The sequence below is a fragment of the Rhinolophus sinicus genome, linkage group LG03, assembly GCF_036562045.2.
Source record: "Rhinolophus sinicus isolate RSC01 linkage group LG03, ASM3656204v1, whole genome shotgun sequence".
NCBI lineage: Eukaryota > Metazoa > Chordata > Mammalia > Chiroptera > Rhinolophidae > Rhinolophus > Rhinolophus sinicus.
The window spans coordinates 29,247,908-29,363,361 of record NC_133753.1 but is presented as its reverse complement, the minus strand read 5'-3'; the positions used below and the strand labels follow the sequence as shown (position 1 = coordinate 29,363,361).

The 115,454-nt window shown below is 43.9% G+C and overlaps 4 protein-coding genes across 8 annotated transcripts; 2 read left to right on the top strand and 2 right to left on the bottom strand.

Annotated features, from left to right (window-relative positions):
- Positions 1-334: 334 nt before the first annotated feature.
- Positions 335-49,304, top strand: PLEKHH1 (pleckstrin homology, MyTH4 and FERM domain containing H1). Of its 2 annotated transcripts, XM_074327312.1 has the most exons (30): positions 342-605; positions 1,008-1,126; positions 8,228-8,367; positions 20,489-20,551; positions 21,461-21,610; positions 23,601-23,684; positions 25,576-25,657; positions 25,768-26,528; positions 29,788-29,866; positions 30,481-30,572; positions 32,061-32,211; positions 32,413-32,555; positions 33,555-33,665; positions 34,727-34,813; positions 35,174-35,335; positions 36,300-36,380; positions 36,722-36,904; positions 37,307-37,415; positions 38,240-38,352; positions 38,988-39,164; positions 39,517-39,614; positions 40,033-40,210; positions 40,739-40,894; positions 41,870-41,970; positions 42,739-42,880; positions 44,147-44,289; positions 44,421-44,550; positions 45,518-45,604; positions 45,911-46,057; positions 47,037-49,304. In XM_074327312.1, the coding sequence occupies exons 2-30, from the start codon at positions 1,081-1,083 to the stop codon at positions 47,196-47,198; spliced, it is 4,158 nt and encodes a 1,385-aa protein (XP_074183413.1). In that variant the 5' UTR covers positions 342-605; positions 1,008-1,080; the 3' UTR covers positions 47,199-49,304. The 2 variants fall into 2 exon arrangements, with proteins under 2 accessions (XP_019589182.2, XP_074183413.1); XM_019733623.2 differs by lacking the exon at positions 1,008-1,126 and having other exon boundaries at positions 335-605.
- On the bottom strand, positions 48,351-57,446 carry PIGH (phosphatidylinositol glycan anchor biosynthesis class H). Of its 4 annotated transcripts, none has more exons than XM_019733340.2 (4): positions 57,172-57,443; positions 52,418-52,627; positions 51,843-51,890; positions 48,351-50,160 (listed from the first exon to the last, which is right to left on the bottom strand). In XM_019733340.2, the coding sequence occupies exons 1-4, from the start codon at positions 57,349-57,351 to the stop codon at positions 50,068-50,070; spliced, it is 531 nt and encodes a 176-aa protein (XP_019588899.1). In that variant the 5' UTR covers positions 57,352-57,443; the 3' UTR covers positions 48,351-50,067. The 4 variants fall into 4 exon arrangements, with proteins under 4 accessions (XP_019588899.1, XP_019588898.1, XP_019588896.1 ...); XM_019733339.2 differs by having other exon boundaries at positions 51,843-51,923; positions 57,172-57,442; XM_019733337.2 differs by having other exon boundaries at positions 51,843-51,926; positions 57,172-57,432.
- A 7,412-nt stretch (positions 57,447-64,858) lies between these two features.
- ARG2 (arginase 2) lies at positions 64,859-93,119 on the top strand. The gene is made up of 8 exons (XM_019733334.2): positions 64,859-65,460; positions 66,804-66,876; positions 84,225-84,402; positions 87,698-87,857; positions 88,856-88,950; positions 89,125-89,229; positions 90,189-90,325; positions 92,651-93,119. Exons 1-8 carry the CDS (start codon positions 65,062-65,064, stop codon positions 92,854-92,856), a joined length of 1,353 nt encoding a protein of 450 aa, XP_019588893.2. The 5' UTR covers positions 64,859-65,061; the 3' UTR covers positions 92,857-93,119.
- Positions 93,085-112,643, bottom strand: VTI1B (vesicle transport through interaction with t-SNAREs 1B). Its single transcript, XM_019733336.2, has 6 exons — positions 112,362-112,643; positions 102,000-102,058; positions 99,296-99,487; positions 96,809-96,982; positions 95,176-95,237; positions 93,085-93,405 (listed from the first exon to the last, which is right to left on the bottom strand). The coding sequence occupies exons 1-6, from the start codon at positions 112,474-112,476 to the stop codon at positions 93,309-93,311; spliced, it is 699 nt and encodes a 232-aa protein (XP_019588895.1). The 5' UTR covers positions 112,477-112,643; the 3' UTR covers positions 93,085-93,308.
- Positions 112,644-115,454: the final 2,811 nt, after the last annotated feature.

Sequence of the window (115,454 nt, the reverse complement as noted above, 5' to 3'; positions counted from 1 at the left end):
GAATTTCTGCTTCAAATATCCGGGCGTTAAAGTTTTACAGGTCGCCAAACTCTGGAAGAGGAGGAGGGTCCGCTCTTAAGTCCCATCCTGCGAGGGTCCCACGCTAGGCTGGGGGCTGAGCAGATCCCGGGGTGCCCTTGTGGTAGCTGGTGCGGCCTCCGCAAAGAGCCCGGGGTAGGGGCCGGGGAGAGCCCACCGCCCGCAGGGCCCCTCGGCCTCAGGGACTAGCCCAGCGCTGCGGAGAGGTGGGAGGCTGGAGCCTGCTGAGGTCATTTCCTGTGCCTCTCCGCGAGCCGCCCGAGAGCGCAGCCTGGCGCTCTGCCTTTAAGGAGCGGGCGGGGAGCGGGAGGAGCGAAGGGAACGCGGTGGAGCGTTGAATGGGGCGCAGCCAGGCGAGGCTCGCCTTTGTGCGGCCAGCCTGAGGGCACCCCTCCCGGCCCCAACCTCTCCCCGCCCCGCCCACCCCGACCCCTGCTGCCAGGGAGCGGAGACCCGGCGGCCGCTGCGGACTCAGACGAGAACGACACACAAGGTCAGGGGCGGACGGGCGCGGAGGGCGCCTGGGTGCGGAGTGCACGGCCGGGTGTCCCGGGAGCTCGTTGGAGGTGAGTGGCACCTTGCGCCCCGCGGGCAGGGATGGACTGGGGGATGTGCGCTGGCTGGGAGGGTGTTTGGCTCGGCCAAAAGGACCTGCTCCCTCCGGCCGGAGGGCAATTCCCGAGCAGGTGCCTCCTCACCTGGAACCGAGCTCTCGGTAGCTGGAAGCTCCGGGAGCCGCGGGTCCGACCGGGGAACCCGCACCGGGAGGCGAGGAGTATCCTGTCTCGGGAGGACGCAGAGTTGGGGACCGACTCTATCCAGTTGCTCTCGGGAAGGGCCCTCGGAGCGTCCTTGCAGAGGCTTCACACGGCGTCGCCAGTGCTCTGGTTCGCTTTCAGCCCTCCCTCTCCCCTCTCCACCTGAGGTCACATTATCGCTTCTAGTGTGATTTCTCGGTGGTTCTGTAGGACTCCTAATGGATCAGGCTCGACTCCTAGAGGCGGGTCAGCCGTGCGGAAAAGAAAACAAGTTGGGCGCCAAATGACAAGACAGCAGGAGCTTTGTGTCCTAGGAACCTCAGAGAGGAGTCAGTCACCAGGGACTAGGGGACCTTAATGGGGGTGGCAGAGGCAACGATGACCCTCATCTGGGAGTAGAATCCGCTCCCTGTTGGAGTTCTCCCTGCCAGGACATCTCCGTAAGCTTTTACTATGACTCCACTTCACAGAACTCTTCCCGACAGAGCTTTAGTTCTTAAAATGTTTCAAGCTATAACTTCTGCTTGAGAGATCATTTAAATAACAATCTCACTGGGAAAGTCCTCAGTTCCTTCATCAGACTTTTTGGATTGTCTTCTATGCGCTGGAGACTGCATATGGTAACATTACTTAACACTTGATAAAACATCAATTCCAGTGTTTCTGCATATTATCTCTGTTTTACAAAAGAGGAAACAGACTCAGAAAAATTGTGATTTGCCCAAGTTCATACAGCTAAAAGGTGGAAGAGGCAACACTGAAACCCAAACCTCCTAAATTCCGAATGTGGGGTTTGGTCCACTATCTGCACCCTCCCTCCCACAGGTGGTTGAGAGGGTCTGCTCAGAGATGGGTTGTGGTGGGATACACCCTGTGCTCCCAAACTCATTGAAACTAACAACTGACAAAATGTGGTGCCCCTTTTGCCCTCTTCAGGAGTCAAGAGAGAAGGTGGAGATGTACCTCCCATTCTACTCTCCTGCTCATGCCTCTGGTGCCATTCTCCTCTGTCTATGAGGCTGTGTATCTGAGTGTGGGATCTGTGCTCCTCGTGGGTTCCAGAGTGCTTTATACATGTGGACGGTTAGGTGCCAGAATTCCCTCACTCCTGACCTCAGTCACTTCACAGCAGGCTGGCTACTGAGCCACCGTCCTGCATTCTCTGGCCAGCCCAGCAGAACCATTTTTTTTTTCCTTCTGTCAAAAACTAATTCAAAACTGACCTGTTCTGTGGGAAAACGCACTTATTGCTGGCTGGAGTGTGAATGAGAATAGCCTCAATGGAGGGCAATTTGAACCATTTGGCCATTTAAAAATGTATATCACTTAATCTTACAATTCCATTTCTGGGACTTTATCCTTCAGCTATATATGCTCTGATGTGTATGAAATGATATATATTCATTGAATATTCATTGTAGCATTGTTTATTTTAGCAAAAGGTTTTAGACAACCCAAATGTCTATCAATAAGGGACTCTTAAATACAGTTGTGAACCGCTTAACGATGGGGATTTGTTCTGAGATGGGGATATGTTCTGAGAAATCGTTAGGTTGATTTCGTTGTTGTGCAAAGCTTCATAGAGTGCACTTTCACACACCTAGATGGTATAGCTGACTACACACTAGGCGATATTGTGTAGCCTATTGCTCCTAGGATAGAAACCTGTACAGCATGTGACTGTACAAAACAACATGAGATTAAATCAAGCACAAGACAAAATGGTGCAATCAAGAGACACGGTAGCCGGCATAACATGGTGTATTGTTTTACAGCAAACTTTTTTTTTAATAAGTAGAAAGAGTATATGCTAAAATAATGATAAAAAGTATAGTAAATCCATAAACCAGTAACCTAGTCATTTATTATCAATTATTATGTACTGTACATGGTTATGTGTTATACTTGTATACAACTGGTAGTGCAGGTTTGTTTATACCAGCATCACCACAGACACGTGAGTAATGCATTGTGTTATGACATTATGACAGCTACAACGTCACTATAATAGGAGTTTTTCAGCTCCATTATCTTATGGGACCACTCCATATATGGGTTTGTCATTGACCGAAACATTACATGGCACGTGAGTGTAAAATCATGTAGTAGCCATGCAATAGAATATAATAAAGCTGTTAAGAAGCATGCAAGGAAAATGGGGCAGATGTGTACATTGATGTAGGAATATTTCTAAGTTATGCACAGTGTGTTTAGTGTGCCACGTGTGTGTGTGCTCGCGCACAACATATATGTGAATGCTTGTATATATACTGACTATCTCTGGAAGACACAGAAACCCATAACAGTGGTTGCTTCTGGGATGAAGGACAGGAGTAGAAAGAAGCCTCACTTTGCATTATATACTTTTTGGTTCAACATAAAGAGAGAAAGTCATTTTTAAAAATCCCCTGACCTCTGTGAGGTGGCTATGGTCGTAAGCACCTCTGTGGGCCACATCTCTTCGTGGGTCCCTGGCACTGTTGATTTGCCTTGTTTGTTGATAGTAGTTGTCATTTATTGAGGGCTTATTGTGTGCCAGGCTTTTGTAATATCTCCCTTAATTCTCAAAAAAATCCAACATAGTGTGGTCTATGAAATTGCCATTTTTAAAGATCAAAAATTGGTTAAATGTTGACAGTTTTGTATGATTCAGCCTAATATTTTTGCCTTCCTCTACAAATATTATTGCCCTCAATTTCAAAATGGAACTGGGGCTCAGAGAAGTTAAGCAAAAGGTTTAAGGTCACAAATTAATTAGTGCCCGAGCCAGTATTCGAACCCTGGCCTCTTTGGTGCCAGAATGCACCAAACCACTATGTTCTGCTGTTTCTCTGTACTGATTTTGTTCTCAAGGGGCTGCTACTCACGGTTGTCCTAGCGCCTTCTTCTGATATTTAGACCCCTGACGGCTAGAACTTGCTCACCTTTTCCTGTCTCCCTCGACATTGTGAAATGTGATACTCAGCACCCAAAAGAGGTCAAATGCATGTTGTTGGTTTGATCAGATGACAATGCAAGATCAGAGGGAGCTGTACCCCTGTGTCCACTCCCCCTCCCCCAGCTCTATCCTCAGAAAGGGGTCGCAGAGCTCTTTCTGTCCCAAAGGTGGGCAGATGGCCAGCCTAGTCTAACAGAGCACTTTCAGAAGATGGTGGTGGCCCATCACTAGCAAGTAGAAATCACCAAAGGTGCTCACATTCAGAGAGTGAACCATAGTGAGGTGACATGGGAGAGCCCAGTGGAAATTGTACCTAGAACCGACTCTGCGTTATCCTCTGATACCTCCTGCAGTGAACTCTGACCTCTCTCTTTTAGGCTCTTGTATTGATTGGCCCCCTTTACAGGGAAGTTCCAGGATATTCAGACTATAGACCTGAGCCTCGCAAGCCACCAGGCTTTCTTCATCTTTATGTCCCCAACTTTGCACGTAGGAATAACTTAACAAAAGTTTGTTAAATTAAATTTAATCTCAGTATTTTGTCAATGTCTGGTTAAATTCCTAAACTTGCCAGAGCCATCTCAGGTCAAGTTTTTGTTTTCCCTGATACGAGCCCAGACTGTGAAGTCACCTAACCACTACCTGTGCCCTCTTTTCACGATGCGTCCTACCTGAAGCCCCTCCTTCCAAAGCATCTCTCCACTGACGTCTGTGGCCCTGACAGTCCAGGGTGCTGGAGGACTTAGGGAGTTCCAGAGCAGGTGTCAAGCCCATGGCAATCATTTGACTCTCATCTGCCAAGCAGTTTAGCATAATGGGCACTAGTGGGAGTCAAGAGAACTGGATTTCACAAGAATAGCCCTGAGTTGGTGATAATTATAGCTGGGTGGAGGGAACATGGGGCTTTAGTCTACTGTTCTCCCTACTTCCTACATGTATTTGAAGATTTCTAGAATTAAAAATGAAAAAAAAAATTTGAACTTGGTGTTGCCCGCAGCCCGAGACCCTTCTCTCGTTTCCCCATCTATTTTTGTTTTACCATTAATGTTGTATTTGTGTTAGGCTAGCCTGGTAGCATGAGACTCTACCACCACTGCTGAAGCATCTTCATGGAAAGAAGGCATTCTGTATGTTGGGAGATCAAGAATCCTAGCCCAGCTCTAATGCTGCTTAGCTCTGTGTCTAAGCAAGTCGCAGATGGATCAATTTCCTCATCTGTTCATTGTGAATAGTATCACTTGTCCTGCATCTCAGGGAAATGAAGATAAGGAGAGAAATAACACGGGTCGCAATGCTTTGAAAGGTTAAAAGCCATTCTGTAAATTCATTTCTGCTCATCCTTAGGCATCTTTGTGGGAGGTACAAGAGCAAGTGACTTAGAAGGAGAGACTCCACTTACTGCTATCTTCCCTTAACAGCCTGTGTTTTATAGCTGCTGCTCCAACCACCTGCTTCTGTCGGAAGAGCCTCTGGGCCTCGTGCTTGGCAGCAGGCACCTTGCCCCAGAGCCCTCTTCGCTCTCCTCGCGTGCCGAGACACGTCTAGCATGATGCCTTCCCTCTCCCTAGCATCCCTAAGGCAGGGAGAGGATTATACATGCACCTGATTGGTTCAAAATTATGACATCATGAAGATGCTTGATTGGGGAAAGCACTCCCTATAGCCTAGGTATAATCTCAGATATCAGGGGTAGGCAGAGGCCAATGACATATTTTATTTCCAAAGTCCCTGGAGATTTTGATAATTTGGGTTTCTACTCTCCCCCATGGAATCTGAGCCACAGCTTTGACAGTCAATAAGAGGGAATTAAAATTCACCAAACTCTTTCAACACCACGGAAGGATTAAGTTTCCCCTGCCCCTTGGTTTTACTTGGGTGCTTTCACCGCTAATTTTTAGCCCTGGGCTAGGTTGGAAGACTCAAGTCCTAGTTTCAGATCTGCTTTTTTTTATTTAAGGAAAAGCAAAAGCCTCTTAAAGGACAAAGCAAATCCAACACTAAGCCTGGGGGCCTTTTCTGGAGGCCCACAAGTTCTGTTTGGTCTTTTCAGCTGTGATCTTAGCTCAGAAAAGGTCATGTTTTGTTTTTGTCTTTTGTCTTCCTGCCCGTTCCAGTTGGTCCCAGTCCTTTGAGGTGGGGATTGCTGGGAGGTCACAATGTCAGGATTGTTTGGGATGACCGTTCTGGGAGAGAAGGGCTGAGGTCATGTGTCCAGTGTTCTGGGCAGCCCAGAACCGAAAGACTCAGACACCAGACCCATCAGTGGTTTCATTGTTGGGCCTTTCTCTACAGGTCGACTGACCCTCTTTTTTAAGCGAAAACTCGGGACACATGATAAATGTCTGTGCTTATGGTATTTATGGTGTCAGAATATATGAGACCAGAATGCCCTGGGTAATCTGGAATACAGGCTCACCTGGAAGATCCTAGAAAATATTTCTTTTATTCTTAACAATCCACCCCACTCTTTGTGAAATCAGAATTCTTTCCAGTTCCTGGATGAGTAAAGAGCACAGTGGCGAAGAACAGGGGCTTTGGAATGAGAATCCAGCCCCACTACTTACTCACTGTGAACTCTCTGTGTGAGGTAACCAATCTCTGAGTTCCTCAGTGTCCTTATGTGAGCGTGTGGAACTAGTGCCTGCCCCTTAACTCAGGGGTTGTTGTGATGAAAGAGGCCACACATGCCTCCATACAGCAAGAACTCAATAATCGATAGCTAGTTATGGTATGTCATGGGAGAAAGATACTTATAAAGGTCAAATGTGAGATGGGAAGTGGTACTCGCGGTTAACCCATCAAGGGCAGGCTCACTGATGCACCAGGGTGATATTTGGTGACAGTATAGGAGGTAGCTGGGTTTTCTGAGGCCATGTTGCTCCTGAAAAAGGGAAAGGGGATTTTTAAAAAAGTAACAAATTAGCATAATGGAAAATTCCAGGCATGTATTCAAATAGAGAGACCAGTAAAAAGAACCCCCATATTTACCCATCATCCAGCTTCAGAAATTATCAACATTTTGACAAATCTTATTTCAAATCTTTTTTTTTTTAATTTTTTTTTTATTTTAAGGAGCGCGCAGCTCACAGTGGCCCATGTGGGGATCAAACCGGCAACCTTGGTGTTACTAGCACCACGTTCTAACCAACTGAGCTAACCGGCCACCCTGACAAATCTTATATGTCTCCCTCCCCACCACTCTTCACCCCCTACCATAAAGTGTTTTAAAGCAAATCCCAGACATATTATTTCACCTGTAAGTCATGTGTATTTCTAACAGATGACATTTTAAAAAGTATCAATCTAAAAATTAATAACCATTCCTTAAAGTCAGCTAATACTAGGGTAAGCATATGTCATGGTTGGGACAGACCAAATTTATGCTTGTTGCCAAGCATAATTATTACTAGCCCCCTAGCTGGAGGATTTCAAAGCCCTGGTGATGGATGTGTCTTCCAGCCCTTCTCTCTTCTGTGCTCACTCTATGCCTGTATCTTCCGTCTCCTGCACATTCATATATCCTTCCTTCATTTTCTCATCCCAACCCTGCTTTTCTTCTCTAAAATATGTCTAGGAGACATCTGGGTAACTTCTCCTGGATGGGGAAATTATAGGTGTCTACTTGATTTGTTCTGAATTTGTATAAAGTGTTTTCCAAAGACTTGTGGCTTTCTCCAGAGGCTGCAGCAATAAATAAATAAATACACGCGTGTACACACACACACACACACACCAATTTTTCTCTGCATTTTATAGCTTAAAGGAAAGCGTGAGTATCTGTTCCAAAGCAGGATGATTTAATGACAATTGACAGAATCCGAACTGTATAGAAAATTGTCAAGTATTACATTTTCTTTCCATTTGTTCCCATATGAAATCTGTACAGCTGTAGTAGAATCAGAACTAAACTGGAAACCCGGATTCTGCTCCAGTGATCTGTGTGAATCCAGTTTAAGCCTTCCTAAAAACCTCACCCACCCTGCATAGTCTGCCCATTTCCCTCCTCCTATTTATCTGTATATTGATTAGCTATTGTGACTGCATTGTAATTTTGCAATTAGATGTCCTTGAAAAACTCAAATTCAAGGGGGTTTGTCTTATTTATCTTTCCATCTCCAGTGCTTAGAACAGTATCTGGCATAAAAATGTTTGTTGAATGGATAAAAATTTGTTAAGTGGATAATTGAATGAACAACAAATGAGCCCTACTTTTCACTTCTGTCAAAATGAGACTAGGTTCTCACTATGGTTTCTAGGTTTTGTGATCTCCTGAGGTTGCTCAGCTAACTTACAATGGAATGGGACACACTGCGCTAAGAAAGGTGGCAATGGGACCGAGGGAGAGCAGTGACTGACTTACCGCCCTAGACCCGTTTCCTCTGTCCTCATTTGGTCTCCTCCTCCTCCTTTCCCCATATAACTCTTCCTCCCACATTTACCTATCTTTTCCTCTCTCTGTGTGCCGGTTCTCATGGCTCCCTGGAATATCCAGAAGTTGATTCCATCATGGCGGAACTCAAGGTGGAGACCCGGACCAGTATGGACTGGCAGAAGCGCTGCCTGGCCCTAGAAACCCAACTTTTCCGGTTCCGCCTACAGGCCAGCAAGATAAGGGAGCTGCTGGCTGACAAGGTGAGTCCTGGAGAGCAGGTAGCTGCCTAACCTCACTGCAGGGGTCAGTGTCAAGAGGGGCCAGAGTTAGAGAGGGAGAGTTGGGGAAGGTGAACTTTCTTTTCTTTTTTCTTTAGGTGTGTATGTATGTATTTATTTTTAATCAAAATGCACTTGACATATAACGTTATATAATTTAAGGTGTTCAAATGTTGATACATTTGATACATTAATGTATAGTAATATAGTTGCCATTGTAGTGATAAATAGCACCTCCATCATATTACATCATTACAATTTCTTCTTAGTGTGTATGTGTCTTAGTAGTTGGAATAAATAATTTAGTGGTTGGAATAATTAAGTTTTAGCAAGTTTGATGATTATATACAATATTGTTGTCTATATTCACTATACTGTGCATTAGATCCATAGAGCTCATTTATTACTCGTTGCAGGAAGGTGAACTTTTTTTTGTTTTTAAAGATTTTACTGGGGAAGGAGAACAGGACTTTATTGGGGAACAGTGTGTACTTCCAGAACTTTTTTCCAAGTCAAGTTGTTGTCCTTTCAATCTTAGTTGTGGAGGGCACAGCTCAGCTCCAGGTCCAGTTGCCATTAGCTGGTTGCAGGGGGCGCAGCCCACCATCCCTTGCGGGAGTCAAACCGGCGACCTTGTGGTTGAGAGCCCACTGGCCCATGTGGGAATTGAACCGGCATCCTTCGGAGTTAGGAGCACGGAGCTCCAACCGCCTGAGCCACCTGGCCAGCCCAGGAAAGTGAACTTTTAAAAGATGCTTCCCACACGTGCAAAACGAAACTCACCTGTGGTAGTTTTTTTTTTTCTGAAGACCAATATAAAAGCAGTTTATTAAGCCATCATCCCGCATTCTTCCTTGCTGTGCTTCTTCATACGGCACACCAAAGAAATACACAAACCTTCTTGGTTCTCCATCACCTGTTCAGTCATGTGTGGCTACAGTGGAGGTTCTATTATTCCTTTAATAGCTCTTCTTCAGTGTGGGGGAGGAAGATGTTTTAGGAGAGAAGAATGGAAATCCCCATCCTCCTGCTCACCCTCTATTAAGCATAGGAACTATGGAAGGCAGCCTGGTTTCCTGGTGACAAGGGCACAGGCTTTGGAGCCAGATCCACCTGGCTCTGCCACTACTAGCTATCTGATCTTGGGCAAGTCCCTTCACCTCTAAGGCAGGGACACAAATGTCTCCCTTTCTGAGGTATTTTGAGAATTATGTCAGATCACATATATAAAGGTTCTGGCATAGAATAGATCTTAAATGGGGGCAATTTTTATCTTTACAGGCTTGGGTGGGCTGGTCTAGGAAAATAACCACCATTCATAATGTTTCTATGGAAAGACATTCTAAACGGCTGACTTCCAGTGGTATTTTGGAGCATCACCCTTCTAGAGAGAGGAGACCTGCACTGTGTGTGTGTGTGTGTGTGTGTGTCTTAATTGATTCAACCATTCTCTCTATAGTTTTGTTTATAGTATCCATCTGCTATCGATTCATTAGCAAACCCTTCTTTCATAGTACAAGAGTAAAATTCAGTCCACCCCTCTCCAAGTAATGTCAAAGTCTTGATTAGTAACGCCTGAGTAAGTGACCTGTTTTAGTGACAGGCCCACAACCTGGATTCCAGGAAGACAAGTTATTGGCGTCACCTCTGCATTTCCACTGCTGAGGGGTGTGGCCCTGGACTAGCCTGGACTAGAACTCATGAATGTTGGGTCTGCTGGGATTGCTGTCTTCCAGTTCAGACTTTGCAGAACAGACTGGCAGGCATGGATGTGGTTCAGGCACTGCTGATAGGAAGGGTAGGATTCCATCACCTCAGGGGAAGGGAAGCAGGCCCTAGACAGTGGTTCTCCAAGGGTGGTCCTGGGGCGCTTGTTAAGCATGTACAATCCTGGGCCCCACCCCAATCCTCCTTATCCAGGTCTCCTGGGGTGCTGCTCATACTCTGCATGTTTAGCAAGCTCCCAGAAATTGGTTTCATACCCTATAAAATGTGAGAGCCTTGCCTTAGGATATGGTATTGGGGAAGCTGTGCGAGGGAAGGAAAGGATAAGTGGGGATCAGCCAGCTGATCTACACACATTTCAGAGGGAAGAGACTTCTGTTTCTAGTAATAGGAGCAACAAAATAACCTAAAGAAGAAGAAGAAGAAGAAGAAGAAGAAGGAGGAGGAGGAGGAGGAGGAGGAGGAGGAGGAGGAGGAGGAGGAGAAGAAGAAGAAGACCAACACTATGAAACACCTAGAAAAACTGCTGAATTAAATATTTAAAATATCCTTCTCAGTGCAGAGCTGTGCACTGAAAAAAGTAAGAGGAATCCTGAGTGGGCAAAACAAAGAGGAAAACCCTGAGTGGTACCCAGCTCTGGCAGCTGATTGGGATGGGGTATGTGGTTGGCCTTCCTTTAATAATGAAAGGCTTGAAGTTTGAGTTTTAACATCTGTGGAGACAGAAATGTAGACAAAGAAAAGGAAATCATCCACCAGCACAGGGAGATAATGGAACAGCTTCTCATACTTAGCTGAGGCTCTGGGCAAAAAAAAAAAAAAAGGGAAAAAAGAAAGAAAAAGAAAAAAAAGAATGTTCACTGAGAACCTGATTATATTGGTTTAACATTAGAATTTATACCACCGTGTTTCCCTGAAAATAAGACCTAGCCAGACAATATAAGACCTTCCAGACAATCAGCTCTAATGCGTCTTTTGGAGCAAAAATTAATATAAGAGCCGGTATTATATTATATTATATTATATATTATATTATATCTGGTCTTATAGTAAAATAAGACCGGGTCTTACAGTAAAATAAGACTGGGTCTTACTTTAACTTTTGCTCTAAAAGACGCATTAAAGCTGATTGTCTGGCTGGGTCTTATTTTCGGGGAAACACAATAGCTGTGTGGACTGGGAACCCTATGTTCTGGGCCTGCGACACCCCTGGAAGACCTTGTAGGAACAGATTCAGAACGTCTCTGGAGAAACTAGACCTCAACCCAGATCATACAGGATTTCCACAGGAAAAAAGAAAAACATTAGTGAAGGTGAATATATGATCCAAAATGACTAAATACTGAGAGAATAATCTACAGTAAGTAAGAGTCCACATACACAGGAAACAACTGGATTCCACCCCCTAAGAATTTAAAATAGAACTGTTGGTGAGATCCTATAAAATAAATGAGTTCAAAACTATTGAAGACATAATGAAGTAATTGAAAACATGAGACAAAAACAAGACACTCTTCGAAAGGATCAGGTAGTCTTGAAAAAGAACCAAGTAGAACTGCTAGAAGTGAAGAATGTTCTCATTGAAATTGAATGTTCAGTGGTTAGATTAAATATCAGATTAGGCCCCACTGAAGGCAGACTTAGTGAATGGAAAGAGGGACCTGAGGAAACAATCCAGAATGCCACACAGAGACAGACACAGAGGCTGAGATATGGGTTCTAGAATGACAAGATTCTATATTAGATTACAGAAGTGGAGAAGAGAATGAAGAAGAGGCATTACTCAAAGAGATAATGGGTTTAAAGTTTCCAAACTTGGTGAAAGGCATGAAGCCTCAGATTCAGGAAATAGAAGAGCCTAAGCAGGGTAAATTCTGTTTTTAAATCCATGCCTACTATATTAGCTAGACCATATTAATAGTTTGACTGCTGCAAGAAAGAACCCAAAGTAACAATGGCTTAAACCATGTAGTGTCCTGGACTTAAGCAGTCTAATTCTAGAGTGATGCCTGCAGCATGTTTGAAGACTGTTCATCCTGATATCAACCCAACCCCTTTCCTTTTTAAGTGCATGATCTGGAGGTTACATTTATTCCTTCTATTCATAGACCAGTGGGCAAAATTTGGTTATACCCAGCCGCAGGGAATATTGTAAAGTGTAGTTTTTATTTTGGATAACAATGTGTTCTGCGGAGTTGGAAGTTCTGTTTTATAAGAGAGAGAAGGGGAGAACAGACAGGGAGCAGAATTGGGGAACAATAAGCAGTCTTTGAGTCTAGAATAATAGTAATAATAAATAGAGTATATAACTTTCAAATCAGGAGAGCAGGGAAATGGAATAAAGAAAGTCTATTAAATCTAGGCAGTGAGAGGGGGGGAAAAAGAGTATAGAAAAAGAGGATTAAATAGAAAGCACAAAATGCAACCGTAGAAATAAATCCAAATATATTGATCACAAGCAGACATATACAAGAATGTATATTGCAGCATTGACGAATGAAAAATTGGAACTATTTTAAGTGTCTATCAATGGGAGATGGATAAACAGATTGCATGTATTTGTGCAATGGAGTACTACATTGCAGTTAAAAATAAATCAAGTGGAGCTACATGTGTATGATCAGTAAATCTCAAAAAACAACATTGAACAAAAAAGGTCAGAAGGATACATATAGAACAGTACATTTTCTATAAAGTTTGGAAACATGCAAAATGGTACTATCTGTTGTTTAGGGGTGTATACAAATAAGATAAAAATGTAAACACAACCTAGTATAGAGTAAATAGCAGAAGGAGAGGAGTAACATTGGGGAGAAGTACACAGGTGGCCTCAACTCTCTGTAGTGGTCCATTTCTTAAAAACATCAGAAGCAGACATGACAAAAATTAAGATTTGATAGAGCTGAATGATGGATACATGTTTTTAAAAAAATTGTTTTCTCCATGTTTCTGTTGTCCTGAAATATTTTGTAATAAGATGTGTTTTAAAGTGCCTCCCTCCCCTATTCCCCAGGGGCTTTAAACACATTATTAATAAACACCTTTTCTCTCCACAGCTTCTTGGGTCTGGGTAGGTTCTCTTCTAGGCTGTCTTTGATCATCAGGTAACCGGGATGCCCATCCATGCAAATGTTGGGAGCTCAGAGTGTAACTTGGGTAGAGAAAAAGGAAGCATACAGACACAGGGCAGGAGACCAGGTGTGGGAGGGAAAAGGAGAGAGAAAGAAATTTTGACTAGAGGTCATGGGCTGGGAGACTTAACATTTTCGCTGCGATGTTGTCTGTAGTCAAATGATATTTCTATGCCGTCGACTGTGGCATTCGGCTTGACCACAAGCTCAGTGTTCCAGAAAGGAAGTTTAGGAAAGCAGACGTACATTTTTTCCATATTTTTGTGTTTTTCAAGAATGAAGAGCAATTAGGAAATTTTTATACTTCAAAGTAATCATTTACTTTAATAAAATGTAGCACCTTAACTGTATTTACTTAAAAATATAAATACTGTAATTATTTTCTGTGGATTTTTGACACATTTTGGAGAACAAACTTGAAATCAATGAAATAATGAAAAGGTTAAGGAAGAGGGCTGAGACTTCTGGAAGAGGTGCTGGACCCTCTTGGCAGGAATCCTTATGGACAGAAAGACCGTGTTGCTCAGTGTTGGGGCTGTGTCTGTCACCTGCAATCATCCCTAAACTAACAGGATAGGTTCAACAGTTCACTGAGAATTTCCCCCGTACATCAAGGTAAGTTTCAGATCCCAGGACGAAATGACTCTAGTTTCTCAGGACAGCTCCTTCTGGGGCTGAGCCCTGCTCTAGTCTCTGTCCCTCCTCTCAGAACTTACTTGCCAGTCATCATCAGTACCGACCTGCACCTGGGTGAGCCAGGTCAGCTGAGGCCTCTGGCCAGCCCTCTTACTTGCCTGCCCCCTCCACCTCTCTACACAGCTTGCTCGCCAGTGCAGACAAGATGCAGAGCCTGGATGACTGATGGCCACTCACTCATTGCTGGCCATGGTGCAGGGCAAGCGAAGCCTGGGTGTTTGCCAGGGGACTGGCCCTGCGTGGAATCCGATTCCACCCATTGGCTGCTAAGGCTTGGAAGCGTGTCTTTCCTCCTTCCCCACCACACAGCCTGCTCATCCCTGACTCCCTCTTGCAGAATTGCCATGCTACACATGGGATAATCTGTACTACAAAAACATTTTTTTAAAGAAAAAATGTCAAGGCTATCAGATAATCCCTCACCTAAGGGTGAGAGAGGAGAGGAAAAGTTTGGAGAGGAGACAGTAGGAGACCTTGTTTCTGCTAACACCTCTCAAGGTCTGGTGTGCCCCTGTCATGGACACCCAGATTGCCAGGGCCACCCCATTCTGGAGCCAGATGAGTTGTGGGTTCACTTCCATCCAGTACAGGAGTTGAGGAAATGGCTACTGTGTTGGAGTTCACATTTGCTCTGCTCCCTGGCAGCTATTTCCCCAGCTCTCTTCCTTGATGTGCTGAAGTCACAAAGGCTAGCGGGTCACTTTAAAACTTGATACTGTTCTAAGAGGCCGGATCGATGCATATTGAAAATCCCTTGGACTTTTTCATTTTTGCTAAACTTGTGCCTCAATTATCCCATCAGAAAAGCGGGAATTTATCCACAAAAGAATTTTGTAGGGATCACCATGATGAACATGGCATCATACAGGTTTGAACTGTATGATGAACTGATGAACTGATACAGGTTTACAATTTTTTATTTATTTACTCCCTGTCTGCTTCCAAAAGGATTTGAGTGGATTTATTTATTAGAAGAAACAATATAATAAAACAACCCTCATTTTTTAGCTTGAATATTTTTAACTGAAGTAGCTTTTCCCAAGTCCCGTCCCAATGGGGCTGTGTGCACTTTCTCTTTTCTAGAATCCCTTACTAGTTTCGCCAACCCAAGTTTGAAATGCAGTAACTCAGTTTTATATTTATATACCAACAATTTGTCATTCAGGACTTTTTGGGGGAATGTATAAATGGCTCAGTTTAGTTTCCTTAAACAAAAGAACAATGACTATTGCTCCTCCCCCCTCAGACCATGGATTATACAGAGGCGGTGACTTAGTTTAGGCACCAGCTTCACAATGTGTGGATAGAGCACGAGGCCCAGTAAAACATCCTTAAGTACCGCAGAATTTGTGAAAAGGCCAGGTACTATAAAAGGAGAATACTAGGGCTGTCAGGACTAGTTGGAAATACATTGAAGTCTGCGTAACGTCATCTCAGAATTGGCCTTAGCAGATCTCTGTGCTGACAGAGGCAATTTGCTATAGGAGCAAGTGTCTTCTAGAACTTTTATTCACTGTGTATGAGAGACTGAGAGAGAGAGAGAGAGAGAGAGAGAGAGAGAGGATAGAAGGGGGGGGTTTATTGTTTTTCTAACTCCCCATTTTTCATAAGGTCCTCTACAGTAGTTCTCAGGAAACATAGCATTGATAGAGCTCTGTACTCCTGTAAAGCCATTCAAGAAGCCCTTTGCTGTTGGGGCTTGGCCCTGATGCATCCCCAAAGGAATCAACTAGCTTTGCTTTGTATTTTGTAGCCAGTCTAGTGTTTTCTACAATGTGATCTCTGAACCACCTGTATCTGTATCACCTGGGATTTTTTTTTTCAAGCACCTTACTGGGCCTGTGCCTCAGACTTGCTAAATAAAAACCTCTGTGTACAAGGCCCAGGAATCTGCCTGTAATGGTCCACATGGATCCTAACACACACCTGGAAGTCTGAGATCTACTACCACAAACTCCTGCCACGGCCTTTTCCTGGGGCCCCGTTCAGCTGCTCTTCTCATGGATGCCTGGAGCCCCATGTGCCCAGAGGAGGTCTGGGCTGTGGGGGTCCAGTGAAATCCACAGACTAGACTTAGAACTCTTTCTTTCCTGCTTCTTCTGCAGTCAGACACCAGGTCAGACCCCACTGTATTTTACATACTTGGGAATAAGCATATGATTTCAGTGGAACAAAAGATACTAAAAAAATAAAGTTGAAAACCACTGTCTTTGATGACAACAGATTTAGAACCATTTAATTGCTAAAACTGGGGTTTGCATACTCAAACGCTTGCAGATAACTTAGATAAATGACAAAGGTGGATTCTGGGGAGATTCAAGGGAACGTGCTACAGCTAGAGGAAGAAGTGGTTATTGACATAAGAAATACAACCCTAGTGTTTCCAGATCTTCTGAGTTTTCAAGAGAAGCTGAAGTCGGGGATTGTTTGTGGAATCTGGGTTTTTACGTGACGTGTTAGAGGCACAATAGATGACAGTACAGTAGACTCTGGAGCCAGTACTCCTTAGTTTGAATCCTGGCTCTGTCTCTTAGCTGTGTGACCTTAGGCAAGTTACGTAACTGCTCTGTGGCCGTTTCCTTATCTGTACAACAGGGATAATAATAGTACCTGTCTCCTAGGATTGAGATGAGGATTAAACAAGTTAATACGTGTAAAGTGCTTAAGGCAGTGCCATACACATAGAAGTGGCCTTGTTTAGTTATATCTGTGTCGGCTAAATGCCCACGTGCTGTAGGTCTTACGCCACATGCTGTAGGCTAACAGCTGGCAACCTCTGGCTTAAAGGCATTCTTTCTGTAGATGGATTCTGTGCAGGTCGTCATCAACTATGACGTTCCTATCGTTTATCATCTGAACTGGGACACTTTGGAGAGCGAGAAGAGGCCCTATTACTAATTATTTCAGATGACAGGTGCACACCAGACTGTCCCAGCAAACTGGTATCCCTGGTCCTAAGTGCCATCTGGAAAACCAACAAGTAACTTCTACCTGTACACCTCTTAGCAAGGGCCAGGTTGTGCACATGAGATTACGTGAGGCATCCTGTGTCATCCTCGGAACAACCCTAGGAAGTGAAGACTCATCACTCTCTTTACTGGTGAGGAAACTTAAGGCACACAGAGATTAGGGGATTTATCTAAAGCCGTACTGTGGCAGAGCTATTTGGGTTCCAGAGCCTTAGCGCTTACCTGTACCATTCAGTGTGTGCAAGGTGGTAGCCAGAATGCTGGACCCCTTTTTCAAAGGGGCAGCTAAGACCCAGGATGGCATGGTTCTTGGCTCAGGCACTGCTCAGCACGCTGGACTGTGCTGGGAGCGCAGGAGAGCACCCACTGCTCCCCCCACCGTGGGGCTGGTATTTCCCAGCCTCACTGAGTGTTATAAGGAGCTGTGGACACTGGGCTTAAATACCAGGTTGGTGCCAAGTACATTTCATCAGTTCACTGCAGCCAGTTCTCAGGCAGCTTATGAGTCTCACGTGCAAGTCGCAGCTGGTGAAAGTGGATCCCGCCTAAAAGTCAGCTGCCTTAACCTGACACCTCCTTGGCTGGCAGGTCACCTCAGGCCCACAGATTAAAAGGACAGCTGAGGACACGGTCCTAAGGAACCCTCTGAGAGGAGAAACAGTACCCAAAAAAGGGGTGGCCCACCTGTAGCGCCAGCTTTCCAGAGCTCCCGGTGTGGCCCTGTAAATAAGTATAAAGAAGAATGGTGTGGCATCATGAAAAGTATTCATGCTGGGATTAAGAGAAGAGTTCAAGAACTATAAAAATGACATTCCAGCATAGACACACCTGGGAGTATTTCAGCAGCAGTGGAGAACATGCATTTTCATAAGGAGGGAAACATGATATTAGAAATATTCTCTTCCAACGAGGGTGACAGAATGTTGATAATAGTTGGAGAACAGTGATGAACACATAAATGGTCACTATTCTCTTCTTAAAAATTTCCAGATGTTTAAAATGTTTTCACTGTTCAGAAATTAGTTTTATTTAAAAAGAAGAGTCCAGCATAAAGGTGAATACAAAATGCTTTGAGTCTTGAGTGTCCTTGCCGGGAAGATAAGAACAGCTGGGAGCGTCGGCAGCATGAGGACCCCGTGGCAGCTGGCCCAGGGCTGGGAGGAGACCTTCCTTTCCATCTGCTTTGGTGATAGCGTATCTTGAAGGGGTCTTCCAATCTTGAGGGAAAAAACGCTTACCATGTTGTCAACAATGGAGTGATTTCTGGCTCTGACCAGTGTCACTGGCGCGGCCAGAAGGTAGGACCCACACACATTCTATTCTTCATTCTACTTTGGTTTCTCCATCTGTAAAAGAGAAAGCCAAGGTTTTCCATCAGATGAAGTTAGAAAATATCAGACAGTCATTGCAGTAGGTCACGGAGATGTTCGATCTAAATGGTCCAGCTAACGGTCAATCTAAGACACTGGTCAAGAATCCAAAGCCTTCCCATTCAGTATTTCATTGTGTTCTTAAGAAATGAAATGCTCCCAGTAATTGCATTATTTAGAGTTGTTTCTGATGTGGGCAAATATTTCAACTCTGGCTAGTGTAAGCAAACAGGCAATTTACTAGGATCCTGGAAGAGCTCACAGAACTGAAGGAACTACCAAACAATTACAACTTGGTGAAGTGTGTGTATGTTTTCCAATGTAGCCCCCTGGCTCTTGTCTCTCCATCCCAGATTTTAGATTTTTGGGGAGAGAGAACCTGATTGGCCCAGTCAGGTCTGGTGTCAAAGGTGGAAGGGTTATTTAATACAAACCGTGTCACTGAGGGCCACCACTATGTGTGTCCCCCCCCAGTAGGATTCTTTTTGTGCTGGGCAGCCACCCCATAATCATAATGTTGGTTTATACTATGCTGGTATCTTCCTGTAGCTGCAAAGCGAACCATCCCACCCTCTCAGGCTTCAGCTGAGAGGTTTGATCATGATTATTAAACCCAGGAGAGGAAGGAAGAGATGCAAGCATCCTGAGCCTGAGCGCCTGAATGCCTGTCAAAAGTGGTCCTGTCTGTTGGGAGCCCCAGGGGCATTTTTGTTTTAAATCTCGAGTTTTACATGGGAACCTCAGATCTTTTCAGAAGGAATGTGTACTGAAAGCATCTGTGTCTTCCCACAACCGGGGGGGAAGAAATGGATGAGGAAGGGCTACCCTGAGAAAAGAGTGGCCCAGGTTCTCAAACACGAACTATTTCTGGGTACCTCTCCTTTTGCTGTCTAGCACCAGGCTGGGGGCTCATCATTTTCCACCAGGCAGAGAAAGCAGAACTTTAGCTGAGAAGGTGAGAGATTGGGAAAGAGAAGGAATAGCTTAGTTTACCAGTAAATATCAAGCCAGTGTCCAGGCCAAAGGGAGAAGGTTGAGTAGCTGGAGCAAAGGCAACACCTGTAGAGATGAGGTGGGCAAGGGTTGGGCTAGAGCTTGCAAAGCTAGGCCGGTCTAGCCTCATGGAGGATAAGGCTGTAATATTGGGCCTTTGATGTATGTTTCATTTATATGTGTTGCCCTGCGCCAGACAGGGTGGGGAAGGAAGCAGTTGACTTGACGAGACCTTGGCACATGGCATTTGACAGGAGAGTTGGACTATGTGTGACTCAACTCTGCTTCTGCAAGGCCTTTGTGTGATGGTGTGTGGTTTGGGCAGTGCAAAGTTGAGTCCTGACCAGGGGAAGGGGGGAAGCTGAAATCCAGCCCACACTTCACTCACAAGGCCATGAACTTGGGAAGCTGCAGAGGTGCCATGTGGGTCGTGGGCTGGTGAGCAGCAACTTAGGCTTGAGCTTAGTTCTGGTCCCTGATGAGCCTCCATGTGTAAGAACAGTGGTCGTTTTGCTTGGGCCGGTTCGCTTAAGATTCCAGGATTGCCAAGCTCCTCAGACCTGAATGATACACCTCTACTGGTAGCAAGATAGAATTTTTTTAAATGTGTCTTGAGCCCCTCTATTTCTTTAAGGTTAAAGAAATCAAATAAGGTGATACCTGTGAATGCCATTTACAGTCAGAGGCATCTTTGATGGGATGAGGAAGAATTTATCCCCAGCCAGTGAGCTATTCCAGGGTGGGAAGGAACATTTCTCTCATTGATGATATGATGGCAGCTCATGTGGGAACATGTTCCATGCCAGACCCATGAGCAAATAGTGGCAGGACACTGCCTGTGACCCAGTGCTGAGAGGAGAGAGGCCTCAGGGAGAGGAGACTGGCGGCAGGACTGAGACTGGGGTGGCAATGCCTTCGGAACAATGACGCCGGTACTGCTGCCCCTCCCTGGGTTCCTCACGACGCACAGGGAAGAAAGAACGAGGCTCTCACTCCCTCAGCAGAGAGGACAGCTCCATGGGCTTTTCACCTAACCATAAATTTAGGGTGAGAGAACCAAGAGTTGCCACAAAAATATTTACCCAGACACCCTTGAGCCGCCTGAGACGGGCAGTTGAAGCCTGGCCCGTAAGGAGCGTCTGCTCGATGCGCTTGCATTGCCTTGATGTCCCAGTCGGGACAGCACACCTATGTCTCCTCTTTGTCTCTGGTTGAGCAGATGCAGGAGCTGGAGCAGAGGCTGCTGGAGGCAGAACAGAGAGCAGAGAACGCGGAGACCCAGGTAACCAGCGGGGAGGATTGACAAGAGAGTGCAGGGGAAGTGACTGTTGGCTTTTGCTGCCCCTTCCCATGGACTCATGTGCGCACACTCCTCACACTGCTGAGTTCCTTTCAGGGACAACAAAAACCAGTGGTCATGTGTTAGACCTTCGGAACAAATTAAGATGCATGGAGCTTTCTAAGGGCATAAAGGAGTCTTTGGCTAAGGGTCAGTGCAGTGGGCCGGTGAGTGGGTTAGTCCAAATAGGCTAGGTTATGTTGAGGCAGTAAGTTAAGTCTGGCACCTCAGCAGTTTAACACATTTCATTCTCACTTGTGGGTACCTCTCCATTGAGGATTAGTGGGGATTCTGCTTCACACAGTGATTCAAAGATCCAGGCTAATAGAGTCCCCTATCTTCTAGCTGGACCATCTGTAACGCATGACCTGCTTGGTTGCCATGACAGGGAAGAGAGCTGGGTGCTCGTGCACCAGCTCTTAAACTCTTCAGCCCAGAAATATCGTGTCATTCCACTCAGGCCCATTGGCTGGAGTGAACCCCATGCCCCCCCAATTACAGAAGGCTGGGAAGTATAAGGAACTCATGGACGTGCAGTAAGCAGCAAACGTCTCTGCCACAGTGAGGCTGCTGGAGCAATTCCTCTCCAGGGCTGTTTGTCCTGCTCAGCTCATCCCCTACTGGTGTCCCCAGAGTTAGAAGCCCCAACACCCAGCTATTTCTTCCTTGTCAATTCCCTCTTTTGCCCAGTTGAGACTTAATAAATGGTCATTGAATTAATTGGCCCAACTGCCCTAGGTAAGGGCTCAGCTGGGGAGTCACAGAGGAGGGCATCAGGAAATGTCCCATTCCATGTTTGTGGCCATCTCACACACCACATCCCAACCTTAGGAGATGATTGGTCCTTTTCAGGTGGGTGTGATGGAAGAGAAGGTGAAACTGTCCAATCTGAAGAATGTGGACTCAGCAGGCAGCCTGCATCGGAAGTACCAAGACTTGCTGAAAGCCACGCAGGAGAAAGATGAGCTCATTGGCCAGCTGGAGGCACAGCTGGAGAAGCAGGTACGGGCTACCATGCAGCAGAGCGCCAGTGCCCTCTGCTACGTCTGTACCCACTGGCCCCAACTTCTTGAGCAGAGCCCCTAGGCCTGACCCTCCAGTGGTGGCGTGCTCACTCCCTCAGCGGACTCTTCTTTCGTGTGGAGATTTCACTATTGGAAGTTACATTAGGAGCCAGGCAGGGGATCCAGTGGGAAAATCATTTTACAATAATAATAGATCTAGATCAGAATAGAAAGAATGCTGTTTTGTAATAGACCTCGTTTTAGTCCCAGCTGTGCCAGGAGCAGACAGAAGCAAGTCATTTCATCCCTCTGGGCCTCAGTTTTCGCAGCCACACACAGAGGGTGTTACACTACGTCAGGGGTGGGCAAACTTGCCGTAAAGGGCCGAGTAGTAAATCTTTTTGGCTTTGCTGCCCACAGGGTCTCTGTCACAACTACTCAACTCTGCTGTTACAGCATGAAAGCAGTCCTTGACAATACATAAATGAATGTATTTTCCAATGTATGTTCCAATAAAACTTTATTTCCAAAAATAGGCAGGGAAAACACAGGATGGAAGGCTGGATTTGGCCTGTGGGCCTGTTGGCAAACCCCTAAACTTAGATCACTTAGAGTCCTTCCAACTGAAATACTGAGTCTCATTTGCACAGACGCCCTTATTTGGAGCTTATGTCCGTCATCTTACAATTACAAAGCAGTTTTCCCTAGAGCTGTAACCCAAATCGTTATCGCTGGTCTCTAAGTTACTCCAAAATATACCTGTGTCTCTATGCTCTGTAGACCTGGGAACTTGTACAGGTTGTAGAACTGGTTGGTTACCTGTGCCTCTAGCACTGTGCTGTGTACTTTGTCACTTCATCTCCATCTCCACAATGACCCAGCAGTGAGGTATATCATCCCCCATTCTAGAGAGGACTGTGCAGGTGCAGAGGGGTAGGTGTCCCTACACAGATAAGGCTCTGGCAGAATCGAAGCCCCAAAGCCTGCATTTCTTTCTATCCTAGGCTGCTATTTAGATACAAACCTCTTTTGAGTCTTTTGAGGGAATTGCTGCTCTCGTGTGCTACTGTAGCTTTATTTTCTGTTTTTTAACTGTAAAGGTAATACATGCTTATAATGAAAAATACAAAAAGGCCAGAGACCGTTTTTTCCTCTCACCGCTCACTCATTTTCACTCCTCACTGTCAACCTCGGTTCATGTTTCCTGTTGTGTATCAAAGCCCAGCATTTCGTTTTCTTGTTGTTTATTTAGCCAAGCCCTTATTTGTGGATGTTTAGGTGATTTCCAGTTTGAGGTTTTTGTTGCTTTATCAAATTGCAAATAACAATTCCTAAGCAGTGAGTGGTTTTATTAGTTCAATGGTATGTACATTTCAAATGTTGACAGATACTATCAAATTGCTCCCCACCCCCCAGTTTATGTCAGCGGGGTTGTTTTCCAACATTCTTGACAATTTGGGATATCAAACTTTTAAATTGTGTTAGTCTGATAGAAGAAAATGATGTCTCATTTTTATCGGCATTCTTAAAATTATGATTGAGGTCAGACCGCTTTCTGTGGGTTTCTTTCCCTTGATTTCTTTTTCTATTGGTTTCCTGTTCATATCATTTGCATATATTTATTGGATCATTCATTTCAAGTTAACCCTTTGTATGCATATCATTTATGTTGCAAATCACCCCGAATTAGTCTTTTAATTTTGTTTCAGGGATTCTTTTTTTTTTCCCCCCGTTCATATCATAATTTACAGGGATGATATATAGGTTCATTCGTCATTCCCTTCATGATTTTTTGGGATTTGTATTTTACGTAGGAAGGCCTGTCCCACCTTAGGAATCCTTCTTTTAAATTCATAAACGAATTTAATGTTTTTCTATCAGGCCACCCCATCCAGTTGCCTGATATTTCTTCTCAGGGCTTCCCACTTCCAATTAGTCACTAAAGTAGTGACTGCTGTGATTCACTAAAGGCCCTCCCTTTCTTGCAGAAGCAGATGAGAGCTGAGGAAGCTAAAATCGTTCAAGAAAAAGCTGCAAAGATCAAGGAATGGGTGACACTCAAGTTAGCAGAGGTGAGTCACACCCTCTTCTTAGGAAGCCTGGAATGAGTTGCTCCCATCCCCCAGCATTTGTCTGCCTCCTTCTGTGTGAGGGGCTTTGACTGACCTTCATTTTGTTAACCATTCGTCCTTCATTCCGCTTAAACACTGAGACACTTCGCTTTACTTTTCCCTTCCTTTGGTCGTGGTTGGGTGTCTTTAGAGCTCCTGATTAGCTTTGTGCTATATTTACGTTCTGAGCGAAGGCATGAGTCTCACTTCTGAAAAGTCCCCTCGGTTTCCTTCCGAGGACACACGCAGTCCTTACTGTCCACTCTCTCCACTTTCTTCTCTGTCCTCTGCATTCTTTTTAACTTTTTAAAAATATGCACAAAATGTACCCTTTTAGCTATTTTTTTAACGGCATGAAGTACTTTTCACAACCATCTGCACTGTCTATTTTCAAAACATTTCATCACCCCAAGTAGAAACTCAGTACCCATGAAACACTAACTCCCATTCTCTTTCCCCCAGACCCCCAGTCCCTGACAAGCTCTGGTCTACTTTTACCTCTATTCATTCATTTTCATAGTTCATCGCTTGCTACAGCTTTGTTTAGGAAACTTGGGACTAGAAGCTACGGTGTTGCTAGCAGAAAAACAAAAAAAAACAACCTCTTTCTAAACATAAGGAAAGGGAATTGGAAGTTTGGAAAAGGACAGACACTCATCTTTTCTTCCTCTGTCCTCACACCTGCAGGCTTATTTTGCCTCCCTCCCATCCCCTTCTGTGGATACACACCTCAGGTTACAAGTTCTTGGGGACGGAGCTGATGCCTCCTTATTGCACAACCTTGACCTCTTGCTAAAAGGTGTGTTGGACTGCATATAAAAGAAAATGCAGCAACCGTGAGGATGGATCTCATAGACACTATGTTGATGAAAAGAAACCGGGACACAGAAGTACACACTGTCTAACTCCATTTCTATAAAGTTCACAAATGAGCACAACTAAACCAATGTGTGTAGGGATTCATACTTAGATGGTAAAACTCAGAAAGCAAGGAAGGGGCCGACCCGGTGGCTCAGGAGGTTAGAGCTCCATGCTCCTAACTCTGAAGGCTGCCAGTTCAATTCCCACATGGGCCCAGTGGGCTCTCAACCACAAGGTTGCCAGTTCAATTCCTCTACTCACGCAAGGGATGGTGGGCAGCGCCCTCTGCAACTAAAATTGAACACGGCACCTTGAGCTGAGCTCCTGGATGGCTGTTGGTTGGACCGCGTCCTCTTAACCACAAGGTTGCCGGTTTGACTCCCACAAGGGATGCTGGGCTGTGCCCCCTGCAACTAGCAACGGCTGCGCTGCGCCCTCCACAACTAAGACTGAAAGGACAACAACTTGACTTGGAAAAAAGTCCTAGAAGTACACACTGTTCCCCAATAAAGTCCTGTTCCCCTTCCCCAATTAAAAAAAAAAAAAGATAGCAAGGAAGTGAGTCTGGTAAACTTAGAAGAGCAGCTGCCTCTGAGGGGCGGGAAGGACAAGTGATTGGGAAGTGGCAAGTCGGGGGCTGTTGGGAGTGCCGGCAAATTTCTTAACCTGGGTGGTGGTCACGTGAGTATTCATTTTAGCATCATTTGTTAAGCGGCTCATTTCTGTGTATGTGTTATATTTCACAATTTTAAACAGCTTAAAAATAACTAGGAAAAAAAGTGCAGGGCTTGCCAAATGGAATTCTATCCCTACCAAAACTGGTTAGCACAGAGGGAGGAAGGGGTCAGGGTTAGCATGTGTTCTTTTTCAAAGATTTAATCTTTAAAAAGGATTTTCATCTGATTTTGAATTATATGTCTAAACCTAGTAGAAGCTGAGTGTTCTAAATCTCCATCTTTTTTTTTTTTTTTTTTTTTTTTTTTTTGCCTAGCTTGAGATGGAGAATCAGCACCTGAGAAGCTGTAATCAGTGCCTGGTGGAACAGGTGGGAGCTCTTCAAGGCGCTCTAGAAGGTAGGTGGGTCAGCGTCTGTGTGTATTGGGTGTATCTGTGTCTATGTGTGCTAGGTTGTGGGACTGAATTGAGGGAGCTCTCAATAAGCCTGTTTTTGCTCTAACCATAGCTCTTCAGATGGCACCTTCAGGGAAGCTGCTGGTGGTCCCCCAGGAAACCCCAGAGCAGGATTCTGTCCATTCAGGACCAGGAGCCCAGCCAGTGGGGCAGGAGAGTGGTCCTCAGGCCCAGTGTGCCCTGAAGGTGGTCCTGCCTGCACCTTCTCCAGGTTCTCTGTGGAATAAGGACTCTGCCCCTAAAGTAGGAAGTCCTTTGGAGGAGTGCAGTTCCGTGATGGTGCGTCCTGGGGAAATATCAGGGGCCAGGACCCTTCCAACTCGTCTGGGAAGAGAAGGCTCTCCTGGCCAGCAGTGCGGGAAGACTCACACCCCCAGACGTGGTTTGGCTTCCTGGGATGAGAGCCTGGTCGCTGCTCAGGGAGGCATGCTCCCTGGGACAAAGACCCCGGCCAGGGAAGGTGGCGCAGGCTGCAGCCTGACCCTACCGAACGTGCGGGCTCCCAGCACCCCACGGGACAGTGTCCAACTGGCCAAGCGGCACCACAGCCAGCCCCATGTGGGCCCTGGGCACTTCAGCCACGTGGTGAGCATTGAGATTGGGACCCTCCCAGCCCTCCACCCCTCTGACCTTCCCAAGGTGAAGGCCCAAGTTGAACTCCGGGAGGAACCAGACAAAATGGAAATGGAAGAGCAACCCCCTGCCGGGAGGAAGGAGGAAAGAAAGAACCCAAAGGGGCCCAGAGCTGAGCTGGAGGAAGTGGAATTGGGGAGCAAACCACCCACACCCCCCCTGCACCGGTTCCCATCCTGGGTAAGAGGCCACCTGGGGGCTGGGCAGAGGGGCAGAGCTGAAGATGCGATCACTGTCCATCGAGCACAGCCACGTGCTGAGCATGAGACCAGGCTGTCATCTTCATGGTGCCTCTGGGAGGTGGGTTCCACCCAACCTGCCCAGACCACCCAACCAGCGAAGGGCAGAGCCAGGGTTTGGAACGATTGGGTGGTAGCTGGAAGTCATGTCCTGAGCAAGCACTCACCAGGTGCCACACACCAGGCTGGGTGCTGGATGCATGTTGTCTTGTTTAATCTTCACAACGCTGAGGTGGTAAAACTCAGAAAGCAAGGAAGTGAGTCTGGTAAACTTAGAACAGCAGCTGCCTCTGTGGGGTGGGAAGGATGTGTGATTGGGAAGCGGCAAGTCCGGAGCTGTCGGGAGTGTCGGCAAATTCCTTAACCTGGGTGGTGGTCACATAAGTATTCATTTTAGCATCATTTGTTAAGCGGTTCATTGATGTGGGCTGTGTATGCGTGGTAGCTAAGAGCACAGGTCCCAGAGCCAAACCACTAAGATAGAATTGCTGACTCTGTGACCCTGGGCAAGTTACTAAACCTCTGTGCCTTGGTTTTCCTATCTGTAAAATGGGGATAATAGTACCTCCTTTACAGGGTTAATACGTAATAGATACTTACAGTAGTGGGTCATAGGCAGTGGCATGTAATCATTGGCTGTTGTTATTATTTCTGAGCCGTAGCGTCCTTACTTGTGCCACTGCACAAAATGACATGCTGTCTGGTGGATTGATCTGGGGCAGGAATACTGATGAAACCAAACCAGCCATGCATTAATCTTTGTAGAACTGTGTGATGGGCACATGAGGTCGTTCTTTATTCTGTTCTCTCTACTGTTGTGTCTGTTTGACATTTTCCATGACAAAAAGTTAGAATGAAATGGGGGGGGTGGGGTGGCTGGGCATTACTTTGGTAGCATAGATCAGTGATGAGGGTAAGACGAGATAACGGATGTGGAGAGCTTAGTGCAGAGCCTGCCGTAAGGGCAGGACTCCTTGCCTGTGCAAGGAGTTACGTGCTATTTTGCTTTACAGATTAGGAAACTAACTGCTGTCTCCACAGACTTAGTTACTTGCCCAGAGTCATGTAGTAGTTAGTGAGGGGCCAGGCTTTAAATATAGGCCCAGCTGTCCCCAGAGCCTGGCTCTAGCTCTCCAGCTGTCCTGCCTCTTAGGGGACATCAGAGAGCTGGACATCTGAGTATCAGCAGTCCTGGCAGCACTGGGGGAGTGGTACCACCCCACACCACTGTGTGGGAGGCCCACCTTTTCAGCACCACCTTCTAGGGTCTCCTTTTGAAATGCTGTTAGTCTGGGAAGCCTCACCACCCCCAGGCTTATGGGTCACGTCCTTATCAGTGATTGTTACAAGGGGATCTGGATGAACTGAGACACAACTATGCCTGGGGAGAGGGCTAGGAGGTCTCCCAAGGCCAGCCAGTCTTCAGGCCATGGGTTGCTGGCATTCCCTGAAGCCTCAGAATCATGGGAGGGCCACCGTGTGCTGCCCGCAGAGAGGAAGTGTAAGGAAGTGTAAGGTAGGAGAGCAGCTGGCAGACAGGGAACCAAGGGGCAGGTGGGGCGAAGGCAGAGAGGCTTTGAAAACGGGGTGGGGGGAGAATGGCCAGCAGCTGAGTTGGAACGCCATCAGAACCACCCCTCCTCTTATCCGTTGTTGTCTTGTAGATACAAATGCTCTGGAATCCTAAAGCAGAGGTGGGCAGTGAGGGCGCACTCAGCAAGGGATGCAGCAAGCGGGCTCAGCTCGTCTGGTCCCTGAGACAGGATCTCTCCTGTTGGCTTCGGAAACCAGTGGCCAGACAGCTCAGCCTTTCTTCTCAGGGTGGACCGACTGGGCAGTCAGCATCTGGGGGGGAAACCAAGACTGAGAATAAAACTAAGGACACTTTTCCCATTGGAGGGAGTTGGATATACACTGATTTGCCAACTTAGAGTTCACAGAGTCCTTTTTCTGTTGACCTTCAAAATAACCTTAGGTGAGTTAGGCACTAGATGACCTTTTGGAAGACACTCCTATTTGTTAATGACAGTTGCCTAAACCCCTAAATGATAGTGAACCTGAATTCCTCAAACTTCACCTTCATTCTCCCCGTGAAGTGTGAGGCCTGTTCTTGGTGGAATTCCACCACCCCAACTGGCAGTAATAATCTTTTTTATGCCTAATTTTACTACTTGGACTCCATTTATAGGCCCCACATCAGCGCAGGATTTCCCTGCCCCACAACAGTTCCCCTCCTGGGACACCCTCACTGCCCCATATCTCTTCCCTGCCCATCCCTGCTGCTATCTCAGGATCTCATCCCAGTTGTTTGGAAGCTGGGATGGGTTCTAGCTCCCTGTCTCCCCAGGTGCCTCAGCCCCCCTGGGCTGAGACAGGCTGACCTTCTCTGGTCTTGTGACTCACCAGTCACCTGAGGGGGCCTTTGTTATCCCTTTATCTTGAGTGGAGAAAATAGATATGGATAAAAAGAAATATAGGCAGGGCCTCTGGGTTGTTTGGGAACCATTAGAAACCATTAGAAAATCTCCCCAGGCCTGTGGGCCTACTTCAGACCCAGGGACACCCAGGGGTGAGGGAACCGTGGAGGGTGACCATTCCCCATCCTTGTGTCTTGTACAGTCGGGTTCTCAGGCCTGGGTGAGCTAGACAGGCTGTGTGGGTTGGACAGAAGCCTAACCATGACGTAACATTATTACTGTAGGAAAAAAAAATGTGTCCCTGCTCCCAAACAACTGGCTTATCAGAGGGCATTCTCTGACTTCCTCATTACCAACACCGCACTTCTAGGGGTGAGAGCCTGAGACCCAAGAGCGGTAAAGTGGGTAATTAATTCAGAGAAACAGGTCACTGATCCCTCTCTTCTTGAACTTCATGACCCAAGGAAACAGTGGTGGTGAGAGAAAGAGTGAACGTCTGTTGGGCATTGATGATAGTCCAGGGGTTAGATGTTTATATTAGTAATTTCATTTGGTTCTCACAGCAGCCTGAAAGGTGAGTATTAGTCCCCCCATTTTGGAGTTGAGCAAAATGAGGCCCAGAAATGATGTAACTTGCCCAAGATTCCCCTGTCCCAGTAAGCAGCCGAGCCTAGATGTGGGCGCAGGTCTGCCTGCCTCCAAAGCTGTGCTTTTTTCCACACCCCAGGGGGGCAGGGGTGGGCACAGTGCTGGCCCCTGACCTCCTGGGGCCTCTCATTCCAGGAGAGCCGGATCTATGCTGTAGCCACGTCGGGCATGCATCTCTCGGATGTATCTCCCAGAAGTAATACCACGTGGTGTGGTGAGTCCCAAGTGGAATGCCCATCGTGGGCAGGGAGGGCATGCAGGGGAGAGATCTGTGAGCAACACCCACGGCTAGGGTCACCTGGCACCCCGTTCCTTCCCCCAACAGGTGAAGTTCAGGTGAAATCACACAGCTAGGGCTGCCTTGGAGAGAAAAGAAAGCTGTGCAGGTTTTAATGTATCACCTCCTGGGTGGGAGTGGCCTTGAACAGGGTTATAGTCAATTACCGAGCTGGAAAGGACTTTAGAGAAGGGGTCCTCCCGCCCAGCCTCCCACCTGCCCTGGCTTCCCTTCCGCAGTACAAAGGTTGGGAGGAGTCCCCTGAAGGAGCCCCATCCCTACCCACTGACTCCTAAGTCACCTGCCAGCCACAGAATCCCCACGGTGATGTGAGAGCCCCATGGTGCATGATTGGTTACTCACCCTTGCAAGAGTGGGACTGAAGAAGGCTTTGGCCCCCATCCTGACATCTGTCACCTGGTCTGTCACTCAGAGTGCTGTTACAGGGAGCACTGTTTGTGACTTCCTTCTTCACTCACCCCAGGACTCTGCTGCCCCCACACTGGGCTATGGCTCTTAAATTAATCTCATCCCTCTTCCCTGCCCATCAGGTTCAAGGCCTCCTGCCCTTGCGTCCCCTGGGCCTTTCTCTGGCCTCGTCTACAAGAATGGCACCGCGCCTGTCTACACAGCCCTGAAGGGGGTAAGGAGCTGCTTGCTATCCTAGGAAGGGGAGTCCCTATCCAAAGCAGTCCCTGACCGTGCAGTGGCTGGAGTGGGGCTCCAGGGTCAGGTTTCTGCATACACATGACTCTGGCAGGGAGCTCAGCTCACCATGCATCATGTCATTTTTATTGTTTGTCTTTATAGATTACTATTAGAAAAGCTGTGCATTTACAACAATTTGAATCAGTAGGATTGTGGGCAGAGTAAAAAGTAAAAAGTTATACCTATAGCTGCTCCACCTGTCCTCCCCGTCTTGTCACGTGTGTGGCCCAAAGGGCAGTGGGGCCTCTTCCAGAACTTTTTCTGTGTTCCTACACATACTTCCATAACATCCCTACATTTTTTAAAACAAAAATCAGGTGTATCGGCAACATGATGTTTTCATGTACATTTTTATCTCTTTTAATATTGGTTTTTGAAATCATAGCTGTTATACTTTGTAAAACTTTTTATGGAAGAACGAAAAATCCAGAAGTAAAGTTTCTTCTCATATTGCTGTTCCCTAATTTCTAACCCCAGAAGTAACTGTCATTAATGGTTTGGTGACTATTCTGTAAGGCCCCCTGCTGCCTCTACAAATGCATTACACATATTCTGTCTTTCTCACGCAGGTGCACGCGCACGCATGCACACAAAGGGGATCACATTATACATGTCATTCTACCCCTGGCTTGTTCACTCAGCCATGAGCCAGGTCTTCCTGCCGTACCTGCGCACACGGCTCTGCCTCCCCTTTTAGGCCGGTCCAGTACCCGCCAGTGTAGATGCGTAACTACCTTAACCTGTCCTCCACTGATTGGCAGTTTAGGCCAGGTTTCTGTTTACTTTAAAATCAATGGTGTGATGAACATTGTGCAAATACATCTCTGTGCACATGTATACATAGTTCTGTAGGACAGACTTCTAGAGCTGGACTTTCTGGGCATGCATGTTTTGAATTTTGACAGTTATGCATGTTTTAAATTTTGACAGTTAATGGCAAATTATCTTCTAAAAACCTTTATCACACTACACGGTACCCTTTTCTCCACAGTTTCTCCTACCTGGAGATAATCAGTCTTTGTAAATGTCTGTCAGTGAGATGATTTCTCCTCTCGTTATCCACACACATTTTTAAAGCTCCTGTTTCACACTTGACCTGTGATGTGGCTTTCTGGCCCCCTAGTGGCAGGGAGTAGGGGTCACAGTGGTCAGGTGTTCCGCTGGGATGGGGCTGCTGCTTTGAGGACCACAGAGGATGGTGTGGGGGGTGGGAGACCTGAGGAGAAGCACGGAGATGAGGACACAGGAATAAGGTCAGGAAGGGACGGTTATGTGTTGGGTGCCCTGGCCAGGTGGTGGCATCCATGTGCCCCAGACAGGCTCTGTTGGCCACACCTTGGGTACCTGGAGCCAGTGCAAGTGCAAGTGGGATGGGGCTTGGTTTGCAGCACGAGCTGCAGTGGGGAGGGGGCCTGTCTTGCAGAGAGCCACACAGATCAGCACCGTGCCCTTTGTGGACGAGTCCTCTGGGTCCGACGACGACTGTAGCTCTCAGGCAAGTTTCCGAACTTCAGTCCCCTGCTCTGAGTCCAGGAAGACCAGCGGACTGGGCAGCCCCCGGGCCATCAAGAGAGGTATGGAGAAGGGAAGCAGGAAGGGATGCAGGACAACAAGAGACCCCTCACCTCCTCCCACAGGCAGTCATTCATGGTGGTGATGGTGGGGTCCTTGCTTGATATCTGCCATGACCCTCAGCCCCAGACTCAGGGGTCTCGGGTGGATGAGTCCTTGGGCCAGGCATGGGACCCGGGCCTTGATTCCTCCCCCCTGGCCAGGTGTCTCCATGTCCTCGCTAAGCTCTGAGGGCGACTATGCCATCCCTCCGGACGCCTGCTCCCTGGACAGCGACTACTCAGAGCCTGAGCACAAACTACAGCGCACCTCGTCCTACTCCATAGATGGGCTGGGCCAAGGCGGGGTGAGCTGGGAGCGTGGCCCCACCCCTCTGGGGCTGGGGCAGGGCAGGGTGGGAGCTGCCTGCCTGGTGCCCTCAGCACAAGACACCAGTAGCAGCAGTGAGAGGAGGGGTCCCTGGTATTGGTGGGGGGCAGGAGGGGGCCGGAGGCTGCTTCTGATGTGGGATGAGGGGTGCAGTCATGGAGCTGGGCACACACAGACCCCATGAGGAAGGAGAGGGAGGCTTCCTCATCAAACCAGGAATGGCCAGTTCAAAAGCCTACTATGGCCCACCAAGCCCCGGGAGTTTACACACGTTACCTCCTTTTAGCCGACCCTGGAATTCTAGGAACTAACATTAATTGAGTTCTTACAGTGCACCAGGCACCATGCTCTATGCTTTTCAAGCACTGTCTCATTTGTCCTCACAATCCTCTCAGGATTATTACCCCATTTTATGGATGAGTGGGCCTGCGGCACAGAGATGGCTATTCCACACCGGAGCCAGCAGTAAAGCAAGATGTGTCACTCCCAGCCTGTGCTCCACCCCGCCGTGCCACTCTTGTCTTCCCCTCTCCTGCTCCACGCACCGTCTGGCCAAGCCTGGCTGATGTGCACATTGTTCCCCAAACCTCTCTCTCCCTTCCCTGCTGCCTGCATGGCCTTCTTCCTCCTCCCGGCTCATCTTTGAAGGAAAGGCTCACCTCTCATTCCAAGGCCGGTTTAGCCCTTTCCCGAAAGCCCTCCCTGGCCGGCCTCTCCCTTATGCAGCCCCTGATCTGCCATCTTCTCATGGTCAGGTGCATTCCGGAGCCAGTAGGACCCTTCCATAGCAGGGCCATCTGTGCTTTATTTAGTCCTCTCTGAACCCTTAGCATGGTGCCCTGTAAATACTCAATAATTATTTTTCTAATGACAAAGCAGTGACTCACCTGGGTCATTTTGGCCTGTGTGATGTCCAGGAGCCTCAGTGATTTCCCCTCTGTTCACCCCTCTTCTCTGCACCCTTCCACCACTGCAGGAGTCACTGGAGAAGTCAGGGTACCTGCTGAAAATGGGGAGCCGGGTAAAGACATGGAAGAGGCGCTGGTTTGTCCTGAGACAGGGACAGATTCTGTACTACAAGTCCCCGGTGAGACCCTCCTTCCCCAGGATTGGCATCTATAGGACCCCACCCCAGACCTAGGACTGTGTGACGGGGGTGCTAGAAGAGGGGCAATGTGGCCCACGGTCAGAGGGCAAAGGTCTGGCAGGTGGGGAGAGGCAGCTTGGCTGGGCAGCTGAGGCTTTGAGCTACACGTGTACCAGGAGGCTGGTCACTAGTTCTCGCAGTGAAATCAGGCACTGAGCAGGCAAAGGCAGTTCTAAATGAGTTGACTCAGAGATTCTTTCTTTCTTTAGAAGCTGAGTTCTTCTTTTGCCTGGTCCTATAAAAGAACTATTCCAGCTGGAGCACCCATTGCTTCCTCCACCTCTTTCCTACACTCTTTGGAATTAGGGAGCTGTGGATATTGGGACCTAGTTTGAGAGGCCCTCCCTGGATAACCGATGTTAATGTTTAAAAGAGGGCAAAAAGACCTAGTGTCTTGTGCAACTCTAGTTGATTGGTAGTGGCTGTGTCAGACACCACGTCAAGGATTCTGGGCCTGTATCACTCAATAAGCAGGCATGCTCTGATTGATTAGTAATGCCTGCAGTGGCACTGGAAATGGTAATTGTGATATATATGCCACTCCACATGATTGGTAGTCGCTGTCTCAAACATCTTGTCAAGGATTCTGGGCCTGTATTGCTCAATAAGCAGTAATGTTTTGATTGATTAATAATGTCTGCAATGGCACTGGAAATGGTAATAGTGATATATATGCCACTTATTTGCCACACTTGGAATTAAAAGATGTAGTGGAAAGAATTTAAGGGCTTTATAGCTCAGTAATAAGCTGGTGGCTTCTGCCCAAATTTTAAAGGTTCAATCCATACTTTTTGAGGCCTGGGTCAGCAGGGCCCCTGTCTCTAATCATTGCTCCATGTTAGCTGGAACCAGGATCCAGAACAAATTACCCATCATACCATAGCCCAGGAAAGCTTAGGAATGACTTTCCCCTTTGCCTGTGACCTGGAGTAAGATCTGAGGGGAAATGATGTACTCTGGGAAGGCTCCAACCTCTTTCCTTCCCATTCCTTTCTTTACAGAGTGATGTCATCCGGAAACCTCAAGGTCAAGTGGAACTGAACTCCCGTTGCCAAATTGTTCGAGGAGAGGGTGCACAGACATTCCAGGTGAGCATGGTCCTAGCAGCTAGAATTTTAGACAGAAGAGGTTCTAGGTTTGGATATAGCTATGATAGAGATAAAAATGGGGCAAAATGGGCATATGTGAAAGACATTCCACATCGATATTTGGGTCTGATCCTAATTTGTGAGTATGGGGAAGGAAGAGGAGACAGAATGTGAAAGACAGAGTGAAGGCAGGAGAGACAGGGAGAACAAGATGAGGAGGAAAAGAAGGGAGGGAGTACCACAGTAGGAAGAAGGAAGGCCCAGTGGGTTCAGGGATGTGTGCCACCTCAGAGCTATGTTTCTGTTATTCTATCCTCCTGTCTCCCTGGCCCCCATCCCTAATCCCTCACTCCTCCACAGCTCATCTCTGAGAAGAAAACCTATTACCTGACGGCTGACTCACCCAGCCTGCTGGAGGAGTGGATCCGAATACTGCAGAGCCTGCTGAAGGTCCAGGCCATTGGGCCTCCAGCCCTGCCTCAGGGTGGCACCAAGCCCACCGTGAAGGGCTGGCTGACCAAGGTATGGTAAGGCTAGTGGGGGAGGCATGTGGGCCTCCTGAGAGTCTGGGGAGCCAGGAACAGGAGTGGCAAGGGGCAGTGGGTCCCCTCCTTACACACAGCTCCTTTCTCTAGTCATTTCCTCACAAGGATTAGCTGTTTGGCCTCAAACATAGTCTGACCACTCAGATCATGGTGAATGATTGCCTGGAAACAGATCAGCTATTCTCAAGACAGAGGGAGGAAAGGAATGTCTCGTACCCATTTTGAGGTCATTAGGGGTTGCCCGCCAGCCCCACCTGTACCCAGCAGTGTCAATAGTGAGGAGCTGCTACCTAGGGCAGGTAGGTGTGGCCACTCAGAGACTTATAATATCCCAGGCCTGCCCTGAAGACTTTTTAGTTAGGGCTCTTCTGGTTGCAAGGAGCAGAGAAGCACGTCAACCCCAAGAAAAGGGAGGTTAGCAAGGAAGCACATTAGCTAGGCCCAAACACCTTCAGGAAGCAAAGCTGCTTGTAAGAGCACGCTCAGTACTTGTGGGCTGTCTCTCTCTCTGCTTCCACTGCCCCATTCAGTCTGTGTTGACTTCAGTCTCCTCTGCTTGTGTGCAGCTGCTGTCCCCTCATGATTTACACTTGCCTATCAAGGCCCTTCCCTTCCTCTCATCAGCCTTATAACTCCAGCTCTGCTGACTCGCAAGTTTTTCCCATGTTCACATTCCTGAGACAGGACATCTGATTGGCCTGGTTAATCTTTTAATGGCAAGTTGCACAAGGATGGATGGGGTGTCGTATGGTACACACCATGGCCCCTGGCTGTGAAAGGGCTGCTTCAGTTAGTAGGGAGTCTGGGTGGCATCTCCACTAAGGACCTGAGTTTGACCTGGGATTTTGAGATCTGCCTCCCTGTGGCTTCTCTTTGCTAGTTCTGGTTTTACTTCTGGGGTCCCCTGGTTCTAGTAATGCTGGTTCATTTCTGTCTTACAGGTAAAGCACGGTCACTCCAAGCTGGTCTGGTGTGCTCTCGTTGGCAGGACCTTCTACTACTATCGGAGCCATGAGGACAAGGTACTTCCCCGGCCTCCCGACAGCACCTGCTCTGTCTCGCCGCAGCCCCCATTCCTGTGGCTCCATGTCTTGATGGAAAGCCCCAGCTTTATCCTCGACCCCACCTAACCCCACAAACACAAAGCCAGCTGCCTGGCTCCCGGGATCTAGAGTGCATGGCCAGTGTGCATGTCCCACAGACTGTGCCTGAGGGACTTGTCTGCACTTCTCCAAGCAGGCCTTAGCTAAGGAGTCGCCCCTTCCCATCCTGTCATCTGTCCACATCCATGATTTCTAACCCAACAGGACCTAACCCCTGTCCCCTGCTAGCTCTCCCATTCACGGAAAGCTCATGTTCGCAGCGACCCCTGGGCCAACTGCCTGTGCGGGATGCGCGCATAGAGGAAGTAGATCGATCCTGTGACTCAGACGAGGATTATGAGGCTGGAGGAACCCGGCAGTTGCTTTCCTCCCACTGCACCCTGGTGATCCACCCCCCAGACCACAGCCCCACCTACCTCCTCATTGGCACCAAGCATGAAAAGGTAAGGGATGGAGCTGAGCCCCATGGCCACCTGGGACCTGTGATTCTCATCTTCCCTTCTCTCTTTCCCCTGAGCTTCCCCAAATTCACATTTATTTCCCTCCCAGACATTTTGGCAACTAATATTCCCTGATTGGGAATATTCCTTATATTGAATTTTCTCCCAGTGGCCAACATCTCTTCACTGGGACTATGAGATAGAACCACAAGCTTAGAAACTACGGTTCATGTTCACCTGATCCCGAGTCTTTTCTTTTAGAGATTGGTGGCCTTGACTGGTGCTAGCCAAACCAGCTGAACCCCACCTACCCTGGGCTTGGCCCCTTCAAGGAAGCCTCCTAGGAGCTCTTGCCTCCATTCTTCCCAGCCCAGTTCCATCAGATGGCTTTCCATCTTCTTTCAGGAGACGTGGCTTTACCACCTCACGGTGGCTGCAGGTGGCAGCAGTGCTAAGGTGGGCACTGCCTATGAGCAGCTCATTGGAAAACTGATGGATGGTGAGGGAGACCCAGGTAAGGCAAGGGTGGTCATCATGGCCCAGGTTAGAGTGTGGCGGCTGGGTAATTATTGGTCAAGAACCCAAAGAAAGCACAACTGTACCCCGAAGCTGTTTTAACAGTCAAAGCCACAGAAGGGCATTCCCACCCCAAGCTCCAGGGCCCCTGTCGCTGGTGAAAATACTGAGGTACCCACTCTATGTAGGGGAGTTTATCTGGGAAGCAGACTTTTCAGTGGCCTGGGTCAATGTTTTACTTTGATTAACCTGCAGCTTTGCTGGCTGGGCAGAGGCCTGAGGAAAGGAGGTAGCTAGTTAATCTATAGTTAGGATTTGTTAATCAGCAAGTGAAGCCTAAATTGGGACCAGGCTAACCACAAAGCCTGCGATGTTTGGGGTCTTTATTTTGCTGCTGATTCTTAGGACCCAGAGGCACTAACAGCACACACACCACCATACTCCTTTCCTGCTGCTCCACGGCTTGTCTATTTCCGGCTGATACACATTCCTCCATCCAGACCTGACACTGCATTGAGAGGGCTTTCCCTGACACACATGCGTGCATTCAGATGCCCACAACCTCACACACTCACTCCTGTTGCAGCCCCACTAGCAAAGCAGTAGCCACCTTCCCGTAAGCCATGCTGTGAGTGTGCTAAATGCAGTGCACGGCTGCATACCCCCCACTCTGGGTTTATGAAACCCAGCTCAACCCATGTGTCCCAGACAGGTAAACCCTTGTGTTCCCCACAGATCTAAGTGGGAGTGGGGGTGAGGGTGGAGGCGAGTTCCCTCGTCAGTGGTAACTGCTGCTGCTCTCCGCTGCTGTGCTTTGGGCAGATTCCCCGCTCTGGAAGCACCCCATGCTGTGTTATAGCAAAGACGGGCTGTACACCTCCCTCACCACCCTGCCCTCTGAGGCCCTGCAGACGGAGGCCCTCAAGCTCTTCAAGGTAAAGTGGGAGCAGAGCGCAGGCCCACCCACTGGTGGCGGGTTCCCTTGCCATGTGCCCAGGCTCTCCTTTTAGCAGCTCTGCCCACTATTGTGATCCTCAAGTGGGGGGAGACCCATGCAGCTCGGGGGTAGCCCACAGAGGGCTCTGCAGAGGAAGGAAAAGAGTCTCACAACGTCCCCACCACATCCTGTGTGGCGGGAGGCCGGAAGCCCTGGGACTTTGTTCACAGCCCTGCTAGGTGCCGGTGAAACTCCCCCTGCAGGAGCTCCCCTACACCTGCAGGGCACAGCAGGAAAGGCCAGATTTATGTTGCTTCTGGACCTGTGAGATTCTGACCTATTTTAGAATGTTCTTTGTGCCCGTCTGAATATTCTATATTTTTTAAAAATGAATATGCCTTGCTTATGTAATGGAAACATTTAAAGAAGGAAAGATTCAATCCAAAGTAGCCTGCTCAGCCCGCACAGATGCTCTCTCTCAAGCAGCAACAATGCTCCCTCTTAGAAGGGCCGCCTGCGGTGAACTGGAGACTCCCTCGAGCCCTGGGGGGCAGCCCAGTCTAGCCACTGTCCCAGAGGGCGCTCATCGAGGGGCTGTTAGGCTGCCTGTGCCCACTCTCATTTCCCTGCCAGTCCTGCCAGCTCTTCATCAATGTGCCCGTGGAGGCCGCCTCGGTGGACTACCACGTGTCCTTGGCCCAGACGGCCCTGCAGGTCTGCCTGGTCCACCCTGAGCTGCAGAGCGAGATCTACTGCCAGCTCATGAAGCAGACCAGCTGCCGCCCACCTCAGAAGTACTCCCTCATGCAGGTGGGCATCCCCGGGCTGGAACAGCTGACAGGGGCCCTTGGTAAGGGCTGCCCAGAAGGTGGGAAATGTAGAAGGTGGTGACTGGGCAGATACCCTCCGAGCTGGTAGCCAGTGGGCAGCCTCAGTGCTCACAGCTGCTGCCCTCTCTTTGCCCCTTCTGGATGTCTATGTACAGTCAGATTGTGGCATTGTTATTCTGGGCAAAGCCTGACCAAGTTGGCCGTCCTAGTACCCAGAGAAGTTGGGGGCTCTGGTTTGGAGAGAGTGCTGAAGGCCCTGTAGCTCAGGACTGTGAGGGCCGGCAGCACTGCAGACCCAGCACTCACCCCATGCTGCCTGTGTCCCCTGGCAGTGCTGGCAGCTCCTGGCTCTGTGTGCCCCACTTTTCCTGCCTCAGCACCACTTCCTCTGGTATGTCAAACAGCAACTCCAACGCCATGCAGACCCGAGGTGAGTGCCATTTCCTCTGCCACTGTCACTCCCCTGGCTGTGGCATGATTGAGAGAACTGCAGGGGAGACGAGGATGGATCAGCTCACCCCCTCCCCTCCCCTCTGAGATTTGCTCAGCGGTCGTGGAGACTTCACCCATTGCCGTGTACACAAATGGGCATGTGGAGATCTGGGCATGTGTGGATGTTTTGTGGGGGCTCATGTGAAGCTACGTTGCCCCCAAATTTTCATTCTATGTTGCCGTGTTCATATAGGCCCTGAATGGCAAATGAACACCCCAGGCCAGTCTTCAGGGCTTTTTTCACAGCCTGCCCCATCTCTAGACTTGGTCCCGGCCAGGTCTGGGTAGGGAGTCAGGGTGTCAGGTGGCAGGGAAGAGTGGGTTCTATTCCCTTCTTTCTTCACCTATCTTTTTAGAAATGAAACTGGTCAGTATGCCACCTACTGCCAGCGGGCAGTGGAGCGGACCCTGCAGACTGGGGAGCGGGAAGCCAGGCCGTCACGCATGGAAGTGGTGTCCATCTTGCTGCGGAACCCCTTCCACCACTCCTTGCCCTTCAGCATCCCCGTGCACTTCGCCAATGGGACTTACCAGGTGAGGAGGTGGGTGTGCGCCCTGTCCTGAGTATTCTTATATTACCTTAGGGCCAGGTGGGTGCTAAGCCTCCTTCGGCTTGGCAGATTCTTAACAGCAAACCAGCAAAAGGACAGGTCTGGATTTGGGAGTGGGAGTTGGGGGTGGTTAGTGTTAGTGTAGAGGGAGAAAGGAGCTTGAATTGCAAAAGGGCTCCACTATTTGATGTCCTGGAAGTAGATCTTTTGAACCTACTGTGTGAACTGGGAAGCTAAGACACTGACCAAGAAAGTGGCACAAAAAGACTTCCTCCAAAAGGGTGACAGTACAGGAGAAACAGAGCTTGTGTCCCATTCCAGTTTCCACAGGGAAGCTCGTCCCTTACGCACGCACCCTCTGCAGGTGAATACGGAATCTTTCTTTGGCTCTTGCATTTGCTCTTGCTCCTCACAGCCAAGCCTGTGCACCTCCTGGACACAGACCCCTCTGCTAGCCCTAGTAAGCTCTTCTCAGGAAACCCCCTCTGGGACTACCACCTCTCCCCTACAGGTGGTCGGTTTTGATGGCTCCTCCACAGTTGATGAGTTCCTCCAGCGGCTGAACCAGGAGACAGGCATGAGAAAGTCATCCCACTCTGGCTTTGCCCTCTTCACGGACGATCCTTCTGGCAGGGATCTGGAACACTGCCTTCAGGGGAGTGTCAAGGTGATGGTCTCCCTTCTAAGCCAGCGGAGTTTTGGTGATGGGGAAAAACCCATCTTGTGGGGGGTACCTGGCTGTTTTGCAGCCTGTTTGGTGCTGAGCCCAAGGTGCTCCCCCTGGGCAAGCATTTCTGTGTCATCCTAAAATTACAGGCAGAGAAAAGATGTTTGTGTCCTTGTCGCTGGAGAGATCTCTGTATCCCTCCCTCCCCTCAGTGGCTGTGCAGCATCCAGGGGAAAAGCTGCTTGTCAGCTGGTGTAGAGAGGACAGGGAGGAATTTCTCAGCAGCAGCCCCAACCGAGCCTGCTGCCAGTGACATATACATGTACATGGGCTGACAACTGTATGCCTGGACCCGCCGTATGTCACATCACCTACTGGCACCTCACTCTTACCCTGTCTGCCAGGGCCTAAGTGATGCTTCTAGGTTCTACCACATTTTAAGGAGGTAGATCCTTATGGTACTTCCGTATTAAAGGCCCTCAAATAGGATTTAAAACCTATCTTGTATTGTGGTCTGAGATTAGAGCCATTGGGCATTAGTAGGTGTGGACATGTGCTACAGCACTTGGTGAGTATGAGTGTTTTGGGTCCAGTGTCTGCTTTCTTTATGGCAACAGGACAAAGGCTTCTGTAGTGTTTTACCATTGCCTGGAAAAACTCTGCCACAATACCTTCTTTGTGAACGTCCAGGTATCTGTAAGACTTTGTTACCTAGTAGGCCTCTGGGTATATTTACCGAATAGAAGGATGGCTGTCGGTAGAATAGAAATGGAGCTGGTGATAGGAGGCCAGGAGTTTTGACGGGGGCCTCCTTGCCTCTGGGAGGCCCCCTCAGATGTTAAGGCCGTGCGGGCAGCTTCACTTTGCTGCCCACGCCATGCCCAGGGCTACACCTCTCTGTCCATGAGGACGTTGCAGGCACCTTGGGTTCCCCACATCAGGGGCTTTTCTGACTTTCTCTTTTGCCTCTTCAAGGTCTGTGACGCCATCTCCAAGTGGGAACAGGCCCTGAAGGAGCTTTACTCCGGAAAGTCTGAGGGTGGCACACGTGTTCTGAAGCTGATGTACAAAAACAGGTGCTGAGTCCTGCCCAAGGGAGGGACCAAGCATGAGGGCTGCCACTGGGTGTCAGCTCCTCACGTCCCCCACTAAATGGCTTGTGCTGCACAGGCAGGGGCCCCACAGATATAATACTACATGGTGGTCATTAGCTGGGGGCCTATTTGATCCTCTGAGGCCCTGCACAGCTCAGGCTCTCAGTCCCTATACTGTGTGCGCACACACACACACACACACACACACACACACACACACACACACACACACCTGCCAAGAAAACAAACCAACTTCATGAGATGGCTTCATGTGTTACATTAGGAGAGTGAAATGTATGAGCACTGGATATTTAAGGCTAAAGAATAAATTATTCCTATACCAATTCCAGGAAATACAGAGGTAGACATCCTGACTTTTTACCAATTTGAGTAAGAAAATTCCATCCCAGACATGTCTCCAGGCAAATAATTTCCATTAGTGTCTTGGAATCTTTACTCATCCAGTTCCCTAATAAGCTGTGATTCCTGGTACCCGATTCCCTTCACCAAATCCAGGAAGTCTAACATATATCCAGAATTAACCACGTGCTACTGTTGCTATAAGATCTGATGGCCCTGTGTCTGCTCTATGTCTTGCTTGGTTAAATTTTTCTGGAGGCAATTGAACATAAGCTCACAGATGGTATAAAGAGTTGTTTCTTTCCTTGGAAATCAAAATAAACAGATGCAGAGATGGCCTCATCCACTTGGGATCCCAGCTGACCTGGCTTCTCACACTCTTCCCTCTAGGCTGTACTTTCAGAGTCAAGTCAAAGGGGAGACGGAGCGAGAGCGGCTGTTGCTTGCCTTCCAAACTAGTGGAGAGATAGTGGCAGGGAGGTTTCCTGTCAACAAGGAACTGGCTCTTGAGATGGCAGCCCTAATGGCCCAGGTAAGGTTCTGTTTGAGATCAGGAGGGTTCGGACACCATCTTTGGACTCCAAGATAGAAGGCACCAAACAGCGTGAAACACAAGATTGTGTAGATCCTCTGGTACCAAAGGAGAGGGTGGCTTTGCTGTCCCTGCTGTGGAGAGAAGCTGACTCCTTACCCAGCAGAGCTCCTCATTGTTGATACAGGCTACGTGCGGAACTCTGGATGTGCAATCAGTTCTGGGTTTGAGTTGTAGCCACCTTCCCGTTATGAGATCTAGGCCAAGTCACTTTCCTTGTCTGTGCTTTAGTTTCCATTATTGTACCTGAAAAAAAAATACCTCCCTGCCGCCCCGACGGGGTTGTACTAAGTATGATTTTTAAATAATGTACATCACACAATATATGTGATAAGATCTGTACTTACAGCTGTCAAACGTTAGAATTAGGAAAAGAATCAAACTTTGACTCTTCCTCCTGTTAGCTTTAGGAGGCCATCTTGCCAAAGGCATCTGGGATACCTAATGGTTCCCATAAGAAAGAGTCTGGTTCTACGTGCTGGAGAGGAAGGGGAAATCATAACAGTTGATCTTTAATAAACATTTATTGAATCGTCTATAGAGGGCTCTACGCTAAATATTTTATGTGTATTATCCCATTAAGTTCTCATCCCCACATAATAGATGAGGAATTGAAGCTCATAGAGTTTAAGTAACTTGATCAGGGTTACAAAGTTGGTCAGTGGCAGAGCTGGGATTTGAGCCAAGTGTCCGACATCAAAGGCCCCATTTGAAACACTCTGCGCTAGAGTAAATCAGTCCTCAATGCTGTCAGTAGGTTCTGCGACTTTCAGCAAAGCAACATTATAACAAAATGACAGAACTAAACGTTATTCGTGGACCTGCTGTACTCTAGGATCTATAGTATCTTCAACCCTGTATCCCATATTTTTGGATTGGAAGCTGGAATTTCTACATTGCTTTCCTTTGTCCGCCACTCATTAACTATGTCTTTGGATAAAGCACTTAACCTGAGCTGCAAAATGAAAATTGGTCTAGATAATCTCTAATATTCTAGGGCCCCAAGGTTGTTTCTCTAGTGTATGTGAAATTAGAGATGAAGGGTCTGTTCACAAGAAGTGTTTTTTCACATCCATTCACACCTCACCAATAAAGTAATGGAGTAATGGTTTTTTTTCACCTCTCTCAACAGCCTGTCCCCACCGCCACCCCTACCATGTCCAGATTCTTGACTTGTCCCTCCATGTCCATGTGCTTCTACCATAGGTAGAGTATGGGGACTTGGAGAGGCCCATCCCACCAAACCCTGGGGGTACACCCCCTTCCAAGGCGCAGCATCACCTACAACAGGTCCTGGACAGGTTCTACCCAAGGCGCTACAGACACGGGGCACCCGCTGAACAGCTGAGGTAGGTTGCAAGGTCTCGTGGGGCATCGCTGTGGGGAGGCATGGGCTGCAAAATAAGGGAGGGCCTCAGAGCTGTGATGAAAACCTGTTGGCACTTCACTGGCACCATTTCTCTCCATCTGTCCAAATCAGGCACCTGGCAGACCAGCTGACCACAAAATGGGCAGCACTGCAGGGCTGCTCCCCTCCTGAGTGCATCCGCATCTTCCTGACGGTGGCCCGGAAGTGGCCCTTCTTTGGTGCTAAGCTCTTTGCTGCTCAGGTAAATGCAGGTGGTTTCCAGTGGAAGGAGTGGTTACCGCGCCCTCAGGAATGCCCTGTCTCCTGGAGCTATCCTGCCCCTCTTGCCGTTTTTTTTTTTTTTTGAGCCGGTCTAGGCTGCAGCGCCCGCCTGCACTAGAAACCACCAGGGGTCGCTGTCTCCATCCATTTCTGGCCTACTCCCATTTCCATGATCCAGAGCAGTTATTCATTGCTTTGGGGCCAAGTTTATTTCTGGGTGACCCTCATCTTTCCTTTATTGACTTCTTCCTCAGTGCTACCCCTGAAAAACAGATAGGGTCAATTAATTATAAAGGCACATAAGAGGGGGTCCACTTGGTCTAGGAAGTTGGGGAAAGCTTCTGAAAAGGTGACGTCTGTCTCTCCCCAGCTATTTGGGTAGGAGACAGGAAATCTGGATTGCCCTACTGCAGCCCTGGCAGTGAACATTAGTCATTCTAGGAATTGTCCACCAAATAGTTACTTTTCTCACGAGCAGGGTCTAAAGCCTGTAAGATTGCATTCTTGCTTTCCTCTTGTACTGTCCCTAGGAAATTGGTTGAAGCAATTGCACCTCAGCTGGGCGAGACTGGGTGGAACGCTGTCAGTTTCTGAGAACTAGGAGAAAACAGCCTGTTCTCCATGCCCATGACAGAGCAGCCTCTGTATAGCACAGAGCTTCCCAACCAGTGTGCTGTGGCAGGAAGGGTGATACGTAGGTACTGCAAGAAAGTGAATGCCTCACCTGGGGATTGTTAGTAGGTAGCCAGAGCTCCAAGGCCAGATGCTTCCTGTCTGTTTACTCCAGCATGCTGGACAAATATCACCTTTTATGTTTTCCAAGATGAGAAAAAGGTTGGGAATCACTGCTTGGCAGATCCCTGGATGTGTCTTCTTCCTCAGAAGGATCTCATAGTTCAGAATCCCTAGTTGTGGATATGTCTGATGCGATTTTGCTGTTTCCCCAGCCTGTACAGCTGTCTTCCAAGGAGAGCACTCTGGTGTGGATTGCTGTGAATGAGGATGGCATCAGCATCCTGGACCACACCACCATGGTATGGAAGGATGGGGGCTGGCTCCCTGACCCCCTCCTCCTGAACGGTCTGTTCTTCTCTCTGGACTCAGCAGCCGCCTGAGCTAAGTGACCGTGGTCCCCCTCCCCCCACTTCCTGCCCAAGCACTGCTGCTCTCTAGTCTAGACACAGATTGCAGACATTGAAGACGTAGATCTCCAGGTTATGACCACTTCGAGTTCTCCCTTCTTGGTTGAAGCCACATGTGCTTAGAAGAGACAGGGGATGCTGGTTCCTCGCTCAGGAGACAGGTAGGTTTCCCCACAACTGATTGGCTCTTTCTCACAGCAAGTGCACGTCACTTACCCCTACTCTTCACTGATGACCTTTGGTGGCTGCCGCGATGACTTCATGCTTGTGATTAGAACCATTCCAGACCAGAGCTCTGGAAAAGGCCACAGTGAGAAGCTGATCTTCCGGATGGCTGTTCCCGAGGTGGGTCTGAGAGCTGCTAAAACATTTTACTCTGATCTGGTATGAAGAGGTGGGCTGGGAGCTTAGAAAGGAAGCTGGAGTGATGACATTGTTCTAGAAGGGCCCTGCTCCAAATGAAACTTTTGGCCTTGTCCTCTTCATTCAGTACTCCAAAGGATCCAGGTGGAGTTGCACCTCAGTAGTCACTGCTGAGCTGTAGGTGAGCGGCTGGCTGGGAGGGAACTCGCTCTGGTCTAGCCGTCCCTGCGCTCTTCACATTATCTTTTCAGATCTCTCAAGCCTCAGCACCATACAGGCTTGAGTCGGGTGCCCACTTCTGTTCTGCTTGCAGCAGGCCCAGTGCCAGGGCAGCTTCCACCTCAGGATGCTCTCACCTTATCCTGGGTTCTGCTGTCCCAACACTAGTCGTAAAGTGGGACAGTCTGCACCTGCTCCCCCTTCCTTGTGGTCCTGAAGACCATCCAAAGACCTCTTTTGCTTTAAGGGCTTTATTCCTATTCAGTAATGTTACTAGCAAAAATACTACGAAGACTTGGAGACCTAAGTCCTGATGTATAGCTCCTGACTCCCTTCTGAGAGTAACTGGAAACACTGTTGTTTTAAGCCTAAAGTTGGAGTTTGCCAAACCTTCTCCTTTTAGTATCACCCCTGCCAAGTGAGAGGCTATACAGACCCCTTCTTCCAGGGAGGCCCCCTTCCCTAGCTTGGAGTTAACCAAAGTAGAATGTCGACCCCTCCTATTCTCAGGAGGGTACAGTGCATCTCAGAGGACCTCCAGACCAACAGGCACCCATTTCACTGGGCCCCTGAACCTCACAGTAATAATGATCCCCTTTGGGCATTTTCTTCCAGGTGGGTATTTAAGAAACAAAGAAACTGAAGTCCAGGGAGGTTATGTACTCAGTATAACAGCTAGTAAGTGAAAGCCAGGATTCAGGCCAAGTCTACTTCAATTCCTTTGTTTCTCTGTCGTCTCAAGATTGCAGAGGCTACTTTCATCATGGCCAGCTACATGAACCATTGCTCTGCAACTGTGAACCCACCCACCAACCTGCCTGCTGCCTGCAAGCCATGGGAACAGGATGGACGACAGTTTTTTGCTTCTGTTCCATGTGCCGCCAAGGGGCCAACGTTGCTGTGAATATTTCTCCTCCCCTGCCCTTTCCCCGCCACCACCTGGTGCCTCTGGGATTGCAGATATGTATCCTGGGGCGTGGTACTACTGTGATGGGTCTAACAGCCCTCCGCCCAGCCTCCACCCCGGTTTGTTCTGTGAAATGTGTATTTCAGTGTCCATGAAGCCTTTACTTTCTAGGTGCTTTATAATGTTTCAGGGCCCAACTTTTAAAAATCCAGACCCAATTTAAAAACCACTTTTTTATTTTTATTTTTTTACAAGAACACTGAGCTCTGGATGCTGCCTGCTTCTAGACAGACAGGGATGGATGTCTACTGTTACTGGCACTGAGGGCGTCAGGGCTTTCCCCACTGATACTCTCAGGGACGCTAATAGTTTTTATATTGTATACCGTCCTTATGTGGGGATTTATACTTGAACTTTTCCCAACATTCCTGCATAGGATAGGACTAAAATTTCCAATTCACCTGAACTCTGACAAAAGCCTAGAACTCACTAAAACTAGACGTCCTTTCCCAGATGGGAAAGGTGTTGACAGGGCTAGAGAAAAAGGAAGGCTCATGTTTCCCCTTCCCCTACTGCAAAAGAGGTGTTTGCAGTGCCCCTTTGGGGCAGCAGCTCCTGTCTTTGCAGGAAAAGCTCTCCACGCTGAGATTGAAGCTGTTCTCCCTCACACTGGACTGTAAGCCCACTGAGTGCAAGCAAGGGCAGGCAGGTAGGCCCAACCTGACCTCTCTGTCTCATTTTAACGACTGGACAAGGCTCAGTGAGGGCTGTGCTCACTACTGTAGGATAAGGTGGTCGTCACTTGTTTCCTCACTCTTTGCAAGGCCAAGCAAATGCACTCTGCTTTTTGCTGCTCTGTGAGGCCACCAAGGATGAGTCAGAAACAGAAGACCCCTCTGGGCTCATGGGCCTAGATTTGCTCCTGAAGACTTCTGGCGAACTTCCGCTGGGAACTAGTTTGAGGACGGGGGCACATACCCTGTGTGATATCTGTCCTAGCTTAAGAGCATAAGCTGAAAGAAACTGAACGTCTCTTTCACCTTTTGCCTTCCTAACACCAGTATTCCCACAGCCCCAACTGAGACCTTCTGTGGAGTGCACAGATGATCTGTTTCCACCCTCCCTTAACAGAAAACAAGACGAAAGAGATTATTTGTACTCTGATTTTCCAATATTGGACAAACTGAGTTTTATTTCACAGCTCTAACGGCAGTCTTACCATCTGTCAATAAAGTGCTGAAAACTGTATGGGTTTAGCAGTTGCATCCAAGACCCTAGCCTTGAACCCCGACAAAGTATGTATGTTGCACACTACACAACTACAAGACAACAAAGTGTGTATGTTGCACACTATACAACTGCAAGGCTGCAACTAGTTTCTGTGAACACCTCAGCTGCTGTAAGCGTCTCCTCGCTCATCCTTTAAACTGACAAGCATGATGGAAAAAAGAAGCACATCAGAGTGTCTGCCTCTTTTCAATGAACTTGACTTTGCAAGACTGGCAATTTTACAGCCATCTCCCATTTCTGTTCCTGCCTTTCCCCCAGGAATTGGGATCTAGCTGGGACATTTCTACCTCGAACAAGTCGACATGTCACATGTACCACAGGCTCCTGAAAAACCCCTCTCCAGAGCTGGTATAAAAGGCAGAAATTACAATTCTGGTTTTGTAATATCTGACATGTCTCGAAGGCCAATGAGGATATTATCTACCTGGGAGTTCAAAAAAAATCAGGATCCCAAACAAAAAGGAAGCAAGAATGGAGCTGTGTTCATACTGAATTTGGGGATCGAGCTATTTCTCCCACCCTGTCTCCTTTCCAACCCTTCAGGAATCCTCCCTTAGTTTGTGAATTTTATACAGAAGAAACTGCCTTACAAACAAAGGTTCCAAAAGTTGGTGTGTTTATCCTTCTTTAACATGTTTAGAAACCCAAGCTGAATTTCTGTCAGGCCTTTTGTCTCATCCCTCTTGGCAAAAGGAGTTTTTGAAACCATAGACAATGCTGAGTAACAGAAGAGTATTAATGTGTTTCACAGCCGTGACTGACAGGCCACATTTATGTGTGTCAATAAAAAGCATCTGTCTGTGAACAAGGCAATTATTGTGTATGTTTTTATTGTGAAGATTTATTATTAGGTTGGTGCAAAAGTAATTGCAGTTTTTGCAATTTTTAACCTTTCAAATCACAATTACTTTTTTTTTTTTAAGGAGCACGCAGCTCAGTGGCCCATATGGGGATTGAACCGGCAACCTTGGTGTTATTAGCACCAGGCTCTAACCAACTAAGCTAACTGGCGACCCTCGCAAATACTTTTGCACCAACCTAATAAGAGAGTTATCATAAATTAGCCCTGTACGGATACAGGAGCTAAGTGGACAGTGTCTTTTGTAGGAAATTTCTTCCTGCTAACCAGTACCTGAAAGGCTTGACTTTATTTCTTAACTTTTATACAGCAGTGGGAAATCGTCTTTCTCAAGAGATCTGATGTCAGTGTCTCATTGTCTTGCTCCACAAATTTCAACAAAAAGTAAACTTGAATGTGCTTAGGAATTTCACAGAGTGTTCTTTGTTGACATAACTTTTGACATATCATTTCTTAAGGTCTCCCCTCAGTTGGTAAAGTAGGCAAAACCTTACAAGGGGAGCATGACATACACAGCAATACTTTGCTCACGTCACACAATGAGTTTCCAGTCACCTGTTCACGGCTCTGAGATCCACTGCATCCATCCAGGTTTCTAGGACTGACCACATGGTTTAGGACTGTCCACATGGTTTAGAATACAGAAAACACACCAGCCCCCAGGGCTTAGGAGTCATTTCCCACGGGAGACAATACTGGCCTTCTGAATGCTGGGACTCATGGGCTTGTGGATGTGGCTTTCTGGTGTGCCAGGATCTCCTGGCAGCTTCTGTACACTTCAATCAAGCAGTCCAGCCGGGGCTTCGCACTCTGAATTCCAAAGGGGAGAAATGCGTAGTCAAGATGAATGTAAGAGAGTGCTTAGTAGTGCTGCATTCATGTGCAACCTCAATCTCTCACCCACACCAAGTGGTCTACATGGCACAGGTATGGACTCAGAAAGGCAGAAGTTCGGGCCTCACAAAACCTTGTTGGAAGGAATCCCTAACTAGGCCCATAGCCCAGCCTGTGAACTGTGCAAAGCAGGAGCTCCAAACAGTTTTTAATCTGCCTAAATTTCATGATCTCTGTCTAAGAGCAAGCAAGAGGAATAATAAGGACATACCCTCTAGGGAAGTGTCACAAAGTGAGACAGTCCTCAGACACAAGAAGGGCAGTTTAATATGTAAATATTTAAAAATATTTTGTATAATGAAATATAATACAACCAAAATTAAAAGCCACAGAAAGGGAAAAATATATATGGAAAGCAAATTTAATAAGTTTGCTACCAAAATATATACATTGTTACAAATGCATACTCAATATCTAGATTCTACTTGACTAATAGAGGAAATATGGATAGTTTAAAACAAGAGGAAATACTAATAGGTAAATAACAAGGAAAAATGAAAAGTCTCTGTCATTTAAACAGATACAAATTTAATAACTAAATTCCTTTACCTACATACTAAACTAAAAAATAGCTAAACCCACTGTTAGCCAAGACTGTAGAAAAACAAGCACAAATTCTCCAAAGTATGGTAAAGTTGTCCAATTTCTAGAGCCAAATCTCAAATACTGTAAAAAAAAAAATCTATGGAACTACTCATAAGCTTTAATAAAATAATTTTGAACTATAATGCAAAAGAATTTTAGCTTAGCTGCCTTATGTCCTTTGTGAAAAAGGGCAGTGAGGCAGAGTTAACTGCATACATAAATTACTTTATACGCCTATAAAGTAATTTATTCTAATCATGTTTGTATAAGTGGGTTTTTTTGTTTTGTTTTTTGTAAGAGCAAAACAAAAAACCTGGATGTGATTTCAAAAGCTAGAAACAGAGCGGCTAAATAAACTAATATTCAACATGATGATATAATTACTACCTAAAATAGTAAGTATAAAGGCCTTTGTAAATGCATGTAAATATGCATGTTAAATTTAAAAAGCAAGATACAAAACAGTATATAACAGTATGTGTAGATCAGTAACATCTATGTAAAAGCATATATTGATAGACTAACACATTCAAAGTAGATGAATGGTGATTTATAAGCAGGAGTTGCTATATATTTTTCCTCTAAAATTTGTATAAACTTATAGTATTTCTGAAAGCCTATAGTTGTCTCAGAAAGGAGCTTCTGAAATAACTAATTCTAATAACATTTCTACCTCGAACAAGTTGACACGTCAGGAAGCTGCCTTGGCACTGGGCCTGCTGCAAGCAGAACAGAAGTGGGCACCCGACTCAAGCCTGCATGGTGCTGAGGCTTGAGAGAACTGAAAAGATAATGTGAAGAGCACAGGGATGGCTAGACAGAGCGAGTTCCCTCCCAGCTGAAATAACTAAATCCTAATTCTCACTAAAAATAGCTTTCAGGTATCCTCAAATACTCCTGACAACAAAAATTTACATTCCTACTGAACGTAAGTAGCAGTGGATACGCAGCAAGGAGGGAAAGGTAGAGGATTTCTTTGGAGAAGAAACTTGAGCAAAGTGTTCTGAGCTCACCTGGAAGACAGGTACTACTTGGGATATTTCATGTGGTTCCACTGGATCCTTCAATAAAATGCAGAGGTAGTAAATCACCTTCTGCTGTAAGAAAATAAACCAGACAGCAGAGATCTAAGTGAAACTTATTTTGTTTTCTTTTTCTTTAAGGGAAGACTCAAAACTGTTTCATAAATGGTTCTCTGAGTAGTAGAACACCTGATAGCTTTTGAAGTGAGGAAGAGGTATATTCTCATTGTTTAAATGAAAAAAGAAAAAATAACAGCAACAGCAACAACCAGAGATGATTCTGAAGCTGGGCCAGAAAATAAAGTTGAAATGCTGACTCCCTATCCATGAAAAACTGCTGTGTCTCTTTAAAAATAAAGGGACATATCTTTTCAGTATAAATTTCACTTTTATGGTTTATAAACCCGCCAGCCAAAAAGGAAACACTACAAGTACTGGAACAGAGAGTCCTCAAGTTTAATTCTGTGACATCAAATACTTTAGGCTTTAAGACATTTAGACCCAGGCACACTCCGTGGGCTCCCTCCTCCAAAGAGGCCTGTAATATTTATCACTTAAATACTTACCATGTAAATAGCCTCATTAATAATAACATCTTTCACCTTGCCCATCTCAATGAAGGTGGTACTTTCTTTGCCAGAGGCATAGGATGAAGTCATCTGGATGCCAAGGGAATCAATGATTAACAGAGTCTCCTGATCAATCTTCACAAAATGGAGGTATCCAAGCAGCCCTAAGAGGGTGATGAAGATGGCAGCAGAGAGGACCATGCTGTTCTGAAGAGAGAGCCAGACAGGCGGTAAGATTACCAAGTGGTCCTCTGCACACGTCTGCTGTTTAATAATCAGCTCTAGGAAAAAAACCTTTGTTCTGCTGTGAGTTGAACAGATGAGAAGAACATGCATAGAGGAAATCACTTTTATATAAGCATCTGATGAAATACATCTAGACAACAAATAAGGTCTGGGGAAGACAACCTCCATCAGCAAAATATTCACCATCCCATTACTCAGAGATTTTTCTTCCAAAATTGAAACTTAAGGACTCAGACCTTTTCCTCTAAACACTCCCTCAGCAGAATATATAGTGCAAAATCATAGACTGAACAATAATAAAATGCTTAGCACAGTTGTAATAGATACTACTCAACAACCTAACAACCCCTCCACCTTCCTAATAGAGTGAATCATGACTGGTTCCCACTCCTGCCAATGATTGGTTTAGAGATGGTCACATGACATAACTCTGGCCAATGAGATGTGAGGGGAGGTCGGCTGGAGGGGCTCCTTCAAAACTAAGTCCATCTTAAAAAGGATCAAAGGAAAATGAGATAGGTCCCTTCATTCTGAGGTTTTAATACCTGGAGCTACTATGGACTCTGTCAGACCATGGGGAAAGCAAGTTAGGCTGAGGACAAGTAAAGTACACCAAGAGGAAAAGAAACAAAATCTACTGAGCTTATGCCCTTTTGAGCCTTCCTACCTCCTGACTTCTTGTTTTGTTAAATAATAAAGATATTATCATTTAGGGTTCTTTTAGTTATTTTGGGTTGTGACAAACTGATGTACTATGGCTGACTGATTAGCTGATAGGACTAACTGATGTGTTAAGGGCTCACAAATGGTATTTATTCCTGTGATTCTAAGACACATTTACAACCTATTGCCATTTCTTTCTTTTTTTTTTTTTTTTATCCAGATGATGTTTTAATAGAAAATTTTGATAATTCCAAATAGTCAATCAAATAAGGTTTACATCCCTTCTCAGGCCACAACAGAAGCAATTTTCTTATATTTGCATTTTGTGCCCTTTTACCCATCCTAAAGAACATAGGCTCCACAACACATACAGAGTATACCTACAGAGAGAAGTATAAATAATATGCTTCCTCCACTTCCTATAACCTATTGCCATTTCTGAAGTTGAAATGTGTTTTTCTGTTGATGTGTTTCTTTCATGTGGCATTGTTTTCTTTTTTCTAAAGAGCTATTATATAGAATTACTAGAATCAAGAGATTCAGTAATTTATGACTGTCACTCCTTGAAGGCATTAGTGTCTTATTATTCTTCAGTACTGACAAGATGCCCTCCTTGACCTAACTCTACTCAAGGTCTTCTAAGCCCTCCGCCTTGGTGTCCATCCTTGTTGGGTCTGCGCTGCCCAATTGTAGCAAGGATCTTCCTAAGTCAATTTAGAGAGAACCCCCACCGTTGGTATCTGATCACCCTGGCCTGCATTCAGCAAGAATCCTGTCAATTTAGTGAGAATCCCTCTTTCCCCCTAATGTTTCCTTTTAGTAATTTTCTATCCACTGACCCCCACCCTGCTCCTAGGTTATAAATTACCACTTGTTCATGCTATATTCAGAATTGAGCCCAGTTCTATACAAAGGTCTCTTTTCTCCTATTGCAATAGTTTCTGAATAAAATCTGTTTTTACCACTTTACTGACCAGCTCTGGTTTTCTTTCTACTTCTTTCTACTTCTTCTTAACAAGGATCTAGAGTGTTAGATCAGGGGTCTGCAAACTGTTTGGGCCTGTGGTCTATTTTTGTCTGGTCCACCTTGAGCTAAGAATGGGTTTTATATTTTTTAAAGGATTGTTTAAAAAAAAATAAAGAAAAAGAAATAGAAGAATATTAGACAGATCTATAAAGCCTAAAATAGTTACTATTTGGCCTTTTAAAGAAAAAGTTTGCTGACCTTTATGCTAGATAATTATTTGTTGATTAACAATTGGAGAATGGAGAAATCTATGTGCTGGGTGTCTGATGTTCCAGAAATATCTACTTTGAGTTAATTAAATGCCTAATACCTAGCACAGTGTCTTGTACAGAGTTTGCACTAACGCTATAATTACAGAAGAATTGAAAGAAATAAAATTTAGTACTGGCCCTTACAGATTTATTAGAGGCAAGATTAATTCATAGATAAAATATTTTTTATGAATATTATGATACTGACTACAAGTATAAAATAGGATTGTGGCGGGGGAGGGGATTAAAGCACACAAGAATGTCCCATGAAGATTTCCAAGGAAGCAGGATTTAATTGGTGCAGAGGAGGTGGTGGTTATTGATACATATACTTAGTTGAGAAAAGGGAAGGGGGAGAACATTCCAGCCTGGAATAAATAAGGGAAAAACTTGGAATTTTAATAGAAATGTGAATTCAAAAACTGGAAGGAAAGAAGGGATGAAGAGCAGAAAATCCTTAGGGAATTTGATCCATATCAGCTTTTCAAGAAGGCAATCCTTATCTAAAACTTCATTATTACCTACATTTTTTTCTACTTCATTTTTCTGTTTAACAATTCAATATTCAGTTAGGTTGAAGTTAAGCCATGTTTTAAGGAATTCCGTCATAATTCTTCTCACTCCTGAGATTCATTACCCTGATGAATAGTTTTGACTAGGAAGAAAAATAAGAAATTTTGGTACACATAGCTCTTAAGAAGTGTTGCAGTGGAGTTTAAAAAGAAGATGCGGTTACTGAGTCCTGGGTACTTGATGGCGGGGAAGTGGTAGTATAGACCAGGATTAAAGAGACAAGTACAAAAGGGAACTAGCTTAAAAATAAACTTCTCTATCTAAAAGTTTTGCTTAAGCAAACCCTCCCCAAGGAGAAGACATCAAAGTTTAGTGGAAACGAAAGGGTTTCAGAGTCAGACAGGCCAGGGTTTGAAGGCCAGGTATGCCATTTACTAGCTTTGTGATTTTAGATAAGTTATTCTGCTTTCTGAGCCCTGGTTTTCTTCTAAGGTTGAAAAGACACATTCAGTAAAGCAGCTGGCACTCAGTGGGCATTTAATATCTGTTCCCTCTTCCTCACATGACCACATGGCCAAGTTAGTATTAAAATTCAACTATATTATGAATTAAATCTTTTTGGGGGTGGGGGAAGGACTGTCCTGGCAAATTAACCATTTCAACTGACTTATGAACAAACTTTTAGATACAGTTTGGTATAAATTAGGGCAGTCTTAATTATGCATACATCTATGCTAAATTCCATGCTGTGAAATATGCTCTGGTGGCAAAAAAAGTTAATGGATGCAGTCAAGGAAGCGCTATCAAATTACAGAAATATGGGCCGGCCCGGTGGCTCAGGTGGTTAGAGCTCCGTGCTCCTTACTCCGAAGGCTGCCGAACACGGCACCTGAGCTCCCCAATGAGCTGCCGCTGAGCTCCCCAATGGCTCAGTTGGTTGGAGCGCATCCTCTCAACCACAAGGTTGCAAATTGGACTCCCACAAGGGATGGTGGGCTACGCCCCCCACAACTAGCAACAGCAACTGGACCTGGAGGTGAGCTGCGCCCTCCACAACTAAGACTGAAAGGACAACAACTTGACTTGGAAAAAAGTCCTGGAAGTACACACTGCTCCCCAATAAAGTCCTGTTCCCCTTCCCCAATAAAATAAAATAAAATAAAATTACAGAAATAAATAGCCCAGCTGCACTTAAAACTGATCAGATCACGCCTGGAATATTATATTCAATTCAGGACACTACATACAAAACTAAACTCATCGTGAAAAGGGCAATTAGGACGATTCCTTTTATTTGAGGGCTATCACAAAACTACTGCGTGTGACCCTCACAATACGGTGAAGCTGGTATGACAGATATTAATTCCATTTTAGAGATTAAAAAACAGGCTCAAAAAATAGGCATGAGTCTGTAAATTGAGCATAGAAACTACCCATCTCTGAAACTTCATAATTCTTTAGAAAGTTCTTGAAGTTGGGAAAGCGGTTGTGAGCAGGTGGGGTTAGATTGCCATGTAAAAACAGAGATTAGGTTAGGAAGAACTATCAAGCTCTTAAATAACGTGTGTGTATATATACACAAGCTACACACACACACACAGTGGAGGCAAAGACACTTTCTGGAAGACTCTATGTACTTAAGGTATTGTTCTCAGTGATTCCTCTGAGGTGTGGAAGTCATGGATGAAGACGATCCACTTAACAGTTCTCTAAACCCTTGGAAATGAATACTATAAGCATGTACTACATAAAGCACATGGAAGTTAAAGTTTTAGGCTGTCGTGCAAGGACTCGATGTATGCCGCGTGAAACCAGAGAGCAGAGCAGCGACGATGAGAGGGATAAAGCACAGGAGTACCAACTCCACTGAACGTAATGAAAAGAGCTGTCCAGCAGCGGAATGGAGACTCCAGAACAAGCGAGTTCCCGCCCCCGGGCCCTACGACTGTAGGAGGGTCGGCGAGAGGTCCGGGATTGATCCGAGGACCCTAAAGATCCTTCTAAACCTGAGTCCCCGACTCTAACCAAGGGAGGGCGCCACGCTCCATTACCTCGCAGACAGTGAAGAGTCCGTAGGCCGCTAACCACACGGTGCTGGTGACAACGGTGAGTGAGCGCAACGAGAGCCGAGGGGAGCTGAGGCAGAACTCCCGGCAGGATGGGGAGTAGTAGCGCCGCTGCAGGGCCAGGCGGCCGCCGCAGATATCCGAGAAGCTCTGCTCGTCTTCCATGGCCGGCCCGTCCCACTCAGCGGCCCCGCCGCTCTAGCCGCCCGCTCTGGACCCACTTCCGGAGAGCGGGGTTGGCCACGCCCTTTCCCAAGCTCTGCGCAGCCTCAGTTCTGCGCCGAGAGCCCAAGGGGCTGTTTTGGAGGTTAAGTTTTTCGTACTCCTGCTCGGCTGGAATTCTAGGATTATCTACTCCAGAGACTCGTAGGGGACTAACAACTCAGCGGACAGATAAAAACCGCTATTAACGCGCTTTTGCTCGATAAACTGATTTGTATTTCTAAGGCAGAATACGCCCCAAGGAGACAGCTCATTCTCATCCATCCATTCATTTCTGGGCCAGGAAGTTTCAGGCGCTGAGTATACAGCGGTGAACAATATTGACAAGGTCCTTGTCTTCAAGTAGCTTCCTTCCTAGTAAGAGAAAAAATATAGAAGTAATTTCAGAGAGTGCTGTTGGCAATAAGATGACCAGCAGGGATGGCTTGGGGACTTTTCAACAGGGTATTCAGGAAAGCCTCTCGAGATACAAGGATGAGGAGCCAGATTGGTCTGGGGGAACTCTGGAGGAGGAATTTGCCAGGAAAGAAGATCAGGAAAAGCAAAGACCCAGAGGCTGGAACAAAGTTGGCTTATTGGAGGAATCAAAAGGTCAGAGAAGCTGACGCATAGGGAACGCAGTTGGAAGTTGGGGAGGTAGGTAGGGGTCAGATTCCTGAGAGTTGTAGGGCCTGTTAGGGAGTTTGAATTTCACTGCCTGGGAATTCTCTCTCCCAAACCACAGCGTGGAGCATTGAACAGGTAGACAAGTCCTAACTGGGAGGTAAGCAAGAGTGGAAAACGCAGAAAGTATGGATAATAAAATTAAACTTGTGAGTAATTGTGGCCTGTGGTTTCCCTCCTTCTCCTTCAAATGTGGCCCAAGAGTGTCTGTGTGGCCTGTTAAGAGTTATGATACTTCAGCCCTGAGGGAACATGTATTAATTGATCCCTTTATGTTTAAAGATAAATGGTCTAATGGTCTCACCAGCTTTAAGTTTCTGATGAAAGTCAGGTTCAGTTTCTCCATCTATAGCCACGATTTTGTTTCCATTTTTTTTTCCTAAAGGGATTTCTTCAATAATTGCTTTGTATTTCCAGTTTCTGTACTCTGAATCTTACCAACCAATACACCCCTCTCATGGTACATATCATATGATGTGCTTTATAAAAGATGTTTGCTTATTGTGGAAAATTTGAAAAATACAGAAAAGAAGAAAAATTTAAACCACTCATATTTCCACCACTCAGAAATAAACACTGTCAACGTTTAGAGGAAACCTCTAGTCCTAGAGTTTTTAACCTGGGCTCCATGGGTAAAAAGCAGTTTCATCTTTAGTTTTATTAACTTCTAATTGAAATTTAACATTTATTTTGATTACAAACATGGGCAAAAAACCAATTAGTATTAGTATACTTGTGATTTTTGTCACTGATAGAAACCACAGATATTTTCATTTCACAATTGTTAGTTCTCTCAAAATATTTTCACTCATTAGTACTTCAAAATTGTAATAATTATTAAACCCACTACTAGATCTTGTTATTTAATGTGTCACTAGAGACACATATTACTATAATATTTAAAATATATTTTGGTGACTGTAGTTTCATTTAGTTGTTTTTCTTTAATCCTATGTATTTTATTCATTTTAAAACATTGTAATAAGGGGTCCATTAGACTTACCAGACTTACAAAGGGTCTGTGGCACAAAAAAGATTAAGAACTTCGTCAGGTTCAGAAGCTTCATAACTATAGAGTCATAGAAACAAAGACAACTAAATGTACTTAATTTTTTAAATATTAAATTATTAGGGATAAATAGTGGTAATAGAATTCCAAAATCTCTATAACCAGTTTGCTCTGTCAGATCACAGCATCATCTTAACGTTATCAGTATGCCTAGTAGAGAAAGAATGATTATGTGAACAACTAGATAGTCTTTGTTATACTTTCTAAAGTGTTTTGGCTACAAGAACCAGGAAATACATTTCAATGAATTGAGCACCGTGGTGGAAGTACGTAGGATTAATCTGACTTACCTTTGATAAGATGGGTAATTATTTCTATTGTGAAGTTCTTCTTGGAACCTGAGTGTCTATGAATATGAATAATAAGAAAAAATCTAATCAAAGAATTCAGTTAAGTTTTAATTTTTTATGGCCCATGCTGGATTCTTAAAATCTTTCTATAGAACTTTTTAGTATCTGCTTACACTTATGGATTAAAAGTTTGTTCTAAAAATAGTATCTAATATTGTAATTGTTATTCTATTCATTTTTTTATTATATAGCATTAATGATTGCTGGTGTTTTAACTGAGACTATGTCTCCTTCTATATAGGGCCACATACCCATTGGAGAGGAAAAGTAAAGGCCCATATAAATCAAAGGAAATCCCAAATAGGCTTTTAAAAAGATAAGTATTGCCAATTATACCTCAATTTTTAAAAAAAATAAACGAAAACTTGTAAAACTTGTTGCAATTTAGTGAAATTGATCAATAAATTAATTTACTTTGCATGAAAAGTATAATACATTTTATCTTTCCTTGTTTAGAATTCCATTTTGATTTATCTATATAGTGTTCGTGAGTGTATCTTTATATAGCTTTTTTAGTGGTTGCTTTAGGTATTACATTATATATAAACAACTTTTAGAAAAAAACTTAGTCTTCCTCCTGTGTTTCTCCTTTACTATCACATTGCTACCACACGTACAATACTTCTGACACCAAATGTGTGGGTTTTTCTTTCCCCACACCAAGCGTAATTCTCTGTGACACCAGCTGGGTAGGTGTTCTACAACTTAACTCAATTCTGACACTATCTTCCTGGAGATACCTTGAGATCCTACAGATTAAGGGCTCAATCCTACAAGACTGCCCTCTACTTGGCTACAAATCAGAGGTTCCCATGATCTCCCCCTTGGATTAGATTATTAGCTAGAACACCTCACAGAATTCAGGGAAATACTTAAGTTTGCCAGTTTGTTACATAATAAAGAATATGATAATAGATACAGATTAACAGCCAAATGAAGAGGTGGGTGAGGTTTAGGGGGGTCCCCAGCACAGGAGCTTCTGTCCAGTGACGTTGGTTTGCATCACCCTCCCGGTACCTGGATGTGTTCACCTACCTGGAAGGTCTCCAGACCCCGTACTTTTGGGATTCTATGGAGGTTTCATCACGTAGGCATGATCCATCATTAACTCCATTTTTTCTCTGGAGAATGGGGAGCGGGGCTGAAATTCTAAGTTTCTAATCATGTCTTGGTCTTTCTGGTGACCAGCCCTCATCCAGGAGCCATCCAGGAGTCCGCCTAGAGTTGCCTCATTAGAACAAAGGACACTGCTATCACCCAGGAAATTCCAAGGGATTTAGGAACTCTGTGTCAGGAACTGGGGTCAAAAAACAAATATCAAAATAAAAGATGTGCTTAGTGCCCTTATCACTTAGGAAATTATAAGCCTAATGTTTTCCCCTAACTGGCAGGATATTCTAATGGTTCTAGCCCACTGTTACATTCCTGATAAAGAGGCTCAGATCCTAAAGAAGGCCAGGAATTTGTTTAAATGTCTTTAAGAACCGAGACAGAAAAAAAATGAGAAATTAAGGAACAGTGAGACCCGAGGATAAGACCAGAGACAGGCCAGACTTTTGGCCACAGTTATAAATAACCGGGGGCTGAAACCACCTCAGGGCACTCCAAAAGCCCCAGAGGAAAAAACACCAGATAAAGGAGCCTGCTTTGGATATGGAAACCCAGAGCACTGAAATAAGGAGTGTCCTAATCTTCCAAAGCAGCCGTGCCCCCTGTACAAACTAAAGGGCACTGGAGGAGGAATTGCCCCGTTCTGAAGGGAGCAGGGACCAACTTCTCCCCAAAAATGGCTGTAATCACTGTTGGGCCTGAAGTTCCCAGTGGCTCCCAAGGTATTCTCATTACAGGGGTAAAACTGCGGGTGACCCTGAACTGGCAGGTAAGCCTGTTAATTTCCTGATTAATATAGAAGCCATTTATTCTGTCTCAACTGCTCACCCTGGACCCTTTTCCTCTGAAGACTGCCTGTTGTAAAGATAAAGACAGCCCCCAGATTTGGGCTCATTTTACTCAGCCTGTTCCTTATCATTGGTCTATACCTTAGAGGAAATGTAAAATAAACAAATTAAACTTAAAAAGGACTCTAGAAAAGTTGTATTAAAAGACCTTGAAGCCCTGGCTCTAACTGCTGCCCATACCTTTAGATTCTAACCTCAATTCTGTTATCTCCTATGTTGTTAGCTTGGGAAAGATTCAGCAGTCACTTAAATATAGGGGACCCATTAGTTCCCTAAAAGACAGGAGCATGTTTCATTTACAAGTAACAACTGTGACCCCAGCAGAAAAATGTGTCAAATTCACCAGTTGTTCTAACCAATGTTTTAATCTTTCAGCCGATATCAGTTTAAACTGCAGCTCTGCTACTTCTGTGAGTTATGCTAAGGCACATGTCAAATTACCTGCTGGATGGTTTCTCATTTGTGGAAAGACTGTTTACTCTTATGTTCCAGCTTACTGCACCGGAGAACCTTACTCTCTTGGGAGGTTAACTGTCTTTTTACCTCAAAAATCTCATCAGGTTAGACACCCAGGGAACTTGCTCTAGATTCCAGCTATAAGAGTGATGTACATCTATTCAGCACAGCTGAGTATGTATCATTCTCTTTTTGTAGTACCAGCTGTTAAGTATTGCCCTAAATGTAGAGATTGGCCAAATAGCCTACTCCATGGCAAAGGTCCTAAATGCTACTTCACAGGCCATCCACACCATTGGGGCAGGAGTTAGGACAGGTCAGAGAAGCAATTCTTGAGAACAGAGCTACCATAGATTATTTACTCTTAAGACATAACCATGGGGGCCAGCGTGGTGGCTCAGGTGGTTAGAGCTCTGTGCTCCTAACTCCGAAGACTTCTGGTTCAATTCCCATGTGGGCCAGTGGGCTCTCAACCACAAGGTTGCTGGTTTGACTCCTCGAGTCCCACAAGGGATGGTGGGCTCTGCCCCCTGCAACTAAGGTTGAACATGGCACCTTGAGCTGAGCTGCCTCCCGGATGGCTCAGTTGGTTGGAGCGTGGATGGCTCAGTTGGTTGGAGCGTGTCCTCTCAACCACAAGGTTGCCAGATTGACTCCCGAAGATCTGGATGGTGGGCTGCACCCCCTGCAACTAACAATGGGAGCTGGGCTGCGCCCTCCACAACTAAGATGGAAAGGACAACAACTTGACTTGGAAAAAGAAAAGTCCTGGAACTACACACTGTTCCCTAATAAAGTCCTATTCCCCTTCTCCAATAAAATCTTTAAAAAAAAAAAAAAAGAAAAGGTATAACCATGGATATGAAGATTTTAAAGGATTATGTTGTTTTAATCTCTGTGACAACTCACAGTTAATTGAAGGCAAAGTTAAGCAGATTAACGACATAGTGTCCAATATTAAACAGAGAAGGGTTTTTAGGCATTGATCTCTCCTCCCTTACTTCCTGGCTCCCAGCCTAACTGGGCTAAAGGAGGCTTTTCTCATTTTTCTCTTGTTCATTGTTATAGGGATTATATCATGCTGTTGCTTACACTGTATCTCAGTTTACAGATTACCTGCTAGCTGGCTGCAACGGTTCAAGCGACCACAACAACTGAACTGAGGGACAAAGACCACCCAGCTCCAGATGGTCCTGAATATGGAAACTCACCTGGATTTGCTCATCTACCAGGGACCTTTAGATAGACCTCTAGACCAGCCCTAGCTACCGGCTCCTTCTACGCCCCTCCTCAGCATGAAGCAGCCAGAGCGGTCATCTATGCCCTAACAGCAGTTAGGGTTACTTCTTCAGAGGGGGGATTGAGACAGGATAGCTAGCATGTTGTTAGGTAAACAGTGAATTACCTGGTAGAAATAAACAAAGGCAGCCATATCTTGGAACTCCAGGGTCTGAAATGACTCATTCGCTCTAGCACAACAATGTGCTCTGGGGATAAATGGGTTATTTTGTAAATCCCTTCAGGCTGGACAAACACAGCAAATCTGATAAACAGAAATATGGTAAGTTTGGAGATAGAGCCCAATAATTTGCATTTCTGACAAGTATGCAAGTACTGGTTGACCTTGTTGGTCTAGGACCACACAGAACCACTGCCTTACAGTAAAACCCTACTTATTTTGCTAAGGCTTCAAAAACCTTTCTTTGTTAAACCAGCAGGGGGAGACAGGTATAAAATTTATCCTCTAAAAATAAACTGCCTTATACTAGCAAAGCTACTTGGAGTTATGATATTGCCATGGGAAATTCTGAAATATTTTGGAAAGCAGCATGTAAGTTGGCATCAGATGAAATATTTTTCAGGTGTTAATATAAAAATTTATTTTGGTTTGACTAACATCCAGATTCGTACAAGTCATAGTGTCATGGTTAAGAATTTGGATACTGGAGTCAGAGCTCTACCATTTACATGCTATGTGACTTTGGAAAGTTACTTATCTTCTCTGATCCTGATTCCTTTTCTTTAAAATAGCTTCCCTTATCTTCAGGAATATGTTTCAAAACCCCCAGTGCACGCCTGAACCTGTGTGTGGATAGTACCAAACCCTAAATATACCATGTTATTTCATATACACACATATCTTTCACTTAAAGGAAGTACTTTATGGCTTCTCTTTGGCTTATCTGAATTGCCAACATCACTACTCTTGAATTTGGGGGGCCACTATTAAGTAAAATAAGGGTTACTTGAACACAAGCACTGCAATAATGCAATAATGCTAGTTGATCTGATGGCCGAGATAGCTGCTAAGGGACTAACAGGTGGGTCGCATATACAGCTGAGGATCCGCTGGACCAAGGGGATGATTCACACCCCAGACAGAACAGAGCAGGACCGTGTGAGATTTCATCACACTACTCATAGTGGCATGTGATTTAAACATAAGTATTGTTTATTTCTTGAATTTTTCCATTTCATCTTTTTGGACTGTAGTTGACTGTGGATGACTGAAATCTGGGAAAGCAAAACCGAAGGGGGGACTACTACTGTACTTAACAGAATTGTTAGAGGGCTAAAAGTTCTTAGAACTTGAGTTGGACATTATTAAAATATTAATACTTTAGTTACTTTCAGCTCTTTAGCCTCTCTAAAATTTAGAAATAGTCCAGATATGTTGCTGTGTTTGGTTTTTAATAACCAGTGCTGCCGTTTTTCAGGTAAAGAATTGAAAACGTCTAGAAGTTCAATGTTTTGTAAATCCTAATCTTACCCATGATACATAAAATAGGTGGGATTTTATTAGCACGCCTGGTCCAGAGACCTCTCCTCTACAGTTTATCTCTTAGCATTCAATTCCCAAAGGTATCGTATGTCCTGGACCTTGAGCTCTGAGATGGAACGGAGCAGGTGGATGCCGACTTGGGCTTGGCAGGGCACGCACACAGGTCGGGTCAGAGGAAGCTCAGCCCAGCCAGCCCTTCCTCAGACTTGGCATCTGCTGGTGTGCATGTGTGTGAAGAGTCGCGATCCGCTAACCGGTGTGTCCGTTCTCTTGCTTCGCGGAGTTCGCGAATTTCGCGGCGGCCGACCGCTTCCCGCGAAGGGACACACCTGTCGGTGACCGCGCTCTTACTGTCCAGACCCAGATACTGGCTTTATGGCGTTAGCCGTAGGGGCTTGTCCCTTACGGGTGAGTCCGCGCTGTAGTGGGGTGACGTCAGCGAAGGCGTGTCTGGGTCCCGAGGAACAGTGGGCGGGGCCCGCGGTAAGGTGTGCGGAGGGCTGGTTGGGGGCTCGGGGCGGGGCCAGGGGCTGTGACGTCACGGGGCTGCGCGGTGCGGCTCGCGCGCGGGTAGGTAGGCGCCGCTGCGGGCAGCGGTGTTCAGTGAAGGCGGCAAGCTCCTCGAAGCAGCCTCTCGCTTGGCGACGTCCCGCGCTGCCCATCATGTCCCTGAGAAGCAGCCTCTCGCGTCTCCTCTGGACGCAAATGCATTTCGTCCTGAGAAAGTCGGTCCATTCAGTGGCTGTGATCGGAGCCCCATTCTCACAGGGACAGGTGAGAACTAGGATCTGGCACCGTGGGGAAGGGTCCCCACCGCGCCCCAAAGAGAAAGCGGCGGCGGGGTGGGAGGGACGAAGAAGCGAGGAGAGGATGGGGAGAAACGGAGAGGGGACGAGCTGGTGGGTTCCCGCGATTCGGCATCGGCAGAGCAGCGGGATTTTCTCCGATAGAATATGGGGAAGGAGGGAGGGATGGAGGGCACCTTGTGTGCGATGCGGACGGGGGACAGCAAGCTGGCGGATATCTGCGGTTTCGCCCGGAGGAGCGGGAAAGTGGTGGGTCCCGCTTGGGGTGATGGAGGTGAGGGAAGGAAGAAGAGGATTCCACAGAGGAGCTGAAAGAGGAGAAATCGGCATAAATGCCCGGTGGAAAATAGAGGGCGAGAAGGTTAAAGAGAGCGACCTCTGAGGATGCAGGGTCCATTCTCAGAAATAGCATTAACTGTGAAGGAAATTGACGCTGGCCGCTCTAGCGGCGGGAGGATGGGAGCGGCTGTTTTGTTCTGTCTTCAATGAAAGAAACCTGCAGTCGTGGAGACCTCACTGGTACAGAAGTCCGAGATCTGGCCCCTGCCGGCTACACACACCCAGCCATCCGATCTGACCCGGGTCAGCCTAGCCTGTCTTGGTCTCCGTTTACCCTTCCCACAAGGGGTTTGGAAGGTTGATTTGATGCCACTGATTGTTGTTTTCCCCTCCTTCTCTGAAAGTGTTTGAAATAAACAGAACTCATGTGAAAATGATAATGTCACAGATTTTCAGAGGGATCTACTGGGAACTAAGTACAGTAGTCCTCCCTCGGTTTTGCTTTCTGAGATTTCAGTTACCCACGGTCAACTGTGGTCTGAAAAAATTAAATAGAAAATTCCAGAAATAAACAATTCATAAGTTTTAAATTTCATGCTGTTCGGAGTAGTGTGATGAAACCTCAAGCAGTCCTCCATCCTGGCGGGCTGGGAATCATCCCTTTGTCCAGTGTATCCACTCTGTATGCACTACCCATCCTTTAGTCACTTAGCCTTCTTGGTTATCAGATCGACTGTTGAGATACCGAAGTGCTTGAGTTCAACTAGCCCTTATTTTATTGTTATAATTGTTCCATTTTATTATTAGTTGTTACTCTCTTCCTCTGCCTAATTTATAAATTAAACTTTATCTTAGGTATGTATAGGGTCTGGTACTATCTGCGGTTTCAGGCATCCACTGGGGGTCTTGGAATGTATTACTTGCAGATAGGGGGACTGCTGTATAGTATAGCAGATTTCTGTATTTTTGTGAACTATAGTGGTCTTATTTTCAATCGTCTTCCCTGACATCTCACTGTAATTTGTGTGACAGAAAAGAAAAGGAGTGGAACGTGGTCCTGCTGCTATAAGAGAAGCTGGATTGCTGAAAAGGCTCTCCAATTTGGGTAAGTGGCTGGATCTGAGATCTGTGTGCAGGGTGGTAACAGACCAGGTCAGAGTCTTCTCTCTTATATCCAGGGACTGCACAGTGTCAGCTGTGCACGGACTTGGGAAGTGTCTCTCCTCCTTTGGATTCCATCTGCAGGTTAACATCTGTGAGCGTCTTCAGGCAGAGTCTTGTTGCAATAAAGAGAGTGTGTGGAAGGCAGGGAGGTGGAGTGAGCCAGGGCCTGGAACAAGCTGCGAATGACTGTAAGTGTGAGCTCCAGTTCTAACTGCACGGTCAACCTTTCCCCTTGAAATTCTAGCTTTCCTAACTCAATCATCAGGTGCTTATGATTCATCAGTCTACTCAGTTTCCTCTCCCCAAATCATTAATTTCTTCCCTAGGATTAATAGCTTTATGTTCCATTAGTGTTTTTCAAACTTGCCTGATTATGAAACTCACTTGGGTTACTTGTTAAAAGTACAGATTCCTAGGTTCCTCCATGGAAGTCTGGTTTATTGGCACTGAGGTAGGACCCAGACAAGGATATTTTCACAAACACCCCAGGTAATCAGAAGTAAAGTTGCAGTCTTGTAATTAGGCTAGTACTCTAAACTTACAGAACAAGAATTAAATCTGACCCAGAGATAAGTGCCATTTATATAGTAATGGAGAACCCTTCTTTTAGTAACAGGGCACCAAATTCCATTACCTTTATGGTAAGAAGTTTTTTCCTTATGTCTAACCTAGATGTTTCGAGTTGATGTTCAAGACCATTTCCTCTATTCAATATTAGGACCATTCATATATCTTTTCTGGAGCTATAAGTGCAAAAGGTGTGAGAAGCAGGGAGCTGTAGGTCCTGGGGATAGTAATATAGAATCTAGGTAAGCTACAAATCTTTTCCTCATTCTTGCTTTGAAACCTCCTCTCCTGATCATTGACCCATTCCAGAGGTGGATCATCTTCTAAAACACAGAGGAATAATGAAGTCACCAAAATCACCTTCAGTTGAGTGTCTTTCATATTGCCTCTGGCTACATATGGATATGGTGTCTTGGATTGTACGTTCAAAACTCTTCTTATTAAACGATTGCAGTTCCTTCTTCAGTAGGGCCTCTTAACCATTTTAATTACTCTCTAATTTCACCACCAAAGATGAAAGATAAATTAAGATTTAGTCTAATGTGTCACAAGTAACTTAAAGGGAAGTTTTTATTCCTACTTATAAATGAGGCTACTGTCCCTTTAAATCAGCTAGACACATTCTACTTTTTAAAAAGCATTATTTTACACTGGAAACAACAATCTCTGGTAATCACTGTTTTTTAATACTGGATAAACTTCTAAAGCCCATCTGATGAACTGGGCCTGGCACTGCTTGAATTGCCTACTCACTGCTGGATTCTGCCTTAAGAGACTCCTGACAAGAATCAGTTTCAGCCTCTTACACAGGAGACATAATATTCAGCTGAGGCTGCTGAATGAGGGGGAGGGGCACATTTGTAGCAGCCTCTCTTATTCATGCTTTGTAGACCTTTCCTGTCACAGCTCATGGTATTTTTCCACTCCGACCTGGGGCAGCCATTCTCCCTTAAATACTATACCTTCTAATACTTCCTCTGTAAACTCTCAACCTAAAGTAATGGTGAAGCTTCAGTTTATTTGGTCTTCCTTTTCACTTTTAAAAAATATTTTTTGGTTTACAATTTATATCCTTACCCTGTAGCTGATTAGTCACCCAATATTACCAGCACTCTAAAATAGAATCTCATTGTATATTAATAAGATTGTGGCACTCAGCAGATTTCCAGTATGCGGTTAGGCTAATCTCCAGGAACACGTTAGAAAAAAGTATGCAGAGAAGTTTCAATTGCTCTATTCTGAAATAGTACCAAAATAACAAGTCCTTTGAGCACTTTCAAATAAGCAGGATGGGTCAAATTTCAAGGGAAAGAAGACCCATGGAAAGGTAACTTTCACAAATCCCTTTGTTTCTTGCCTTTTGCTCTGATGTCACAGGCGGTCCATGTTGCCATGGCATCAGTTAAACTTTCTGTTTTCTTGAATGAATGTATTTGACCTGGTATCTGGGTTTAGTAAGGACATTCAGTGGTTCTTCTCTCAAGTAACCAGTTAATTTTCGTATATAAAGAGAACCTGAGAGAAAGAAAGAGGCAGTTGCTCAGGCAAGGCTCAGATGCAGTACCTCTGCTCCTGATTCTGGGAGCTCTGATAGTCATGGTAATTTGCCCTTTCTTCTTCAGAAGTAGAATGAGTGTCTGTGGGGAAAGCTAGCTCTAAGCCAGGGGTGTCCAAACTTTTTTCAACGTTTTTTTACCAAGGGTCATATGTGGTAAAATACACAAACAGCCGGGCCACTCACTGGAGGTGAAGTATGCATTGCCTCACCTGGTTTATTTAAGTAAACTAAATATATTTTTGGAATTTGCTGCGGGCCAATTAACAATGGATTGTGGACTGCAGTTTTGACACCCCTGCTCTAAACTGAGGTGAACAGTTTGAGCTCTCTCTCATTGTAATTATGGCAATTTGATCCAGCTGTGGTACTGAAAAGAGGTGACAGCCTCTGGCACAACTGTCTAAATTAATGTGCCACTGTGACCAGGCCAAGTGTCCTGGAGTTCAGGAAGCCATTTTGGAGTTATTCTGACCCTTTTGGGACATTTATTCCCACTTATTTGTCCCAATTTGGGACACTTATTCTTTCTGTTCTATTGGTGCTCCATTAGAACAGGAATCTCTTTGCTTGAGACCCAAGAATCTGGTCTGCTTCAGTAAGAACTGATAGAGGGCCTGAGAGAATTGTTTAAACATAAGGATCTGAGGGGTGAGAGCTGTTTATCTGGAACAGATCGATGTGTGAGTTCAGGGGTCTGTACTTGCTTTCAGTGGTTGGTAGAGAATGTTAGCAATTAGAGCGTAGGTGTATGCTAGTGATGCTTCAGCCTGGGTCCCATCCTACCATTTCACTGAAACCATCTTGAGGAAGCTCACCGACTTGTCAGCCTTTATTTTGCTGGATGTCTGTATTGCACAACTGACCATTTTATTCTTGAAATAGTCTCTTAGCCAAGACTCTACTCTCCCCTGAGTCTCCTCTCCCTGTTGACTGGTACTTCCTGGATGCCTTTGTGGGATTCTCTTCCTCTTCCCAACCCTAAATGTTGATTTATCCAGTGTTCCTCCAACTTTGGACCAAGTAGTCTCATTTCACTCCCAGAGATGTCTCAAACTCAACATGTTCAAAACAAAATTATCTTCTCCCTCAAATCTGCTTCTCCGGCTGTCTTCCCATTGTCTGTTTCACAGTGTCATTCATTATCTAGTTACTCAAGTCAATCTGCAAGACCATCACAATTCTTTTCTCCTTCCCTTTTGTCTCTTGTATCTGTTGATCACAAAGTCTCCTTGATTTCCCCTTCTAAATCATCAGAGTCCTTCTCTGTGGTGGTACTGCTCTAATTCTGTCCTTACTCCTGGCTGTAACTTTCCAATGGTTTCTCTTGTCCCAGTTTTGCCTTTCTCAGTTCACATTCTTCACTGTCACCAGAGTGATCTTTCCAAGACTTTGCTTAAAGTCTTTCCTTGGCTTTCTTTGCATGCATCCATGCTTCTCAGTCTTGCCCTATGCTATCTAATTTGCCATATTATTTATTTTGGTGTTCTTTTAATTGGCTTTAAAGCTTCATACTTTTATTTTTAAATTTTTAAAATTTAGTTAAATTTATTGGGGTAACATTGGTTAATAACATCTTGTATTCAAGTTTCAGGGGTACAGTACTATCTATAATACAACACGTGTATATTGTATTGTGTGCTTACCACCCACGGTCTAGTCTCCTTCTGTCACCATATACTTGACTCCTTTACCTTCTTCATCCTCTCCTTACCCCAGTCCCCTCTGGTAACCACCATACTGTTGTGTGTGTGTATGAGTTTGTTTGTTTTATTCATTTGTTGTTTTCTGTTTTATATGAATATAATGGAATACTACTCAGCCATAAAAAATGATGAAATATTGCCATTTGTGACAACATGAATGGATCTTGAGAGTATCATGCTAAGTGAAATAAGTCAGATGTAAAGGACAAGAACCATATAATTTCACTCATACAAGTATCCCACATACTCGTATTTCAATATATATTTTCAAAATACAAGAATTCTTTGAAAATGTATCCACAATACCATTATTGGTGAGACGAGATTGTAATGGTGGCACTACATCTTTTGAGATTTGGATCTCTGGTATAATTTGATTTAACAAGTGTAATTTAGCTTGGGTAATTTAGCTTCGAAAACTTTCTTTTCTTTGCCTTCCTTCCCTCCTGCCAAACCTTATACATTTACTATGCAGTTTCAGTGGTTCTGTTTACTTTCCGCCATGCAGGCCCTGTGACTTGGGAGAGGTTTGCATCTGTATGGGATCCAGATCTCTAACAGTTTTCTTTTATAGCATTGCCTGGCCACAATAGAAGCTAGATGATCAGGACGTCTGGCCGGCCAACAGAACTCTTAACTTTAACACCATGCAACTAGGCCTCTTCTGCTGGAGGCTACAAAAGTGGTCCGAGGCCTCCGTGTCCAAGCCTTAACGGCCCTAAGTCAAGACCCAGACCTCTGGGAACAGTGCCGCATGTGCTTGGCTCAATTTCCTTAGTCTACTTCCCCCATCTCCTTGATGATCCTCTCTTACCCCAAGTTCCCCCATGGCCAGGACAGCCTCTAGACTTTCCTCCTCCCCAGGCTTCAGCACCCCTTCCTTCCTCTCCCTCAGATTCTTCCACCTCATCCCCTCCGGACTTGTTCCTTTCCCTGTCTCCTGCGACCACCCCCTCTTACTCCAGTGGTCCCGTTCTAAGTCCTGCAGGGGCCCCCTGCACTGGGAATCATTGTAAGGGAGATGGCTTTTGGACCGGAGTCTGCCATCCTCCCAGAGTGCTGGCATTCTGAACAAGCTTACTTTTAAAATAAATTCATGTTATCTCTGTTATAAAATTTACCAAGAAAATAGTTTGGATAATTAACTTTAAAATGTCACAGTTAAAACTAATAAGTGACGAATATAAGGTTTTAGATGAAACTTTTCAGTACTAATCATATATTGTGGATGCTTGGATGTGATTTCCCAGCATCTGTTGGTAACTTAAGATTTTAGTTTTGCTAAGTTATGTTAAATGATAAAAATTATTGAATAGGTATTTCAAGATAATGAAATGCTGAAATATTAATTATTAGTAGATAGGTCTGAGTTCATCTATTTTTGTCTTGTCACAGGAACGTTAAAAGATAAATTAAGATCTGTTAATAAATATATCTTGTATTTTATTACAAAAGCCTATGCTTTTGAAGTTGCAAAATATATTCCTGGATTTGCCAGTGGAAATGCTAATTGCTTGCTTTTGGTTGTCAGTAAAAATTGAGGTTCTAAATGTTATAGATTCTAATTAATATGAAAGGAAATGATGTGTGTTTTCAAGGAAGGTATACGGTATGGAAATACATTTTTGAAGGAACTGAAAGAAAGTAGTTTGTCCTAAAGATGATTATTTTGGAATGAGTAAGAAGAGACAAACTAAGAGGGACTGGGAAAGTTGTAGGTTTCTGAAAATCCTTGAGAGAGTTTTATGTATACTTAAGCTAACTATGGTTAATTAAGTAAATTTGAATATCAAAGGTAAGCTAGTTGAGTTTTTTTCCTCTGCTAAGTAGGACAAATTTCTTAGACTATTGGTCTGCTATTGATATTATAAAAGTTTCTGCCTAAAAAGCAAAGATTGTATGTATCATCAGAAAAATTTCTATGTTTTATATTGTCCTAATCAGGTCCTTGGTTACTAAAGACAACTAGATCTTTACAATAGTAAGAACAAAGTTTTGCTAATAATTATGTAAGCTTCCATATTCTAGGACTCCTGAAGTTCATGTGCCCTTCTCATGTCAGATAAAAGCCACTGTAAACAATGATTTAACCGTTTTTACCAAAAACCTAGATAAGTCAGGGTAAATTCATTAAACTTGGCCTAATATTTTCCCTGACAGAATATTATAGTAATTCTGACCCATTGTTACATCTTAACGAAAAGGCACAGATCCTAGAGAAGACCAGGGAATGTTACAACATCTTTTACAACCGAGACAGGGAAGATGAGGAAAGAAAGGATCAGTGAGACTGGAGACCAGGCCAGAGACAGGCCAGACTTTGCTTCAGGCCAATGCCCCCTCACGGCACCCTGGAAACCCCAGAAGAGGCACACCAGGATATAGCAGCCCATACCACGAGTAAGGATGTACTAATCCTCCAAGGCAGCCACGCCCCTTGTGCAAAACAAAAGGGCACTGGAGGAGGAATTAACCCTTGCTCTGAAGGGAGCGGGGACCAACTCCTTTCCCACAAATGGCTATAATCAATTGACGGGCCTGAAGCTCCCAGCGGCTCCCAAGCTGTTCTCACACCTAAAAAAAGTTAATATCAAATACCCAGTATTGTAGAAATATAATTTTTAAAAAATCCCCCAACTGAGGAAACCTGTCCACAAAGGTAAAGAAAACAGTTTATTATTGAATAAGCATTACATCAAGCAATCTGCTAAGGGATTGCAAAAACAAAGAAATCTCACCCTTTTGTATAGCTATACAGGTGCAACCCAATACAGGTTTTCAAGATAAATGATAACTAGTCCTCCAGTAAGAGGACTTGACAGTACCTTTTGTCACATCACATAAAGCTCATCCTAACTTTATCACGGAAATTGCAGTGGCAACCTGTGTTAGTTGATTGGCTTGATCTGGAGGGGAAACATTTCTGAACATAGGAGGTAGTTTTGCAAATTGGAGCAAGGTGCCCAATACCTGTGCCTACAGAAGCCAGCCAGTCTCTTACTATCCCACAGGAACCGGGAGGTCAGAGCCCTAGATGTCTGCATTTCAAAAAGATGGTTCCCAGGTCCTTGAGGAAACATTCCTGAGTTTTGAGAATGGCTAGAGGCTTATTTAGTCATTACAAAGGTTTACATTTGAAAAGGACAGAGAAAGAAATTCTGAAACAAAAGGGAGGGGAGAAGTCTCTTCCCATATTTTCAATAAGGACAAGTAATTAAGTCTATTTTCAATTTTTATCTGCCCCTACACCAGTTAATGTTCACACTGCCCCATTGACTTAACATTTTATATTTATTTTTTTACAGTTTGAGTTGGGGTCTAAATTGATTGATGTCTCTTAAGTCTCTTATAGCTCCCTCCTTTGTTATTTACTTTTTCCTTGCAGTTTACGTGTGGAAAAAACTATGTCTTTTGTCTGCAGAGTCTCTCAGTTTGGATTTTGCAGGTCACATCCACATGTCATGACATGTTCTTTTGTCCTCTATTTCCTGCAAATTGGTAATTGGATATAGATCTTTGGTCAGATTTAGGTTCAATTTTTTTTTTCCCCTGGCAATTCTGCTTCATACATAGCGGTATACACTTCCATCAGGAGTGATGTTATCAGCCATTGAATATGGTCTGTAATTGATCCATAAACTCATTTCCATGTATTTTTCAACGGGATAGTCTCTAACACTGCCATGCTAATATGTCCAAAACTGAACTTAAGATCTCGACTCCCTTCCCGTGTCTTTCTCACCTGGCGACAGAACCAGAAAGCTGGAGGGCAGACCCATTGTGTCTCCACATCCCCCTTAAGTATTGCTAGAATCTCAGTTCTCTCCCATAGCCCCTATGTGGGGCTGTTCTTCTGCAAGCCAGTCCATTTCCCAAAGGACACTGGGGCAGTAGATCTGCAGTGAAGATTTGATTTGCCACTTCCTGCCTTGAAAACCTTAGTAGCTCCCTAGTACTTTTAGGATCTGGGCCCTGCTCCCTCTTCCTGACTCATGTTTCTACAGTTCTCCTGAATGAACCCAGGGGGATTATGAATTGTTCTGATAGGACAGGAGATATTATGTACCTCTTCTGCCTGGTAATCCTTTGATTCCTGGCTCAAACCTTCAAGATTCAGATATCGCCTCTTCTGAGAAGTCCTTCTGGCTCTTCCAGGACCTTCCCCTGTTCCCACCATGCCTTGTGCGCAGCTGCATCCTAGCAGTCCGCAAGGGCTTGTGCTTTCCCTGCCTGTGTTCTCACCAGGCTGTGAGCTCCTTGAAGTCTGCAGCCATACTTTATATCCCTAGGATTTAGCAGAGTGCTGGGCACACAGTAAGCACACAGTCAGCTTTTATTGAAGGAAGAAAGGGGACAAAACATCTGAAGGGGAGCAGAATTTGCCATTAAAAAAAAATGCCTCTCTGGGCTATTGATTATTTTAGGCTGGTTAATTTAAAGAAATGGGAGTAGCCTAGTAGAAGTTACCTTTTGTTCAGGACATTTACATTTGTAAAGGAAATCTCCATTTGTAAGGGTGTTTCTCTCACTAGGCCTTCATTATCTGTGTAGAAAGTAGGGACTTAAATCTTCTTAGCAATTTTATCCTTCTGTACTGTGCTTTTTCTGGTCACCTCCCATAACTGACTCTCCACCCCCAACATCTTGTGTCTTTAGCTGAAGGTGGTATTTCAGGTGATGGCTTCTGCCATGTTGGCAGGACTCAGTGTTCCTGGATCTATCCCATGTATACAGAAGGCATACACGTTATTAAACTCGGTTTTTCTCCTGTTAATCTGTATCATGTCAATTTGATTATTAGACCAGTCAATAGAACCTTGAAGGTAGAGGAAATTTTTTCTCCCCATACATCCTAGGTTTCTCCTGTAACTTCTGTTGACACAAGAACGTCCAAACCTATAGAACATTTTTATGAGTTTATTTGAGCTGTGGGGGAGAATAAACTTTCCTATACCCTCAAGGTTATTGCAGCTGGTCTAATAATCAAATAGACATGAGACTGATGAGCAAGAAAAAAATAACCAAATTTAATTACTTAACGTATGTATGGGAACCCACGTAAATGAGAGAGACTCCACACACTGGAGAAGTTCAAAGACAGAGGAAAAATGAATATAAAAGACATTTTAAGCTAGGGATGAGGAAAAGTGCCTGGGGGACTTCAAAGGGTCATTCCAGGATGATAAGAGCAGATGTTTAAATAGAAGTTTGCCATTCCCTATAAATAGGTCAAAAGAAGTTATCTCTGATAATCTCTTATTATGGGTAGTGTCCCTAATTTAAATTCTAGGTAGGTAAGGGAGGGACAGAACTTTCTCTTGAGTGTAGCTATAGTTGCCTTTAGCTCAAAAAAGGTGGTTAGCTTGTTCTGAACCCCCACAGAGCCAAATAGAGGAGGCAAGATCTCAACAGACTGAGAAAATGCTCCCGAGGATGACAGTTTTGCAGTTTCTTTTATACATTTGGAATTAAGGAGGGAAAATTACATGAAGGTGGGAGAATGAAAGGCAAGGGTTGGATTACAGGATAATTAAGATTATGCGCTCTCACAATTGTCACCCCAATAAACTTTAATTAAAAAAAAAAGGCTATATGCTCTCTTGAAGGTGGTCATACCTCCAAGGTGTCTGAAAAAGAGAATTACTTTGTTAACAAAGGTGTGTTAATCTAGATGCACAGAAAGAATGGACAGGGCTGCTTAAGGCAAAGATAAGGTCTTTACTAAAAGTTCTGTGCCTGGGGCATGATTACCCAGTTAGGAATTTATGATCAGATCACCCTGTGAGGTTACTGTCAGTCACTGGACTTGTCAGATTTATTAGAATCCCATTTTGGTCCACAATCATTCACATTGTGACCCACGGGATTTTCCCAGATTACAATTTCCTTGATCTCAAAATGATTTGCACTTCAGAAGCCATCTGGTTTCCCAGGTTTTTAAGACTGTGTGACTCAAAGAATAATGCATATATCAAATTGTTTACCTTTTACGAAGTGTTTGGCTACCAGTTGATGAATTTATTCAAGCTAAATGTTAGTAGGTGATAATGGCCAGTTATTGCCTCCCCACCTTTGAAACATACTTGGTTTTGAACGAGGACCTGAGTAGCTACTAATGATGGCTGCTTCAAGTAACGCCGACCTCTAGTTACTTTAGACAGGTGTTGCATTATTCCTTCAATATCCAAAATAGCATAGTTTAGAGGCCCAGAACCTAAAGGATTAGTGTGGTTGGTTTAAATAATTTAATCCTTGAATAAATTTACTTCCTTTCTATTAAGGACCAAACTCTTGGAAGTGAGTGCATGTTAATACAATAGGTGTGGTAATGCTCAGATTTGAAGAGAAAGAATCTTCCTGGCTCCCCAACTCACCCCTATAGGCCAGAACCAATGAATAGGAAGAGAAATAACACCTTCCTGTGTGACCCAAGAATTGAGTCACAGCAGGGTGCAGCACTGTGGTTAGGGCTTTCAGAGGATTGGTATTCCAAGATTTAACTAGCTGTCAACATAAGAAAAGTTCAAACCTGTAGAGATTTTTATTTTGTTGTTGTTTATTTGAGCCAAACTGAGACAACTGCCGGGAAGCAAGAATTCAAATGCTTTGGAGAATGACAGTTATACACTTTCTTTTATACATTTGGAATTAACACGGAACTAAGGAAGATTACATGAAGATGGGAGAAAGGCAGGGATCAGATTATATGCTCTCTTGAGGTCTGGAAAAGAGGATCTGGAAAAGAGGATCACTTCTGACATTTCAAAAGTGTGTAAACCTAGACGCACCAGAACAATGCACAGGGCTTGCTTAAGGCAGAGATAAACCTCGTGTAGGTCTGGGACGTGACTACCTTCTGTGACCTGCCCAGTTAAGACTTTATGTGTTACTTTCGGTCAGCTTTGCTACAGACCTCCTTTTTTATCTACAATTCCCCCTTTTAATCATAAATCAGTCCGAAGGATGCATCAATGACCAACCTTTTGGTTGGATTGTGTGGTCTAGCACTAGGAAGGCTCATTTCTATGGAGTCTGAGTATCGATGTTGACTTGTTGAAACAGTGGACCATTGGGGATGGGCCAAAATCGTAACCATGGGATGTGAGTTAAGACTGAATTTTCCCAAAAGGGAAGGGCAGGTAAATGGAAGGCAGTCGGGTCTTACGGCTTTCTTTTTTTCTTTTCATAATGCAAACACAGATTTATTTGTATGAACAATGAGAATTAGGACACTAGATAAGAAGCAAAGCAGTCTTCTGCCAAATGGAGAAGATTGGTCATACGGCTTTCAGTGCAAAAAGCACTAGAGTGTTTCTACTGTGTTTCCCCGAAAATAAGACCTAGCCAGACAATCAGCTCTAATGCATCTTTTGGAGCAAAAATTAATATAAGACCCAGTATTATATTATATTATATTACATTATATAAAACCCGGTCTTGTATTAATTTTTGCTCCCAAAGACGCATTAGAGTTGATTGTCCAGCTAGGTCTTATTTTCGGGGAAATAGGGTATCCTGTGAACTATCATGATCAGTGTTTTGCCATCTTTCTCATTCTTCTGTATTTTGCATCTAGTATAACATTTACATAAGCCATAAAGAGTATTAAAAATTATCTTATACATCTTCAGTAATTATTAAGTTGGAATATATAGGAAAACCCAAAGAATAACTATTATTATGACTGATATCATCAGCAGATAGGTAAAGAAAATCACACAGTTGGTTTCTGCGTTCAGCATTTATCCGTAGGTGTAATGCCTTGTTGATGTCTTGGGATAGCTGTCTACCTCTGATGGCAGTGGCTTCTCCTCCTTGAGGAGTCTTCGGTGCCCACTGTAGGAGAAGGTGAGCGTCAGAGACATGGGGTAGATGTCCATTCATAGTTCAGTGCCTGATAAGGTCTCTTTTGGTTGCAGAGTGTCTTTTATTTGATGTCCTTGCCAATAAACGGAATCTCCAGGTGGCAGTCAGTGATTTCTAACGGCTGTATCCTGGAAGCTTTCTGTGACAGGAAGCAGTGACCTATTTGGCATTTTCTTAAAGTGACTTTATCAAACCTTTGGAATTAATGTAAGATGTCTCCTTTCAATAATGTCAGCTCATATGTTCCTTCATCTAATTTAAGTCCAGCTTAAATGCACTATGATGTATGAAGGATTGTAAAAACCGAAAAATGGGGTTTGCCAGGGAGTCGGGAAGAACCAAGCGGCTGTCTTGGGTTTCCTATTGCCCTGACTATTCGTTTAATTTACAACCACTGTTTACCCATACAATATACACTAGAAGTTGTTTTTTTTTTTTTGTTTTTTTTTAAATCTCTGATTTATAATGCTTCCCATGCAATTTAACATTAAAAAAATCTTTTCAGGTGTTCCTAGCTTTTCTCGAATGCTATTCAGTAGGCTGTATGGGGCTAGGTGGACTCTCCCAGGTGTCAGCCCACTTTGCAACCCATCTCTCTAGTCTTCCTGGGAGCCCTGGGAGCAACTGGAGCTACCCACAAGAGGAAGTCAGAGCCACAGGGAAAACTGGGTACCTTAATGTTATCGAAAAATGCCCGCTGAGTCGTAACATTGTCTTATGTGAGTCGCCAACCAAAGGGTGATTCAGTCTTGTTCTAAACAGTTGGAGCTATTTAACTTGGCTGAATTTCTTCCTCTGAAGTATGTGACACAGAGGACGTGAGGATTAGCAGCTATCCGTATAGTATGGTGTGTGTGGAAGCAGACAATTTTGTACCTTTTCTTTCTTTCCTGTCAACTGGCTTCTTTCAGGGATTCACTAGCGATCAGGACCCTAAACAGAAGTGCTGTCTACAGATATTGCTAAGGTCTGGTAGGACTGTTTTGATTTCTTCCCCACCAGCTGGTTGCATCATTCTGTTGATGCGCTTGTGTTCTCATTCCACTCCAGTGGCGCCCGGAGATGTTTATCACGGCCAAAGGTAACATCTGGGCTGAAAAAATCATAATAATCTTCAATGTATTTTTTATTATCAGCACTAGGAGAGAAGCAGTGAGGCTGTGTCATTATATACAGAGCTTTGTTTTTTCCACTGCAAGTCAAACATGAGGGCCCTTTCAAGTTGGTTCCAAATCTGTTTGTCATGAGAGCTTCCTTGAAGTTTCAGGTTCATTCCGTCCCACACTGCCTTCTTAAAAGAGAGGAAAGAGCAGCAATGAAACATTATGTCTCATTTGATCTAGATTTGCAGGTGAGTTATCCTAAAGCACAAAAAGTTCAAGAAAGGGACAGTACCCTCAAGCATGACAGGCAGATAGTCCTTCTGTATTACAATATTTGCTCTTTCCACTATTACTCTAAGTTTCTTTAAAAATTAGTGACACCATCTCTTGTGCCTTTTGAACTAGAAGAATTTGCCATAGCACTCTGTTAAAGTAACAGCTTCATTATTACTCAGTTCACCTTGCTCTTACAAAAAAATAACCTCCCATCATCCTCCCCACTCCTCAAAACCCTGGCCTATGTGTTACAATTCATGTTTTCTACAACCTCCTGTTGCACTGCTCCAATGTGCAAATTTCTCATTTTTATTAAATTGCTCAACTGTTTTCCAAACATGGCATGTCCGTTTCTTCTTTCAGGCCCTCATTAACTGTTAACTCTTTAGAAACCAATGGTGGGCTCTATTCCACTAGATCTTCGGGTGCTGCTGCAATGCTATCAGAACAGTAGGCATTCTCAAGGAGAAGGCTCCTAAGAGGCCGTATCAGGATGGTATAGTATATTCACTGATGCCGCTCTGTACTGCACTGGAATAGTTAGGATGACCGATAGGATCGGCGACGTAAGCTTTAGTATTTCAGTTCTTTCTTACTCACTTAAAGGTTCTGGCAGTAGAATTTAAAAGTACTCATTCTGGCAGAGGTTGCTAGGTATCTGCCCAAATTCATCCTCTAATCATCCGGACATAACTCAGACCTGCATTTGCAGGCAGTGCCATGGGAGCAGGAGTGATGTGCCACTTCTGGGCCAAGGCCTTTAAAAGTAGAGGTGTTTTCCTCAATGTGTTCTTCCTCTCCCACTGCCTTGAACCTGGGGAGCCCTAACCTTAGCTACACAGATGGCAAAGCCCCAGGTACGGCAGAGCCACAAGTCAGAAGGAGCTTTGCCTCTGAATCATTGCAATGAGGAAAGCCTCCTGCTTACCTAGAATATCCACCCTGGATGTTAAATAAACAGGAATCAATTTATTGTGTTTGAGCTATTGTTTTGAGGAGGGTTTGTTATAGCAGTTTAGCCTGCTCTATCGAACAACCTTATTTAAAAGAGTATTATGCATTGTGTTTATGCGTAAAGGTCAGCAAGGATAGAGCATAGGCAAGCCTAGAGAGTGGGATAGGGGACTTCCACCGTTAGACACTTTCTTATCAACTTTACCCAAAATTTCTATGGCCAGTAAACAACAGCATTAGCGAAAACAGTGCTGGTACAAAGGTCATTTGTTGTAGGAGTCATTCCTTGACTACACCGATCCTCACTGAATTTCCTTTTACTCCTGTAGCGCTCATTGTCCCTGGAACTTATCGTGGTGGACATTAAAGAGCAGAGTTGGGAGTCATATGGGGTGGGCCACTCAGGCAGGGCCTCTCAAGACATTAAACCCTTCAGGGGGTCTGGCTCTCAGCTTTATAGATCTAGGAATAGAAGAAGTCTTGATGTGTGCAGAGCTTAGCAGGCTTTTCAGGCCCAGAGACTCATGCTAACTATGATGTATAACCCCAAATGCCCATGCAAAATATGGTGAGCAGGAGCCCTTCCAGTATCCACTGCCAGGAAGCGCTCTTGCTGTTAGGAGGGTAACTGGGAAATTAAATGACTCACCAGAGGGCTATTTGGTGAGCAAGGAGTCAGAGCAGGTGGAGTCGGACGATGTTGGAGAACCCACCATCCAGGCTGTGGGTTAATCTAGTGATCCACTCCATAGTGTTACACATTTAATGACCAAAATCCTTTAATGAAATTCAGTCTCGCTGTAAGACTGCCAAATTCTCTTAGGTCCTGTTAGGCTTTCTGCAGCTTTCTTCTACGTGAGTAATAGTGAGCTGAGCACTGTTTTCTGTCACACTTGTTGGATCTACATCCTAGTTTCCATGATTGGATTAGAGGGTCCCCCAGGTTCTGTCACTTAAGCTCCATGTTGATCACTTTAATTCCCCATGTATTTCTTCTTGGTCATGTGAAGATAAATGAGTTAAAGTAGGCTTCAAAAGCTAATAGTATTTAATTAGATTGTAAACCTTTTCTATTCATAATTATACACCTAATATAAAACACCAGACATGCGCTGGTGTCTTATTCTAAGAACCTAGATGCTTGGTAAGATTTAAGGAGTTGCTGAGGTAAACATGGACATGGAAGTAGAAACATCCAGGTGTAGGCACTGACGCTAAGAATCTGCCTGGCCCAAGACTGTGTTGCCAACAACAGTTGTTAAGACCTGGCATTGAATGGAACATTAGTTAAAGCTTCATTTCTTTTAAATCTACAATGTCCTCCCATATTTTGTGATTTGATAAAGTGCATAATGACTTTACTCATAGTTTTTTTTCCCCCTTTCTTTAAAAAGATTTTTGTAGATGTTTTATTTGGTCATTTTTTTCCCTCTTGGTTCCAAATGTCTTTGGCCTGTTATGTTCTCCTCCTACCTTCAACACCTTCTCCTTTCTTTCTCTTTTAACTTAGTTGTCCAGATCAGCTCTGATTCTGGGCCTTTTATATAATTATTTTTTTAATGCAGTGACCAAAAGATACATACAGAATTCTAGCTGCAGATGCATTTACCTTTAATCGACACCAGGATAAGGTGTTCTGTTTTGCTCCCAATATCCTTTTTGGTTTGATCCCTTGGGTGGCATGAAGTTCAGGTCACTGTTGGGCTTGTGTTCCAGGCCACTGTTTCTCAAATTTTTAAATTCTCTCAGAAGTTTGGCTTTGGATTGAGTTTGGGTTCAAGAGGTTAAGCTCAAAACTACACAATTTAAATTCAAGATGGATCTGTGCTGGTCTTAATCCAAATCTTTAACACGAATCTCTGTGAATATTAACATGACTACCCTGTGTCCACTTCCCCTGAACCCCCAGCATACCTGGACTCCAGTTTGACAAACAGGGCCTTAAGGATAAGATCTACGGTAAAGTTCTGTTCTCTGCGAGTTCACATCCCTAACTCACAGAGTTGGATTATTTAGTTCTTACCCTACATGTGGCATCCAACCAACTTACTGATATATAAGTGGTTAAGATGCAAAGATTGGTACTTACACTAAAGATAAAAATTAACGTGTAGTGACTGCTGTCATAATTTGCTGGAATATGTGAAACCCGGGTGGGAAAATATTACAGCTTACTGTCAGAATATGCCACTAGTTCTTTTTTTATTTAAAACACTTTTTTTTCGTTTTAAAGAGAAGTCTGTGCCTTTATTGGCAGAACAGGCTACTTGAGGGGGAAGAAGAGGAAGGATTGGGTGGCCCCAATGCCGGGCTGGTAGTAGTACTTTGTGGGCTGTTAGGCGATGGAAAACTCGCCCGGTAGTGGCCCATCATCCCCGGCCTGATTTCCACATGGGTGAAGGTCTTGCAGTTCTAGACGCCCATCATGCTTCCCATCATCTCCGGCAGGATGATCCTGTCCCTGCAGGTGTCTCTTCACCCTCTGGCTTCTCTGTGGGTGGCGCTTTCTGGTTGGTGCTGCGCAGGCGCTTCAGCAAGTGCCGCTTCCGCTGCCACTGCCCGGCGTTGTGCGGCTGTGTCACTGTGACAGCTGCGTCAAGGACATGTCCAGCAGCTGGTCAAAGTGCACGCAGCGGTAGGTGACCTTGCGGAAAGTCCATGGCTGCTTCTGCTCCACGTCAGCCCTTTTGTCGGTTCTTCAGAAAGGACTCACTAGTTCTTAAAGTGTCTGAATCAAGAAGGATTCTTGGGGGGAGACAAACTGCATCATCGACAAAACACACATTGGGGGCTGATGGCCTGGATTTGGATCCTGATTCTGGCACGTAGCAGCTGTGTGACCTGGGGACCTAGGTTTATAACATGAAAATTTCTGTATACGTATTTTTGTCCTAAGTTAGTAGTATTTAACTTACTTTATATCCTGTTGGTTCCCCTTGATATTTTACTTCCACTCTATAACTCTGGAATATCTGAGGTCTAATTGGTACCAATTTTGTGATCGTTAAGTCAGTTATCATTTCTGGGCTTCACTTTCCAAACCCCAGCTTCTTTCCCTGCAAAATGGTGCTCCTGATAGGATATACCCCACAGGATAGCTGGGAGGACTGAAGTAATCCTGCCAATCATGTGATGGTTCGAATTTTCCTGTGATAAAATGAGTTTATGTTGCATACTTTGTCACAAGTTATTATTTGTGGCCCAGGCCAGTAAGAGTTGGAATAACATTTCTAATTAATTTTGTCATCCTCCATGTTTCCAGGCTGCCGCCTAAAAGACTTTGGAGATTTGAGTTTCACTCCAGTCCCCAAAGATGATCTCTACAACAACCTGATAGTGAATCCTCGCTCAGTGGGCCTTGCCAACCAGGAACTGGCTGAGGTAGTTAGCAGAGCCGTGTCAGATGGCTACAGCTGTGTCACAGTAGGAGGCGACCACAGGTAAGATGGGAGCCAGGGGTGGTGGGGGCGCTGGATTGCGTGGTACTTTGGGCTAATCAATTAGCTTGTCTCAGCCTCCTCACGTAAAGTCAAAATACCATTCAGGAATTGTTAGGGTATGATGTTATAAAAACAAATTAATACACAGAAACTTCATTTAAGATGAAGTAGGGAGGCCAGAAGAGGAAGCGCTCATGCCCTGTCAGTGGATCTCCAAGCACAGTAGAAGGAACTCTTTTTAACAGCCCTCCCAACTTCTTTTCTCCTACAAAGGAATTTCCTCTCCTTTGTTTTAGTGGACTTGCATGTGGCCTGCCACGGTTGTATGTTCTAGGTTACAGTTCTGTTGTTCCTGAGTAAACCGATTTTGCTGGAGAAATATCTGGCTGGCTTTTGTTTAAGGTCAACAATGTGCATAATAGCAGGATACACTGTATAGTGGGACAAGTTCAGAGGTAGAGTAAAGTTTTTAGACATAGTGCAGTTTCATGCTTACCTCTTGGAAAGCTGTCTTGAGAATCTGTCTTACGACTTTCATTTGGCTGTTTGGGAGAATGGGAAGGATCCATTCATAGGCTCAACTTGGTTTTGTTGTTGTTTTAGCGTTTCTGCTAATAGATTTATTCCAAATTCCCCACTTGACATGTGAATACATTCTCTACCTCCACAGTAACTGACCCTGGGTGACATACAGTCAGTCCTCTCTCTCTTAGTGAATCAGCATGGACTTTGTTTTATTGAGCACTGTTCTGATGTGTTCTCAAGCAGCACGAGGAATTGTGGGAAACTTGTGATTTATTAGGCCTTAATGAAATAAATACACATGGAATGAAAAAAAATTGAATTCTACAAAATTTCAGGGGAGATCAGTCTGGGCTAGAGCAGTCCGATTTCACACGGGAGTATGATTCGAGCTGAGCAATGAAGGTTTTTGTTAGAAAAAATGGCATTTAAGTACTAGGAGTGTCGAGCACTTTATATACATTCTCATTTAATCCTCATAATAACGACATGAGGCAAATAGTTTTATCTAATTTACTGTTGGGAACACCGAGGGAACAAAGGTTAGATAACTTCCAAAGTCTAGAGCTAGGAAGTAGCAGAACTGGGATTCAAAGCCAATGTGACTTTTATAGGCAGTTAACTTTTCTTTTGAGATCCAATCTAGCAACTTTCTCTCAGGTGCTCACAGAGCTTCTCAGATCACTTAACAGAAGTTAAATCTTTGTTACAACTGGAAAGGCAGGTAGATTCCTCATTATGAATAAAATTTGTACATAGAATACAAAGTAGTCCCAGGTTCTCTACTTGAGATTCAATTAAATCAACAAGTGTGTGTGTGTGTGTCTCCTGCCTGTTAGCTCAGTGCTAGCTCTCAGAGTTCATTTATATTGTCTTTCTTCTCATCTCACTATTTGGGGACCGCTTGTCAATGTGAATATCACAGTCCTTGGTTTTTCTTTTGTCTGTAGCTATCTATATTGCAGCCCTATCACTGGTCCCAATTTCCTGTTCAGTGCTAAAATCTAGGCTATCTGGAAGATTCTAGACAGGAAGGGAAGAGTGTAAAACCTTAATAGCTGTTGAACATTTTTTAAATGAAGAGGCATTTTTAGGTCACTCTGCTCCTTTTACATAGTACAGCATACATTATTGCCTAAATCATCAAACCATCTCTGACTTAAACAGGCCAAGATTATTATCCCTATCTTACAGAAAAGGAAACTGAAGTCTAGAGAAATGGAATGAATTGTCCTAGATCACACAGCTCTCCCTGGGGAAAAAGCCCCAGCATTCTGACTTAACCCACGGCTTTCAGCACTAGACCATGCTGTCCCTCAGAAAGGCCCTATGTGGGGCATAGAGCCTAAAATGCTGTCTCATGCTATACCGACCAAGAAGGATGGCTATAGTTAGTTCCTAAGATGCTTAAGTTGCATTTCCCATCTATATCAAATTCTTTGGTTACTGGGAAGCTGGACAGCTTTCCATCTACGATTTCATCAGCTATATTCCTACAGTTGAGACAGGATAGTTGGCTAATATAAGCAGACACCAAGGACAAGGAAGGGCAAAAAACAGAAACAATGATATTTGAATGATATGCTAATGTATATAACATGCAAATAAAGTTTTTATTCAGTGATCTAAATGAGGTCATTAATTGGGTTGTCCTGTTATTGTCTTCAACTTTTTTTGTTTTAGACTAAAAGTATCACATCTTTTTTTAAAGCTATGCTAATTTTTATCCTTAAAAAGTTAATATAGGGGTAGCCGGATGGCTCAGTTGGTTGGAGCGTGAGCTCTGAACAACAGGGTTGCCAGTTCGATTCCCACATGGGCCAGTGAGCTGCACCCTCTACATCTAGACTGAAGACGAGCTGCCGCTGAGCTGCTAGAGGGGCGGCCTGATGGCTTAGTTGGTTAGATCACGAGCTCTTAACAAGGCTGCCAGTTCAATTCCCGCGTGGCATGGTGGGCTGTACCCCCTGCAACTAAAGATTGAAAAAAGATGGCAACTGGACTTGGAGCTGAGCTGCGCCCTCCATAACTAGATTGAAGGACAATGACTTGGAGCTGATGGGCCCTGGAGAAACACACTGTTCCCCAGTATTCCCCAATAAAAAATTAAAAAAAAAGATATTAAGCAATATTTGTTAAATTGTTACATATAGACCACATCCTTTAACTGCATTTTATTCTTAAATAAATATTTAAGGTCCTTTCTGGGCCAGGGCTAATTGATCAAATTATAGGAATTCGGGGCAGTAATGTATAACTAACTCACTCAAGATTAATCTTTGGGAACTACAGTCCTAGGGGCTCTGTCTCAGCCAAATCCAGCCTTAGCCTGGGGCCCAGACTTTGCCCTGAGGGCAAAGTATGAACTACCTTGGCTGAGGATATTTCTTAGTGGTGCTGTCTGCCAAGTAGAGGGCCTTGAAGATTATTGTACAGTTGACCCTTGAATAACTCAGGGGTTAAGGGCAACAACCCCCTGCGCAGTTGAAAAACCAAGTATAACTTGACTCATCAAAAACTTAAGTTGTCCTTTGGTGTTTTGGAACCAAGGGATTGGTTTCCAGACCCACTGTGGATACCAAAATCCATGGATGCTCAAGCCCCAATCTAAAATGGCATAAATCAATGCATATAGTTGGCCCTCCGCATCCATGTACTCCCAACCATGGATAGAAAACAGTTACAGGTATTTACTGAAAAAAATCCATGTATAAGTGGGCCCAGGCAGTTCAAACTGGTGTTGTTCAAGGTCAGCTGTGTTTGTTCTTTGCAGCCTGGCAATTGGTACCATTATTGGCCACGCCCGGCACTGCCCAGACCTTTGTGTGATCTGGGTCGATGCCCATGCTGACATCCATACACCCCTCACCACTTCATCTGGAAATCTACATGGACAGCCAGTTTCATTTCTCCTCAGAGAACTACAGGATAAGGTCAGTGGGCTGAAATGAAAAGGAAGTTGAATGGCTTAGAGGGGTTAATCCTGGGGCTTTGAGGGTCTGGTTCAGTTAAGATTTCTGTGAAGGATGGGTTGACAGCAGTAGAAATGCTTACCAATCCTTCATTTGTTCATCAAACATTATTATGGGCGAGGCAGTCTGTTACATGCTCGGGGTATAAAGATGACCAGGATGTGATCTCTGCTCTGAGGGGTTCATAATCTTGTAAGAAAGGAAGGTGGTACTGGGTAACTAGTAATTGATAGACCTGCAGCCTGAGGATCCAGGCTTCACTCAGACCTATTGGTCTAGAATATAAGTAAAACCATGATTTCCTCAAGGTAATCTTTTTCTAGACTGTTCAGAAGACATGGGAGTCCAGGCATAGACTAGAATATGTTTATCCCTCCCCTCAGTGAGGGAACAAGTTACACCAGGAGTAACAAAGGTTATTCATTAGGCAGAATTTGTGTTTTGGCTGTCAGCAACTTGAGATAGCAACTGGGTTGTTTCAAGAACCAATCTGTAAATAATTCAGTAAGGTGAAATGGGTGGAAAAGGGCTAATCAGCAGTATTCCTGCCATTCAGGTAAGTTAATGAGAAACTGGGACTACCTTAGGAGAAGAGATTTTTTTATTCTTGAGAAAACTATAGTGTGTTCTTCAGCTGCTTTCTGAATCATTTCCACTTATACCATGTTTCCCCGAAAGTAAGACCTGGTCTTACATTAATTTTTGCTCTGAAAGACGCATTAGGGCTTATGTTCAGAGGATGTCATCCTGAAAAATCATGCTAGGGCTTATTTTCTGGTTAGGTCTTATTTTCAGAGAAACATGGTATCAGCTCTCTTTCCAAGATCAAGTGTGTCTTGTGTTGTGAAGCATATCCTTTAGGTAGGAGAAAGCAGACTACATACATTGGGAAGCATGTGGTGATTATCTTGGTGAGACCAAGAATCCTTGATGAATCCTGTTTACTCCTCTCTTCATAGGTACCACAGCTCCCAGGATTTTCTTGGATCAAACCTTGTATCTCTTCCCCAAGTATCGTGTATATTGGTCTAAGAGATGTGGACCCTCCTGAACAGTAAGTTGATGCATAGGGTTCAACTCTGTGCCTATCTTGGTCACTTACGTTCCATTTGATAAGTTGTTCCTTGCCTTAACTTATAGGTCTCACTATAAAGAAAAAATCCCCTCTAAACACAATTTGATTAAAAATGTTGTTTAAACTAAGGACTCCTTTTATATCTCATTACAGCTTTATTTTAAAGAATTATGATATCCAGTTTTTTTCCATGAGAGACATAGATCGACTTGGTATCCAGAAGGTCATGGAACAGACATTTGATCTGCTGATTGGCAAGTAAGTATGTACTTCTAGGTTCCAAAGTGAATAGGGCAGCTCCCAATGGGCAGTACACTTTATCTTGTCTTCTGAGGATAGTAGCTTTTCTTTTCAAATAAAAGCAAAACGTGTACACATAAAAAATTCAAACAATTTAGAAAGGGAGACTTGAAACAGAGAGATTATACTTCTTTTGGGGTTGGGAGAGGGTTTCCTTGAAGTCACTGCCCAGATCCGCTTTCTCATGAATGTCTCTTTAGCTCCATTTTTAATACGTATCTTTTGAGATGAGGGATCTGTTCCAACTGTCCCATTCTTACCAGCCTCCCTATTGCTTCACCTGAAGAGTTTTATATTAAGCAAATCTTGTTAGTGCAGAAAGATGATAGATGAATATTAATCAAATGCGGGTTTTCCCAGTGCTGAGCATTTATTTTTGAATGATTAATGTAATTAATTGCCACCTGGTAGTATGCCATTTCTTCAGCTGTTAAGAAATTTAGTTTAGCATATAGGTGTTGTATGTTAGTTTGTTAGCTATTGGACACCTGGGCTAAACTGAAATTAGAATTGGCAGATGATAAGATTGGAGACATAAAATCAGAGTTAAGTTCAGCTGCTGTTACACTCTGAGAGAATAACTGTAACCTAGATCAATCCAACTTAGAATGTCAGAACCCAAGGTCATGTGCAAGTGATGAATTCCCCGCTGTAGACATTTGTTAATGTAAGAGGTTCTAATGCCCAGGGTAAGTCAGAAATATAACTTGAGTTAGTCTGTCTGAGGCACAGAAAACAACTGGCAAATGAAGTGGTATATAGGAAGCTAATACGCAAATAGTAATTTTCAGAATAGGAAACTCGGAAGTCTGTATTAACAAAGTACCAGGACTAACAGCAACAAAATCAAGGAGTTGCAACTGTAGGAAGGCTGTGTTCAGGCACAACCAAATGACTCTTATCCTCCTCCTTTCAAGAAGACAGAGGCCAATCCATCTGAGTTTTGATATTGATGCATTTGACCCTACATTGGCTCCAGCCACAGGAACCCCTGTTGTTGGGGGACTGACCTATCGAGAAGGCATGTATATTACTGAGGAAATACACAATACAGGTAAGTAGTGATCAACCTATTCATTACATAAGTAAATATGCTCAATCTTCTTACCTGCCAAGGGGATCTTTTCTACTATTCCATGTCACTGTACATTGTTTTTGCTTAAACTTGTTATAGCTAAAAGTTATGCGGTCAGACTAATAAAGGATAGTCATTTAGATACATGTTTGGATCTGGCTCATACCAAAATATTCTAAGGTAATATTTAATTAAAAATTGTTTATGTCTACTTAAACACTTACTAAATATTAAGAATAACCTGCCACACTGATGTACTTCTTTGCATCTGAATTGTCTAAAAGCAGAGTAAGATGAAAAGGCAAGGCCAAGTAGCTATAATTTTTACCCTGACATTAAGAGGCTGGTTCACCGGGAATTGGGAATGTGGAGTTAAAGCTTCTCTTGATGATACTTCAAAGCTGTAATATCTTGGGTCCTTTCATATAGGATAAGTCTTATACTAGCATTTATCTATTGGAGCTCTAATGTAGGGATACTGGAAGATAAATGGCTGACAGAAAGATTAGTAAGGTGAATGCTAGTTATCAAGAGTGGCTACCAATGGGTTACTGTCCCAAAACGCATTCTGGCTTGCAAACAGTTTCCAATTGTCAGAAAGCTCTGGTTTTAAGCTTACTTTAAATGATCTTTAATTGCAAAATTTAAACAACTATCAAATGATACTTCAATACCATCTCATGAAACTGGAGTCTAAATAGCATAGAGACCCCAGACTGAAAGGTCTAGGGCTATAGGAAAGCCCTGACTAGTTGGGATGGACATGGAAATTGAGAAATAAATGGTGTCCCTGGCTCTGGAGCCTACTAGACTCTTAGACACTACAGAAAGGAAAAGAATGCTTGTCTCTCAGATCTGACAATAGCAAGGTAGTCTTATTCTCAGACCCAGACAGCTGTTAACTGTCCTCAGATTAGTGGCCAGTGAACCTGGGAGTTCAATCCTTCATTTTGGTTCCCGTGACACCACTGGAGCCAGGGGTCAGTAATGTCTAGCACTTAAGACAGGGCAATGGTCGTAACTTGTCCCTCTCTCCCCTGCTGCAATTATTACTCTATTCCCAAAGACTCTGTCATGATACTGTCAACTAGATACACATAGCTGTTTGCTTAAACTAATTTAAAGGGTGCCAAGAATCTGGAAGCATGGGTGATATATATTTTTAATAGCTCAAACCCTCTTGATTACTTCTGGGCTATGCTAACGGCCCCGGTTAAGTCAGTGCAAATCAGACACAGATGCATGTGCAGGAATTGGAAATGTGACAGTAACGTGCCTGCTTGCCCAGTTTTGCACAGTGCACTGAACTGTGCATTGCTAGTAAGAGAAGGCACACCGAAGGAATGTAATGGCGGTGAACGTATCATGTACTATAATGAAATATCAATAAACCATTAGGTATATTCACCCACGTTTCCAGGCTTCATGGCCACTCTAAATATTCTGATACTTATATTCTCAAATATTAGTTTGTTCAGATAACTCTTGAAGAGGTAGATTAATTTCACCCAGAATAACCAACTACAAACTTAACTACCCCAGAGAAGTGGGAGCGTGATTCGGGGGAGTGGGCAGTAGAGGGGAGGTCTGGATAGGTTCTTTTGGTTTAATCTTCATACCTCATACCCTTTGGCACAAGTTCTCAAACAATCATAGAAGGTAACTGGAGTCCAAGGTAAACAAAGTATGGCTAACTCTTCCCTTGAGCAAGTACAAGATATTGGGTCAGTCTAATGGGAGTCCTAAAAACTGTCAGACGTGGAAGCTGCCCTCAGAGCTCAGACCTGCAGGGGTGCGAGTAAGATATACAGTAATAACTACTTCAGGGCACGTAGTGCGTTGAGAGATACAGATACAGTGCCTGAGTTCAAAGTGGAAACAGAGCTCTGGCTAGTGATAAGTGGGAGATCTCCTCTTCACAATACATGCAGGCAGGCATCTGGAAGTTTCCTTAATACCAGAAATGGCGCACATTTCCCCGACAAGTAGGTTGGAAAGTCCTTGCCCCACCAACCCCAAGCTCTTTTCCTTATTCTATCCAGAAAGCCTGACAGCTATGCCTTTTATGTTAGCTGAACAGGGATGATTGATTTTATTATTAAGAGTTTCTTTCAATCCTACTCTACCGGTGTTTTAATAAATTCATGCCCGAGAGGATGAGGCATAAGGGGCTTCCTGACAGTGGATAATTTCACAGTAGAAAATGACTTTTAACCTTGGCTTATTCTGTCTAGGTGGGATGACCCTCATCGAAAGTAGCAGCTAGGGAATTTTCTGAGGTTCCATGGTCATCCTTTCTTTCAGGGTTGCTGTCAGCACTGGATCTTGTTGAAGTCAATCCTCAGTTGGCCGCTTCAGAGGAAGAAGCCAAGGCTACAGCCGGCCTGGCCGTGGACGTGATTGCTTCAAGTTTTGGTCAGACAAGGGAGGGAGGGCATCATGTCTATGACCAACTTCCTACTCCCAGTTCACCAGATGAATCAGAAACTGAAGAACGTGTAAGAATTTAGGAAATCCTGTGTACTGACACAGGTCCGTCACAATGGGCATTCCAGAGTTGTGGGCGTGTGAGGGGACAGATACCACACGATCGATCGTGTGGGTCAGTACTGCCTTAACGAGAACATCTGTGCATTCTCACAATTGTCAAGTTTCTTTTTCCTCTCCATTTTGGTGACCAATAATACTGCTGTAATGTACTTGCTTTTTGTAGTTCACAGGGTATTACTATGTAAATGTAAAGAAGTCATAAAGAGCATTTATTACCTTGGTATATCACACTTGCCTTGGTGCTGTTGCTTCACATTTAACTGGCTTTCCGTCTCCCCCCTCCTCCCAGTCTGGCCACACAGTGCATCCTGGAGCTGTTAGCTCACAGCAGCAAGAGGCTTATTCCACGTCTCCAACACCATTCATTCACAGGGTCCAAGTTCTGGTCCACAAATGCTTCCCAGTTGGAAGTTCAATGCTTGTGAAAGAATTTGTAGTAAACCAGGCCTCCCAGGATCGCTAGCTCCAGTAAGATGACGATGGAAAGTAGCAGCTTGTTGGTTGTCACTCTACAAAGACAGCCAAGTGAGTAGTCAGAAATCCGGATAACCTTATTTCCATTCTTAACACTTAGAGGTTTGATTTGGGGCTGAGGCTAACTGAATTTCTGTCTGATCACACAGCCACTGAGCAGGAAGTGCACACAGGCACACCTTGGAGATCCTGCACACCCGCTTCCATGGCACTGCAACAGCAAGTCCCATGAAGTGATCTGTGTCCCAGTGCATATGAAAGTTAGGTTTACACTATACTATAGTCTGTTAAGTATGCAATAGCATTATGTCTAAAAACAAATACATACCTCAATTTAAAAATACTTTGTTGCTAAAAAATGCTAACCATCATCTGAATCTATTAGAAAAACAGCACTAACAGAATTGCTTGACACAAACCTTCGATTTGTAAAAAAATGCAGTATCTGCAAAGTACAGTAATACAAGGGATACCTATATAAGGTTCTTTAGCTTGTAAGTGACAACTTGAAAGCTTCTTTAGCTGTAACTCAGAGAAAACACTACCTCACAGAAATGTTCAAAACTGGGACAATATACAGTGGTACCTCGGTTTTCGAACATCTCTGTTGACAAACATTTTGGTTTATGAATGCCGTAAACCGGCAGTAAATGCTTCGGTTTTCGAACACGACTCAGAAGTTGAATATGTCACACAGCTTTCCCTGAGTGCAAGATCCTGAGGTCTAGCTGTCGGCTGTTTTCGAATGTTTCAGAACTCGTGGATTACGTTCGAAAACCGAGGTACCACTGTATACCAAATGATAGAAATGTTTTTTGATTTTAAAGTGTCTTCAAATAGTTACATCCTCACTTCAAAAATAGCTTTTCTAGGAGGATCCTGTTAGAAAAACAGTAGTAACTATAATATGAAAAAGTATACCATCTCAGAAATCAGGCTGAATTATATTTCAAAGTATAATTATCATTATCTAACTGTATAGAGCTGCACCAGTTATATGCTATAGCTGTGAGCATATGTTGTGAGAGGTTTCTGTGGCAGACCTCCAGTGTTGAAATTTAGTGCCGGGATGGGTCCTAAGAAACCAGAAGCTGGGCAGTACCTCTTTTTCTCTTCCCCCATGAAACCAATAGTTATCTCTATAGACAAAAGTAATCCAGGAGCTTTAAAAAAGTTTGTCTTTTGCTAATACAAAGAAGAATCTCTGGTTCTTATGTTCACTCTAAACTGAAGGTTCCTCCCTACTCCACAAGGAATTTATCACTATTTAGGAAAACCTCACTTTACTGTTAGTTCCATGACTCGGTTGTGGTTTTGTTTCACGCACACTACCCACTTACCCCCAAATCAGCTTCAGTGGCCATACCTCCTTTTTGTCACTGGTTTTGTTGCTGTCAGCACTTATCTCAAGGGTTTTTTTTTAAGTTAACTTCTTGCTAACAAGACAGAATCCCTGTTGCCTCCCATGAAGGGCAGAGCCCAAAACTAAGCAGTAGCAGGAAAACAGTTTCCTAATCAAGTTTTTACAAATATATTTCAAGGAATATGAAGCGCTATTATTTCCACGTGCTGTCTTCTCTAAGAAACATAAGTTAGGATAGAAAGTCCTTCCAGGACAACTTTCCCACTGCTCCAATCAGAGCAGTATATACACTTTTAACAAAAGATTTTGTCTTAGGATATTTAACTATACAATAGTCTTTAGTTTTTCAGCTTTATTAGGACCTTTGCAAGTCACTGTTTAAAGCTTTGACATTTTTAATTGAAAGACATTAGGGTCAAGAGAAATTATTTTTAAAACTTACTTTCTGGACATTGCGCGGAGAATCTTTCGACTTTTGCTTAAGTTTTCACTTGTGTTTACCAGCTGAGAAGAGAAAACAGCAATTATTTCCCCCTTCTTTCAAAAGTACACACTCTAGAATTTGAACATTCCTAAACTAACAGTGGGCATTAAGGGGTATATGTTTTAAAAACTCCAAGACATCAAACCAATTTAAACGATGGCCTCAGAGTATAAGCAGAAGAAACTGGAAAGATAAAATACTTCACTACTTGTCAAGTAGGCATAGGAATTATTATGTCCCAAGGTTGCTGTGGGGACTCCTGGGACCGAGCTAGACCTTCACCTTGGCTACTCACAGCAGAAAGGCTTCAAGTGTACCTTGCCAATAACTGTGAAGCAACTTAAGATTTGAATTTCATCAGCCAAACTCCAGGAAAGTCTCTTGAGTTACAGTTTGTTTTTGCAGGCTGATGGATTTCCATTCTTGGTATATGGTTATTTTTTCTTTACCCTTTTAAGAGATACTTCCATTGAATTGTGAAAGGAATTAATCTTTTTAAAGCCTTTAAAAAAAAAAAAAGAAAAAGAAAAACCTTTCTCTTTGGTTGCCTGTTACTAATCTAGATAGCTGGAGGATATTCAACAGATGCCATCTGTCCCCAATCCCCAGTGGCCTTGGTAAGTTGATCTCTCAGCTCATTCCTTGGCTTTTAAATTTGACCAATCCACCTGGTATGTTGAAAAGTCAAAAGCCACAGAATCTGTAAGTTGCCTTCCCCATAGTTTACCCTGAATTCAGTACTTAATTGTGAATTTTCACTCAGAGAAGGGCACTGTTCTGATTTAAGAATGAAGAATTGCAGCTATTAAGATGTATGAGAAAATCATCTCAAATCCCCACACGGAACTAATGTTTTCCTATCCAAGTCTTGCCCACAGTATGTTTTTCAGTTTGGGTTTGCCTCATGCTGTTAAGAATACAGCATTCCACTGGCAAGTTACACTATTTTTAAAATTTCTATGCAGATGTATGAGAAGAAATGAGTTGTTTTTCAGAGCCTCGTAGAGTGATAGTAGATTAGAGGCCCCAATATAGCTATCGTTTGGCCTAACTATTTGTTTTCTTCCCACAATGATCCAGCTTACCCTAGGTAACAGTAAAGAGTTATAGCATAGGATTGAACCTCTATAAATTGTCAGTGGTACTATTTTATAACATGTGGAATACAGGCTTGGCTGTAAATGACAGGAAACTAGGATCTTTTAAGTAGATGATGCTTTCATAAGAATAGCAGAATATTGCACTAGATGTATGAGAAATAAAAATCTCAGATTGGTAATACAGGAATAAAAGGATGGAGTGGCTGCAATCTTATGTTCAATAATCTTCAATAAATGCAGTAATCGGGTTTCTTCAGTCTTTCTTTTTGCCCCCCTTTCCAATGACTTCTAAATCTTAGGGGTAAAATTAATTCCACAGGAGATCTCTCAGCCATGCAAACTAAAAACTGAGAAAAAGCATTAAGAACCTAAACGGTCATATGCCCAGGATTCAGAACTGCTGTAGCTTTTGGCAGTAGTAAGGCATCGGGGTTTAATGGACCCGCCTACTTTCCCCACTCCTGCCCCTTTCCCTGTCCACCCAGACTTACTCTATTCTTGGTACGTTCCAACTGCTCACGTTGTTCCCCCAGCTCTTCTATGATTTCTGAGCCAATCTGGTCAGTCTCTGTGGCAATCCGATGAGAACGCTCAATACTCTGGGTGGCCCGGTTCAGGCTGTCAGTGCCTTGCAGAAGCAACGCCCTTTGAGACTGTAGCTGATTCTGACAGGAGTATGGAAGGGAAATGTTTGACTTCTTCCATTATAAGTTCATTACCAGCACAATCCTTAGGACCATTCTTACGTAAGAAGGGATATAGTGTGCAGTAACTTTTATTATTTTAAGACAACCAAAGATGCTAATGAACTGTAAGATCCTGTTTAAGGTCACCACACCTCCGTCTCCACAGCTTGTTACACTTAAGTGAGGCAAGGCACGCAGGACTGAAAACATCAGCATTTCCCTGTGTTCGTGATGAATTAGAACTGGTTCATGTGCTTCCTGAACTAGCAACTTCTGAGAGGCAGTAGCCCAGATTTGGGGTGCACGAGTACCTAAGAATGCATAAAGCCTATAACTTTGATAGGGCAACAAGCAAACCAACTAAACTCTACAACCCTAGAAACGGATTAATTTACCGAAGAGTCCTACCATTGGTACTGAGGATTGAGAGACCATGAATAAGCTATTCATTTGCAGCACATATAGAAATTATTTAGAAGTCTGTGACACTGCCACATTCTGGAAAAAACTGAAGTCGCTACACTCTTGGTAAACCCCAAAACAATTTCACTTCAGGCCACACACAGAAAACAAAAGCTCTGAAGTTGTCCCATTGGTGATTTGCTCTCAAGAAAGGAGGTATGTGGGGCCCAAGTAAGGTGCCCAAGCTGCCCTAAGTTCCCAAGTGCCCTAATTTTCTAAATCCCCACCAAAGGCTTACTCCACCTATAATCCTCAGCACAGAAGGCACGAGACAGAAGTAGCCTTTGTCAGGCCAGAATTAACAATCAGTGACAGACAGGTGCAGCTCTCAGGTCGTAGCTAATCAACGCATGCATGCACACATACACACTCACAGGGCCTTACTGAGCAGGTGACGACTAGCACTAGACACCACCACCATGAAGCCCAAAGATGGTTCCCAGACCAGAAGTAACAAGTCTTTTCACTTCATATATGGCTTATGGACCAATGGGTGAGGAGACTAATGAATGAGGTTGACATAAACCCTTTAGCTTGATAGAAGCAGGAATGAGGCTTTTTTGAAAAACCAACCAAAACCAAAGGATGGCAATTTTCAACTGATTGGGCTAAGAAAGGAAAGAACAGTAAGATCACATAACTCAACCCCAGACTTGCAACAACAATTCTACTGCAGGTGGTTATGTACCGTGTTTCCCCAAAAATAAGACCTAGCCGGACAATCAGCTCTCATGCGTCTTTTGGAGCAAAAATTAATATAAAACCCAGTCTTATGTTAGATAAGACCCCGTCTTATAGTAAAGTAAGACCGGGTCTTATATTAATTTTTGCTCCAAAAGACGCACGAAAGCTGATTGTCCGGCTAGGTTTTATTTTTGGGGAAACACGATATATCTAAATTGTTTTTACAATTTCTGAAACTAGTAATTCCAAAGCAAAATTATTCTTTGGACTTATCTCTCCTTTGTTTTCGAGGTTTCTTTGGGTATAAATGACCAAAGTCACTTTACACCTCTTATCTCACTTGACAAACTCCACCTGCTGGCCTTTTCACAGGTGAATTCTGCAATGTCAAGCCAGTATCATCTAAATGTCTCTTTAAATGATCATCAGGATACATCATGATATTGTACCATCAGCCTTTCTACATACATGCATCCTGTACATTTCTCTCCCACACTGCTCGCCAGGCCATTTCTACTTTGTACTATGGGCTATAACCCCAAATGCAACACATTAAATTTAATCTTTGTGAAGTTTTATTCCTTTAACTATTTAGCTTCTCAGATAGTTTCAGAATATAGATTTTCGATCTAGTCATTTTTAAAATCAGACTACTGGAGGCTAGAGAGGCAGTCTGGCTCACTTCACAGAGCAAGCCATTAGCCCCTTCTTAAGAAGCATCCTGCCTTCTCTATGGTATCTGGGCTGCTGGGCCATCTTGATACAAATGTAAAGGAAAGCTTGGGTAATTTGATAACAACACTGATAAATTACAAACCTAACTGAATTTTGTGGGCATATGTGAGAAACTGGATTATGGGTCAGAATACAGAGTCCAGGTATAATAATGATAGGTAGCACTTTTGTACCACCACTGCATACGCAGCACTGGATTTTATACAAAGGATACAAAGAAACGTAAATAAGCATACGGTTTAGAAAGATGTGCATTAAATACAGTAGAGGTAAGGGGAGAAGAGGAATTGCATTCAGGGAAGAGGATAAGGTGGGAAAAATGAGTCTAATTTACACTGTAACATGAACTGTACACCACAATATGGTTAATTCTTGTACCACAGGCTGGGGAAAATTCCAGCTGAAGCTTACCATATGCTCATTCTCTACAGTGTATGTACCATATTTCATGTCTCCTCGGCCCCCGGGTGTGGCTGTCAAAGGTGTGCTTCTCACTTCCCGGTGGAGCTTGGCAAGGTCCTTCCGGTAGGTTCGAAGCTTAGACATCATAGGGTTACGGAAAGATAGGGGTGCATAACGTAGTTCCTCTTCCATCTCTGCCAGCTAGGAAGACAGAAAACAGTGAGTAGACATCCTGGTTCTTTTCTGTCTCATTGGGCATATGTGTAGTCTGGACTAATCAAACCACAAACAAGCCCAAATAAGTACTCAACCATATGCTCCCCAAAGGCAGGGACCACATGTGACATATTCATTACTCTGAGCGTCTGTCTACACAGTGCCCAGCAAGCACAGAACAGGCATCAAAACTAAGGTGTTGAATGAGTGAAAAACTAACAAGCACCTTATAGCTTATTAAACATTTTTATATGCATTTGCATTTAATCTTCATAACAAATCAATAAGGTAGGTAATACTACTGTTGTTTCCCCAAAAATAAGACCTAGCCTTATTTAAGACCGGGTCTTTATAATATAACATAATATATTTAATATAATACCGTGTCTCATAATTTTTGCTCCAAAAGACACATTAGAGCTGATTGTCTGGCAAGGTCTTATTTTTGGGGAAACACAGTATTTCTATTTTATATATAAGACTTGAAGAAACCTCAAGGTTAGACCATAAAAGAAATCAGGATTCAAAATCTGCAAATTCCCCTTTTCAGTACACCAAGTTCTCAGCGTGTTATGGTTCAGATGCTGTCACGAAGCACTCAGGCTACCGTACTAAAAATGACAGGGGTCTGGCATCAAGGTTAGTCCCTTCCTCCTCTCTAAATATCTGCTTGTCTCCATGTCAGAGATAACCATGGGTCCAAATCAGATTTCCATTTTTCTGAGATAAGTAAAATATAAACCTAGACATGTTCACAAGCAGCCATAAATTATTTTCATCTGCCTAGGATGGCCAGAGTAGGATTGGTTAATTTTGCTAAGTTCAAAGAAAAAGTAAGCACCAAACAAATAAATTGGTATTAGCTAACAGGTTTTTTTAAATGCTACCAGTATGTTAACCAAAAAAAGAAAAAAAGACTGGCTTTGTAACAGGTATGGATATGCCCAGCTATACACAGGAATTAAGAAGTTTCCATTATGGGGCTGGCCCGGTGGCTCAGGCCATTGGAGCTCCGTGCTCCTAACTCCGAAGGCTGCCGGTTCGATTCCCACATGGGCCAGTGGGCTCTCAACCACAAGGCTGCCAACTCCTCAAGTCCCGCAAGGGATGGTGGGTTCTGCCCCCTGCAACTAAGATTGAACACGGCACCTTGAGCTGAGCTGCCGCTGAGCTCCTGGATGGCTCAGTTGGTTGGAGCGCATCCTCTCAACCATAAGGTTGCCGGTTCAACTCCCTCAAGGGATGGTGGGCTGTGCCCCCTGCAACTAGCAACGGCAACTGGACCTGGAGCTGAGCTGCGCCCTCCACAACTAATACTGAAAGGAGAACAACTTGAAGCTGAATGGCAACCTCCACAACTAAGATTGAAGGGACAACTTGACTTGGAAAACAAGTTGTGGAAGTACACACTGTTCCCCAATAAAGTCCTGTTCCTCTTCCCCAATAAAAAAAAAAAAGAAGTTTCCTTATGAATGAGATGGTTTCCACAGGCTGGTGGCCTGATCCTTCTTAAAACGGATCTGCCACAGAGAAACGGATGCAGACAAGCTTAACTTCTCAGAACTTCGTTGGGATAGGCTGCCTGTGAAGAAAGCCTGGGGAAAGGCCGGCAGGTGGAGTTTGTTAAGTGAGATGAGAGGTGTAAAGTGACTTTGGTCATTTATACCTAAAGAAACCTCGAAAACAAAACGGGGGAGATAAGTACAAAGAATAATTTTGCTTTAAAATCATTAGTTTCAGAAATTGTGAAAACAATTTAGATATATCGTGTTTCCCCGAAAACAAGTTGTTTTTCAACATACAAGAAGGATGTTCTCTGGTTTAAAAAGAATTTTTCTTCTCAGTCTACTCTGGGGCAGCAAACACTAGGGGCAACTATTTCTGCAGAGTACTACTGGGGACGTGGATTTTCGCCCCAATCTCCTGAATGGGTTGAGAGCATAATGGAGACAGAAGGACTCTTCTAATAGGTAAGAGCAAAGTTTGTTTTCTTAAAGCCAAGATTAAGAGAGAAGCAGTTAAACTGCTCAGCAACCTGGGCCCACTTCTGACAGCTTTGGGTCCTGACTGGGAACTCATCCATCCATGCATGTCTTGCCTAGGGACCAAATCCAGCCATGCTGTATTTCAAAACAGAAGGAATGTGGCTGGAACCACCTCTGAGCTACATTTTCTGTGACAGTAAGTTTAACAAAGAATATAATGGCCAGCTTTTAAAATGAGATTTTAAAAGACCACCCAGGTAAAGGTGCCCTTATGACTCACCTCAGGAATGTACTATCAAAGTCTCATTTCAGGAGAATCTGAGCTTTACCCATTTGTGTTTGTTAACTCCCCCAACACCCACCCCCATCAACTGGCCTCCTTTAGTAAGAAATAATCAAAATCAGGATCAATAGGCAGGAGCAGTTAATCTGTGACCAGGTCATAAGCATTACTTTTGGAGAAGATGAACACCGGGTAGGAGAAGAAATAAGGCCTTGCCGTCTATTCTCACCGTTTCATTTGCTTCCTGTTGCTTTTCATCAAAATCTCTGATCAACTTCTTCTTCTCTTCTGAAAAAGACAGACAAGTTTCAAACCAGTCCTGCTTCCATACATTTGTAGAGGCCATTCCCTCTGCTTAGAATACACTCTCCACTCCTCCTGTTGGGAGTGGTAGTACTTAATCGTTCCAAAAGGCACTTAGAAATGTATGGGAACTCGTTATCACAATGACTAGGGTAAAGGGAAGAGGGAGAGTATTACTACTGGCATTTAGTACCCAGGGAACAAGAATATCCATACTTGGGACTGTCCTGCATAACAGTTATCTGGCCCCAAAGGCCAATAGTGTACCTACTAAGAAATGCTATAAGTCTCAGTTAATCATTCTCAATACCCCCTCCATCCTAACAGGGACGAGGCACACTTTCGTGAATAAGAATGTTTAACAACATTGTTTCTGTGAAATCCTTGTCCCCACTTTCACCCACACTATGAATCACTTCTCTTTTTAACCCTTACCCACTGCTTTTCTGCAAAACAAATTCAAAACCCACCTACTCTGCTTGCCAGGGAGGCTGCATGGTATGGCACATGTTTCTCAGACATACCCACTGGTAGTGGCATGAGAAATGCTGCAAATACCACTCACTCACATGGTAAGAAAACCACTCCCTTTCAATTCTTTTTTTTTAAATTAAAGTTTATTGGGTGACAATTGTTAGTAAAGTTATATAAGTTTCAGGTGTACAATTCTGTATTACATCATCTATAAATCCCATTGTGTGCTCACCACCCAGAGTCAGTTCTCCTTCCATCACCATCTATTTGATCCCCTTTACCCTTCAATTGTTTCAGTCCTTCGCATCATGCCATTTTGGTGTTAGTATGTCTTTAATACCTAAAAATTACTACTCTCCCCTTTTAACAAAATAGAAGAGCCTTCAGCTTCAAAGCAATTAACATCTAACTAAAACAGCATTGTTTTGCCTTCCCTGTATTTTTTCTGATTATTTAGATCTACAGATTTTTCATATAAAGTAGGATATAAAACCTCCTTTTTAAATAACTTCATGTATTAAATAATTATATTTTACATGAAATAAGTTGATATAAATAAAATGATTAATAGTAAAAATGGTACTTGGACATGGCAAAAATAACGAAGGGAGTAATGCTGTCACAGGTAAACGTGTACAGGGAGATCTGGTGAGTCAAGTGGTTTAGATTCTGGTCCTAGCTTTGGGCTTGAATCAACATGTAAGCTTGGATAATTCTCTTCATCTTTTGACCTGATCTCCTTCCTTGTCTATAAAGTGAGGAGGTAGGTCATCCCTTCATATCTAAAAGCAAAAATAGCCCTATTTATGAGGAACTTGATTTTTAATAATGTATACATACATTCAAACAAATGTTCACCCTGGAAATCTATACAGAATCCTCTTATTACCACGTAGTTACCAATTGCTTACACTATTTTTTGAACTCATCTTTGGAATTACCTTCACAATCTGAGGATAGTCTTCTTTTAATTGTGGCAAAACATATATATATATATATATATATATATATATGTGTGTGTGTGTGTGTGTATGTGTGTGTGTGTGTATATATATATATATATACAAAACATATATACACGCACATCATAAAATTTACCATTTTTAAGTATACAGTTAAATGGCATTAAGTACATTCACAGAGTTGTACAACCATCACCACTCTCTGTCTCCAAAACCTTTTCATCATCCCAAACAGAAACTCCGTATTCATTAAACACTAACTCTCATTTCCCTCCCCCCCCCCCCCACCGACTCCGGTAACCACCATTCTACCTTCTGTGTCTGTGAATTTTACTACTCCAGGCCCCTCATATAAGAGGAATCATATAATAGTTATCCTTTTGTGTCTGGCTTAGTTCAGTTAGCATAATGTCTCCAAGGTTCATCCACATTGTAGCATGTATGGGGACACAGTCTTTTTTAACTAAAAAGAAATTTATTATTAGTTTCAGGTGGGGACATGGTCTTTTAAAGCTATGTATTTTTCATTCAACGTGGCTCCTAAGTGTAAGCCAGCACTTCCATCAACAGAAGAAAGAGCAATTTTTTCTAATGCCAAAGAAAACAGCTGAGTTGGGCTCATGGAGGGATGGCACGTGAGTATTCAATATGCTGCCCTAAAATTTTCTTGGATAATTTTGTTTATCTTCATTTCATCTTAAGCCTTGACTTTCGAACCTAATCCCATTTGTATGTGATATAATACCACTATTGTGCTTTACACTGATTTACCTTATGTTAATCACAAAAGCACCTAGTATATCAGTTGTCTGCTGCTTTTTAAATGATTATAAATCATTTTGGGTATGTACATTCTCAACCTGAGATCAAGCTCCTCCAGAACAGGGAAATTTACTTTTTCTTTTATAGCTCCCATAGCTCTGGAACTTTAAACCTCACAACGTTCCCTTTACTATGCCTCATTCATTGTCATGTGACATTCCCTTAATGTACAAAAGACACTCCAGGTGAACTATTTCTCACTCCACACAGCCCAGGGTTTGTTGTTAAAACACACACACACACACACACACACACACACACACACACACACACAAAACAGAAGAAAGTTCAGCCATGGCAAATGGTCTGCATCTTGACCATCCTGATGTAACTGAAATAAGCACCAAAGCAGCGGTTACTATCCCTGACTGGGCGGTGTTTTCAGCCACCAGCAGTGAAGTAGTATCTGCAATCAAGAATGGCTACTTCCACGAAGAAGCATCATATTATTGTGTAACAAGCTGTCCTAACAGTGCTGAATGCCATCGCTCCTCTGTACCGGCCCTCCTCCAAACTCAAGCACACTCACTCCTGGTCCAAGCCAGGCAGGATGAAGAAGTCTGTATAAAAGTGCATCCCCTTCCTAGCTCCCATGTTTCTACAACTCTGGTAGTCATAAAGTCTCCCTCCATACTCTTCCTTTGTTAAATGATATGAAAATCTGCATTCTTAAGAAGCAAATTCTGGAATGATTCAAAGAAAGGGCCACATAATAAGCATAGGAAGAAAAGAGGTAGCCCACAGAATCGTCACCCTTTCAGTAACTTACCTGCATGATTCTGTTATTCTTAGCCTTTTTGGAGTTGGAATACTCTACTCTCTGATTTCAGAAGACACATTCTCCTAAGAGTGTTATAGCTTATGTACTTTTAAAAGAAACATACTCCCTATGAAAACAATTTGAAGAACTTCACCACATTATGAGATCCTTTACGTAATCCTAACATTAAAAAAGAAAAAAAACACCTTTGAAATCATCCCTTCTGAGGAAGTCAGAGAGGCAGATATCTAAAGGTTCAAAAGAGACTGAATCCTACCCAACTGAGCGGTACCAGTAGCTGCGTCTTTATACTTCAGTCACAGAATTGTGAAACCAATGAACGCTGGCTCTCAGGTGAACCCCCGAGATCATCCATCCATCCAGGCTAACCTCATTTTACAGTTGAGGAAATTAGAGCCTGGAGAAAATGCCTTCCCTAAGGGCATATAGGAGTAAATGTATGGCAACACTAGTTTCAGAATGCAAGTCTGACTCCCAATCCAATGTTTCTATACATTATACCATGTGTCCCTGAAAATAAGACCTAGCTGTACAATCAGCTCTAATGCGTCTTTTGGAGCAAAAATTAATGTAAGACTGGGTCTCATTATATTATGTAAGATCCGGTCTTATAGTAAAATAAGTTAAAAGAAATAATAAACATAACAAGCACTTGGCAAATGCCAGGTATATTAAAGGTTCAATAAATAGTAACTACCATTATTTTTTAAAGTAAGTCCTTAGGTAGGAAAAACTAAGATTCACCAAAAAATATGAAGAGTGTTGGAAAAATTAAAATTCTGCAGTCATTGATTTTTACCAAACTGCTGCATAGGGTCCTCCATAGTGATTATTTTCTGGTTCTCAAAATAATGCGATCTTATGTACAGATATTGAAACTTAAATGAATCAAAATGGAAAACTCAATAATTTTACAATATTTATGAAGACATGTGAAGAGATGTCTTCGGGTGCTACAAAACCAAAACTAAAATCATAACTATAGGTGCTTAGAAGTGTTACTGGGACAAGAATTTATAGCAATCTGAGGTATCTGGAGAGACCTTTTCAGATGCTGCAAAACTAAGACTACAAATTATGGCTGTAGGTACTTAATGTAATATTAAATGGATTAATAATGATCACATATGCTAAAGGATTATCACTGCTATACAAACATCCTAAAACAGTACACAGGTGTCTGTTAGCTATCCTTTGTTTTAATAGATGTATATATCCACTTTAAAAGTGATGAAACGTGGAAAACATGGTAGAACACAAATACAATCACAACTCCTTTCAGCACCCAATCATATACAGTGGTACCTCAGTTTTCGAACGTCTCCGTTTACGAACATTTCAGTGTAGGAACGCCGTAAATTTTATAGATCTATGGTATCATTAGACAGTAAAATTCACGCTAAATTTGCTGTTTTAGGGGTTGATTTTAAAGGTCTGGAATGGATTAATCCATTTTGCATTACTTTCTATGGGGAAACCGTGCCTCAGTTTTCGAACATTTCAGAACTCGAACGGTCTTCCGGAATGGAATACGTTCGAAAACCGAGGTATCACTGTATTATCAATATTTTCTTCCCAACAATCCACAGTACTTATATGATCATTCAACAAATATTTATGAAGCACCTAGTTCTAGGTGCTTAGGATACATAATAAACAAATCAGACAAAATATCGAGTTTATGACAGAAAAGGAGGGAACAATTCCAAACTCTTTTATGAGGTCAGCATTACATTGGTACCCAAACTAGACAAGGGCACTACAAGTAAAGGAAATTACAGGCCAACATCCCTGAACACAGATGCAAAAATCCTCAACAAAATATTAGCAAACTGAAATCAACAATACATTAATAGGATCACACATTATGATCAAGTGGGATTTATTCCAGACAAGCAAGGATGGTTCAATATCCACAAATCAATCAGTGTGATACACATGAACAAAATGAAGGATAAAAATCACATGATCATTTCAATACAGGAAAAGCATTTGACAAAATTAAACATCCATCTATGATAAAAAACTTTTAACAAAGTGAATCTAGAGGGAACATATCTCAATATAATAAAGGCCATATATGACAAGCCCATAGTTAACATCATACTCAACAGTGAAAAGCTTTCAGGAACAAGATACAGATGCTCACTCTCACCACTCATTTGATATTTGGTGACTAAAAGTGAAGTGTTCTGTGTGAATAGTGAAGGACACACACAGAAAAGAAACACACAAGAAGAGGGACTGGGTTTTTCCCTATACAGGAGAGAAAGACATCAGGGGGAAACACTGGGTTTTCCTAATATGTACATTTTCCCATTGTATGTTCTTGGCTTCTTTGTCATAAATTAATTGACTACATATGTGTGGGTTTATTTCTGCTCTCTATTCTCTTTGTGTCTGTTTTTATGCCAGTACCATACCATTTTGATTACTACAGTTTTGTAATATAGTTTGAAGTCAGGAAGTGTGATGTCTCCAGCTTTGTCTTTCTCAAAATTTCTTTGGCTAATCAAGGTATTTTGGGGTTCCATACAAATTTTTGGATTGGTTTGTTCTATTTCTAGATCACATAGACATGATCAAGTATTGACTCCATCTCTAGCCCCACTCCCCTGTCTGGAGAAGTAGTGAGCAGGGTTAAAAATGCAAGCTTCTAATCATGGGTTGGTCTTTCTGGTGACCAGCCCCCATCCAGGAGTTACCTACGAGCTCACCCAGAATTGCCAAAAGATATTCCTAATGCTCTTATCACTTAGGAATTTACAAGGGTTTTAGGAGCCCTGTGTCAAAGAGCAAATATTACAACAAGAGATGCTCCCAATATTGTTATCATTTAGGAAATCACAAAGGTTTTAGTTCTGTGCCAGGAACTGGGGTAGAGACCAATGTATATTATTTTCTATTATCCCACAGGAAAGGACAGTCTCTTCACTAAATGGTGTTAGGAAATCTTGACAACCACATGCAAAAGATGAAACTGGATCACTATCTAACACAACACACAAAAATTAATTCAAAGTAGATTAAAGAGTTGAACATAAGACCTGAAACCATAAAACTCCTAGAAACTCCTAGAAGAAAACAGGTCTTGACCTCGGTCCTGGCTACGGTTTTTGGGTTAGATACCAAAAATAAAGGCAACAAAAGCAAAAATTAACAAACTAAAAAGCTTCTGCACAACAGAGGAAATGAACAATAAAATGAAAAGACAACTTACCAAATAGGAGAAAATATTTGCAAAACATACATCTGACAAGGGATTAATATCCAAAACATGTAAAAAACTCATACAACTCAATAGCAAAAAAACAAACAATCCAATTAAAAAATGGGCAGAGGATCTGAATAGACATTTTCCCAAAGAAGACATACAGATGGCCAACAGATATATGAAAACGTGCTCAACATCAATAATCATCAGGGAAATGCAAATCAAAACCAGAATGAGATATCACCACACCTGTTTGAATGGCTATCATCAGAAAGACAAATAAGTGTTGGCAAGGCTATGGAGAAAATATGGAGTGTATGTTCTAGCTCAGAGACGTTCAAACTTGATAAGCATCAGAAATCCCCTGGAGGGCTGTTAAAAACAGATTGTTAGAACAGTTAATAATTAAATGATTGGGTGAGACCCAAGAATCTGCATTTCTAACGATCGCAGATGATGCTGGTTCAGGGGACCACCCTTTGAAAACCACTGTGGTAGTAAAAGGAAGATAAATAATATATTATAATACATATTTACATCATAAATATGTAAAGTCTCTAGTATGTTAGAACATAAGTGCTCTAGAAAAAATGGGAAAGTAGAGCACAGTGAGAGTAGCATGTTTTATTTAAATAAAATATCCCATTTCCGGTATAATAATAACAATGGCTAACTGCTCTTACTATTGTCAGGCAGTATTCAAAGTGCTTTACATACATTAACTCATTTAATTCTCATAAAACCCCTATGAAATAAATACTGTGATTTGTCCTCATTTTGCAGGGGAAACTAGTTAGGGTAAAGTAAGTTGTCCAAGGTCACACAGCTCTAAGAAGAGGATCTAAGATTTGAACCTAGGCAGTCTGGCTCTAGAATCCTTGCTGTTATATATTACACTACACTGTCTCTCAATTCACATGGTATCTTCTTCATAAAGGCTATTTGTAATGGCAGGAGAAGAAATATCTTGTCAGGCTAGAATGGACATATGTTATGCTCTCTATTCTATAAACACCATCGATGTTCTTATCTACAACCTAAACAAGCTGGCTTCTACTCTTATATTTATTCAAGTTCTTCGTTCACTCAATTGACCAAATGAGAAAATGCAGACACCCTTGAATATTCCTCCTTCACTCCCCAGGTCCAATCAGTCTGGTTAATTTCTGCTCCGAATCACCTCCTGGATTTAGGACTCTCTAGATTCCCATGTTACCTAGACAACTGCCATAAAGGCTCCTAACATGGTCCAGTTTCCAGGCTCCTGTGCCTCTCCTTTGTCCTCTACTCAGCCACGAGCATTCTCCTTCTAAAATAAAGACCATACTAGTCAGATACTTAAAATCCTTAACTGATTCTCCACCTCGGGTACACATGTCTTAATGTGACACTTAGGTCCCTTCAAGATCTGGCTTGTCTCACTTTCCTCATCTACTACGACTCTCCCACATATCCACAGCTCCAGTCACAGTTATGAGTATTCCATATTTTATTCCTTTGTTGCCTCTTCCCATTTCCTCTTTGTCGGGCACACTCCCATTCAACCACTTACACTCAGTTCGAAGTTCCCCTTTCCACAAAGCTTCCCTCTCGCTCCCCCACACCCAAGTTGTTAGCCTTTTTTTCAGGTCTCTTATTTTGGGGCTCACCACACACTTTGTTGTAAATTTGCTCCCATTTAAGGCAAGAACTCTCTCTCGGACCTCCTTAGGGCCGAGGAGAGTGAACGATACATAATAATTCTCAATGTTTATTGAAAAATGACTGCATTCAATTACAATGCATAAGCTAAATGCAAGGACTGTGTTATGGGTATTATTTAGTGGCTAATAATTCATGATGGAAATTAAAGCTCTGGAAACCTATGAAGTAGTCCTAGAATTAGAAAAAAAGGATTCAGAGGTGAGGCCCAGTGTGTTTGCTTAATTAAATTCCATTTAGTCCACAAATATTTATTGAAAAGTGTGAACAGGTAATGAATGAGATTGAAAGCTGTTGAAATTCTTATTACAACCTGGGGATATGTGTACATTGTATTTACTTACCCACTGAACAACTAAGTCTGTTACCAGCAACTTGTGTTAGAGTATTGGTGTTTGGGTAAAAATTCACACCGTTTTGATTGTCCTCTTTGCAGAAATGAGAAAAGGTTAGGTAGATGACAAAGGTGAATATAACTAACTATTTTTCAAACAGAATGCATCATTTAGCCTCACAGAAATGGATATTGCAAAATTTAATTCAGCACCAAGTTGAAAAAACAGTATTTTTCAACCATGTTAATCAGATCGCATCACTCTCCTGCTCCATACCTTTTAACTGCATCCCATCTCATTCAGAAAAAGATGTAAATCTTTCACCATGGTCTACAAGGCCCCACGTGATCAGGCCTGCCTACCTCTTTCCAGTCTCATCTACTAGCACTATCTCCTTTGCTCATTCCACCTCAAACACACTGGCCTTCTTGCTCTTCCTAGAACATACCAAGCTCATTTTTGCTTAAGGACCTTTGGCAAGAGCTATTCCGTCCTGTTGACACTCACTTCTCCCAGATTTTTGCATGGTTTACTCCCTTACTTCATTCAAGTCTGCTCAAATGACATCTTTTCAAAGAGGCCTTTCACGGCCACCCTATTTAAAATTAGAGCGCCCCTTCCCTCTATTCCTTTGCCCTGCTTTATTTTTCCTGTACAGGCGTACCTTGGAGATACTGCAGATTGGGTTCCAGACCACCGCAACAAAGAGTGTATCACAATAAAGTGAGTCGTAATCTTTTTGCAGGTGGAGGGTCTTGCCTTCAGTTTGTAAAAAAACGCAACATCTGTGAAGCACAGTAAAGCGCAATGAAACAAGATATGCCTGTGTTGTCATTAACACCGCCTCTTAATATTTATGTATTATCATCAACCCACTAAAAAGGGGATTTGTAAGTCTTTTCAACATTTTGAAAAGTAACCTGCTGTATTAACAACATGTAGGGCAGTGCCTGGTACAGAGTAACCTCTCCCAATAAATACATGTTAAACAAACGTTATCTATTTCATTTTCCAGTCATTCAAGTCCTAGGACCTTGGGTATCTCACAGAGCTAATACTCAAGCTCTGACCCTTAAATGAAAACAATAAAACAAAGTCTTATCTGCCTTGCCATCAAGATCTAGTTCGTTCTGAGGCAAAGACCTGCGTATGCTTCCTATGGATTTAACTCAGGGGTGTCCAAACTGCGGCCCGTGGGCCAACTGCAGCCCGCAATCCATTTTTAATTGGCCCGCAGCAAATTCCAAAAATATATTTAGCTTACTTAAATAAACCAGGTGAGGCAACACGTACTTCACTTCAACTGAGTGGCCCGGCTGTTTGTGTATTTTACTGCATATGGTCCTTGGTGAGAAACGTTGAAAAAAGTTTGGACACCCCTGATTTAACTGGACGACTCTAGCTTACTCCAGACAAAGCCTGCAGCAACCTGAATTTTGAAATCAAGGGGCACGAAACAGTCTAAGCAGAACGTAAAAGGACCACATCTAAACGCCACAATCCTGATTTTAAAGACCAATTCCTCAAAACTGATATTTACCAACCCCCAAAGTTATGATTCCTTTGGGTTCTTAACCCTTTTAGTGCTACGGATCCTTTGCCAGTGTGGTGAAAACTATGGACCTCTTCTGAGAATAATCTTCTAAATGCATAAAACAAAACACAGACAGCTTCAAAAGCAAACACTTTTACTGAAATACAGGACTGCAGATTTAAAGTCTCCTATGCTCTTCATGCCAAAGTGAAAATAAGACGAGAAAATTTTGCAGGCTACAGGAGGATCAAGAATCCCAAGGAAACGACACTCCCAGGTCCATCCCTGAGCACCCTAAGAGGCAGCAGGGAGATGCTGGGCGCCGGGACCCAGCCAACTTTAGGGGGCGTGTTTGAAGATAAGGAGCGGAAAGAAGAGGACCCAGGTCTGGAAGAAGAGCGGGAGTTTTTCCTCCCTGAACGCGCAGGGCCGCGTTCCCCACGGCTCGGCCCGCCCCTGCCTCACCTGTCCCTGCAGTGCCCAGGAGCCGCTCCGGTACCGCTCGTAGGTCTTCATAGAGGCCGCGGAAGATCTCATGCAATTTCTCGAAATGCTCGGAGGAGGCGGCGGAGGTAGCCATGGCGCAGGCCGCGCGCTCCAGCAGCGGCCGCGGAGATTCTGGGCCCGGGGCCCGCTCCTACCCCGGCGGTCAGCCACCTAGCCCCGCAGGCATCACGGCGACCCCAGCCACCGCCACCGCCACCCTGGACCAGGCGCTTCCGGGGCCGCGGCGGGGTCCTCCAGAGCCGGAACGCCCACCCCTTCAATCTGTCACTGAGGGAGCGCCGAGCGCGAAAGCCTGATGGAAAATGGGCAGGACTGCGCTGTTGGGGAGACTCCTGTGGGACCGACGTCGCGCCGCAGTGAGCGACAGTCCCGTAGTCCGGAAATACCAACCCCATAGATGGGGAGTGTGCCACAGAGGAGAGGACTGCGGGGATCCGTGGCACCGGCAGCGCGGCCGCCTCATTCTAGGGCCCTGGCTTCCGGCATCGGGCTTACGCTGCAGTGCATGCCGGGGACTGTAGTTCGGCGGGGGAAAGCGCTCCGACTCAGAGGTCAAGCCTTGCGGGGGGCGGTGGTTCCGCCAGCGCCGTAGCAACGAAGGGTGAAGCTGACACGCAGTGGTTTGGTATCAGTACGCGCCCGAACTTCATCTTCACTGTAATCGCACTGTTTGGCCACCCTAACTTCCTTAGTTCACGACCTGCAGCTTTCAGCCTCGAAAGGTAGAGGGGCCCGGTCCCTGCTTGTCCTCGAGCTTTAGGTAAAGAACTTTTTCTGGGGAGGTCAAGTGACCAGGGTCACATTCTTTCAGATCTCGTCCCCCTGCGGTGTGATCCCCAAAACACACTCAGCCACTAGCAGCCCGGCTTGCCTTAGTGCAACCTTTCGCTCAGCAGGTGTTTAATGTTAAGCGTAGTCACTGTGCAGGGGTCTGTCATATGTTGGTGAATAAAAGGTTCACTCTCTGCGCTTGGGTAATTTATAATGTGGTGAGCAAGGCGGCGCGGCTTCAAGTCTCCTTCCCACTAAGTGTGATGTATTAACAATGTCCTTTCCTGCGCTCCATGGTTTTCATGATTCAGTGAAAGGGAATTCCCATTTTTACTGATTTCATGATTTGCCTAAGGACCCCGTTCTGAAATGTTTGCTTGGCAGCCCAATACTTTAAACTGCCCACTCATATTAAAAGATATGTGACTGTTCAGGAGGAAACGATCTGGTGACTTATGTTTCCTGGACCCTTATTTTTACTGAGTTCACTGACCATTGATGCAACAAACTTTTGTTGAGCTCCTTATATCTATTAAGCATAGAGCGATAGCAAAGTCTGAGTGTTAGTGGCAGTGCGCTGTGAAGTCCCATAGCATGTTATAACAGGAGCAGGTACAAAAAAGAGAGATAAATACCCTGGGATGGAAAGAATGACCTTTGAGGGGCCTGCCAGGTGGCTCAGGGTATTGGAGCACCGAGCTCCTAACGCTAATGCGGCCAGGTTCAATTCCTATGTGAGCTGCGCCCTCTACAGCTGAGATTGTGAACAGCAGCTCTCCTTGGAGCTGGACTCCCGTCAGCAGCTGGAGGTTGCCACCAGCAACGGGGTTCCCATCCCCTCCCCTGTGTGGCCGCCTGCTGCTGTGAGTGGCTAACTGACCACCAGTGACCAACTGCTTCAGCCCGGAGGAGCGCAAGGCTATAAATACCAGCATGGGCCAGGGAGCTGTGTCCTACACAACTAGACTGAGAAACAACAGCTTGAACCAGAGTGGGAGGAGAGGGGGAAGAAGGGGGGCAAAAAGAATGATCTTTGAACAGCATCATAAAAGTAGAAAATAGGTAAATGAACAACAAAAAAACAAGACAAACAAATGAGAAACAAAAACTCATAGACACAGACAATAGTTTAGTGGTTACCAGAGGATAAGGGGGGTGGGCGGTGGGAGATGAGGGTAAGGGGAATCAAATATATGGTGATGGAAGGAGAACTGACTCTGGGTGGTGTACACACAGTGGGATTTATAGATGATGTAATACAGAATTGTACACCTGAAATCTATGTAATTTTACTAACAATTGTCACCCCAATAAATTTAAAAAAAAAAAGGTGAATGAATAATCAAATTATCACACAACTGAGTGAATGGCATTTCAGTCGAGTGTACTGTGGCTAGATTCTGGGACATATTATCATAGAATGAGAAATGATCTGGGACAAATTATCCTTAGAATGAGAAATGATTGCATAACCATAATAATGAAGTGTTTTCTTTTTTTGACTATAATTAAACTTTCATTTAATTGTTTCTGTTGACTCTAAACTTTCCTTTAATTCTTAGTTTTTATTCTGGAAAATAAAAAACATGATAAACAATCAAAATATTTTCTTTGTCATTGACAGGTCAATATAAATAAAGTAAAATATTAATTCAGTTATTCTACTATTATCAAAAGTTTTCCAATTTTTCCATAAAATGACTGTTTCTGACTATATAGTTTAATGATCAAAACAAGTTCAACAAAAGATTATTAACTTACAAACATGAGAAGACTGGGGTCCTATAACTCTTTTCCCCACTGAGTAAATATATAATTGTCAGTTCAAGAAAATCACAAACTATTAGAATAACACACTCTAAACAAGTGATGGAAACATTACCAATTCCTTAGACTTCCTTTGGCAGCATTACTTTTGTAAAAGCTCTCCAAATAAAATGTAGATTTTTTTTTTTAAGCAAATAGACATTTTAATCTTGTTAAGATAATGCAAGGAAATGCCTTGAAAGATTATTCAATTGACTGTAACTGCCAATATCAGTCCTTAAGATAATTTTGTTGAATAAAGAATTGAGGTGTTTTTGTCTGTTTTGTTTTTTTCCTGCCATATTAGTTAACTGGTGCTTGTTAAGATAGTGCCTTAGCAGTCTTTGTAACTCAGGTGCTCTGCTTACCCTTAATTCTTCCATAGCTGGATATTACCATCTTTAGTTGTTGTTTTTTTTGTTAGTTTGGTTTTTTTAATCCTTAAGTAGTCCCTTCATTGCATGCATTATGTTC

Bases quoted from the DNA above. Each gene is read 5' to 3' on its own strand.
- VTI1B (XM_019733336.2), bottom strand. From the start codon at position 112,476: ATGGCTACCTCCGCCGCCTCCTCCGAGCATTTCGAGAAATTGCATGAG. The intron at 99,488-101,999 runs GTGAGAATAGAC...CTGTCTTCCTAG, and splicing joins AACAGGAAGCAAATGAAACG to CTGGCAGAGATGGAAGAGGA. The intron at 93,406-95,175 runs GTAAGTTTTAAA...CTGTCTTTGTAG, and splicing joins CTCCGCGCAATGTCCAGAAA to AGTGACAACCAACAAGCTGC.
- PLEKHH1 (XM_074327312.1), top strand. From the start codon at position 1,081: ATGACAAGACAGCAGGAGCTTTGTGTCCTAGGAACCTCAGAGAGGA. The intron at 23,685-25,575 runs GTGAGTCACACC...TTTTTTGCCTAG, and splicing joins TGACACTCAAGTTAGCAGAG to CTTGAGATGGAGAATCAGCA. The intron at 39,165-39,516 runs GTGGGCATCCCC...GTCCCCTGGCAG, and splicing joins AGAAGTACTCCCTCATGCAG to TGCTGGCAGCTCCTGGCTCT.
- ARG2 (XM_019733334.2), top strand. From the start codon at position 65,062: ATGGCGTTAGCCGTAGGGGCTTGTCCCTTACGGGTGAGTCCGCGCTGT. The intron at 89,230-90,188 runs GTAAGTATGTAC...CCTCCTTTCAAG, and splicing joins TTTGATCTGCTGATTGGCAA to AAGACAGAGGCCAATCCATC. The intron at 90,326-92,650 runs GTAAGTAGTGAT...CCTTTCTTTCAG, and splicing joins TGAGGAAATACACAATACAG to GGTTGCTGTCAGCACTGGAT.
- PIGH (XM_074327314.1), bottom strand. From the start codon at position 57,351: ATGGAAGACGAGCAGAGCTTCTCGGATATCTGCGGCGGCCGCCTGGCC. The intron at 52,628-57,171 runs GTAATGGAGCGT...CTCTCTCTTCAG, and splicing joins GACTCTTCACTGTCTGCGAG to AACAGCATGGTCCTCTCTGC. The intron at 51,927-52,417 runs GTAAGTATTTAA...ATTTTCTTACAG, and splicing joins TTAATGAGGCTATTTACATG to CAGAAGGTGATTTACTACCT.